This window comes from Rhea pennata, chromosome 4, assembly GCF_028389875.1.
Source record: "Rhea pennata isolate bPtePen1 chromosome 4, bPtePen1.pri, whole genome shotgun sequence".
Taxonomy (NCBI): Eukaryota; Metazoa; Chordata; class Aves; order Rheiformes; family Rheidae; genus Rhea; species Rhea pennata.
In genome coordinates this window covers 59,080,270-59,224,448 of record NC_084666.1, presented here as the reverse complement: position 1 = coordinate 59,224,448, position 144,179 = coordinate 59,080,270, and the positions used below count along the sequence as shown (strand labels likewise).

The window sequence follows — 144,179 nt, the reverse complement described above, 5'->3', positions numbered from 1 at the left end:
TCATACATTAGAAAGGGCATGTGCACACAGACCAAAAACTACACAGACCTTTGTAGCTCTGCTTCAACTCAAAAAAAACAGGCTACATCAGTACCGTCTCCTTCATCACTGGCACATTATTTCACCGGCACACAGAATTGTGATCACTCCATTAAACTGATACTAGCAGCAGCTTGAAAATCCTCAGTTGCTTTTAAAGGAATTCCATAGCATACAGGATCACTCACTGAATCTTTATCGTACACCTGGATGTGTGCCCAATGCTCCTGCAAGACACTGTAAGCAAGAAGACAGTATCTAATGTAAGCTCTTACCACAACACAATGGACACAGTTCTGTCCACTTACATTCCCCACTGCTAACGCTACTCTCTCCCTAGCTTTAAAATATATTATTTTTTCTAATATAGCAACAACCCTAACTGCAGTACAAAAGACAAGCAAAAAGAATCTCGCTTCTCAATAAGTGCAAACAGAAGACCACAGAGGTCCATCCAGAGTTTTCAGGGATTTCTTGGCTTCTTCCCTCTGTCTCCACTCTCTTTTTTTATTTTATATATATTAAAAAAAAATTCTCACAGAAAGTTTCTTGCTTTTGCAGGTATCAGCCACCAAGCTGACCATACTCACAGATAAAAACCTTTGTTTAATATTGGGTCCTTTCTTGCCATTGCTACTTTCACAATTTTGCAATTCTGTTCTTGTTTTTGAACTTAAGCCTTTCTTGCCCATGGATTGATTCACCTCCTCTGCTAACCCATCTAGTGAGACTTATACCAAGTCTGAAGGCCAAATTCTGTTCTCAGACTGACTCATGCAACTCCAGATTTAGAGTAAGAGTTGAAAGTAATGAGTACTGCCTAGCAGGCCTAAGTTGTAAATCCATAGGCACAGAAACTTCTAATGGTACGTGGTTTTTAATTATTCTAACCCTAATTAAGTCACTTTTAATATGGATAAGAATCTATTCCTAAAATACAAAATAAAGTATTCTGGAAGTTAACTTGTTTTCCTATTTAAGTTTGCAGTTAACAAACATTTTTTTGCCTTACTTCTTGCTCTACCATAGTAATTCTACATGCATTATGTTTAAGACTCTATCTGAAAGCTAATACAGTAGAATGTCAATACTTTCAGAGTTACTCCTATCACAGAAACTATAGAAAAATGCTAAAGTTAGAGGTAAGCAGTAAAGATGAATCCTGGGAGTTAAGACAAATGATGTAATACAAATCTGACTGCAATTTACCAGATGTTGCAACACCAGAACTACTCTGGATTCTACAAAGTAAGTCTACCTTAAACCAAAGAACAAACAAATGCCTTCTCTTTACATAGTAGCTCAACTTCTATAAAGTCAGTTATAAATGGTGCTTATATAAAGGTGCTCACTGGAAGTATAGGGCACCAAAGTAGGTTCAGCCCTGAAATTTCCAAAACCCAGACCCAAACCATGCTTTAGCTTACTCTTAAGTCCAATTTCTACTTTTACATGCACTCATATACACCTAAAGAAAGGACCACTCAATCTTAGAGGAAGATTCAATAAAACTGTCTAGAGAAACTGTTTAAGATCTTTTACTTTGGGTGCTATCCAGAAACTAACTCTAAACTAGAGATCGCACACCTCACCATTGAGAAATGGTAATTAAAGAATACTTTTAAAATTACTTGCAACATATTTACACACCTGTGCAAGAACTTACTCATTTACAAAAATTTACTCATTTACACTGACAAAAGTCTTATTCTAGGATCCTCCCTTTTTACCTTCTACTTTTACTGTAGCTACTCATTGTATTCATTGTCCAGTATATTTTAGTATGCAAATCACCACGCTCAACAGTTTTGCTGTAGAAACCAAGATAATAGGTGACATAGTCTTTCAAACTTCTCCATAATTCTATGACAAATATTGAATTAAATACAATGACTCTACTGCGTGATCCAGAACATTGTGCCCCCTCTGAGCATGATATATTTTGCATCTATGTAGTCAATCAAATGCCAAAGTTATTTTTCTTTTATTACTCAGGACTAGTAGAGCAGTTTCAGTAAAAATAATTTATACCAACTGTTTCCGGTTAATGGACATTCAAAGTCTTTAGACAGCCTTTTTTATTTCTGGTGCTTGAATTCTCAGGGAAATAGTGAAGTATAATTGGTACCACATGCTTTTTATTGTTTTCCACATGAAAGAATCATGATATTCAGTAGATCACTGAATAATGCTGTGGCATTGTGCCAAATCATCAAACAGCAAGGTCACATGTGATAAAGGTGCAGTATTCAAAATGGGAATAGCATATATCATATCTTTGAATCAGAGGTTAATTTCATTTTGTCTGAGTAAACCCAGCCATCAAATGTTCTGGTGTTTTCCCTAGTCTCCAAAGAATCACCTTGTAAATTATTGAAACAAGTCCAAGAAAATGTGCAAATATTCAGCACTAAATAACAGGATTATACAACACTCATTTCAAAGACTACACTACATTAGATCCCAGTCAACTGCTTCAATTACTTCAGAAAAATTAATAACCACTGAATATGAAGATGACTGCACCTATTATATTCCAGGAATATTGCTATCATGGAGAAATATTTCTTTATCCAATAGTTGTGCCAGCTGAAGTAATATGTTCACTAATTATTCTGAATATTGTTAATTTATGAGCACCTGCTTTACAAACTTACAACTAAAGGAATATCTTCAGAAAATCCTACAAATACTTCAGCTTTGGAAAAAAGTTTTTTATTTTGTGTGCAAGTCTACATCAGATTCAGATACTTGAAACTTTTTATAATATTTTGACTTATTTTGTGATACTACTTTGCACCTCCATTTCTGCTGCACCATTTCAAGCTGATAACTTGCTGGAAGGAGAACATACCCTTCAAAACGTGTGACTGACTTACACACTGGAGCAATTAGGTATGTACCAAGAATCAAAATTCCAGCACTAAGTGACAGCCAAAAAGCACAGAGGTTAGAACCACATATTACTGTTTTATTCCTGAAACCAAAATCCTGTCAGATAACATATAAATTAAAAGCTACTAAACTTAAAAGATATAAGGTCCTTTTTGTCAGATCCAATAACCACTTCATTCTTTTCTGGTAAAATTCCAGAATGGAGTTTTTCCATGGGTAACCTTCAAAAATTATGTTCTGCCTAACATTCCATCTACAGTTTCTTTCTCTTTTTTTTTTTTTAAAGTAAAACTGTTTTATTGCATACTACTTATGAAAAAACATAATATAAAAAAAACCAGACCTCAAAATTTCAAATGAATTAAAAACAATCCAACAGAATCCTAAAACATTTAGTTATATATATTTCTTAAGGTTTGCATTATGATGCCACTCTACTGCTTCTAGTTTGGACAGTGCTCTACACAGAGAAGAGAAATCTCTCATTCTCAGAAAGCTTGCTCCTCATATCAGACAAGGAACAACATACAAGGCGGGATCAGCAATGTGTCTGGAGCCGTCACAGGACTGAACTGCTTACAAAGGTTTTTCATATGAGTTTTTCATCATCACAGCAACTTTTCTTTTTAATATGCTTTAAGAAACTGCATCCAAAGTAATGTATTTAGCATCAGAAGGATTACTGTCAGGGGCTGAAGAATTAAAACTTCTATGTAATAATTCCCTGTTATGATAAAAACAATATCAATAAAAGTGCAATTGGACTTTGTATCAACTGGTAAGATATTTTGAAGAGAAACAGGAAACATGGCAGATTTTATCTCTCAGTACTTCTCAGGCAGGAAATTTAGTTTTTTACTTTCTGGAAGAGTTTCAGTTGTAAAGATTTTTGAAAAAATACAGTGGCAGTATGAACTAAATTGATGGTTTGAAAGAGGGGAAACACTAAATTTACGGTAGTGACTATGTTATAATCCAATATCTTGGCCTTTTTTAGAGACAGAACAAACATTGCTCTAGGGTTTGAATGATTCTGTGGATAATCTTCTTAGAATCTTTGTCAGCATAGATCTTCGGGTCACAGATTAATTTGTTATGAAAGTAACCCTTCTAAAAACCTGAGAAGGCAAATGAGACGGGAAAGGCCTCATTACTTCTTTCTGTACACAAACAAGATACAAAATGGCAAGCTTGCTATTTTAAAGTTCTCCCTATTTTTTTGCCTCTGTGGACACTCCCTTCAGTTATAAATTAGCTGGTATATTCATTTATACCAGTTCAATACCAACACTTTGCTGAGACTATCTGATGGTCTTTGTAATGGCAGGTTTCTCCATGGCTTGTTAAGCTTTTTATCTGCTTCTTAGGCCAGACGTAGGAAGAGTGAATAGTGAGATGAAAGAAAACCAACAAAAACGTTTTTAGCTGATGTACGTCTTGCAACATTTTCAGATCTGATCAACTGACCTTGAAAACACGGCCACACTAAAATCAGTGACCTGCTGCTTCCCAGTCAGAAATATGTCAAATGCTTGGCCAGGCTGGCAATTCTCACTGGAATGGTGTGAACTATTTTCAGTCCATCTTGAATCAACTCTGACATATCCTGGGTGCACTGTCTGAAATGTTCTGCACACATGGGCATAGAATATTTGCACAGCTGTGAATCTGGCAACCCTTCTCTTCCCTACATAAAGACCCATCCTACAGCCATCTGACCTACTGAGTGAAACGCAAGAGGACAGGCCATGAGGTTAAACCCTGAAAATGTTTAAGAAATCCCAAATCCTGGGATTTGCTGGCAAAAGGGTGATAGCTAAAGGATAGGAAGAGAAAAGCCCCAAGGCTTTTCATAACAAAATGAGAAACTACACAACCTAGAAATCTTTTACAGGATGTTCAAGGCAGGAAAGAGAATGCTTCATTTCTCTTGAGGAAGCAGTAAAATACCTGAGAACCCTCCTCTTGATGAGAGAATCTGCAAAATTTATCCATTTTCACCTCCACAGTGCATTATCTGTTGCAAAAAAAAACACGGACAACGTGGGAAAAACCCAGCTTTTAGTAGGATGCACTTAGCTGAGGTGCAGATAAATAGCTTACCTGATACTCAACTGTGCAAATATCAGCTGCCTTTCACCCTTACTTTTTATTTTTTTAATTACACTTTCCTGGGTGTCTGCCCAGGGAGATTTGGAAATTCTCAAAGAAAGGTAATACTCGAGTCTTTCTCAGCAATGGAAAATAAGATGTTCTTTTGCTGGAAATTGTTTTGGGGGGTGGAAAAAAGGATTGAGGAGGAATCTGAAGTATTTAAACCCATGTAAGTCCAACTCCCTGTTGTGAGATCAGCAGCAGTTTACAGTCAGTTTTAATCTGTCTTGCCCTCATTTTCCAAAAGAATTTGCATTACGTTAAACACAACTCCAACCTCTAAAAATGTAAAATCTTCTAAAAAATGAGCTTATGTGCAAATGCTATTGGATAAACAACAGTCAAGAAAGTTAGACAATACAACAAACACTTACAGATGACAATTTCAGCCATTAAATGCTTTCGCCAAGGGCAAATAAACTAATAATCTTGTTATATGTCTGTACATCTTATGCAAAATGTTTGTCTTTAATATTTATTTAGACATGTGCAATGAGATATTAAGCTTTAGATCCTCTAAAATCCCCTGGAGGAAGCTTGTAGAGCCAAGACATCAGGGTTTTCTTTTGATGCTGTGTTTTGTATTGTTTTTTGTTTGTGCTTCCCAGCTCTACATATATAAGATTAGAAGCAAAACAAACCAATTCTGCAGCAAAAATCTTGCCATGTGGCTTGAGAGGTAACAGAGCACATTGGTGTACCAGCGCTCCACATTTCCTATCTCATTAAATGTTCATTTGGAGGCAGATACCAGCAGCAATGTCAGGTAGCAATTATGAAGCACCACTTTTACAATGCATTCCACTCCTGATTTTGTAGGAGTGCCCATGCTAAATGTACTTCAAGACATGGGGATACTCTTTATTTCTGCATATTGACATATATCTCTTCTCACAGATACTCTGCAGTGTGTTTGCCCACTTGTAACACAGAGCCCGTCCGGAAATGCTTCAAATAGCACACCATTCCTATGTCATTCTTAAGTATATTCAAACAAAATGACCAAACCAAATGAGAGGAAGCATAAACTTCAAACATAAACAAATGATGCACAAGTCAGTCCTTCTCAGATTTGTGTGGTTTGTTCAACCCCACCTAAGTAGCTGAATTAACAATATATTTCATTGGATACCTACAGACTCTGATTTTTCATTCACATTGAGGCAAATGATTTAGAATGAAACATCTAAAACACTGCATCAGTTCTGTGAAGAGAGTAATACAAGTTCACCTTGTTACTACTACACATGCACTGTGTTCAACTGCTTTTTTTGCATCATTTTTGCAGCCTATAATGACCCTGGACTGCCATAGCATGAATGCAATTATCTCCCTTTTTACTTCACACACTATTATAAGAATATTCTGAGCCATCTGTTGTCATCAGAGCTAAATCTATAACCCCTGTATGTAAATTAGTGCAGGTCAAAAAGTACAAACATTTCTTTTCCCAAATGGTGGCCACTGTATAGCTTGCAACTCACACCCATCACAACAATCTCATCCCAGTTATGCTTTATGGACATGAGCTGCATGGCTCTCAGATTGTAACTATTTAATTTAACTGTTAGTAAAAGTTGTCACTGTGGATTGGTATAAATAATAAGAGTGAATTTTCTATTCATTTTTAAATATGCATGCTGCATCGCTGAACTTTGCTTTAGTATTTAATTCACTTCAATGCAATTAACCACAGGGAAAAAATAGCCCCAGTGAGCCTGGAGGAATTCCTCCCTGACACTGTCACCCTTGCTAACAGAACTGTCATCAAAGCAAGCAAGCTTTAAATCCCAACTGGGATTACAGAGATTCCTGGAGCAAGTCATCCAGGAGGTACATGATAAACCAGTCCTCCTCTTTTTAGTTTAGCTACACTATGGTGAAAATAATCCTGGCAATTTTGGCCCCAAACAGTTCCAGGTTTCAGTCAGATACAACAGGCTTAATAAACCCGAGCAAGAGCCTGTAGCTGGGGTTGCTTTTGGTAGAGGTGGTCAGATGTGAATTTTAGATTTCTTTTTTCTGATATAAGTAGCACAAAACTACATCCATAAAGTCTAATGAAAAAAGGTCCAGGTGTTAGGGTCTGTCATGCTTGCTTTTGTAAACAGAAGATCATTTTGGAAGTGAGGAACACCGTCCTCTGGGCAAAGCACTCGCACACTTTCCCCAGCAACTCTGCTTAACTGAGGGAAATGCAGATTCAGCTATAAATCAGAATGACACAAAGTTCTCTTTGAAATGGGACTGGATGAGAATATTATCCTGGAATACTAATGGGGAAGATCATATTGAATTTTGGCATCTACAACCAAACCCTGCAGCACTAACACTTTTTTTTTTTTTTTTTTTTTGGCATATTTAGCCAGCAGAGTTGCTTCAGCAATTACAATTTTCACTACTGAGAATTCTCTCTCCTTTTATTCACATTTATCATTAGAACTTCCAAACAAGTGCAGAAGCTTTTTACAAGATTAATGTGATAGAGCAAATCTGAAATTCAGTGTCACTTCTTCCTCCCTTTCAAAATAGTAGATAAAACAGAAAAAAAAAAAAGTTCCTAGAAGGGTGATTTTATTTACAGGAACATCTGTAGGTCCAATGCTGCAAAAGGAAAACCTTCTTATTCTTGTACTAGAAAACCCACCAATACAGATTGCTAAAAACATACCATTTTCCTAACAAAATGATGCAAATGAAACAGCTGAGATATATTTAGTGGCATAGGTACAAGGGATAGAAAAGAATAGATAAGCTAGAAATAAAAAAAAAATATCACAATAAAGAGGAACTATAACTGATAAGAGGTCCAATTTTTGCTTGTTGGTGTAGGGATTTTTAAGGACTTCATTTTTATAAAACTGTAAATACCAAATAATGCTGGTACTGGAATAGCTGTAGGAGGAATACTTCAATATTGGCACTGTCCCATCCAATCTGGAAACTCATCTGATTACACTAATCCTGAAATAGATAAAACAGGAAACCATATTAGGTATTTATAGCCAAAAGCTTTCATATCTAAATTACAAAAGGATAGCCAAAACTCATGACTGTCAGATTGCACTACTGATTTACTTATACAGAAAGGTTAAATGAGTTTCATAAATTGGATGTTAAAACTTGAGTATGTTCAGGAAATAATACAGTCAACGCTTGAGGCCTAATAATCTGAACATGCTTTAACTGTCCTATCATAAGTTGCCAGAAAAGAATTTGATAGCATTGAATGGCCTTAAACATCTTGTAGCAGTTCTCAAGAAAATTCTCCTTGAGACAAACATCATCCAAAAGGCTTGAATTCCCCTAGAAAGTGTACTGATAAAACAGACGGATACAAATCCTGACCATTTCAGCAACAAACATGAGCACTTCAAGTATGCCTACTTCCTCTCCTTTTAACATCTCCTTAGAGACACCCACTACTTATTCATATTACGTTCACAATACATTTTATGGTACAGATAAAATACTGCTAGCATGACCTGCTGGCAATCAAAATCTTAGAATCAATGTCATAGCTAATAAAAGGTGACTGAGAGGAAATATTAACTATACCCTCATATCTTTTCTTTACCCATTCCAGTCCACTTAGTGGGAACCCCTCACTCCACCAACACCCTTTATTCACATATTGATGTAGTTCATACAGTGTTTTTTAATTTTCATATGGTGTCTAAGCTCACAGTAGAATAAATATCATAACAAGAGATGGCAGGGGTTATAACTAGGATAATGACAACAGGATATAAAAATTAAGAATATCAGTAGATAAACAGCAAATCGAAGAGTAACTGTCATCTGATTTTTTGAGATAAGCACCTATGTTCTCAACACAAATTCTATACTCGGTTTCCTTTTTCTCTCCATTCTTGCCAAATAGTAAAAATTGTCAAGCAACGCTCTTGGTCAGCACACATTGATAACAACGTTTCTCAGTACAGAATTCAGACATCAGTGTTTTCTTAACAACAGCCACTTACAGGCTGCCTGTTTACACATATTTTGTTTTCAGTATTGTACCTGCTGTTTGCAAAATTATGAATGATGTTATTTTTAAAGAGCAATTATTGTTGTCCTATCTCAATTTCCATTATATCCATGACAGTCTTCCCGATGTCTTTAATAGGAAGAGACTTCAGCAGACTGAGCACTTTTGTAAATCCTCTTCTCAAAAACAGGAGGGAAGCATAAGCCATCATAACTGCACTAAGAAATATCAAAAACACATAAGGTGTCTGTTACACAGAACTTCTCAAAATTAATACCCCAATCCAGTGAAAATGATAGACAGACAGACCTGTGCCCCCATGTGGAGATGATCACAGAAGTGAGGTCTGCATTTCTAAATAAATCCTTATGCACTTTCCACAAAGACTACATAAAGCAAGGCAGAGAACCGAAAACAAGGGGGGCAAAAGAGCAATTTGTTCCATATTCTTCTAGGCATATATCCTCTTTTGTTTTAAAATATTCAACTCTTCTTTATCTTTTCACTATCTTTGCTCCAAAACCACTGAAAAAAAATACATTTACTACTCAATTTCCAGATGAGCTGATATTGCACAATTTAAGGTTATGATAGGAAGACAAACATCCTTGTTATTACTTGTTTTTCTGCTAATTGTTTCTATTTTGCTTTTCTGGTAAAAAACAGAGTTCACAAACAGTGGAAATCAGGCTCCAAATACCTATTTATTTCATTATAAGGGGTGGCTCTGTAAGAGGCAAAAATGAACAAGAGAGCACAAGGGTCTCCAATGCTGCTGGCTCTGAAAATGGCTAGCAAACATTTTTTCCTCTCTGATTGTATGTGTGTGGAATGAACTGAACAATCAAGTGTTTGGTTGCTTCACACAGGAAAAAAAGCATATAGCACACAAAAGAATAAACAAAAATCCACTTTTCTGTTAAAAAAAAAAAGCGTGTCATTAGAAAACTTTCACTCAGTCTTTGCACAGACTACTATGTGTCTTGGTGGGTGAAATTCAGTTGCTTAAACTTAAGTGTCTAGTGGTATTTTAGCAGCCTTAGGGCATGTGATGTCTCCATGGGACTGACTAATGACAGGATTTACAGGAAACACCCTTCCTGAGTGGCAATTGGAGGCCAAGTGGGTTGCTTAGGGCATCTTAAAGAGCACAACAGTGCTATGCTTAAGTAACTGAATTCCACCCACAGTTTATGTCTCTCCAGTACTACAGTCTGCATGTTCAGATCTATTATATTAAATTCGCTTCTTTTTTTTTCTGATGGAACGGAAGCAACTTCAAAAGAAGAGAGCAAAAAGCATTAGTGAGGCACTGAAAGACTGGAAAAGGCATAAAGAGATGAAGGAGGAAAAATAAACAGGGGGAAAACAATTACCAGAAGAAGAACATGGAAGATGGACTGAAGTCCACAGTACAAGATATCCAGACATTTATCCTGAGGCAGGAAAATCTATATGTAAAGCTCTCTTCTGCAGCCATTCACTCTTGGATTTGTCATTCACTCTTGTAATTGTCATTCACATTTGCACCCTTTCTATCTCACCTAACAAAGTGGAACAGATTCTGAATGTTGCACAGTGGTGATAATCCCATAGATTTCCTTGAAGATATTATGGGAAAATGAAGTTTTCACTGCCTGGCCCATGCTACTAATATAAAAATGCAAGCAAAGAGTACAGGAAAGAGCTGGGGAGGGGGAATGTCTGCTTCTGATTAGAGGGGAGGAATACTGTACGCTTTGCCTGAAGGTTCCACGACCAGAAATCATGCCATGTCAGTGTCTACATCTCCCTCTGAATTTTAATGTTATTTATTCCTTAGCCACCTAATTCCATTTGTGCTTCCTGAGCAGTGAATGTATTTAGTGACAACCGTTCTTCAAACACATTCTTTGCACACAGTAATGCCTATCTGTTTTGGAGCCACTGTGCTTTTCCTGCATCTGAAAAAAAGAAAGTGACTGCAGTATCTACAAAGAATTTGTTTGTTCATCCTTGAGGACGAAGAATAACACTGATGCCCTCAGAAATGTCTTCTGTGTTACTTCAGAGGTATTTTCTAAGAGATCATTATAGCTTGGAGTCAAAACAAATGAAATTTCATACTGCTTTATTGTACATAGGTCCTCAGTCAAACTGCCACTTCCACCTGAGAGAACAGATGTTTCACATGCATATGCTGTCGGTTCCTCAAATTATTTGTTTTTAAGCAAGGTAGAATATTGAAGTCTTCATTCACCATTTCTGTCCATACATGTACAGTGTGCATCAAAGTTATCTATTGGGGTCTAGTGCAAGTCAGTTAAGAAACCCAGTCACTATTTATCAAGACCAGGCAGCCTGTCTAGGATGCTTGCCAGAGTTGCTTTGCATTGGAAGTTCCACTAAATTCAGTAATGTAGACGTAGGTATAAATATATTTAAAAAGTGCCATTAAAAGCACATCGTTTAAACCATGAGTTTTACATCCATTTTGCAATGGTATAAAATGGAGAAGCAATGATTCAGTCTTTCAGTGCTGCATATGTACTCAAACAAGAGGACCCACCTACAGTCAATGTACTCTCATTGTATTTCTAGGAATAATGTCTTGCTCCTCCAAGGAAACCACAAAGGGATTTACCTTGCACAATAGGTCCAATGCAGACACTCAAAACTGCCATGGAGGGAGCTAGCTCCATATCTGGAAACCATACAGTTGAAACTGCTGCTTCTAGCATCACAATCTTGTTTATCTATATGGTTTTGCTTTTTAATCTATACGGTTGTTTATCTATATGGTATTGAGTTGCACCTTATGGCCTCTCCAAATCAAGGCTAGTTCAGAGGTCTTTGCACTTTTCCAGTTACCATCGCCCTAATTATGAGCTCAAGTTTAGAGACGTACTAAGCAGCAGACATAAGGGATCAGTATCATAAAGCAATGGACTTGGTAGGTTTAAATTCTGCTTAGTTCAAGAGAAAAGATACTAAATTCATAGCATGCTAATTTGGAGTTAAGTAACACAGAATGAATTCTTTTATTTTAGTATAGCTGTCACAAGCATCATAGATCTTACAGGTTACTTCTTAGCCCATTCAGGAGAAAAATGAGTTTTCTTGCAAGTAGGAAACTAAGGGCCCACTCCTTGTGGAGAAAAGACTTCTTTACGTACATTTCATACTCCCCAATTTCCATATCTCTGGGGCTCAGTTTTTCAAACATCTCTTCCTCCGGAGTGCACACAGCAACATGCAGACTCCAACTGGGAGCCACTTCATCTACTTTGTTACTACTTGCAACTCCTTACACATCAATTGGCTGCACTGGAAGTCATATCGCATCAGAAAACTTGTTGGTTCTTTCCCAGTGCTAAAAAGTTCAACTCAATTTTTCAGTTTAATCCCTGGCTAGGAACTTTTGCCTTTACAACAGAAAAAAAATAAAAGAAGAAAAACTAACTGAGAGAGTTCTATGTTTCCAAAGTTAAAAGGACAGTCTTTTAAGGTATTTCTCAATTTCAACTGCAACTCTTAATACAAAATATCGTGCAAAACCTACTAGATCAAAATGGTATCTTTAGCTAGACAGGGCCAACACTCTTTCTTAGATGTTCAGGCACATGAGCGCAATTTTGAGAAGCACCCTAAGCGCAAGTTTATTGCCACTAACATTCAATACTTAAAAAGAGCATTCTATCACTCTACAGAGAAGATGTCATATGAACGTGAATGGACTACATAAAGAGTGAAAGATGTAGCAAAAATCCTCATCCCATTTTTCCTTTGGTAGTATTTATTCCAAGCATTACTTTGGTCTAGGATAGATGAAAATTGTCTATGATTTGAATAACACTGGAATAACTGTAATTCTTGGTAATAATGAATAATTACAAAATTCTAACTAGGAAATCTGGGAAGTTTTAACTTCATGTTCCCATTTTTTTCTGTCTCTCTCACTGCTCTTTAATTCACTAAACATGGGTAATTTCTCATTTCATGTAGCATAAATGGAGATCTGTGAAAGATTCCCAACACAGCTCAGTATCTAGTTTTTAGCTCTAAAGGGAGTACAGTTCTGGATATTCGGCTGGTGTGAAGTTCTTTAGGAATATTTGTCTTTTAATTATTTGTGCAACACCAAATACAGTGTAGTACCTCAAAAAGGAACTTGAACTCTAGAACTATCTTCTTCATTTATTATTACTATACTGCCATTCTAATTTAAAGAGTAGTGACAACAAGTAAAACTGGGCCCCATGATGCCAAGGAATTGTACTTAAAATGATTACAGAATGATCTATGATTAAAACCATCATTGGCTCAGCTCCTCAAAATATTTTAAGTGATTACCTAGCATTAATTCCCTAAGCACCTTTGATAATCCAACCAATATCTTTTTTCTCTGTTGTTCCCTAAAGGACCTACAAGCAACTTATTTTACATAAACATATTTCATATCTGTTTACTGGTATTTAATGTATGGGCCTGGCTCTGACTTATTAAATGCGTATCATCAGATACACAAATGTAGTAAGTTCAATCACAGAGATAAAAACAAAAACTCAAAACAAACAAAAAAAACCCAATTGTTTGTAACTACGCCATGATTGGCCATCTGCCTCAAGTCTGAATCCATTTTAAGAGATTCTAGTTCAGACTGTTCCAATACAACACATTTATGGTGTTCCAGCCAAAAAAACAGAGACATTATCAACTCCATATCCTTCCCTCAAATGCCTTTTGTCCAGATACAAAATATATGTCTTTCAATTTCATTTCAGTGTTCCAGTTTACTTTGCTCCTTGCTTTACATATAACATATGTTCAGTTATTAGAGGTTTTCTGCATATTACATCACTCTCACAAGTGACCTCATGAACTTGCACTGCTGATTCAAAAGGATTAGCGACATTTGTTTGACATTTCTTTGAACTTACTTCTATTAAAGGACAGACTGTTGAACAGAAGTTCATCCTCCTGCAAAAATAATAGAAAATAGGCTTTGGTGTCTGTTAAAAACATGTGTAACAGTAGGCAATCCCCTGTTACAACAGGGAATTACTTTTGATAGTGCACAAAACTTTGATCAAACCCTTACATTCTGTAGAAATATACTCACCCCTACTGTCTTACTTAGTTCAGTGGCTAAGCTACTTCAGATTCAATTACTGCAGCCTGACTCCAACAGATAACAGAATAAAGTAGCTGCAGTAAATAATTCAGAGTTCTAGACTGTCTGTTTCCAAAGTACTCCCACAGAATTTGAGGAAAGTTTAAGGAAAGTTTAATTGATCTCAAAAATAGGGAAATTAGAGAAGAGAATTAAATAATTCAGTGCAAGAGCTCTATTGACTGGAACACTGGATACAAGGAATGGATCATCAATTCAGTTGTGCTGAACACAGAGTATTTATTTACCAGTTATAGAGCAAGGACACCTCCTGATGAGAGCCTTCAAGAGATGACATGCCCTATGGGCTACAAGTATGAGATAGAGGATCCATCCTGCCAAGATTAAGGCCATTCAGAAATATTCACAAAACTTTACTCATCTCTGGAATGGCATTACTGCCAACTGAGACACTTCCACGTTTAGAAAGCAGTTAAATAGAGCTTCAAAGAGCCACTAATTTGGGGCCTACATCTGAGTATTAAAAGGACCATTCTATTTGAAGGTATTTTCTAGGGAATTACAGTAAATAAAATACAGGTCTTTTCTAGATATGTAGATCTAAAACATATACGCATTTTTGGCCTTGGCTCATCTTTTTTTTACTTTCATTTTTATTTACATCTAAGTGTTTCCTTGAACTGGACCCACATTTTAATAGTTTTTGTGCTCCAGATCCACCCGCATGTAATGTTCTGCACACATATGCTATCAAATAATCTGTAAGATACTTAGTACCCAAATCATTTTTGCCACACATGTATTGAATTATGACTGGCCCAGAACCACATAAACACACTTGAGCAAGAAGTAATACTAAAACGTACTTCCTCAACAACTGGGCATGAGATTACGGTATAAATTTTGACAAGTCTTTACAAAAAAAAATTAATTAATTTTATAGTAAATAGACATATGTAACTATTTTCTCATTGCTCAACTTATTCTACAAGAATTTCACCTCAGACTACACTGGAAGTGGGAATGAATTCACAAATAGCTAGCTAAAGTGGGATCTTTCTTTGAAAAACAAATAAACAATTTACTTAATATCAGGATATAGGAAACAGAAGGAATAAAATTTAAAAACACATTTTTATTTCTTGGCATACTTGAAAAATATTTAGTTTAGAAATCTTCCAGTTTAGAAATCTTCCATCTTCACTGGAAAAGAAATAGAATTGAAATAAAAATGCCTTTGGCATAAATGGGGTTTTTACAAAGATTTTTTAGTTCTTGTGCTGGGTTTCCCACCTTAGTTCATGAAATCTTTAATTCATTACATCATGTTTACGTGATATAGAGAGGACCATTAACATCACAAAGAGAGAAATATAACTGAAGTGAGAAATGAGCAAATGCGCAACAAGAACAAAAAAGCTTGTTTTCATATGTATATTACACAGAAAAATAGAGAAAATGCGCCTTCACAAGGCACACTCTGCTTTCTCTGATTGCTTTCTCTAGCTCTGACTTCAGGGAAGTTCGAGCAAAGGCTACTTTTCTTATTATGTGTGTACAGTGCATAGCACAACAGTCAAGGTCCTAAAGACTTTCCTGAAATACAGAGGAGAAAAAATGAGATAATAGAATGCACAGTCTTACCTCAATAATTCTCTAAACAAAACATTTTCCCTAAAAAAACCCAGCCCTTTAATGAAGCTTTTTTTTTTTTTTTTAATCTGTTTGCTGTGTTAAAATTTGTTTTAGATAAATAGATACTGTGTTCGGGTGCACACATACACACGTGTTAAAATTAACTAAGTGTCACATCAGTCCAAGAATTTGGCATAAAACAATATATTATACTGTAATCTTATAAATCTAACACCCCCCCCCCCCCCGCCTTGGAAATCAGCCACTACTGCACTATTTGAAATACAGTTTGCATATTGTCACATATTTTAAAATATATGGGTTATAACATATATCAAACCCATGTTTTTTCACATGGGGAAAATAAAAAAGAAAAAGGGAAAAAATAATTGCAAAAACATAGTCAAATTTTAAGTTAACCAAAAACCCACAGAATAATCTCTAGGCAACTATAAATTGTGTGGTGTCCTCATTCAGCTGAAAAGGCACTGCTGCATCTATGGCTTGGAGTTGCAGGGGGAGCACAGGGAAGAGCATGCTGTTGATCAAATAAACCACAATACTTAATGCATGCTTAATACTACTTAACTTATTTGAGCAAATAATGTCCGCTGAAAAAGTCACTTCATCCCTTGGTAAACAGCAGTTATACGCCTTGTCAATTGCCTTCTCATCATCTACCCTTACATCCTGCTGGCAGGAAATAGCTAATGCTATGTACTGCCTGTGAATATCCAGATCCTCTGTGCCTCCCCTCCACTGAAGGCTGACCTAACTAGAAAACATCTCTTTCCATACTGAAGGTATTGCTTACCAGATGGTTACTGATTTTAATGATTACATAAGTAACTATATTGAAGTGTGCTTTACAACTCTTTTCAATTCAGAATATAAAAGAAACATATTTTTATATAATTCCAGCCCTATGTTATTTACTAAAAAACAAAAAAAAAAAAAAAACCTAACACCACACTCTCTTGCACTCCTCCATCCTACTCACTAAAAAAACAACAAAATGCAACTTATAATGCAACTGTCCTACCTATTATTAATTCACAAGTGGGCCAATTTCAGTCTGCTGTTCAAAGCTGAGCAATCTTTACTGGGTGAGCAATATCTAGGTCGCTTCAGCTGGGTCAGAAACAGATCTGTAGCTAAGGAAAAGTCAAAATTATTCTTTTGAACTCAGTGCATGCATTAATTTACACACCACCCATACCAAAACCCAACAGTTTCATTTTGCAGTTCAGTCTTCTGAATTTTCAGTTTTTAAAATCAATTTTTACCCTTTTTGCCTGGATATAATTTCCTTAAAAATCTTTGTAACAAGATGAATCTTCACAGGCTGTAACTAATCCTACAGAAATCTCTTATCTGGGAAGCTCTGAAAATACCAGTGGGAGACACTGAAGTTGTTAAGAAATGTTTCAGAATCAAATGCCAAAAACACAATCAGATCACTGTTTACACCCGTGATTCTCACGGGAATTTAACACTTTTAAAAACGGCGAACCTCATACTAAATAGTTGAAGACTTCTTTGATTGACTACCTCTTTCTGAAATCTTACTGGTTTTGGCAACTTCACATTTCTACAGTAAGATGCAACTGAAAATACTACTTGAAGGAAATGGGTTTGTCTTGAGTGTACTTACATCAAAAGATGTTCAATGATAGCTGGATAAATAATGTCAAGCAAGTTCTGCAAATAATTATGTTTCCGTGAGTTTACTGGAACAAGAGTTTGCCTACTACAACACTCGATTTACCACTTTTATCTGTCAAGAGACTAACTGGCAAGCAAATTTTAAATGACTTGACTACATGAAGAATGCAAATTTTGCACCACCTACAAGCACTGACTGTATTCATCATACCTTTATCCAATAGAAAACAGAAACAGTACCATGTGACTTACAGGAAATTCAATACTATTTGAATTTCAAATATTAAATTAACACACTAAAAAACTGCAACCACAAATGCCTGTATTAAACAAGGGAGAAAAACATATTCCGCCTCACAGATATTCTTTCAGAGGACACATGACTTAAATTGCTCGAAAAGCTATTCATTGTAGATTTTTCATTCAAATCTAGTTAAAACATAAACAACCCTTGAAAAGTCGGTTTGTTTTTCCACTTCCTGTGTTATGCAATGTACTCAAGTTACACAAGGCTGTTTTTTCAGCTGGATCACAACATGGTAGCACTTGCAGACCAGTGCTGATGTTTCATGAATGATCTCCATAACAAGAAGATCACTGTTTTCTTTTATGTAAATGCTGGCTAAATTACAATCACATCTCAAATTTACTACACTCTTTTTTGGTGGCCCGGTATCAGAGAGGAGGTCATGTTTCCTACCAGTAAGGATAGTCAAACAATGTGTAGGCTATTTTGGGCAAGTGCCTGGTGATTAAAAAAGGCATGCAGTTAACAAAGTCTGTCAGCAAAATAGGAAAACTTAGTTGTTCATGTCAAAACAAGAACTGAATTTGGTTTGCTAGGTGACATTCAAACTATTCAGTCTAAAAGAAGTTTTAAACAGTTGAAACTCTTCCTCGACAAGGAAACAGATCTAATAGCTGACTCAGAAGATAAAATTTCAAATTCCTGCTTTGCCACAAACTTCACAGCATGGCCAAGCCATTTCATTATATTATTCCTCATTTATCAACTACAAAATGGAATCAGTTTTTCTTCCCTTTTCTGAACTATCGATCTACACCGTAAGCTCACTAGTTAGGAATCACCTCTTTCTATGAGTGCATACAGTACCAAGCAAAATGGGATCAGAGATTGTGACAGAGGCAAAGATGACAACAGCCCACACATTAACAGCCTTGATTAAATACTGTAATTTTTAGGGTAACATTTTCAATTGACAGTCAGTGAGGTTTAAGTTCACAAGTCATTCAGGAAACTTCTTTTCCCAGATCAAAGCCTTTTAGCAAAGTAATAACCATCATACTAAGAAAAAAAATCGCACTCTTTGCACAGTCATACTTAGTTTCACATTGAAACCAACACAAAAATACCAGCCAATCATTTAATATCTAAACACTATTCCAATTTGAAAACAAGGCATTCAAAACAAATGTTGCTTTATATTGTAAGCACTAATTTTACCGAACAGGGAAACATGCAAAAAAATCCACTTGACACCCTCACATGCACAGACTTATTGACATTTAGAAAAGCAGCATTTATGCAAACTCAGATGCTCTAGGAAGAAACAACCACAGGATATAATGAACAAAATATCTGCAATAAACAAGTAAGTTCTTTTCCCCAAAAAGCTAAAATTAAACAAGGACATTAGTAACAAATGCCTTCAATATACATGTCAACATAGAGTCTTGCACTTGTCTTTGCTTATTTCAGAAGGTAATAGGCATGTTCAGAAAATGCTGCCACTAGCTGCAGTCTACACAGAGACTGCCATGCAATGGGCTCCTACCACTCATATAAAGTAGGTGATGGGGAAGCACTCCCACATGCACAAGACATGTAATCATCTGACACATGAATACAGTGCATCTTATTCAGCTTCCCTTTTGGAAATAGTCAATGTTAGGTAACTAAATATGTAGTTATGAGCTAAATAACTCAGTATCTATGTTCCTAGTCATTGCTTGGGGCCACAAAGATGTAGCCAGACTCAAGCATTTTTCTGAATGATTCTGATGAGCTGCTGCTGACTGCCTGTGTTTGCGCAGCTCTGAAAAAGTCAGCAAAATATTGGTTTAAAAAGAACAGTACTTTAGCAGTTCAATGAAACAGCTGTAAATACATTTGTGAAATACTGATAAACAGTAACATTGCATCAGAGTCTAAAATATATTGTGAAGTCTTGTGAATTATACCAGAACATAATATCTTGAACTCCATTTAATTACTAGTATTATAACAAACTCAGATGCAAAGAAACCGTTAACTTTTCTCTACAGAAAACATGCTTGCTTATACGACTTGCATTCACATTTTCCTAAGTAACATCTTATCCTAGCAATCCAAAGTAGTATATGGTTATAGGATTGAGAGCCTCAGCAGCATCAAGCTCTGGCAGGTGTCTCTGGAGGAAAGCTTTCACAAACACTGTGAAAAATATTGGTTCAAGTTGCAAAATCAGCATAGCAGGGAACACATCACTTATTTTGCACTTTTGTTCTTCTGCTTGGAATAAAAATAGACGAGTGCATAATTCCAGATTTCATGCAAAAAGATCTAAACACAAAGAAAGCAAGCCAGGAAAAGAAGGGCTGAGAAGCCGACATGCAACAGCAACAATAATCTGGAAGGAAAAGGCAAAAGGGAGAAAGGAAATACTAGGGAATTACTAGGGAAATAAATTTTGCATTGTACCTAATCAACTCCAAGAATTTAGTCAAGGATTGAACTGATTTTACTAAAATTAAAGAAAAAAAATGTTCAGTAGAAGTATCCAACTGAGAACACAACAGTAAAAACGGCCACTGAAAAACTGTGCTGGCACTTGCCAGTGCTTTTGCAACAGATAACATTCCAGATCCCTCTATTTCACATTCAAAGCTACTCCAACTTAGACAAAATGACAAGTTCCTTCTGAATCTCATTACCTTTATTCACTGTCTGAGATAGTCTCTCATCAGTTTACATATAAAGCTACGGAAATCTACCTGAAGTTCAACAAGCATTGCTTTTCTCTAGCCTTTCTGCCTGTAACCTAGGTTTACCTTAAGTGACCATCACCATACACACATAAAACTGTATTTACTTTTACTAAGAAGTAAGGTACAGCAAATCCAAAATCTCTCTCTCATAGAAATTGTGAATTGCTGCTCTCCCTCCAGGTATAACCACACAAATACTCGAGGTCTCTCTGATACCAGAGAGCAAAGGCTGTTTCAATAAACTAGCAAGCTTGGGCAGGTAAGAGAGTTAACAGAGGGAGCTGGTACAAATGACCTGAGCTGCAAGGAGAAGAAAAGCCACTCTTTCATTGCACATCTTTATTTCTACTAGTTCCAGTGTCAAACATGGAGTCAAAAGGACATTGTTATTAAGTGGCAGACCAGATTACAGTTCACTAAGATGGGTGGGTGTAACGCTGGTCTTTCAATTAAGATAGTTGTACAAAGCCATTAAGGCTGCTTTATAGAGCCAAATAGATGGAACAACGGGATTCTCCACCCAAAATGCACACTTTCATCCACAGTAAAACAACGTAGCAGGCCACTTCAAAACTTGAACTACATACGTAGAAGAGGTTCATTAGTTATCTTTTCACAGAATTGCAAAATCTGAAGTACAGAGGTACGAGAGTTTCACTGGGTATATTTTTAGACAGAACTGTGCATCTGAAACAAGAAAGCAAAACAGAGGAGAGGTAAGAGAAAAGAGTTATCAAAGCCAGCCAGAAAGTCAGAGCAAGCGTTGTGTGCATATACTTGAGCGAAAGCCTCCACAAAAAGGAAGTTTTTTATACTGGTTAGTGCTGAAGAATTCTCAAAACTGCATTCAAAGACATGTTTTTCAAGTTTTTTGAATTATTCTGTATTCAGAAAAACATGGTTTTGCACATTTCTTGTAATTAAGCAAGATTTCACTGAAGATTTTCTTTATATTGCTGTCAATTTCCTCTCTTAGTGGAAATTACCTCCAAAGTCCTACATTTTGTCCAATGACTTTTGCTAGAGAGGAATAACACTGAGAAACAACCTTGCAGCATCAGAGCAACAACACAGATCTGAGGAAAAAATCCAGGTTCTAAAGAAAACTGATCATATTTGTTACAGAAAACAAATATGATCAAATTGAAGCAAAAAATCTGCTGCTCAGTCACCCGTGCCTGTAGCACTTAGAAACTCTCGAGAGGAAAAAAAAAAAGGATTAAAAACAAAACAAAACAAACCCAGGAGCTAAATCAGGAGCTGGAAATTTCACAAAAGGAAGTAAAGCACCATTTGGACTCTTTCCAGAAGAAAAGACTGAAGGATGAGTTGCATGTAATAATAAAGCATGCTTCATTCAGTTTCCTGCTTAAATGATATGACACATGCTAAAAGGGCTTAAAAAACCTGATATTCTTACAATGCTCTCTGCCAAAGTGAAGCTAAATCCAGAGAAGTGGAGTGTTTCCAAGAGATCATCTACCTTTTGCGCACCATCAGTGAGATGGAAATTACCACTGACCAGAATTCCTCAAAACATTATAGAACAAGCTATCTCAGCACTCCCAGACGTGCAGAGTTCTGAGTGTCTCTGCTCTAACTACAGAACGTTTATTTGTGGGTTTGCCAATACTGTAAGGCCACAGCTCAGCAGAATGATGATTTTCAAGGTTGAAAAAGGCCCAAGTGACTGCTTCTTTTTTGGCCTTACCATGCATTAAAACCCCCCTAGACTGGACACAGATGGTAGTGCTTATGCATTGGTGGTAGTGTCAGCACAAAATCATGAAGTAGTTTAGGGAATAGACATCTATTACAGTAGAAGTCCATGTTCCACAAAAGGAAGCGAGTACATCACCTGGAAAGAACTCATGGGAGAGGTTAAATCTGTAGATCCACTGATGTTGTCAACTTGTTAAATGTCCAGAAGCACTGCTGTGCTGTATTTCAGTAGCTCTGAGGCCTGACCACACACCTAGTGACCAAGATGCAAATGATCTCGTTAGTATAGGCAGCCTTGTAGTGCACAGTAATTTATATCTGTGTGAAATGTGCATTATATGCTAATGTGGTGAATGGCTATAGAGAATTAGACTAGAGATAGTATCTGTCCCTCTGACAGTCTTCGTGATACTGCTCCTCCTAGGTTACTTCATGAGTGGGTGAGCACATCCACACTGCCCAGCTCTGTGCAGCATTTTGAGTTCTCTGTGGCTTCTCATATCAGTCACCTGGGGCCAAAGAGGAATTGCAGTGCTGAGCTAGGAAGATGCAAATTGCCATGGCCACTGCAAGGAAGCTTAGTGTGAGGAAACACAAGACCCATTAGCATTTTCCTCTGTTCTCCTCCTTAAATCTATACCTAAATCTCCATTCTGTTCTGTTCTGAATCACCAAAGATGTTGAGCAAATCAGATATAATGAGCTTGATTCATGGTGGTCATAAGTATCTGCAGAGCCTGTTCTAATCAATGGAAGATGGAAGTATTGGGATTATCAGAAAATAGGGCAATTACCTGCCTTGTGCTTCAACTCCCACATCCATAAAATAAATGATTCACTCTTCCTAAAGTGCCAGCAGAGTGTTACATGAAAATTGCTGTCAAGATACCATTATTCTTCTTTCCTACAGTCCATGATGGTGTGTCACTGTGTCAGTTGCTTCATCCTGTCCTGCCCGCTTGGCTAGCTGCATTTCTGTATAATGAAACAATGACAGCAATGAAGCAGAAGTCCTCAGCACTCTTTCTTCCTACTCACATGTCTTCCCACATGGCTATCTATGTCACCCCTGTCTGGCTACCTCCTCCTTTTCTCACAGTTGGGCACACCTGTTCTGCCACAGCAGAAGACAGCATGAGAAAGCAAAAAATGAAACCTTCAGAAAGCATATTTGGGAGTAATGAGGACTGGAATATTCTTTTTCCCCTGCCTAATAATTACAAGGAAATGGTTGCAGGTCAAAATTATGAGTGGGGCAGAAGGTGGCCCTGCCCACAAATATGATAGTGCTAGCAGGTCTTATTCAGCAGCTCTTTTACTGTAAAAATATTATTGCATTGAAGTGAAACACCCTGGCCTTACTCCAGTAATAACCAAGGCTGGCTATTGTTGCTCTGGAAGGAAATTATGCTCGATGTGACAGAAGCAGCCACTGCCTACCAGAGAGAAAATTCTGCAGAAATATCTCTTTGTTCTAATAACCCGGGATAAGTCTTGATTTCTCTCCCTGCTGACAAAAAAGGAATGCTCTGCAAACGGGATCTGAGCAGCAGACAGTGGTTTGAATATATGTTGCACTGGTCTGGCTTACTGCCTATTAAAACAGCTAGATGTTTTCTTACAGCCATCAGACCTTCTGGCTTCACTCTTTGAGTCAGACAAGTTCACCTAAAAGAAAGCACAGAGTGTAATAGTTAGATCTAGTCAGAGTGCATACATTTTACTGCTAGAATCTGCTGGGCTTCTTGAAAATCCTGATACTATAGCCTAAGAGCATAAGATGAATATAAATAATTAACATATTTTGACTCTTAGACTGGCAAGATTGTTTATCTAAATACCTGTGCAAATCTAACAAACACAAAACCCTAATGGAATACATTTAGATATTCAAATGCACGTCCCATGCCTGTGCAACAGTCCTTTGGTGGCCAATACACTGAATAGGAAACACCAATGGTTTGCAGAATTAGAACAGAGGCAAGAATTAGCCAGAGAGATACTGCTAGACTCACTTTCTGCTTTGTCACCGACAGTCTTACCTTACAAAGCAACACTGGGCAGCAATTAAATAGGGCTGCTATTCACAACTAACTTAGCAAAGAAAAAGAAGTGAACGAATTTCTCAGGTTGTAATAGTTCCAGATTGCCTCTCAAAGGGCTGCATCAATTACTGTCACTTATTTGTCAGCAGTACGCTATGATTAATTGGTGAGATCCGCATTTCTGCATGCCTTACATCACACACAGCTCTGCTTGCCCATCTGTTTTCATTGGTGTTATAGACCAAAATGTTCCACTTCATGTACCTTGTCAAACCTATATTAATGTCTCACAATGGACTCAAGCTAAAACAACTTAAAACCCCACAGATTACCTAAATGTGATGAAAATAAAGATGTAAAGAGAGGTGACTGAAAGATTTAGTAGGACTGCAAGTTGAGGTGCAAGAAAAGAGCAATAGACTTTAACCTTTCTTCAGCAAAATGAGAATGTCACGATTGCAGAATAAGGGACTTTGTTGTTGGTAGTAAAATATATGGAAATTTTTTTAATCACAATTCAGAATAAGTAGCACTTTACAAAAAAACCCAAGGCATTTACAGAGTAAACTGTATGTCAAAAACAGCCATAAATTTCAGTTTCTCACATCCTTATTTTCCTGTTTAGGACTGTGTTTATACCGCTTCCTTATTTTTTAAAGGCATCTGAGTCCTATGAGTTCTCATGGATGTCAGATACGCAATTAAATGCTTTCCTGGAATCTTGGTGAAAACACACACATACAAGTTAGGTAGCAAGTTAAAAAATAAAAATAAAATTAATTGTTAAAACACTGACCAACACTCATGTGGTCGTTTTCATATGTAGGTATGAATGTGCTAAAAAAAAAAAGTTAAGTATATGTTACTTTTATTCTAGCCTTGACAACCACTGGGCCTTTTCATAAATCTTGTGAAAGCTGTAATTTTCTGTGAGCTTTGATTCAGAAATTTTAGTATTAAGTTCTCTCCACTACTTCCAAGTGCTTTTATACAAAATGGTACACATATGTAAACAGAACAACCTCCTCTGAACATCTCTAAGTTTCTTCACCTCTGAATTCTGGTGCTAAATGGATTAAAAACAGAAACATAGGCAAGATGATCAGCTCATCAGTTACAACTGAGTTTATAATTTCAGGAGACCTAAGTGGTCTGTAATTTCAAACACAAATAAAAAATTTTGCTTATATTTCCAAACATGTCACAACAGGATAACAGTATTTTCTCAGGTCCAGATGTTGTGGGCTATGTGATCTCTGCCAAAAATAAAAACCAGCATAAGGTTACTCCAATGCCTCTCTCTCTCTCTGAGTTTCTAATCTGCTGTTACTGTTACCAGTAGTAACTCATTACAAAAAACAAGGTATTATCTCCACCACCACCACAGTGACCTCTGAAGTCTTTGCCATCATTTCGAGGCATGAGAAAGATCACAGTCACCATAATAATAAAAAAGTAGGAAAGAAAAAAACCACCGCCAGCTTTTGACCCAAGAAATTATGCAGATTAAGAACTAGTTCTACATCAGGCAACAGCATCACTTCATAACAGCTTGGTTACCAGAGAGAAACAGATTTTCAGTCTTTGAATATTTTTTGCTAATTTCTCAAAAATAGAGAAATTACTCTGCAACCTCATGCAAAAACAGAGCAAGAAGGCTGAGATATTGAATACTTTTCAGGCCCTAAGCCACACAGCCATGCTCTTGTGATGCCTATATATAGTCTCCGCATAGAGGCTGTAATGATGGCAACACTATCAGTAAGACGGTAATGCAGGCGCCCATAATTACTCATCCACGCTATTGTGCACAGTAGAACAAAGCCTGACTCAGACAGGTATGTTCTTTGTCTGAGGCTTAGAGGTCCCCAAATGAGGGCCCCTGTTTTGTGGGGATGAGTTTCTCTGATTTCTCTCATCAGCACCCTGGACAGGGTGAGCCTGGGCATCACAAGTGGCAAATGCAGCTACTTAAATGCAAAATACAGACCAATCAAACCCTGCATCACTTGGTCTCACTACAGGAATGTCTCAGAGACATCTACCTTGTGATTTTTCACCCAAATTTTCATTACTGGTCCCAGAAATACATTTAAATTGTCCAGAAGATCAGTTCTCCATGCATCCAAAAAGGAACAGGATTCACACAGAGTAAGACAACTGATGCAAGATACTGCTTTCTAGTATCTCCAGCTGCTGTGCTAGTTGAGCTACTGACAGTAGCAGTGGTAGAAAACTGAAAAGGAAGAAAGCAGGAATAGAACAGGCTTTTTTTTTTTTTTTTTTTTTTTTAATCACCTCTATTTCCTTATAAAGCCCTTTGGAATGCTCTCTGCTTCTAGATCACTTCCTTCTAGGAAGCTGGGAAATCTATTTCAAATTTCTACCTGAGAATGCACTTTTACACTTTTTTTAATTCCTGATTTTGACCTCATGCTTTTTATTTCTCCTTTCTTGTCCTTAGACTGTATTTCAACATATAAGCCAGGAGGCAACGTAAATTGCCTTGCGTCGACCATTAGATTGCCACAACTACACTACCTAATAGGCCATTTTACATTAGCTGAGTTTTTCTCTTCCAGGCCATACACTATGAACGTATCACAAATCTTTCTCTTAGTTTTGTAGCAAAACTCAAAGCTAAAGGATCTAATACTGGCTTATAAAACCAGAAACTCAATGAAACTTGAATGACAGAAAATCACAGATTAAATGACTACTTTTTTGAATAGCTGGGCCTGTATTCCAGAGTTTTCTCACTAGTGAGTGTATTCTACCTTGCAGCTTTACGTACACTAATCATCTTGGACGTATTCAGTACCGGTAGTGATCCCTGGCCTCCAGCTTGAAGCTTTACCTCTTCTGCAAATACAGCAATATTTAAATAAAAGTAAGTAGTATTAGCAAAATGGTATGCTGTAGAAGACACTGATCTCTTCATTTTATGACCTTAAGAAAAAGTTTGCAAAGCTTTGGATAACTCAGTGCTATTTCATGTGTCTCATCCTTATTTTTTACTTCACAGTTTCCTGAGACAGTCAAATTTAGAAGAGCTATCTTGTGAGAATAAGAGGATGAGAAATGAGAACAATCTGTAAAGGATCTGGCATTCATGTCAGTTTGACAAATATCCTTTAAAAACAGAATCAAATAACTTCCCCAGACAAAGGTAAGCAGAATGATCTTCTAAGTCAGACACTGTACTGAGAAGAAATACAGTAGAATCCTAGAAAATGTAAGTCTATTTTTTTCTAGATAATGTAAATTAGTCAGAAGATCATTACAAAGACCTGTACTCACAATGCCTAGATAATATAAATTATATAGAGCTTAATACATTTAAAATCCACAAGAGGGCAGGAGCATAGGTGAATCGGTGAATATAGAAAAGTGATACAGACACACACAAGATAAAAAGAAGTTAGACCATATGTTGCTCAAGACTATAGTGTTCTAAAATATGTGGTATTTTTTAAAGGAGAATTTGATCATTTATTAGGGCAAACTGTTCATAACTGCATTTATATTCCTGATTCCATTTACTTAAACATGTAACCTTGCCATATGGTGAAAATATGAATCCCATTAATCAGTTTCAGACAATTCTTCATTTATTCTGAAATTGGCCTGCTCTGGTCCCACAGATAATCAAAATGACCACAATTTCATTCATATTTGTGCACTGATTTCAGCTGGAAAGTCGTTAATCACTGCCAATAATATAATGACTTTAAAAGCATGCAGAGGAAGCCTGCATCTTCTTCTTGGCAGTGATGTGATCAGTTTGTGCAACAGTTAGCCCCACTCAAATAAAGTTACAATGGAAAAGTTTTGTTTCTCACATAAAGTATCTGAGGCTGTTTGCTGATAGACTTAAACAAATTGTGCAAAACTGTCATAAGTGACTTAGAAGCCTAAAACTAATCTTCAAAGGATATTCAAGTATTCTGGACTACAGCCATAAATAGACTCAGTGACTGACACACCTAACTCTTAGATGTTCCTTCAACCAACAGAACCTGAAGTCCCAAATTATTATGCCAAGACTCATCTTGTGAAACACATGGAAAGAATTAGATAAGAAAGCATAGCAGGGAAATTGCTTCATGCAATTAGTATAAAGTCAGAAGAAAAATTAGGCCCTTCTTTTTGAAGCAGGTAAGCACCTACTCCATTATGCACTCTCCTCTAAATTCTACTCTGTATGGTACCCAAGTAAAGTCAAAATTATACCAGAGAGAAACCTGCTCACTACAAACTCTCTGATAAAGTAACCATTATCTGGAAGACAAAAATACTGTTTTCAGTCCTCATTCTTTTTCATTATAGCAAGGACTCAAACCTAGCTTTTTGGAAATCCAGGCCACAAGGCCAATATGAATTAAGTATGCAACTAGCCAGGTCTCAAAATGCCTGCAAGCGAATAAAGGCTCAGTTGCCACATACTTCATACATTCCCTCTGCATCATGTTTACATGGAAAAGTCCCTAGTGCCTCTAAATTTTTGCTACTATTCAAGCACATAGTCCTGAAAAGCACTTAAAATTCTGACACACTGGAACATTAGAAAAATCAATGTGAACTAGGCAGTTAAGCACTTTTAAGGATAAAGGTTTCTCTTTTTATTGGAGAAGTCTACCCATACATAGGAATGCTTCTGTCAGTTTCTAGATTTGGAATTTATATCCTGTACTTTATTAACAGGTTGTTCAATGAAGCTTATCAATGAAACGTCCTTCTTATTTCTGTCAGCTTTTCCTCACGAACACAAGGCAAAGACAGAAAGCTCCTAGGCTAATATGCAGATAAGGTTTTTCACCCTTCGAGATATATAAAGGTAGACCTAATTTGATTTCTTTTGTCAACATGTAAAACTTAGATAATAAATGTAACATCCTGTTCCTACTGTGTGCAAATTTGATCTGTTTATGTGTATGCATATATACATAAATTTAAACTTACATATATTTCTTGCGTCTGTTCTAACCAGCAAATTCTCTAACTACACACTTGAATACATACTGACTATATTCCCTTCTTTTCCTACATCATTATAAATCAACTTCCTGAAGTTAAATTAAGGTAGTGTGAGATAAGAACAAGAGAACATTTCTATTTTTCTCATATAGTGTGTCTGTGAACATATTGCCAAAATCTGCAGCAGCTGTGGATTCACGTAAGGTAAGTCTGAAATGAAACATAGACTAAAGGACTCATCAGTGATCTATTTTGCTTGGTTTTTATAAAATGTTGTTCTTTATGTCTGGGTTGTCTCAAAATATATAACGAGGGATACTGAGTGGAAAAAGAGATAGCAAAAATAGCCAAGATCTGCTTTTAGAAAAAGCAAAGGTTAATGCCACAATCATTTTGAGTGCAGAGCAAATATGTAACTCTAAATTCTTTCAGAGTAAAGTCTTCATAAGTTGTTTTTATCTTTCTGAAAAGATCTTCTAAAGTAATACATCTAAATATTTATTCTTTATTGATAGAGAGATGAACTATGGCTAAAATGAACCACATCCTTGTGGACATGTAGCCTATATCCTGACCAGTCCTGGCTGGACTCTAATTTAGGAAACAGTACAGTTAACCATAGGAAACATGCAATTACAAAGTTCACTACTGACTAGGCTGTTCTATTCACAAAAGAAGTTACCAACAATTACGAAAAGCAAGCTAGGAAACATATACATGTTCAAGTTTTCTTAGATTTAATGCATTTATTCGTCTTACTATGTAACTTACTACAATGATTAGTACTATGCTCAGGAATAACAATTTACAGTCATGACAAAGGACTGCACAATCCAACTCTGCTTTCCATTTCTGGAAAAATCTTGCCTTATACTTTTTTTTTTTAAACTGAAAACTCATTGCTTTACTGGCTATAAGAGCTGTATTTTTGCTTATTTGAGGAACTAATTTGTATGAATAAGTGCATGTTTGAATAGGAAAATACCATCTTATATTTTTAGTATAAAGAAAACAAATCATGAGCTAATCCTAAAAGCTAAAGATATACTGATAAAAATAGACTGATTTTTATCACAGTATAAATGACTTCTGTTAAAAAGTGATTATATTCCACAAACACACACACACACACACAAAAAAAAAAAGAGGAGACAAATGAACTTTCAAGTTTTAAAACGTCTAGGAAAAAGATGAGATTTTTCCAAATAACTTCAGTGCTTTTGCAAGTTGATTTATGACCAACCTTGAATTTGGCAGATAAAATTCGTTAAAGAATATTTTGAAGTGTGAGGCATGACTCAGATAGAAAATGACTATAAAATTAGCACCAAAGAGTTAACCTGGTAATGCTGCAGTGATGGTCTCTAATTCAGCAGCAACATTACCTGTTGTAGTACTTCCTCCTAGTTTTGTGTAAACTGTTAAACTGGAAATAAACTTGTGGATTTAAGGGCCTAAAGTCCTCTTACAGAAAAGCAACAAAAAAACCCTTTTACTAATGATCCCTTTTTGCTAAATGCCCTTCTCAAAGAAAAACACAAATGAAAACAACCTCTTTTCAATTATTATTCAGCCAACAACACAGATGCTTCAAAATGCAATGAATGGCAGCAGAAAAATGTGAAACACAATTATTCAGTTTACTACTTGCTGAATCCACCTGATGCTAACTGCTGTACAAACACACTGAAAAACACTTCCATTACTTCATGGAGTTTACAGTCAAAGGGTATGAACACATGATCAAATGTGTTTGAAGTGCAGCTGCTGAGGAAGTTAACTTGTGTGATCACACTGTTTCAAAAACCTAAGCAATAATTCTACTACTTTTCTATTACTTGAACAGAGCACTAATGTCAAACAGCAGTTTTTCTATGGGCTATTTGTTGGAAGGACCTCATGATCTAATGGACTAATCCCAGGATGTTGGCATTTTTTTTCCTTCAAAAACATCTCATCTCAAATTTCTGTTGTACACAGCAAAAAAATGATAGGTATCTAGATCATTTATCCAAATTAAACAGTTTCACTTTGTATGTACCAGACATTTCACATACATTACTAACTTATACAACATAATTCAGTTCTTAAAATCCTATTCCATTGAGGACACAGAAAGATCTAAAGCAGTGAGAACTGTCTCAACATTCAGTTGACATTGGTTACAACTGATCATTGCATAGATAACGCAGAATGACTGTGTTAATCAGAACTTCAAGAAAACTAGTGAAAGCTCCTCTTTAAAAGACTGTACTTTTTGATAACAAGCCCCTTGTATACTTCAATTGCACACTCATATCAAAGATTAATTGTCTTTAAGCTACAAAGCACTTGCCAGTACTTTCTAGAAGGGGATACACACTCAGCATCAAAACGTATCAGTAAATACATTTCTACCAATAAATGAAAGACTACATTGTTTTGGGTTTTTTTTCTCTATCCTGCTAGCTAGATTTTTCTGAGGTGATCAAGCTGAAGACATATGCAATGATGGAGATCCAATAATGTTTTCTTGCCTACCTCAGCTGGAATCCATGGAGAGAAATGAATCATCAAATCTCTTTCCTTCTCTCTTCCACCTGTGTTTGACATGGGTGATTGTTTCCTCCTGGTTTCTTTCATCACTGGAGGGTGATGACAGTGTACATGTCATGCACAGCCTCTAATCACACTTCTGTTGTAACTTGAGACATAGCTGAGGTTAGCAACTCAAAGATGAATGTTACTTCAACATAACAAATAGGGTATGCTGAAAGTGACACTTAGCATATCACCAAATGCTCTGCAAACATTGAATTTGCTAGTATACAATTTGTCCATATTTTCAGGATATTACAGATTCACTAGCAGCTTACAAGGGAATGGGAAATAAAATAGATTAAAAAATGGACAATAGCTATTTAACAAATTAAGACTGTCCCAGGTTGAAATGTCAAATGAATGATTTTCCAAGTTGAAGAGATTCCTTATCAGTGACAAGTTCTAAGCTGTTACTGTGCATCCTTAAATTCCTATATCTTCTTGATGTGCCATAGTATATACAAGAGATAAAAAAGCAGGTTGGTAAAATTCAAATGTGTTCAATGAATATAGCTCTACAGCTATAACAACTATCATATTCTGAACTTGACACTGGCTTCCTGGGAAACTATTATCCACATTACATAGCCAAAAATCTATAGTAAAATCTATAGCAGTATAGAAAATCACACCTATCAACAGCACTACTAATTACTTTTGGCCATCAGAAGACAGTATTTGTATTGTCTAGGTTAGGGAGCTATTTTGGAGCCTTTCTGCCTGTTTGGGTTACCACCACCCTCCCCTCCACCCAAGGTATAAATATAGGTGAATGAAGATTCTGCACGCTTGTTTCCTCAGAAGTTATTTGGCTATCTAGTCCTTATTTTTAGCACAGAGAATTACATTAAAAATAGACAGAGTGTAAATCTCACTGTGAGGAGAATTCATGTACTTTTGTGCAAGGAATATTTATATAAATGTATTTAAAATGTTTTAGTATCACCTGATTATATATTGACAGCAGTACACTGTACTCATTCCTCCTTAAAAGTAATGCTTTAGAGGGACTGATAATGCTGTCTTTCAAACTATAATTCCTGTGAGTGGCTGCCAACACAACTGACAGCTGAAGGTCCATTTGTGAATGATATTTAAACCAGACACAATAGACCAATACATCTCAGATTACACTTGCACAGAAGCCATAGCTTCTGTCACAAGTAGTATTTGAACCTCAGGCTGGACTACAGATTTCAACTACAAAGGGCTGAAATCCTCCACTGGCACATGTACACCAGCACAGTGACTTTCTTTATAAGGTGCCATGATGCATGAAACAGAAGACAGCAACAGGTCAGTGACCCTGAGAATAATTTGTATGATTTCAAATTACGACATCAACTCTACAGAAAGTTAGTTTTACTCTACAGAAAGTTAACATAAATTATAGTTAGAGGTCTTTGAAGAATAGTGGTATAGGTGCAGATAAACACAAAAGTAGAGCATAAAGGTTGCAATTTAAATTACAGACCAGAAACGTATATTCTTATAACAACATCACAGATTTACTCACAGAACATACAAATATTTTGACTAAACTAAGTCCATATATTCAAATACAACAAAATAAAATGCCCAGTTCACATGTTAACTTACCCTATTTTCTCCTTTTTCTTATTTGTATTTAGGAGCTGCTACTGTAAACTGAAGGATAAATTAAGTCCTTCACAATCATATAGATAAAACAGAATTCTAAAATGTAATCTATGCTTGCTAATGTTATCAAGTTAATGATTTGTAACAGCTTTTAGCTGTATATCTGACCAGAACAGAAAGTGTAAGGAACAAGGAACTTTGCAGCTGTTCCTAATATTAGCGATGGAGTTCTCTCCAAGAAGGGTTAACAGCAATGGAAAAATAAAGAGAACAAATTGAATATTATGATTCCCACAAAATTCTACAGTACAGAAAATAAAACCAGCCTTTTCAAATAATTGTGTCTACATGTTATCTCAGTATTGACTCTAGCTTTCCACATCATCCTGCAAGGCACAACTTACTAAGGAAAAGTCAATATTTTAACTAAAGAGGATTTCTGGGACTTGCCATATTAAACAGTAAAGTGAAACAAACATATAAACACAAAAATCAGCATTTATCTTTATACCAGCAGGTTTCAATTTCCCATTTCTCAAAATTGGCTGAAGGGAATTTTCTCTGCCTCTTCCAAAGATCACACTGAGTGGGAGGCAGTTAACGAAAGTTTTCCTCAAACTCTTTTTTAAGAAACCTATGACCAAATAGAAATATATTTTATAATGCTACGTCTTTACTGCATATAAACTCTATTATACAGTTCACCACAGATTCAGTAACCTGGATCACATTACCTCTCAATGCATGACATAAAAGCACCTCTTGGAAAGAACACAGCAGTTCTTGCAGTGAGGACACCTGCAGCTGCCAGGAGAGATGCTGGTTCTGTATTAACTCAGGTACTGCTCTGTAACTGCTTTAGCTGACAAGGTGAGTTCCTTCTGGACAGGATTATAAGAGTCACCACTTGGAACAAGGCTTCAGTCTCCACATTATTTCTTGCACTGACTTCCTGTGTTCTCCATACAGGTCTTTAACCTACAAGTTGATCCTGTCTATCCTTCATTCTGTTGAAGAGATTTAGAAGATCACATCTCCAATTAGTGAAGGTACTGCTATGGATTACATACAGCATGATTAATCTCAGTATGTATATTATAATTTATCCAGTAGTCATTTAAAAATAAGTAAATTCTCCTATTCATGTACTGACTTTCAGCAGTTAGTGACTCTTCCTAAATACACTTTTGATTCCTGAATATTTAATAAAAGATTTTAGCAAAGATACATACAATTAATAACATCCTCCCCACCTTTTTTTTTTTTTTTTTTTTTTTCCTAAAAGGGATTTTGTTTTGCTTGGGGTTTTGGTGGGTTTTTTTTGTTGTTGTTTTTGGGGTTTTTTTTGTTTTTATTAAGAGCATTGTCTCTCAAAAAGTGCTTAGAAAATTTTCACCTTTGAACCTTTTTCTTTTTTGCTTTTTTTCCTGCTGTTCCCTACTCTTTAGTTTGTTTTGATTAGAGAGAAGAAGGAAAAATACAAATAGAAAGAAGAAGGGAAAATACAAAGAAAAAAAAAGTAGAAGAAAATATAATCTCAAATTTGCCATGACTAAATTCTTGCCTTTTATTGTTGTTAATAATAATAATAAAAAAAAAAGTTGTAATGTTCCCAACACATCAAAAAAAATCACCAATCTAATTCTTCTCGCAGATAATTAAGGATGTGTAGTTAAAAACCTAAATACCCCATGAGATATCTCAGTACATGGTACACATTGATTCTGCTACTTGAATAGTTTAATGTTATTAGTATTAGTATAGTTACAGGAATACGTCCATTTAAAATTCTTTGGCCCTATAAGTGTACTATTCTGATAGACTCTTTAACAAAACCTCTCCAGAGAAGGAAAGGAAGCATACAGGATTGCAAACAGAAAGGAAAAAGGTTGAGGAAAAACTCTCATTCAGACTTTCTGAAATAGTCCCTGTATTTACAACTACCCTCAGTAGTGGTAGGCTTTCTTTGGGTTCCGAGAGAAGCATAAAACATCAACTGCTTATTTTCTGGAAAAGTAACAGTTTTGGAATGAATTACTATTGGGACTCAGTGTTCAGTCTCAAAATTGAATGCATAACCTGTAGAGGCCCATGCAGTAGAATGTGATCCAAACTACTGGAAGGGGAAGAAGTACAGGTTAAATACCAAATGTATTGACATTTTCTAGCCTTGGTTCCTCTAGGACTGAAAGTCTACCATGTGATAAACAGATATAAGCAGAAAGTCTACCAAGAGATAAACAGTAAGAATTATGCTGTTCACTTCAAATGCAAGTGGGCCCCTGTAGCAGTGCAGAAAGAAGCTGATTTTTTTCCCCACGAAAATTAGCAGAAGCAAGATGTGCTGTTATGAGTTCATTTTAAAAAACACTGAATGGTTCAAAAATGAATGTAACATTGTACTAATGGTAGAGTCTTAATATAAACAGCAGGTAAGTCAGGAACCTCACATGCAACCATCCCTTTAAGTTACACTTTTAGTGTTCTTTTAGATAAAAATCTCTTAGTTACCTCGTTTGATACAAACTGTGGGAACTCTTTCTAAGAACTGTAGCAAGTTAACTCTTCATATCATATCTGAAAGAATTTGATTGTTACATAGTTGTAAAGCAGTAATTTTCCCAGTGCTCATTAACAGGTATAAGAAAACAAGGCTAATTGATCAGGATGAAAAAAACAAGGGCATCTGATTTAGCAGGAGAAAGTTCTCTGGGAACCAGGAAATCAAATACATGTTAACTAGACAACTGTAACTGCTCTGTAAGCCACTCTTAAAATTCCACTTGCCTTTCTAGTCACATTGATGAGTACAAATACAGTAGCTAAACTAAACTGCCTGAATTTTTCACTTTGGCTTGTTTCACATCACCGGAAGAAATAACATCCTTCTCAATGCTCACAGAGAAATAATAAAGGCGATATATTTCTGCCGCTTCTGTACCCATCCCCTTTGGCATGTTGAGAACCAATTCAAGTCAAAAAGCTGTAAATAAAATGAGACAAAACTATGTTACAATAAAATGCAGCATTAAGATCTGAATAAATATGCATAGATGTGATCAGTAGCCAATCATAATGACAATAAATTCTGCATCGTTTCCAACCAAAGAATTTTTAATGGAGTCCTGAAGCTTACATACAGAAATAGAGAGTTGAAGACAGCCAAGGGTTCAGTTGCAAAACATCCAAACTTTCCAGGTAATGCCACTAACACCTATGTTTCTAAGACTGGAAGTGAAGAGGTGAAATGTATTTAAACTTCTTTTAAATTAGGATAAAAGCATCCCAAAGTTCTGTTATCTTCACCTTTTTATTTTCAATTTGTTTTTCACTTCAAGTGAATTCTTTTTTATCCTCTAGTAGGATTAAAACAAAACAAAGCAGGAAAAATGATATGTGAGCATATTACAGTTGTTTCTCCTGACTATGTTCACTAGTCAGGTGAGAAATCTGTAGTCTGTACAAGCAGAGAACTTTGGAACATGAGAAATATTTTTCTTGCCCAAGCTGCAATTAGCTGTCAGTTTCACCATGCACGTTTTCCATGTGCACTTTGAGGTAATCGTTTCTTGTAAACTTCTTGTGGCAAAGCTGGCATTCTGCCATTGGGCGATTGGGGTTGTGAGTCAGCTTGTGTCGGATCAGCATCTTCTTCAGGCTGAAGGACAGATCACAAACCTAAGGTAGTTGAGACAAGACAAAAGAGGTTTTAAAACCTCAGTTGCATACAATGCTCATTATTTTACATCACTGAGGCCACAGGCATGCATATTTGTAATGCTTAATAAATGTGTTAAGTCTCTGGAAGAATAACTCCTTCACAAAGTACTACAGATTATTAGCCTGTCTAGTATCTTTCAATGTCTTATTTTAACAGTGGTACCACAGGCACAGGGTAGGGAGTGTGAGGAAAAAAAAAGGCTTCATTCCTCAAAACATCAGTGCACTGAGGTGCCCCAGTTATATCAACTTTTAAAAATACATTACTCTACCTGAGATGCTGCAAGAATTATGACAAAACCATAGAATCTCTGCCAGTTTGACCTCAAATAGAACGTTTCCTTCCTGACCTCCAGAAAGAGATCCAAAAAATCAGTTCATATTGCTCAGTTACAGGAGGGAAGGCAGGAAGAGAAGAGCAGTCATTTCTTTGGGGGAAAGAAGAGGAATCATTTCTGAGGAGCAGTCATTTCTTACACAAGTTCTTGTACCAAAGCCAAAATGAAAAGTTAAGAATAGGTTCATTCAAGAAACTTTTGAATGAAAAGTAAGCATATAAATCTGTAGCCAAGACATCAAGTCGTCTGAAATAGTGCAGATACTGTAACATTCAGCTTCCATCCAGGTACATATTGGATGTGTGAATTTTCTTTTTCTTTTTTTTTTTAATGAAAGCATGCTCTTGATCTGACAAATGAAATAAGGAGTGCTCAAATAATTAGATAAAAATGAACAACAATAGGCTTCAGATCATAGCATTCTAAGTTAATATTAGACAAAAATGTCTTCCATACAGACAAAACCCAGAATTCAGCAGAATTGTTCATTTAGGACAATGAAGTTTTTAATTCATATTAGTATCAAACTCGTAATGAAAATGCTGGGTGATGACTCTTTGACTCCTTCTAAGAGAAGGACAGATCAACAGAGCTGACTATCTGAATAATCTTGACCTGTAGTATATATATTTTAAGCCAATTTAGGCAAAATTGTGCAATATCCATAAGGAAATAGGAAACAACCAGAGGCAAGTTTGGTTCCCAAAATTATTCTTCCCTGGACATGAACACTATATGTGCTGTTGCAAGAGAACACTTTTGAATTTATAAGATGATGCAACACTGAGGATTTCCATACAGCAAGTATAATTCTCCAACTATTTCCCTAAACCTACACATAGCAAATTCATAACTTTCATCCAATCACAAGCATCACGCTTGCTCACGGATCTCGGCAATTAAAAGTATTATCTATTTGCAAACACAGCATGCTTCCAGGAAGCCCATCATGGATATATACATATATAAAATGTGTGTTCTGTACGTCTTACATACACCTTATAATTGCAATAACCAACACGAACACTGTCACAAATAGAATTTAAGATGTCAAATTGAACTTCCACTAAGCTGATTTCCAATAAATACCAATTGTACATCAATGACCACGTATTTTAACTGCAAAAGAGAAGGATAAATTGGTTATAGAAATACTCAAAGGACAGAAAACAAAAAAAGAGTCTGTAGGATGCACATTATAAATAGAATAGGATGGAAACGTCACAACCTAAGTCCGTGAAACAAAAAGAATCACTCGAAGAGCCACTCAGAGCAAGCAGTGGGGAACAAAAAGGGCATTAAGAAACAGGGCAAACACAGTCTGAACCTTTTTCTGATAAATCTCCCTAGCTTTGGTAAAGCAGTATTTTAGAGATTTCCTAAGTTAAAATTGGATAGCCTTGTTTAAGTAGTTTTCGTGAAACTATAGCCTATGAATGTGTCTGATCTCTTTTCCAATCCATTTATACTTTTGGCTTCTATATTATCCTGCTTAACTGTAAGCTGTATGAAAAAAGTACTCCTTCTCCCTTATTTGGAATGGGATGCCTGATAATTCCATACTTGTCTCTTGTTCAACCACAAGAGTAAATGAACAACTGTTCTCATGCAGAAGCCATTTTACATCTTCAATTATCTTTGTCATCCTGAAAGTTTCATATCATTATTTAAAGATGGGATGAATACCACCTGCATATAGTATTCAGAATGCAGAAGCATTACTGTCTTACGCAGCAACACAAGGATGGTCTACCTTCGATCTCGATTCTTTTCTTAATAAAACCTAACATTCTGTATTTTCTGATCAGATTTCTGAATACAGAGCTGACTTTTTCAAACAGTAAGTTCATAGTAGTTCCATCATCTCTTTCTTCATTGGTAATAACTTTTTTGTAGCTTGTTGCATTTGTTTTTCTCCATATGCACTTAGCAAGAAATACCATCTCACGTTTTATGATTCCTATTATTCAGCATCACATGGTGCTATTACTATCATTCATCATCAGTTTCAGGTAACCATACTGACTAACTAAACTTTGTCACCTTGCAATTCATTGCCCTTTTCATGTCATTTAGTTTTGAACAGGCTCCAGCAAAAATCCCTGCACAATCCCACCCTAAATCTTTTATTGCAAGATTCTTATCTTATACAGTTATTAATCCCTAAGAAAATATTCTCATTTATTTTCTTAAAGAGTTTTCAGTCAAAGACATTGTCAAAAACTTCCTGAAAATCTTTTTCTCTACATTTTCACTGACTTCTTCAAAGAGCACTAACAGGTTTATGAAGCACAACTTTTCTCTGCATAGGCCAGACTGAGTCCTTTCTATTTCAAAATGTTTGCATGTTTACCAAGTGTACTTTTACAATTTTTTCTATCAACTTACTCAAACCAGAAAACAAATGTATTGCCTCTCAATACTACGCACTCCTTCTAGATCCCTTTTAAAAAATTCTTAGCACATTTGCCAACTTCCATTCTTTTTGTAATAAGACCATGTCAGGCAAGTGGTTAGTTAGATGCTTCCCAGGTGTTTCTGAATCAGGGCGTGCAATTCCAAAGCAATTCCTCTATTTTAAAAGTAAATGGCTTGTAACAGTCTTAAGAAGCATTTTTTCATTTACAATGTTCATATGACAACTGGATTTAGTACAATATATCCTTCTTTTTCTTCAAGGCTCTAAAACATTCTGCTACCTATCTTCTTCAAAAAGAACAGGAAAAGTATAGTATCAGTATTTAAATATATGCTACATCTCATGCTGTGCTCATGCATAGATGTGCTTTTTTCAGAAGTTTGTTTTGCATTTCAATTGTACAAGGCAGACTGACATTTTATGGATTTACAACCATCCTTGCTTATGTACACTTGAACTCTAATCAATCTCTCCAAAATGATCAAAGTTTTGATCAAGTAGGGAGGATGGAGACAACTGACATTTAAAAGTAAGTGTAGGGTCAACTAAAGGCACTGTGTAGGGAACATACTGTATTGGAAATAAACCAGGATATGCAGTACCTGACCTTTCTGCCCGCAAAGAATAATCTGTTGTTTCTGAATTGAAGTTCAGAAAAAAACACAGGCTGGTCTTCAAAGAACAGAACACTAATATACTAACAAAAAAAGATGCATTTCTATTGAACTCACATTCCTATGCAGGTGATATATACTGGAAGATCCATCTTAAAGTGAGAATATTCAACTTCCACTACTACTGATGAGACATGAGAGTTCTGAGTCATTACAAGTAGTTCCAAAAATACTTTTGATGATCAATAAAGGACATGTAAATAGACACATAAATAAATTACAACATTTTCATCAAATAGAGTCCATAGACTATTTCTGTATTTAATGCAATCCTCTCTTACAATGTCTGTTACATACACCTAAGAGATATAGGATGAGAGGAATGAAAAATATGTTTATTTCTGGTTCTGCAACGAAATTATATTAAATTATATAAAAAATACATTTATTGACAAAATTTATTCTAAAAATGTTTGTAGTTAACAGTTTTTAGAGGGTCAAGTGCAGTCTGTTCCTGAGCCTACAAAACTTATTTTTTTTAACAGACAGAACTTCTCCTTTTTCAGTTCTTTGGCAATGAAAGTGTCTCCTGTTTGTAAATGCTAAGTACTACACCAGAGAGAAGTCTGATAGCAAATATTAGTAATATGCTATTTAAAAGAAAGAGTTGAGTATTTTCTATAATTGCTTCTAATGCCAGGAAGAAAATAACAACAACAACAAAAAAAACCAATCCTCTTATGGTTTTATTTCTTCAGGTTGGCTACATATATGATTACATCTATAAATATGCTAATCATTGAAAAAACAACCTCTTTCTCACCTTTAAAGAATTCTTAGCAGCTCTGAATATTGGACTTAAAGAATTTTCCAATTACTTTAGTAAGGATATGCCAAGACTTCTCCCTATAAAATGCTGTTACCCCTTAAAAGGTACAACAGAACTGTGAAAAAAATCCAGAATATAGTAACAAATATAATTATGGACATGGGAAGTCTTCATGGGAAGAGTGTGCAAACAATTAAATCACCTCACTCAGGGAAGCTGACTAACATGATACATGGTAGATGTCAAACAAAATGATGAATGGAATAGCTACTAATTCTTCTTGTCAAGAACTAAGAGATAGTCATTGATACTCCACGGCAATAATCTGACACCATCACCCTACTCTCCTCAGAAACCACCTCTTTACACAATTAAGAATTGTGGAACTTACTGTCATAAATCACCACTCAAGTCACTGAAAATAAAATAATGAGACCACAGACAGCTATCTTTAGCATGATAAAAAGCAAATATTCCACATGAGCATATTTCATTCTCCTACGAGTAGATTATTCCGTAACTGTCGACTACTGGTTTCCTTGTAACTCCGGCTGAAACATCATCCCTAATATGCAATGTGTGAGACAGCTCTGGAGGAATGATTTGCTCTGCATAACATTTCCTATGTCTCTGGCACCCTCAAGATTGGAATGCAGCTGAGATAAAGAGTAATTATTGAAGAAAAACTTTCTATGCTGTCCAACTATGTGTTACACAGGAGACCATTACAGTTCCTTGAGCAAATGAGTAGTTATGAATGAACAGTAAAGGCCAACTGCTGTGTGTCAGAACTCTGAAAAGCAGTAATCTCTGCAGTGTGCAGGTGGCAAAAGACCACTGTTCAAGAGTCATTTTGGTGAAATAGGACATTAAAGTATAAAAAATCTCCAGTAAGAGAAGGTACCTAATCTTAGAGAGAATATAGTTCTGTCTGCACAGTTCCAATTAATGAAGAAAAAATAAGTAGTAGTCAAGTAGGAAAGTGAATTTACATGCCTCTCCTATTTTAAATTAAAAGGAGAAGAAAGATCAAATACAACAAAACCATATAGCAAATCTAAGATCAGACTACTGACCTTACTTAAACAGCGTGGAAAAGACTGTACTTAACTGCAAGCTAGCTGCCAGCTGATAAACAGTATAGCAATCATAAAACTAAAGAAGTTACTGACTATGATTTGTAACCAGATAAATCCTCAGGTACTACCTATAGCTAAACTGAAATTATTGCAGAATAATACTGTAAATCTCCTCACTTGTACTTTAATAAAACTGCTACCATTGTATCTGAAGTTATTCCAGAAATGAATATATTCTATGCGCAATGAAATGTCACCAGAGTACTTTGTAGAAGTCAAATCAACTAACAGAACCTTGCAACTTTCATGCCAAATGGTTACTCTACTTTTGCATCTAATTTTGGAAACTTGTGAACAAATTTACAGCTATTCAGACTGAGCCATCTAGGATATAAATGAAAGTAGATGATCTCCTCAGGACTAACTTACAAAGAGCTAAACTCACAAAACAAAGCACCTACACTAATTCTTACAACTGATGCCCTTCCCTACATCCTTGAGCAGCATCTTAAATGCTGGGGATTGATAATTCTCACTGACATTCTTTTCCAATAGCTTCTGCATATTTAGCCTTCCAACATATCCTCTAAATGCTGTGAGATACACTGTATACAGAATGGGGCTTGCTAACTGCAAGGTACTTGACAGTGACCTATGAATTGTAATATCACATGCTACACTTCAGCACTGCAACCATATTTAACATTAATGATTTCTTCATTGAACAATAAAAAACATATTTACAGATGCTGAGAAGAACAGATCCAATATCATTAAACAGAAATTGGGAATTCTGAATTCATACTTGAGTTATTCAATAGTAACAGAGGCATTCAGATTCCATGTAATGAATTAAATAACTTTTCCAGTACAGCCTAATCTCCAACCATTAACCTGTCATACAACTACAAAGGATCCCAAGTGCCATGGATTTCTACATTGAAAAACCCAAATCGTATTAAGAATAGCGCAAATAACTCTTAAGGGATCTAAAACCATAAAATAGAAGTGTGTACAATATCCTTGGCAACTAAAAATGGTACATAAAATTCCCTGAATGGTCTTTCATTAGTTAGGCAATCAAAGACCATAAGAGATACAACTTTATGCCAAAGCCCATAGGTGCAAGGCCAATATTCTCACTAAAAGTTACATCTTAATCTTGCACTGAAGTCAAGGAGAAAAAGGGATAGATCAACTCACATCACACTGAAACGGCTTCTCTCCGGTGTGGGTTCGCATGTGCTCATCTAGACCTCGCTTTTGACTGAAAGCCTTGTTGCACTCAGAACATTGGTATGGCTTTTCCTGTACAAAATGACAACAGTGAGTGAAAGTGAGTGAAAGTGAGTCAACACAGAGCCCAAGTCATTAAGGGAGCGGAATTCCATGCTGGATGGCGCAAGTTTTATATTCTCTCTAAGGGATTACAGTCAATCAAAACAACAGAAAATGAGTTTCAAATGATTAACTGAAAGCTGGGAAAGCTGTGGCCTGACAGTTTCCACTTCAACACCCACTTATGAATTAATTATCTGTTCCAGTCTTTCAAATCCACCTACTTTGAGAGCCTGTTTTTCCATAATGTGAAAGGTACAAAAACCATAAAAATCCAATGCACTTTCCTTCATCCTCCATAAAAGCCTACAGAAAAGTTAGATGCCTAAAAACCTCAGGCTTGTAAGCAGGTTTCCAAGCAGAGGGAGAAGCTAGGGAAGGAAGTGGAGAGGAAGGGAAAAAGAAAAGCTTGTAGAAGAGAAAAACCTTACTTTGAAAAGTGGTGACAGAAGGTTAATCACACATTCATTGCAGAATCTCAAAAGAAGTACAGATGGCAACCAAGACATCTGTATTTTTATTACAACTATTGGTTAGCAGCTACTGTAACATATGACTTTATAAGGGTTGCAAACTCACTGACCTCAAATAAATAATTAGAGGTATGTACGGATAAACATTTATATGCTGATTTTCTTCTTTTAAAGTTCTTCCTTAATATAGAAAGTTATACATAAGGTCTAGCTCCTCCTTCATTCCGCTTAAGTTACAATAAACAACAGGGAAAAATACATTTAAGCAAATTAACTAAATGTAAAACTTAATCTTATGGTACTGCACGTTGTCTCCCTAAAGATTTTGATCTTGATTTTGAAAAAGATTTGAGGTACTGTCATATTTTCAAAGTCAAATAATTACACTTCTTTCACTTTCATACTACATTTTTTCTGTGGTCCCTAATTCCATATTGCTTGAGTTCAAAAGATGTGTATTTTAGACAACAAAGTAAATAAGGAGGATTTTTTTATAAGATTAAATTAAAAACAGAAACTAAAAATCAATTGGCAATAAAATTGCTGTTTCCCTAAATTAACAAGTAATAGGTATTATTCTTTATGATCTTCTGGGAGATACTGTGGGATCCAAGGATACACAGACAAACAAATTCAGGTTAGATTTTGAAGCCATGAAGTAAAGAAATTCTCTGATTACTGAATGTCCCTATGTAGAGGACAATCAGGGCTCCATATATTGCTGAATTGTGCCAGGTATCCAGCATAAACCATATAAGCAAGACAACGGACTCTTAATCAGTGCCACATTGGGCTAAGTCCCAAGCTCTATCTTTAGGGCAGCTCTTCGTAGTGTCCAGAGATCTCTGCAGGGGTGAAGACTGGGCTCTGCATTTTGCAAGTCATTGCGGAGTGCCCTCCCAGGAGGTTTCCTAGAAAAGACAGTATCATCGACACAAATGTCTCAGCTTGTAGTGGTAGGAATACTCTAGCTCACCAAAACAAGGTCATAAGCTACACACAGAGGGGAAAATATTTTTCAGCGATTTCAATTTTAGATGAGAGTAAGTCAAGAGATAAAGTACATTTCAGCATGATGCAAGACAAATCTTTTTACTGACACAGGCTGAGCACACAGTTACCAGCTGTATATATTTAAACTGTTCTAAAGGGAAGCCAATAATGAGCTTTTCTGTGCAAGACTCTCTTTACTCAGTATTTGTCTGCTTTCTGGCTTTTAATCATTACCTTAATTTTGCAATTTCCATGACCTTTCAATACAGAGGATAACAAAAATTTACTGGCAAATAATGATCTTTAACAAATGTTCACCTAGACTAAAAAATTTATGTCTAAAAGATTTTTGCTGGACTGACTGAAAACTTCATGGAGCAGACCTGCAATTTTTAACAAAATGTATGGACAAACCATATGAAAAGCAGCTTTCTGCAACACAAGCTTAACTGGTTTTGCATTGTGGTTAACATAAGCCACATTTTCTACGAGTTCTCTGAAAACAATCTTTACTCTCTAGTAGGCTGTTCCACAGAAAGTGCAAAGTGTGTGATCTGTACAACTTAAACACCTATGAAAACATTCATTATTGTAAAAATTGCACCAGCTGTACACTTGCATCCTCTTTATTATCTCATTCTACAAGGAACAGAAGAGTTAACTCTATTATCTTATTCATTTCAGGGTTAAATGTACTTCACAAATGCCTCAATTCCATTTTAGAGAAAGAGCTATAATAATCTCTGGGAAGCTAAATTCACAAACCTGGGCTGGAATACCTTCCCTGAGGTTATATTCTGGTATTTGATTGCTGTTATTTGTATTGTTTGTATTTGTTATTCTCTGCTGCAAAAAGGATATCTAACCATCCTCTTGGCATTTATATTTGAATTCACATATGTAGTGCATAAAACATATCCAAAGCTGTCTTTGATCTAATTTTAGATCTCTTTACATCTGTATATTCCACTAACCTCAACAGACACACTTCGGATTCACGCCAGGTCTTTCTCCTCTCTTTCCACTAAGTTGTTCTTTGTTCATGACATTCATGTCCATCATAGCAAAATCAGAGTTGTCAGGAAAAACCTTGGCCTTTAGTTTCTCTCAAGAGCTACAGGCTTTTGTTGGTTTACAAGAGGACATCAACCTCAAAGACCAATTTCTTCCAAACAAAACATTCCTCTTTCCATCCCCCTAGCCCCCTTCCTCTCAAATTTAGCTAGGAACTACTTGGAAGAGGCTACATAAGAGGATGCTGGCTTGGCACAGCAACCGCTCCTGTACAGAAAAATACAAATAAAAAGCCATACCAGTAAGCCTGAAAGACTATTAATGTCACAATAAAAAGACAATAGATACACTAATGAGATCACAAGAAAGATGGACAGATTTAAAACACAAAGCAAAGGGGAAAACCTGTTAAATATCAACAAAACAGAAGGTCATCGGGAAGATCATGTATGTCTAACTTTAGAGGAGACTGCAACTGCTGGTACTATAAATCCATCCTCTGTTCAAAAGGCCTCTGCCAGGCCATGACTACGGTGACAGAAAAGCCAAAGGATTACATATATCTTCTTTTATTGATATAAATGAGGAAGGGAGCAGGGAGAGTGCGAAATAAACAGGATGTAGCTAAAATTGAAGTGAATTGATATTATATTTTTAAGTATATCAGTTATAAATAGAAATATGTAGATCATGTTTTATAACCTTCTGGCGTCTAAGCTAAGAGCCACCAAGCCAGCTGGGACTCAGCACTCAGGAAGATGCTTGGTGATGGAAATGGTAGGCTAACTCCTAAGTTCTGATTCCCAACAATTTTCGCTTCACTATGTTAAAATATGAAAGGAATTCAACATTTTAACCAGTGTGACAAAAAAAAAAAAAACAGTGCCTGCTCACCAATGCACACTTTCTCCTTATCTTTGGATAGCTGAATCATAAACAACTACTTTGGATCCTACGCAAATACTGCCTTGTGTCAGAAAGAACCCAGAACAAGACCAATTCTCCTGGACCCTTTAGCCACCTTGAACAAATTGATAGAACATGTGTAGAGGCTATCCTACAACTATGGCAGATGGAAATACTTAAATGCAGAATATTTGAACTGTTAACTGCTGCTGCAGCTGCCTGTATCTCCCTTAAGAAATATAAACACATTCTGTGTATTAACTTAGCACTGACATGCACAGTTATTTGTGATAAACATGGTACAATTGATTACAGTCATTAAAATATGACTGACTTTGATATAAGTATCTACAAATAGCCTTTCAAATCTGAATTTGGAACTATTACACAGGCTTATCAGCAACAGCAAGAAAAATACCATCTTGACACTATTGTCTTCAACAAACATAGTTCAAAATTCAAATAAGATAGAGTTAAGAACAGTTCTGGTAATTCATTCCAAGCTGGCAGGATTGGGTGAACCCATACCCAGGAGAGCTTAGTCTTTACTTTTTTGATTAAATTAATTTACTATGGTGATTGCAGATTTACACTGCTCAGAAAACAAGTTTGTTGACTACAGAAGTGTTATTCAATGATCCCTTTTGGCTTTAAGATCTTCACTGACATACAGAGTAAGTTAAAACTCCACAGCTATCTAGCATCTAATCTTCTCTCTTAGTATACTGACTTTTTAATTCCTAATGAAGTCAGCAGATTTACTTCTGACATGTCAGAGTTTCACATACTGCACATTTCTTCTTGTAGGTCACATTCATACATCTAACCACACATTACAATTGCTGACATCTCAGGGTAAGATATGCTGACTATGCTAAGTGTCACATGGCTGTCAACTTAGTGGATCTGAATTGACTATGTACTGAAAACTGTACATTCAAGGAAGTTCACAGAAAAAAAAAAGAGACTATCATATCTTATTTTACATAACTGCACATCCTGTATAAACTTTTACACCTGTGACATGAGTGTAAAAATTGACATATAAATGATGGTGATGACACACAATGTAAAATCTTGTTTATTCTCTGAAAAAATAAAAAGTTCAAGTTGTTCTGAATAAGCTATCACAGGCAAATCTGGATGCGAATATGAAGTATTAAAAAAAAAAAAGAACAATAAGGCTATGATTCATAGTCCCAGTACATATGTGAGGATTGTTAATAAAACCTGCATAAACACAAAATCTAAGTTCCTTGGTGAACAGTGTGTACAGACCTTTTCTGAGTGAGATTTACTCTCTTCAGAGGAAGGAGATCTAAAGAGAAACTATCAGCTTGTATGTTTTGATAGTGAAATATTTAAAAATATGTATTTTGATAGATCATCCTTTACTTCATGTGGTTTTAATTTTTACTTGTTGTTTTTGATTGCTCTAATTGCTCTAAAACAAAAGACTTTTCTTTTGCTCCCAAAGGAAAAAGTGTCTTAATGCCTAAATACAAGACGTAGATACAGCAACACAGTCTTGAATTGGCACAGAATTGAGGGGCAATGAGGTAAGAAAGACAGCAGAATACCTTCTGGAGCAAGGGCTGTTTATATAGCTGAGGTTTAAATTTACATTTCAGCCTTATAAAAATCATTAAGCTGATTAATTATAAAGAAAAAATATTAGTGATATTTTCTGCAAGGTAGCAACACATCCACTGTTGAAAAGAAAGACTAAGTCACTTAAGATCACAGATGGTGAGAGTTAATGGAGTCCAGTTTTGTACTTAAGTATGAAAAACATGAAAGAACTAACAAGATGCTCTGTTAGTAATTGGAGGGGTTCTGGGAAGCTGTAACAAGTGGCTCTCCCACAGACAGTGGGATACTTAAACTATCAGACTTACATTAAATTATTGAAGAAATGTTGACACTGAAAGACAAAAACTGATGAGAATTTATAACTCTACAGAAGTAGCAGGGCACTGAATCTTATAATGACTAAAATTCAATACTCAAGAGAAAGGCTGTTAATAGATCACTTTAGAAGTAAAAACATTCACACTTCAGAAGTAAAATTTTTAAAGTATTTCAAATGGCTACAACAGGAACAGAAAATTTCCTGCTGAAACAACTGTGAAAGGATTTTGGCAACTTTAAATAAAAATGACACTTTTGTTAAAAGTAGCTTTTGTTTTTATAAGAAAATTTCACCATTATTTCAATTTGTGGTTTTCACTACAAGTCTGAAATTCTTATAAGAACATTTATACTGAATAAAGCATGAATCTTCATGCCTGTCATGAAATGCCTGTCAGAAGTAAAGAATTGCATTTCTTGAAAACTTCTAGAAAGTGCAATTAAGTGGACTTACTATAGTAAGTATTAACTTCCCATTTTCCACAGTTGTTCTGCCTATTTGCCATGAACAATTAATTGAAAAATTTTCTTTTTAACCACTGAAGTCATTTCTGCCCCTAAGATTTAGTGAGGGAGGGTTATTTAATCAGCCATGATGAGAACTGAACACATGTTGATCTGTTTGTGGAAGAACAACAACATCAATACAAAAAAATCTTTCTCCTCTATGCGGGATAGATGACCAGCAGTCTACAATACATAAAAAAGAGTGTGAAAAATATAGATGCAGTGGGATTCAGACCGTCTATATTCTGCATACAAACAGAGATTTCACAAGCAAAGAAACCATACCACTGGCAAAATCATCATCTTCAAGTGGACAGATGTTTGGGAACTCACGTCTTACCAATAGGGAAATATAACGAGAACCTAATATTGAAAAAAAAAAATCAATCAACAGCTCATATATTATTTCATGACAAACTGTCTTGTGCATAGAAGACTATTTTTGGGTGGGCAGGGAAGGGGCATGGTATGCTCTTCCTAGAGCACGTGGGGTTTTTTTAAGCTTTCTTAAGCCCAAGTATTTCCTAGGAAATACAGAACAAGGGAAATTATCACATAATCTTCAGTATTTCTCTGATTTTTTTGTTCTTCTGGATTAAAAAATCAGTTTCAAAAAAAAAAAAAAAAATCCAGTTTCAAAAGAGTGCTCTGAAGAAAGCTTTTCACTCAGGTCCAGAATGACTTTGCTTCCCATACTATCCTAGTAGCAACTTAAAACACTGACTTGGAAGGAAAACCTTAGTAAAGGCTGTCTAGCTCCATGCTCATTCATTACTTATACTATTTCCAATGAATTCATTAATAAAATTCCAAATTAACTCAGTTAGTTAACTCTTGCACATACTGCAGTCAGGCCTGTGCAGACACTCAGTCACTACTAAGAAACGAACTGTGGGATTAAGGAATTGCAGAGTAGGCTTCAAAATATACCCAATATTCAGGCCACTAGATCAGGACAATCCTTGCATCCCAGAGGCTGCACTGCTAAAGGTATCCAAGCTGCCTACTTCAAAAGGAACTAGCAAGAGTAAGAGGGGAAGCTTCTGACACAGTAGTGTGGGTATTAATAGTTTAAGTGTCCGGAAGCTACACAATAATCTATTAACCAGTCCCATGCAATATACATACATATAGGCAGATGTATAGGTAGACAGATGTAACAATACTGGTCAAGCACTTCAAGTGTGTACAGATAAAGTTAGCTGACACAAAAATAGGTTTGTGGTTTTTTAGGGGAGGGCATTGTTGTTGGGGTTTTTTTTGTTTTCTGGAGTTTTTTTTTTAATCAATGTCTATCACTTGACTTGCTCTATTTCTTACAGAGTAGATTCTGCACATTAGGTGTTTTTTTAAGCATGCTTTAACAGCTGCCTTTCAAACACGAGAACACAGACTTTTTAAACAAGCTACAGAAATGGCATCTGTTACATCTTTTAAGTATAAATACAAAATATTGAATTCAAGTGACAAAAAAGCACTTGTAATGGCTTCCACTCCTATTGTCTTCCATCACTGTCATGTATAATCTTAAATTTAATGTAATAAATTATATTTTCAGATGTAATAAAAACATTGATTTAACATGAGAATAATTCTGGGCAAATATATATGATTACATTTAAAAACATTAACAATTATATTACAGTAAATTACAATAATTTTTTCTCCATGCTTAAGCTCAGAGTATATAATATGGTAGGTACTGAATAAAGCCTTAGGAAAAAATGAAGTTTACTTCACTTTGAAGGTTGGAAATTTATATATATATCTCTTCAAAGCTGATATGGTTTGTAAATGCATTTCATCAAGAACTTCCATGTTTCATTGAACTGTTATATTTCTTCTTCTTTTCGGAGGGGAAAAAAAAAAAAAGGAACAAGCCATCACATCCATTTTTATAGAAGCAAATCAGCAGTCTAGGTGGTTGATATTTTCTTCTCCTTACATCGTCAGTAGGGGTTTTGACTTACCTTCTCTGTTTATTCCAGTGTTAGAGCTGACACCTGTGGCCACCCAGGTTGTACTCAGTTTAGCAGCTGCCAGACCTAAATCAACTTTCTACAATGTTTTTTCCAGCAGCCTTCCCCGATCCACAGGATCAGGTTTGGCTCTTAATTCCACTGGTAAAATATATGTAAGATTTCATCTCTGCAATGACATTTTCCTTGTTGAATGTCATATTATTACATATAAGCTACTTCACAACTTTCTGACCAAAAGACTGGAATGTTTTTTCAAGATATCTGTAAGTATGGCTCTTGAGGAAGAGTGCTATGAATATGATTTTTTCCACATTGATAGGCTTAATTGATTCAAAAAATCTTTCTGGATTTATACGCTATTCTTTGAATAATGATGTTGCAGCAGGTATGCAAGAATAAACTTCAAAATAAAATGTAAGTGCAGGAAAAAATAGGAAAAGGAAAAGAATACAACACATTGTATTTTATATAGTAATACACAGTGCTAAATCTTAAAACATTCAACTGTTAGAGATGATGCAGAATATAGGTTCTTCGATATTTCATAATGAATTCCATGTGCTATCCTAAATGTGTATTAAACGGAATTCTGAACCTCCTATGAGCCAAGTATTCCAAATTCAAGATTCTCAATGACCCAATCCTTTACTGCAGGAACCGGTATAGTCACAACAGTATTGGATCTACTGATCCAATACAATAACAGCAAATGCTTCACATTACCGTTACGTTTACACAGATTTCTTAATCGGGGCAAAGGGGGATATTACTTAAATTTTCTAAGCAGCTATCCACAATCATATGAAATAAAAAAGTTACACATCCTGTGCTAGGGAACCCAAGATATGCTGTTAATTAAGGACACCTGTAAGCTTTTGAGGTTCTATTTTTTCACCCAACCTTAAACGCAAGTGGAAACTAACTCTGTTCAGCATTATTTTTCAGCATGGCATGTATTAGAATATTGTTCTTTTCCTAATTTTACCTGACAGTTATAAACTCCCCTTTCTAGGAGAGCTGTGTGCAGTTTGTCCTTTTCAGATGCTTGAAAGGGAGAAAAAGCCTACTTAGGGATCTTGGATTCCAAGTGCTTCTTAAGTAAACTCTGAAAGGATATCATTAAAGGTAAGAGATAACAACACGGTGAAGCAACAGATCAATCAGAATACCAAATACTACAGTTCATCAGAATTTCAAGACTGAAAAGTGCATAATCTTCAAGAAGCTTCTATGCTTGTCTTACTTCTGGCTAGTTTTGACTGGGAAGGAACCTGGATGGGCTGCATTAGAACCAAAGACAAGCCAAAACAGCACTGGAAACAGAAGGCTATCAAATCTTGATCCCTACCACAAATATCTTTAAGACCAGGAGCTTTCCTAAAAACATAATTTCTACCTCTTTACATGTCACAATAGCCACAAACTGTCTCAGTACACATAGCAGACTCAAGATCCTGTGATCAAAAGCCAGAAGCTCCCAAATGACAATATATCTCACAGCATGAGAGCGGAAGTAATCAAGGGTAAGCCAAACTCTTGATCCTCTGCAAGCAGAAAGATGTCTTGATGATCCTTGTAAGTGGACAACTGGATAATATCTTACCACGACTCACTTCTACAGAACACAGAAGGGTCATTAACAAGCTGGCATTTAGGGATTCTTCTTCTGACTACAATGGTGGCACACAGTTTAACCCTGGACATGTGGAATAAGACACAGTCATGTCCTAAGAAATCCACCTAATTTCCTGTCCTGCTGGAAATAACAGTGGTAGCACACCCTATCAAATGCTCCACCTCTAATAATGATTAGTATCAGAGGAATTTGACAGAAAAAAAGGAAAAAGTAAGACTCAATTTCCAGGAGATTCTTCTTGGATCCTGAAAGTTGTTAGCACCTTCTCTGAATCATGAGATTAACTAATTCACTAAAAAGTATGCCTGGTGTAGCAACCACATGATAGACAATAGCCTTTCAATATTTTGTCCTGAAAAATCAGCAAATCAAACACCTGAGAAGAGAAATTGCTAGTCTGACTTCCTAGCTTTTCTTGTTCTTAGAACTGACAGAAATACACTTTGTTGCACCATACTTCTATTACATATTCTTTATTTTAGTCTTTGTTTAAATGGTCTAGGGTCACAGAACAAGCTATAGTGAATTAATATCATACTTCACAGTTTCAAGCTATTCTTGCACAGGTAGAATCTTTCTTCTTTGGAAAAGTTCTTGCATAGTACAGTTAGCATACATTTATGTTAGTCTTTTCATTCAGATCCGGAGTGCACTTTTGAAGCAAATCTCCCCAAATGTCCCCTCTTACTGTGCTTAAGCACACGTTTTAAAAATATTTTGGACTGCACAATCTGGATTCCTTTTGGACAAAATTAAATCAGAAGATGTATTCCAGGGAGCACTACTGTGCATTCAGTTCACAGGACCAGGCTACAGGTAATCTGCAGTAAAATCCTTGAAATATCCAGTATGAACATCAGATCCTCAGCACCAACTGCTTCACTTTACATATCTACTTCTGTATTGCATTACTTGCTAACATAGACATAACCACAGGTTTCCAGAATGAATCATTAGACCCTGAGCACGAGGGAAGTACTAGTGTGACTGGGTATACTCTCTGCAAAACAAGACTTACACAAGAATAGATCAGAATTTTCACCTCAGCTGCAAATGCTCAAAGCAAGCAATCCAGGTATCAGAATTACCTACATGTATGTGAGGCTACCGATCTTTTAAGGTAAACCACTTTAATCTCCATAAGCCTTGAAGATCTCTACAAAACTAGAATAAGAGGAGAATCGACTAAATGAGCAAGACTTCTACTGAATCCTCCCTCCCCTTAACAGCATCCCCCAGCCAGCAGCACACACCCGCTTGAGAAGAATGAAACTGAATAGAAGAGGAAAAAGAGTGAACACTTCAGATAATGACTACAGACCTGCCTGTTCCTAGACTACATGACAGTAATTGTCAGAAGTTCTCTATCTCAGACAGTGGCAGAATTTGAACTTTGTTAGTGTCTCTGTGTTCAGAGAACCCTCAAGGCAGGTGGTCTTGACTTTACAAAGCTCTTGTATAACCAACATTAAGCAGTTCACTGTATTTAAGCCTTTCTTGCTTCCTGTATAATGATTTTCTGAATTTTCTTTATTTTTTTCTCTCTCTACACATTAAGTTCAAAAGTCTTGCATAAACGATACCAATTATAAGTATTGTTTATTTAAGTTTTTCAGTGTCTCTTAATGAGATTTTGAATGTCAACAGCTACTTTCCTGAGAAGCATCAAGCTACTATAAATATTAAATGAATATTCATATTTTTGCCAAACACTCAAATGCTCTTGTAAATAATTTTTTCAATTTGATTTTCAGTAGTTTCTTCCCCACTTCTTTTCCCTCTTATTTCCTCCAAATACCGCCAAACTCCTTTCACCACTGTTCTCTTCTGTTTATATCTGAAATACATTATCTTAAACACAAATTTATTCTGTACTTGTGCTAATATTTACTCATTAGAACAATTAAACTAGAGCTTATTATCCTACGATAACTGTACAGATAACTTTCTGCAGAACAGACACAGCATAACCATTCCCTCTGTCTTCAGTATCTGTCAAAATTCACATTAAGCCTTGTAGATGTTAACAACATCTGTTAATACTAGTTAATTTTTTCTCTTTTTCACTTACTAAGACACTAATTTTTAGCTATCCAGTTCTAAATATGGTGTTAAAGTGTGCGGAAGAGGGAAATTTGGGAGAAGTAACATTATTAGCGACATGTTTAGGCTCTAAAAACATGCTAGTAATGTTTGGATTTTTATTTCCACAAAGTGAAAAATATTTCTTTGGGGATAAATTAATATAAAATGCCACTGACATGTAAATGAGCTTCACTGTGAGGCTTTTGAATGAAGAGTAGCACATAAACAGCAAGAGAGCAAAAAGAATCAAACCCCCAAGCCAAGATCTCAAAGTCAAGTTGTGCCTGCATATTTTAATCATGTAGCACAACTGTAAAGATTTCCAGTGATCTGCTTAACATATTCTCACATAGCAGAAAAAAAAAGTGAAATATGACCTGCTCATATCCAGATGATCACAGCTCCTCAAGTACATGGAAAGCCTCATAATCATCTCTGGTGTGAACTAAGTTGTGCAGAAAATACCTAATTCTTTCTTTTTGTAAGAATTATATTTTTACTGAAGACTGCAATAGCACATTATCTGAGACATTTTATATCAAATTTTATCATGTTCTTATCACTACAGAATGTCTGTCTCTCTAATTATAATGCCTACATATATTAACAAGAAATCTCCACTCTGTAAAATGCAGTTTCCTAATTCTTCCTTTGCTATTTGCTGAATAACAAATCTATTTGGTTGAAGTGTTGTCCTGTCATTCATAATGGGTATTTGAATGATTTCCTTTTTCCTTCCTTTCTCAGATCTTCAGTTTGTCTTTCTTTCAGTCCAATTTTACAAAAGTATTTTAGATCCAGATGGCAAATTTCAAAGATACTGTTTTCTGTGCTTACATATAACAGTGACAAAATGGAATAACATACAGGAATATATGTATGCAACAAGTTACATAAAAGAGATAATAGCAAGCTGCCCAACAACAACAGTAAAAGAATAGATTCTCTGCTACAGTGTGCAGTTACATTTCAGTGCATAGCTAAGAGCAAGAAACATAGTAAGACAGCACACTCCAATAAAGAGCAATTCTAAGTACTCTCTACTCATTGCAGTTAAAATCTCTACTTTGAAATGACTTTATTTTTCAAATGGCAAATATATCTATGAGTGCTTAATAATCTGCCCTGTGTGGGTAATCAAGACCAACACCTTGATTCTCAAGAAAAAAAAAAAAAGTTACAACCTTCTGCCACTGAAGTGTTGCATCTTATAAGACTGTAGGATTTCCAATCTTACAGCAACTAAAGGCTATCAGTTAATTTGCTGCTGTTAAGCAATGAAGATACTGTTTGCAAAATTCCCTAATCTCACTTTCAAACATGCATTTTGGAACAAACTGTCATCTGGTGAAAAGCACTATAGTCAACAGAGATACATAATTATAGGCATTGAAGGCCTGCTCTTACTGTTTTTCTCTCATTTTATCTATGGAGGATCTTTTTGTTCACTCATATTTTATGACAAATCCAGAAAAAATTAAACTTTGCATTATTACAGACAGAAGTGATCTTGCCGATCTCCCACTCACAGTCACGTAGCTGACATATACAGTCATGAAATTTCTTCTGATCCAGCAACAGTAATATGGGGCTACAGTAATAAAATTAAAGATATCTTAGCATTTCTTAAAGTGATTTAATAGCTGGCAAGAAGAAGAAGAAACAGCTAATATCATGGAACTGGCCATCTCCCAGTGAACCACTAGGAAGCATTACACAACCTACCAGTTACTTCCAAACCTGAGTATGATAGGTAATACTTTATCTTCGACCCTCAGCTAACACTCTGAAGGCCCAGGCAGAATGGAAGAAACTTTTTTAAAAAAGAACAACTTCGAACTAAGTTTTTAATCTTTACTCAGCCAGCAGCAAGTTATTTCATGTGCATATTAGCATACGGAGACCGCTAACTTCAACTCTACTTTCCTATATCCTAACGGACAGGGAACTTCCTTGTTTAGTCTCAAGCTGCCTTAACTTCTGCAAACACTTAACAGCCTCCAAGGAATTACTGGTAGAAACTATAATTTGCTTCAAACTTTTTCTTTTTTCACGATGGGGTGAATGTGGAAGCCAGAGGCAGGCAGGATACAAAATGCTAGACTGCCTTTGCTTTAACTGGAGATTTTCCCTTAGAAAGGGAATTCACAGCTGACTGTTTAAAGGCAGCTTTCCATCTCCTTGCTAGAAAAGAAAAAGCAATACCTGAGTAGGGTTGTGATCTCACCTTTGTCTTCCAGTAAATGTATACATACGACAAGCCCTTTATTCTAAAATGAAGAACTTCTGCAATAACTGAGATTTGAAGTTCAAGAATTATCTTGGAGATCTTGGAGACATCTAAAACTTGCCTTTTATTTTGCTCTCACTTAATTCACCTAGTCAGTTAATAAAGTACAGTCTCTACAAAAGCTCATGGCGACTGGTTTTAAGGAGACAGTAAGAAAAAAAAAACACTGAATATTCAGGCTTCAATGATGAAGCCTTTATAGAATTGTTTTCTCAGCAGAAACTACAAATATTACTTATATCTACAGATAAACTTATATTACAGGAAAAAATTAGTACTATTATTATTATTTTAACATATAAGAAATTGAACATTAAAAATAGGTCAGTAAGGGAGTCACAATCAGAATTTAACAGTTAATAACTAAAGTTTTTGGCTCTTATTTTGAGAAGTATAATACATCTTGTAATGTACATCTTGCCTGATGCACCCTAATCTCTATATAAACAGCAATCGTTTATTTTTCCCCAAAACAATTCATACGCAAGTAACCATAAAGTAGCTAAACTATACTTACCATTATGTAGGACTTACCCTTGTGTGAGTGCGAATATGCATCTTTAATCCATCATTCTTGCTGAAAGCTTTGTCACAGTAAGGACATTGGTAAGGACGCTCTCCTGAAAACAAGGAAAGTGTCAGAATCTACAAATGAGGCCTCAGTACACAAAGGCCTCACAGCATATTATCTGTACATCTTTCTGCCCTTGTCTTCATGCTCAGTTTACATAAAAAGAAAGATCTGAGCACTAGGAAAATTACACAAAGATTCAGGGCTGGATCAAATTATTACTATTAGCTACTTGATTTTGTTCTAGCGAGGTATGAATACACACAGAGAGACATTAAAAAGTACATCAACCCATCCTCCCTGCCCACTCTTCTGTAGTGGCTTGTACGTAGTCACTTTTAAGGTTAGGCATTACCTGCTCCCAAATATTTCTCTTATTTCACATCTGGTCACTATTACAGCCCTCTGGGTATCCAGAATCCAATTTAAATATAAAATACACTCTTTTTAAATGTTTTGTCTGACCTAAGTGTATTAAAAGCTAGTTAATATCTTTCTATGAAAGTTTCAGCAACTTCTGTGTCACAATTTATGATCGAAATGAAAGCAGAAGCCTCCCAGCATCTCCCTTGCAGCATCTCATATCTTAAAGGTATTTAGTTTAATGCTCCATTAAACTGGTGTCATTTAACATTGATTTTGCTGATCTAACCAAACCCATACCAGTGTAAGGTGGATACTGAGCCATGTACAACCACACAATGAAGAGTTTCTGAGCTAGTTCCACAATTTGTAAGCAGCTTTAAAGCTTTATAACTCCGCAAGGACATTTTACTTTTGGACTTTTAGGCAATGTACTGGAATCTGACTCCAGTGTCTACTCTTCTGGTATACAGAGCTTTAAGAACAAATATCAGATTGTTTCTATTACAAAAACAGTTCAACAAGTTAACATACAAAAACTATTTTCCATTAACAAAATGGAATCTATTCTGCACAATCACACTGCTGAAGGGATAACAAACCTTTATTTGAAAATATAAGTTAAACAAAGCCCCTTCTACCAGTCAATGCTCAGATTTCTACCCATGAAAAGAATTCTTGCATGTATAGAGATATTTAGCATAACCCAAACATCAGACAAACAGTAACTAACGCTCAAATTCAGTCCTGGAAAATAGCTAAGCAATTAAATTATCTATATTTTACAGCTATGAAAACTTACAACCTCTTTCACTGATAATCCAAAGATCAAAGTGCAAGACAGTGGCACTAACTGAGATAAGCATCTAAAGCATCACAATCCCTAATAACGGGGACATTCATCTCGACTTGGAGAAAGGAAGCCTCATCTCTCTTCTCAGCTTTTCTTCGAATGAGGTGTTCCCTCCATAACTGCTCAGTGAGAAGATACTGGATGCTTTGTTTCTTGGGAACAAAATGTCAAAGAACTGCAAAAAATGGAGACTGCCTACAGAAACAGTTCTTCAGAAGGACTCAATAAGAATTAAGAACAGACGATCCACTGACAGTCACTGTTGTACGTAAAACTTCCATACTGTCACAGAGCATGCAGAGATTTGAGGGCAGTTGTGATTAGAGGATTATTCAAATAAGGGATAAAAAGCGTTTTTTAGCCGAAGATTCTGTTCTTTTATTAGATAACTCTGTTAATGACAGCAGCAAAAAACTGCATAGCAAAGTACTTATGAAATATGAATTTCTCCCTCTTGTATCCTGTCATCTCTCAATAAGCAAAATTGGGTTTTTTTAGACACTCTCAATGATTACTATGTCATAGTTGTGCTTTCAATGAGCAGTTTCACATCTGTTTGAAATGTGACGCTCTCTCTCATGACCCTTGCTCTTTAAATCATGCCTGCATCCTTCAAACTCCAACAGTTGTCAGTGCTCAAACATCTAATTAATTCAGCTGACATTTTTATGTTTTAGGGCTGTTGAATGTAGAAAGTAAAGTTTTCAGTAATTTGTAAGCAGATGAGTGTTGATAAGTAGGAGTTGTACCCCCCTCCTCCTCTTATCTCTCCCTCTATCCCCAAATTTCTTTAAAGACAAAGTCTTCTGCTTTCAAGGAAAGGTTTTGAGTTTGCCTGAAATCTATTAACAATGTCCTTCACAAATTAATCATGGAGAATATGAAACTTGACAAATAAGGCCTCAACAGCTTTTGGCTGGTGCCAGTAGAGGGCAACACTATGACTTCAGACCAATATGTTGTACCTGACACAGACTGGCTCTCAGCGACTCTTTTGTGCTAAAAAACCCCACAAATTCCAGAATTCTGGAATTTCCAGAATTCTAATTTACAGTGGAACACAGACTGTGAACTCTGAGTTGATGTTGATATCTGGTGACTGTATTTTTCTAAATTATACAAAGAACTTCTCATGCCCTTGTGTTATTAGTAATTGTCAGTAAAACAACTTAAAGATGATCCCAAATAACTTCACTCTTGATATTTTGTTATTCTCTTTCAGCTAAACTTGTAGCCTGTAGGTTCCATGCTCAAAATACATATATGCTCTTGCACTTACATAGGCAAGGGCTTCTTTTTTGGTGTAAATCTTTTTTAAACATATAACCTACCTTCCACCTCAAAGAGTTTTAGAGTTTTGCAAGATTAACTGTGGCCAAAGTGAGTTTGCATCACTGTGTATGAAATACATGAATATTTATACATGGATATTTCACGGATATATATGGATAATTCTTTGAACTAAAAAAAAATATATATTTTAAGATTCTGTGAGATCTCCCCTCATCTGACTTCAGACATTTAAAAATAAGATGTCTAAACTAATCTGAATCTCACTGAAATCAATAATCAAAGAAAGTTGGGATGAATTGCTCTCTGGAAAGGGCCTAACTTACTTGCCTTTCGTAGAATGGAATGAAGCATCCCCTGCCAATGCCTCTGTTTCTCTATTGTGGAATCAGACTAGGCATCTAGTTTAGATTAGATGCCTAAACTTTCGGATAGCAAATTTTGACAAGATTAATACTATACTATGTGTTAACTTCTGTATTTCTGGTAAAATTTAACTTCCATTCTTGCTTTGGGCTAACCCAAGCAAATATTATTCAAGCTACTAGTCAGCCGCTCATAAGAATGACCCCAACTATAGAGTCTTCAGTGAAACATGAGCAGCAGTCCCTTTTTCTACTACTGCAATACATAAACAGCTTAAAATGACAAGAGAGAAAAACACAGACGTTTGAAATAACGAACATGAAATACACTCTTCCTACACATTTTGCATGATTTGCTAAAATGTAACGTTTCACATAGGACTACTGCAATAGTCTAAAAATGAGAGATTTTTGTACTCTAAGAAGTTATGAAGTGTCATTAAGAAAAAACGGGAGAGCAAATGCAACGTGATAAAAGTTCTTAGGAAGGTAACATCACCCATCAGCGCTTTAATGTCTGTATGCAATCAAGCAAAGACCATCAAAAATCAATTGTAAGCATTAGAACTCTAAGCCAAGCTTCATATCAATTCATGCACAATATATACTTGGAGATTTCCAGATCTTCTCTGATCAGGAATGGAATTGATCTGTTATGTTTGTGCAGAAGATAAAAAATAAGAATGACTAAGATGAGGAAATGAAAGGTTATTGCATTCTCTGATAATTGCTCGGATTATGTATTTCTACCTATTTCTCTTCTCCTTGCAAAAAGGATTACTAAATATCAAAAAATAAATCAAGCTATTTGGCCTATGACAAACTCAGATTTCTTCTTAGATTAACTGATGGTTTCTATGCATGATAACATCATACTAAGGATGGGGAGGACCCTGCGTAGAGTCATTCATGCTAAAAGGTACTGATTAACAGTTATGCTATTTGTACTCCGCATTTATAAATCTTGTTTGTTTGACAGCAATAATAAATCCTTACCAGGGATATGATATCATATTAAAGTGAATCAACTTATGGTCTTCTGAATATAATACCCTTTGTATTGCAGTTAATAGTAGGCTAAAAAAAATATTTTCAAAAATAGCGTTATTTCACAAAGCAGTATTTTTTAAATTTTGGTTTATAACAAAAAAATATGGATACAGAGTGTGTGTGCGGGGGGAATCTTTTAACTTCCAAATACATTCCCAAGCTTTAATCCTGACACTTGACATTTGAAAAATATCTGAAAAATGTCTGACCTACTTTGCTATTGTTTGCAACTCTGCCAGTAAACCACAACTGAACAACAGGAACTGCACTCCTCAGTATGAACATTTCACCAGGCTTCCTACTTCAGTACAGTATCAACATTCATTAGGCATATTAAATACATGCTAATTTGACAGCTTGTCCTGTCAACATGCCCATGAAGTAGCGTTTGAATGCACTACATGAAGTAGTGTTTAAATGCAACAAAAATAAGAACAATTTTTATCATTAAAAATAGCAAAACATTCAAGTAACACAGTAATAATAAATGCTATGATTACCCTCCAGTTAGAGCTGATGGTCACATTCCTGCTGTCCAATAACAAATTGCTCAACACATTAATGGCCTTTCTGCACAAATATCTGCAAATAAGTAATCCTTAAATAAATTGCAGTGGATTTAACATAATTCAAAGTCTAGACATTCTACTTATAGACTTGATATGAATAAAAACAAAGCTTTTAACATAATAAAAATAAATTTAACCCTAATACAAGGATTATGAAAAGCAATTCCATGATTGAAAACCATATGGGAACTTGATCTGAAAAGTAGGATGTCATGATAGAATTGATATCTCTTCTTTTCAAATGTTTACATATCTAGGCTGAGATTGTTCATAATGCTTACTGGACCTTAATATAGCATAAAAAGTTCTACTTAAGCACCAGATTCTCCCATTCCAGTTCAACTCAAAGAAAAGAAAAAGAAGTCTTCCTCAACTTCCTTGAAGACATTTGGAATCAAAGGTGCAATAAGGCAATATTCACAGAGAGCTTGACACCCACATTTCCCAAATTCAGATATATCTGGGAGCAAAACAATTAAGAAACAAAACCAAATACTCATTATTAACTGCTGAAGATCTCAGCTGCTACAACCAGATGTTTAAGAAAGAGGTGGAGACACAATAGTTCAAATTACTCATATTTGTTGCTATTTCCAAGATATATTTTGCATTTCTGTAGTCAATGACAGTTCTCAGTAGCTATTTAGACAGAAAGACAGACACACACACACACACACACACACACACACACACACACACACACAAAATTAGGTAGAAAACTGACATAAACACCAGTGCTAGTGATTAGTTTGAAACAATGACTTGAAGTAAGATCAACCAAATACATACTGTACTGGTGATTAATACATTCTCATCAAACGACACTATGAACATTTAACAGAGAAAAGTCCTAATCTGAACAGACTGCAAGAAGAGAGCAACAGAAAGGGAAACAGGCGCAGAGAGGAGAGTCAGAAGTATGCAAAAGTATGAATCTGATGAACTATTACATTCAGCATGGGAAGCAGTCTCATAGAATTCTTTCACACTATATATTGGCATTACTTCTATTTCATTCTGTTGAATTGGGAGTTAAATTTACCATCTCCATTTCCATGTGTTTTGTTTTGTCACAGGTATGAAATTCTCCATTATGTATGTTAGCATTCATTTATGAATTATATAGCTTTCTGTATCTTCACTGGAACTAAACTGCTGCATTAAACAATAAAGAATTTGAACTATACAGTGAAACCACCTTTTTTTTTTCCTTTAATATGTCTGTCTCAAATATTGGGTGATCTGGGGAATTTAGCATAATAGGTCTAGGTCAACACTCACTGACATCAAAAAGATTTATCACAAACTGCACTGAGTATCAGATCATGAAAAGGAATTATTTTATTTTAAGAAATTAATGGGCAATTATGGCATTGTGGTCCCTCAAAATCTTCTACAGACCATTTGGCATCTTCTAAGTATCACTCCTATTCAGATGTTGAACTAGTCATTATAATGATTAGAAGATGATTTATAAATAAAATGATTTTTTTACAGTCTATTTTCAGAAGGGTTATGCTGAAGTACAATTCTGTTTAAATATCTAACTGGAGAACATCCCAATGCTGGCTCAGGGAGGGGCGGGGAGGAGAGCAGGGAGGAGAGGTGAAGAAGGGGGAATCCACCACCACAAACTCTGGTGAAATGAAGAAAGTTCTCCTGGGGAGGAATTTGGAAGCAAAAAGGCCATCTGGATCACACATGCAACACTCAATACCAGGTGATCAACAGGGCAGCCCAGAAAGGGAACTGCAAGAGCCCTTTTTAGTTAGAGATAATCTAGGGGTGATGACAGCACTCAACAGCAAGTAAGGATGGGCAAAAGGTTAACGGATAGGACAAAATTATAATCTGTGACATATGCTTTAGAACGTTATCTGTTCATATAGGGCATTTGACAACTTTACACATTTATCCTCAGCTGCTGTTGCTCTGTATATGGAGCTCTTATCAAAGTAAAAAGAAAGTTTGTGCCCTTAACCATATAGGGATGCAGTTAATATATTATACAAATATTTTAACACCATCAAAGAAACACAGGTAAAGTAAGATAGGCAGAACTGAATGTCTTAAAAATGAAATGAAATTCATATGGAATTGAGATGAAGTTAAATAGGAATTTAAGGAGACAGATGACTTCAACAGAACTTAAATCAGAAAATGCCAAAAATGGATTATTAAGTAAAGATCAAATATTTATCGTTAAAAAATATTTGGTAAATTACACCACCTGTGTGCTATGCAGTATGTCAAATGGACTTAGAGGAGACAGACATTTCTTCTCGTCAAAATTAGAAATATCCTCCCTTGTGGAAGTGTCAGTTTTTAGATGCAGAGTAATATTTTCAAAAGTATTTAATACCGCAGGTCTCTTAAGCATTTTATAATTTTAACCAGGGATTGTAGTACGGGTAAATCATGGGACAGTGATCATGAAGTAAGGCCAACTGCAGCAGCAAAATGCTCTCTTTACAAGGCCCACCATTAATCTGGACTAGGCAATAAACAGGATGTTTGGCCCTACACAGAACCTCAGCCTGCGTGCCTCCTGTTCAACCACTGAAGTCACCACTCCAAATGGAGCAGTTTAGAAAGCATGGAAATACCCACACAGGAATAACTCCCTCACGGCAAGAACTAAATGATTTCATGACTTGAAAGATAAAATACTTCTGGGCTGCAGCTAAGACAAGGCCCAGAAACACTGAATGCACATGTAATTATATGCTCATAGTCAGCCAGACAAAGAAGCGAGATTCCTTGACTGGTCTGAGGAGAGCAGTCCTGTGCAGGCCGTAACTGTTGCATGAGAGACAAAGAGAAGCAGTTCTGAGGCATGGGTCAGTTAGAGACATTTCTTAGGCATCCTTCATTTTAACTGACATTCAAACTGGCAGATTTAAGATGAGATATTAATTATTTCTGCATTTGTTGATTAATAATTGATCATCTGTAATTCATGATTAATAACAGTAAGTTTGTATATTTGTGAATGCTTTCTGAGATCCAGTACTTGTGTATTTGCCAGACATAAGGGAGAACTAAGATTGCTTTTACGTGAATCAACCAAACGTATTTCCCATCCACTCCCAAGGGTCACATTTACCAAGAAAAAAACTTGAGTGCTATTCTTTTCAAAAGAAAAGAAATATAGATTGCTTTAACCGATTTTTTTTAATTGTCTTTCATGTAAGTACTTAGATATGCCTTATTCTCTGAGGCATGGAAGTGATACTTCCATAGTTTAAAAGTTTACCAGGCAGTACCTATTTGGTTGGATGTATAATCAAAATATTTGCCCCATCTAGCCCATTATAAGCTTCATGATACAATGGTTTTACTTATCTCTTAATGAAGGAACCATAAAGACTAGTAAGAATCCTGCAAAATAAAAAAGGTTATCTGAACTCTTACAGTGAAGCATGAACCACCATTATTAATTAGTTAGCCTCTCATCAGTTCTACAGTAGTATTAAAAATTTTAGTCACAAATAAAAAAACTATATGCTCACTTTCAAGAACAAAAGGGTTGATCTTTGCGACTATCAGTGGAATGAAATGATTGTTTCCCCATGAAGGGAGCATTAAAACCTGTTGCCTCAGTGAACCCAATGCTGAAACAAATCTTTTAAGCAATATATACATTAATCATTTAAGTGGTATGATTAATTTGATCTAAAGATGTCACTAGTATTCAAACAATCTATCCCTTATAAGAACATTTCTTGGTCATTCACAGAAGCAAACAACAAGAAGCTGACAGCTGCATGAGATTTTACAGGTACTTATAAAGATTTAACTGTTGTCTCAGGATAAATAGGACAATGATGTATAAACTGAAAGGTTTAGAAATGCAGAATCCTTACCTTTGAGGCCTTCTGCAAGCTTTGTTTTTTTCAGTTCAGTAGATAAAAGACAGAGATCATCTATAAGTTATTGAATAGAAAGAACCTATCTGTAGACATTAGCAAGCTGTTCGTTGACTAGATACAGACACACTTTTGCACATACATTATTGAGCTATGAGAGGAAGTTCTTTCAAGATTCCCTTTTTTTTTTTTTTTTTTTTTTTTTACATAGGAAAGTACAAATAACTTATAACATAATTTGGCAGAAGATTTGCTAGATTGAGGAGCCCTGGATGTAAACCTTTTCTTATGTGTATCAATACACAGCTGCCTCTTCAGCTATTAGAATTTTGGAGACATATTTATACAGCAATAAACAGGAGTTACGCTGTATATCAATCATGACTTTCTTCAACTATTTTAGAGTCTTTTATATTCAGATGACTGAACTACTGTTAATACCCAAAGATTTTGATTATAACTCTATAATTAACATTTGGTCATTCGGAAGTTTTGACATGGGAGTGCAAAATTTAGGCCTTAATTTTTACACAGTTGGACTTTAAATATACATAAATTCCAGGTTCATCAAATCTTAGAAATGTAACCAAAATGGCAAAGTTTAGGCTGTAATATTAGGCAGGGAGAGAGACATCTCAAGAAGGAAAAAGCATCACTTAATGCTGTGCGGGATAAGTATGGTAACATGTTTTCACAAGCATATCAAAAAATACTTAAATGTAAAAGTGAAAAATCATGAAAAAAGTAAGCTTAACTATGTTGACATACAAGATATAGAGGTCAAAGGTTTGAAGGCTTTTTACAATTTTAATGTAATTTATTAGTATTATCTTCCATTCATGTCTATTGAAGCAAATTTAAAAATAACTTTTTCAATATTTTTATACAAAATAAGGATTTTTTTTTTCCACATAGCAGAGAGTATAATATGAAAGAATGCCACATTAAATCATGGCTTAAATAAAAAGGGCATTAAATAAAAACATCAATATTTTTGGAAAATATTTAAGACAAATGTAAAGTCATAGTCATCTTACTGGCTTCGTACCAGGACCTTAACTAAGTGTGGTGGAAAAAGCAAAACAGGGTTATGCTTCCTTACGTTTTAATCCATCTTTGTATGTATAAGCATTTTCTGAAAGACTTCTGTGATCGTCAGTTGTCCCTCACCAGTCTCTGAACTATGTAATAGAGTGCATAAAAGATGGCATGGAAAGGACGGAATTAGTTAAAACAGACTCAATCCTCTTACTCAAAAAAGTGAACCTGCAAATACAAACTGCCTCACATCAACTTCCATTGTTCTACTACTTGACGTGCTATATCCTCAAGATGGAAGGCATTAGGACATAACTAATTAGGAAAGTAACAATGCAAATATCAGACAGATAAAATGCACCATTAATACATACTGTGTAGACATACACAAACATATATATAAACACACACATGAGACAGCAATTAACAGATTTAAATACCTATGTATAAGGCAACTCCTAGGAAAGTACAAACTACAGCCAGCAACTGTGAACACAGAGTTGCTTAAAACTTTAGGCAAGTAATTAACCTTTTGGCCCACAGTTTTCAAGCCCCAAAAGCAGTCCACAGAATTTCTTTTACAATTTATGAACAAGCCATGGAATTTATATCACAGTCAGAGGATTCTTTTGCTGAATTAACCCTAGCTCCCTCTGACCTTAAGAAGCCATAAACCAACAGGATACAGCAGAGAGAGAATGTGCTATACTATTTCAGCTGACCTACAGAGCGCTGTCTCTGTCATTCCAAGGCTGGAAACCTGGATGATGAATTACAGAACAATATGCTAGGTTCAGATACAAACATCAACGCCTCCCTCTACACAGGCACATGCAGACATGTTCGTTCACCCCAAACCACCTCAGTTTCTGCAAAAGGCCAAGTATCGTTAGGGCTCATTTACAGAGTCTTACTCTGAGATAAAAGAGGGAGGAAAATTGCTTACTGAGGAAGCATGCATACATCTGTGAGTAACAACATTTAAGACCTGGTGCTTTGTATTAAATAACAGCCAAAAAAGCCCATTTATACTGAGCTTCTCTTTTTGTATATGGATTATTAAGCATATCAAAATTATGATTCTAAAGCAGAACAAGCTTTGTAAATGAAATCAATACATCAAATGATAAAAATTGGTATACAAGTCTTCTAAAAGAACTTGGCCTGGTTTTATTTTATGAATACAGAACAAAGCCTCTTTTAAGTCCCAAATAAAACAAAGTCTAGTTGAACATGTACACAGAAAACAGGACAACTCAAAAGTCTGAACCAGGACTCTAACCCAATCAGCTGTAATCACTAAGACATGAAGGTCTTTCCAATATTTATACTGATGTGTACCATTTAGTTGCTCCTAAAGAAGAAGGCTTATACACAAAGATGAATCACCTCATGAAAACAGACACTGATTGGTTGTTTCACTTCTAGCTCATATGGAAAGTGATACTTAGAGGTATGACCAAAAACAAAGGAGGGCACAGTTCTGAATTGATTAATTCAAAACTACAACATTTAGTGGGTATCAAGAATTTGAAGTTTTCAACACAGAATCATTTAGAAATCAAACTTCCATCACTGAATAAAACAAGCTTGTAACTCCATCGTTTGATGAGCTGAAGATCCCTGAAAAGTTGTCAAAGATTTTCATGATGCAGCGAACTTTATTATCAAAAGCCATCAAATGAATATTCAACTTTTTTTGTAGATGACGCAGACTCCCTTCACCAACTATCCTTATTTTCTGAAATGAAGCAAGCTACCCCTCAGAAAGGGTTGTCTCACTCTGACCCAATGAATGCAATGGAAAAGCACAACTTTCCCACACTGAGCAATAATTTCCTCCAGTGGATTATTCTGTGTTTATTATGATCGTGAACAACTTGGCTTAGGTCTTCAGTTAAAACGCAAGTCAAAAATATCTCTTCAGAAGTGCAATATAATAACACTTCTCCCCCTCCATATTTCATCAGGATAACCAAAAAGCGGTCAGGAATCACAAGAGAATGAAATCACAACTGACTCTGAAAATGCATCGATCCCACAGTCAATAACCACAGTGAGCGACGTGAATTACAAAACTCTTAATCAAAAATGTGATCGACATCACAATAGTAACTGGACTGGAAGATGGAAGATTTGGACTTCATTTATCACAGGTCATTATAAATGAATTTAGCAAGCCATTTTTGCTGAATGAGAACTGTCTTTAAAAGGAGCATTTTCAGCTTTTTAGATAAAGAAGCCTTGAAAGTTTTCTTTCTTTTCTTCTCTTGTGCAATTCTTTCACAAACTGTTTTACAGTAAATATTCCATTAATTCTAACCTGTATCGTCCCTTCACCATCTTCATCAGATTTTCTCACCACATTTAATTCACAAGTGTACTTAAAATCCTGGTTGCTTCTCTACCTCAAATAAGTCCAAAATGTTTAGTTTACTGTTTCTGGTATAATAATGGCTACAAATTTTGCAAGCCTTTATAGTCAATGCTAGAGGTCTTTAACATGCGATTTCATGAAACCCCTCTTAGCTTAACTCCTAAATTTGGGAAAATCTGCCTAAAAGCACTGAAACATTGAATGTCACTAGTAGAGCATATGTGTGAAAAGCGTTTTCACTCAGACAGCTGTAACAACTTTTCCCCAAGAGCTATCTGCTGTTTCAGGTTGAAACACGAAGGCACCTCTGCTCTGCACAAACTAATGCCTAAAATCCGTAACACAAAGAAAGCATACCTGAAGTTTTAGGAAAAGATCTGTAAAATAAGAAAAAAACAAAACCACTCCACTAGGAAAGGTAAAGAAGCAGACTTACATGCAACACACAGAAGAACGTGAATCCAGAGGTTCTAATGAAGAATTAGAGTAACATTCGGATATTCCTTTAAGCATTGGAAAATCTACCATGACTCATAATTTTCATGGAAACCCAGTCTAGTACGTTAAAATTCAGAAGAATTTAATGGTAACATACTTCCTCATTGGATGGCAAAGTGAAGGTAAAGAAACATCCGTATTTAAAATAAAAATATAATATCAAAACCAAAGTTAATACAGTTTAGAAACTGAGGTGGTCACATTCACAGAAGTGGGCTGATGTGCTGAAAGACCAACTAATAATGCTATCTAACTTCTTCCCTTTACTCCTGCCTACCTGATTTTCTGAAGCCAAACCACGGTGGGTGTCTGGTCCTTCTAAAGGGCAGAGCTCACAAAGATTCTCTTAATCCTTATTCTACATGCTCCTCTATTTGTGCTCTTTTACAACATCTTGCAGAAGTGACAGAAAAGACGACGAAGCAGAAGACAGAGGAAAAAGACACAACAGGTGAGACTGTGCAGGAAGAACTTGGAAAAGAGTTAAGAAGGTAAAGCTGTAGAAGAGAAAGCAAGCAGAAAGAAAAGAAAGGGACAAAAGAAAACTGCTGCATTGCAATTCTGTATCTTGCCAGCTTTGAATTTCAGTGCCTTCTGTGCCTATGATTATTGTATATAGTAACCATCTGAACAGAATCTCTATATACATGCTTATATGTATATATTTTTATACAGCTGTTCTGAGGGAAGTATGTTCAAAACATGAAATTTAGCAAAGAATAAGAGCTAAAGATACAAATCAATTTTAGCCTTTTATCCTGACTGCAGGACCACTAAAATTGCTAGTGTCTGTGGCAGTCGCATTCAAAATTATAAAATATATCAAACTAAAACCAACTTTTAATCTTAACAGACTTTTGCCACACAACATAGAAAGCCATATGATTAAAAACACCAATTCTGTCATCTCGCTGCAAACCAGATTTGTATATGCAAAAATGAATGGCATATCACAGGAAGGCTACCCGTTAACTGATACTTTGTGAAAACCAAACCTATATCCTTCTGCACTGGAGGCAAATTATCATAAAGCAGCCTCTTTCAGTTACGTGCCATTTATTTGAAAGGAAAACATAAGCTCAGGTAAGTGAAAATGACCTACATGTCTAATTTATTTTCAGTGTGTTTACAGAAGCACATATGTAACATGACAGCGAAACAGCAGTACAATCTGAGTCACAACATAAAATAAATTAAAAAAACTCAGACCCAGGACTATTGCAACAGAAAATTATTTCTGAGTTAAAGTCTACTTAAAGTAGAACATTCTAATCTGGATAAGATACAGTCTGTGATAAAGTTAGAAGTTGCATCAAGACTTCACAGAAGCCACACAGACGAATAAACTCTTAGCCAAAGATTCAAACTTATTTTCATTCCACTGACAACTGAAAAGGCCCAGATAAAGCTTGTGATATGGGTGGTGTTCTCATTCTTAGAGATTAATAAGTAGGATCAGTGTTGTAAAACAGTACCCGATTATTTTGTAAACCCTGTATCTAGTGGATTAATAATGTTCAAATAATGTACGTCTTTAAAAAGCAAAAGTTTCACTGTTAAAGTAAAAGCAGATCATCGCTTTATCTTCTGACATATTATTAATTATCTCTTATTACCATTCTATAGGAATGAGAAATTATATGACCAATGAAAAAAACAGAACCAATGATGTCCTTACAGTAAAATTTTTCCTATGAACAGCCAAAACACCAAACATTATTTCTGTTTTAACTGATATTTTTAGTTGAAAAAATCACTGATAAATATCTGTCATGTTTTTTTACTTATGTTTTTAAATACTTATTTTTATAGCATACTGTAGTCAACATATGCACTACACAGATGCTATCAGTGTTTCAAGTCAATAAAGACAATTCCTGTTTGCTTCATGTCACAGCAGCAGATAAAAATTGTCATGGTTCCACTGAAATTATTTAATTAGTTTTATGCAACCAAACAAAAACCTAGCTTGATTCTTAGTAAGCAACAGATCTTGTGAGCAAACGTAAGGATAACCTAAGAGAATATTAACAAACTATCATTCATACATATTTATAGCTGAGAACAAAACACAGTTTTACATATAAAACATCTGAAAAAGATGGTGTGTTAGGCTACTCTACCTTGTAAATTTGTATTTCTGCCTGTAGATAGACAAAGCAACTGTATACATACTTACAAGTACCTTTCTATATATTTAGAAAAACATCTCTGTCTATAAATATCACTGTACCTGTATGGCTTCGAATATGAACTCTCAGTGTTCCATTGCTTGCAAACTTCTGTCCACAATATGGGCAAATTTTCTCCTTTTCTCCTGTGTGAGTCTACATGGGGCACAGAAAGACAGGAATGAAAGTTTCAGCATATCTTTCAAGAAACGAAATATAGAATAGATTAACTGTACTTGACATTTGCCATTATTCTCTCCAACAACTGTTACATACTTTATTTAATCACATCAGGCAGAGATTAGCCACAAGTCTTCTTTCCATTTATTTCTAAAGTTTCTAAGCTAATCTTAACTGCAAAATAAACTGGCTTTTGAGTTAATCAGTTCACAATTACCTAAACAGTTACAAACGCCCAATTCATCTTTGTGCATTTTCTTAACTCCAAGATTAAGCCATCTATTTTTCAGTTTGATTTCTGTTACAGCAGTTGCTAAACCAGTAAACAATAATTTGGTTACCAAATAAAATTAAACTTAATAAATTAGACTATTATTTAAAAGCTTATAATTTTACAATTATAAATTCACAATTTATAATTTATTTCGTTATTAAATGTAGTGGAAAGAGATTTATATTTTAACTTTTCCCATTGTAAAATATGACATGAGCTGGAGTTCTAAAAGTTATCTATGGAAATTTTTGCATATGACTTCTGACTCTGTCTCACAGATACGAAACAACCATCCACTTATCTGACGTATGATAGACAGCAAAACCTTCAAAGTGCAAATTTTCAGGGATTTCAGCCAATAAGAATCACATAATTGGATCCTTTCTTGTTTGCAATAAATACTAGAATCAGATTGCATATCCAGCATTGATAATGAGAAGTGTATCAAATATTCGCAATTGTCACTAACTCGGAATGATACACTAAATTTGTCTTCTGAAATCAAGCCTGTTGAGGCTAGAGTGCTTTTCTTTACATTATTTAAAAATGTAAAGAAAATCTGAATTCACCCATCCAACCTGTGCAGTCACTAGAAAGGCCACCTTGAAATAAGAGTTACATGTATGGGTTCTCATCACTTTTCATGTAGTACTTCAGACTCCTAATTCTGAAAAGAATTCACTGCGTTTCTAAATGCATAATTGAAGGTAAGCACTTACTTAATTTTTCCCTCTGTGAACACAGATACTTGCAATAAGAGAGGATATATAGGTATATCTCAAATTAGCATACAAAAGATTCTCTTCTTAGCAGCAGTGATTACATATGAAAAGATTGATAGTCACATTCTACAATTTTGACCTCATAATAAAATGAATTTGTACAAAAAACTGAACTACATTCTGTGTAAGTGCAATATATAAGAAAAAGCAAATTTGATATAATTTATTCCAAAAAACCAAAAAGCTCACAGGGTTTCCAGGAATAATACATTACTACTACAAGACTCACAAACATACAGCTAGTCCCAGTCCGACAGTAACACAAAGCAATAGTAATTATAGTAATAATAATAATAGTAATTATAGTTAGGAAGGAATGTTTGAGAAAGAATAGGGATAAATGATAAGTAGTAGCTGCTTCCCATTAAAATACACACATATGCTTGTATATTGACATTTTTTACTTTGCCTTTATTGCCTTTATTTGCCTAACCCAATAGCAGTTCATACCAAATTTTTAAAAAAAGGATTCGGAGGAACACAAGTTTAAGGATTTATGCAGAGCTTAATCTTTAATAATTCAAGGTAACATTTATAATTTGGGGATCTTAGGATCCATCTTGGTAAGATTCCCCACAAAGAAAGTTAATCTGAAATCAATATATAAAGTACTATAGGCTGGGTCTGTCCCTCAAGTGATTAACACAAGTAGATAGAGATTATAAGATTCTGTGCCTGAAAAGGTGTCTGTTTTTTTCCAAATAAATCAGCCGGTCTAACAAAAGATATTACTGCTTCCTCCAAGTCTTTTTTCCCAAGAAAATAAAAGAATCAGAAAAAAAATCACTGGTTTATTTTGTATATCCTTTATTTTTGAGTTCCTTAGACCAACATATGTAGGGTTAAAAAAGAAATGTGCTTAAAAATTCCTTATGCTAAACGTAACAGAAGAGAAGGGAAGAAACTTGTCCCATAATATGAAGTTACCTATCTGTACTGTAGCAAAATTCAATTCATTTCATAGGCTAAAGAATAACTGATGAATCAGGCTATTTGAATCTCAGCATTTTACAGTACGTGTAGTGAGGTCTACAAAGAAGGTAACCTCATATCACTCTAGTTCTTCTAAGGTAAAGGTGGAATTCTTCCACTACGTCTGTCTGGGAGGAAATACCTCTTCATTATGCAATCACAGGAAGTCATACAACCACAGGAAACTGTCCTACAGCTACTGTAATTATTTAGTAACTTAATCCATATTAAATCGGAGATAAACTGCATTTATAACAAACAGAAGACAAACAGCAAACATATTAACATACATATAGCGAATGACTGAGACTTCTAAAGGATCACAGAAGAAACTGAAGAAACTTTTTTCCTAGTTGATCCTATTGCTTTTTGTGATCTGTAATCATGTGTTAAAAGATCAAGCACACATTAAGGAGCCAGTTCTGTCCATTAAATTAGAGAATTCAGTTGTCTGATACCTGTCAATAACCTGATATAGGCTCCAAAGATGTGTTCAAAAATCTGTTAGAAATGGTAAAGTTGGAGAGATGTTTCAAGACTCTTGTATTTTATCCTCAAGTCTGAATACAGATTTGTATTATAATGCACAGTGTTTAACATAATTACGTGCACAAAATATTGTACAGAAGTACTACAGTTTGCACTCAGTTATTTTACCCACATATATGAAGTACATGACCAAAAATACATGCATTACGTTTTTTTAACAAACTCTCACATCCTGCATTTGGTGGCAAAAACAGAGATGATTTGTTCCTGATTCAGTTACTTTCCTTGCATTTCTCTCCTGTTAATATCTACTTAAATCTTACCTGTGAGCAGGCTGTTTCTTCTAAAGTTGACCCCAGTGCCAATCTGGAGACTGGTAATATAGGCATGTAGTAAGGGCAGCACAGCAAGTCCCGTCTGCTACATGCCTGACGCTGGATTACTTACACAGGACTTTACTCTCTACAGATTCTGGGTGCCACCAATAACCCTGCTATTGTAATAAACATTTTAGGATGTTATGTACTATCACAGTTTTCTAATGAAAAGCCAGAAATATAGAAGCATTTGAGGATTTTATGTTTAGTCACAATCTTATGAACATACAAGGAATGAAAATGAAAACAAAAGAATGGATTCTACTCACTTTCTTATGACTTTTCAGGACGGAGGGTGTCACAAAAGCTTTGTCACAGAGATCACACTTATATTTCTTATGCCCATCATGTACAACTTGAATATGAACATTTAATGTGTCCTTTCTTTTGAAGGTAGCATCACAGTGATCACACTTGAAGGTCCTCTCACCTTATAAAAATAAAAATTAAACCTCAATTTTAAAAATTAAAATTTTTAAATAAAAATTTAAACCTCAAAGTTACCAGCTTTTTTTTTTTTGCGGCAATCATGTTAATGCTCATTGTTCTAGAAAAATCAATAAATGTGACAAAAGGAGACCAATTAAAAGCTGGGTCCTGAGAATATCACATCAGGTAGAAAAGAAGAAAGTCATTAGGAAATTAAGAAAGTGGAACATAGTCATGACAACAGCATAGTCACAAATGTGAGATTAAACTCTACAGACAAAGATGAAATGGAATATTAAATGGCTGCCAGTAGAAAGAAGCAGATGTTTTTCCAGCACCTAGTCACAAACAAAAAGATGAAATATTTTTAATTTTTTGAAACCTAAGTGGTAAGAGGCATCTTCCTGAATTTAAAAGAAGGCTAAAAGCAAGAAGTACTGACTTTGAGTAAACTATCTCATCCACTTCAGCAAAGACAAACTCAGATAACGTAGATAAAATTCTAAGTGCTATACTAGTGCTATTTTTCAAACAATGGTGATGAGGTTGAAGGTTATGAAAAAGGTAAGATTAATATTATCAGTTGTTTTAAACTTCAACAAAGTATGTAAGGGAAGAGAAGATTCATATTGTGCAAAGCTGCAAACATTTTTCAGAGAAAAAAAAAAAAAGAGCACAAAAAATATCAAGACAGGTGATCCTGGAGAGAAACCATTACAATGAACCTTCTCTTCACCACTATCATAAATGCAGAAGAGAATCTCTTCATTTCTAGTTGTTAGCTACTAGATTAAGATTACAAATTAAATATCTATAAAATGGTATTCATTCAGAAATCAAGGATGCTTAAGTTATCTCCAGAACCACACACACTGTAAACTAGAAATCAGGTGCCCAGATCCCCAAATACTTTCCAACAATTGCACTATAAACAAAAATCACCAAAATCTAAGGATTATGGTCTACCACTCATTCTTCCAGTCGGAGGCTTGATCTATTGTTCTCTAATCCATATGAATAAAATAAGAGTTTGTATAAGCATAGAGTACTTTTTTCCAGTAGCAAGGATACACACATAGAGCTAAACTCATTTTCTCAATATAACCCATTGGAGGATAAAACCATCCTTCTCCCGGTGTTAGTCCAAAGGCCAGTATGAATGAAACTCATTTCTGTAAGATGCATACTAAAGCTCATCTGATGCTACCGAAAAACTTCAGGCACTTTTCAGGCACCGAAAAACTTCATTACATGTTATATATGCAATACATGTAAATGAAGTTTATGGTGCCCATAGAAAAACAATGATCCTTAAATACATATGAACATTCTCAACCCTGTAAAAACAAGAGCTTTTCTCTCCTACAAATCAGCTATTAAAAAAAAAAAAAGAAAAATGAAATCTCTGATTTACTTTTAGCTGGGAAACAAAAGCACTTTTGTCTTGGACAACACAAGAAGAATATGCTTTAAAGGTATTAAAGTACAGGTAGCTTTATTCCCTCAATACTTCAGTCTAGCTATTTCAAGGTCAACAGGGATTCATTTTAATATGCTATTATGTGGCAGTTTAACACTGATTCTAACTGCTTAGTTAATCTCTTCAGTCCTAGTCTTGGGAACACGTGACTACTGGGTTAACAGGAAGTGAAGTCATTACTATTTTCACTAAAGTAGCATTCAAGTTTCTACTGCTTCAACAAAGGAAAAGAAATTCAAGTTGTTTCTTTTAAAAGTTACTTCATATAAGAACTTCAATACATTATGGAATTTTTTATGACATTGGCTTCTTCTTCTTCCTTTTTTTTTTTTTTTTCCCTCCCTCTTTTCTCTTTCTCTTAGAGAAGATAATCAGAGAATACCGCAGGAAAAAATACAGCTCATGCAATGTATTTCAGAGTACCTCAGTGCTGTGATAAACAACAGCCAGATTTCAGAGAATGCAAATGCAAGAACATCTCTGCTTCTAAGGAACTGTCACTGCCAAGAAATAAGCTTCTTCTACTGACTTTGGTGGTTTAACAGTTACTGTTAAAGTTACCATATAAAATTTTTATATCAATAAATAAGCAATGAAGAAAGTATTTCTCTATTTTAGACAACAGGTGTGCACTGCTCTAGATTAAGAGGTTTGTTACAAAATTATATATTAGACTTTATTTATTTTTCTCTCTCGTGCCTCAAGCATGTACATTCTAGAGAATGGAAGTAAACGAGAAGTGCATCATTGACTTCAGTTCTTGTCACACCAGGAAGGAGGGAAACTTGAGTGCTTGACATGAAATATCTTTAAATCTTTAAATCATTATATGCCTCCAAAAAGGAAAGCAGAGCACTGACATAATATACCCTATGGTGCTTTCCTACAGAAATACAAATCATAACGTGAATGTTTTTCCTAGGATTGGTTTTAACTATTTCACTGCTTTGCCTTCCTTACGACAAAAACCATAATGAAAAATAGGACTACTTATGCTTCATTTGAAATGAGTCAACTCCAGTGCCCACTTTTGCTAACCCCATAAAAGGAGGTAATTAATATTTCTCTTACTATGAAACATTCTGCACATAGATTTTGGCTCCAGAAAGCAAATACATGAAAAGGTTGATGTCTCAACAGATACAACCTCGTTCATGCATGTCTCCACAATCCTACATAGCTGAATGACCAAAGCAAAGCTGCTTAGGGTTTTTCATTCTTGTTGGGCTAGTCGCTTACAGCCACACATGCCAGTATTAGCCAAATCTGAGCTAGCACACATTTCTTCCTAAACACCACTGCTGAGACTAAAGGGGTGTTGCCAGTATTGCCAATGGCATAATTAGAACATAGAACCTAATTATTATCAGCAGCAGAGTGGCTAAGAGAAAAGGCTGGGCTGACTCTCAGAAGACAAGTTAAGTTTACACAGCTAGAACCTAGAGGGAAAAATAGGGATTAGGGGTGGCTTTGATTTCTCAGTTAGGCATATTTTATCTGGAATTTTGAAAACTATATCCATGATGCCTTTTCCAATTTCGACAGTTGATAAGTGAGCTTCATGAAATACACTATATAATATCCAGTAAAAGGAGGTTTGTAAAATAAATTTTAAGTTATTCTACATCATTCTGCAGAGTGCCTACTTCTAAAACAATGTTTTTGAAAGCTTGGGAAGTCATTTTAAAGAAATACATGATGCAGACTGAATTTCAGTTTTTCCCAGAGTTTAAGATTCACAAAGTTTTTCATTCCCACAGCACAAATTTGTAAGCCAGCTAAACACATTTGAACATTATTTTGTTTCTCTCATTTCTTTAAAGCAACAAGTATATTTTAGTTCTACGACAGGAACGATCATCCAGCTGTAGCATGACAATGCCTAAGATTCTGAGTTATTTCAAATATGAGAAACTCATTATCATGGCAATATAACCTGTCAATCTCAGAGTTAGGTCATGAGCAGAAGACTTACGCATTTCTTCACCTGGAACACAAGCTCTTTGCAGACTACAGCAGAGTCCCTTATTTTAATCACAGTCTTGACCTGAAAACTGTTTATTCTTCAGTTTATTCCTGTAATGACTTTCACTTTGCTATTGCTCTGTCAACACTTCTTTCATAAAAGGACTACACACAAGGAAAATTAGGGGCTGCAGTATGACCACATAACCTTTTTGCTCCACATTCTGCTATGTTATGGCCTACTGTCAAGTTTTTTTGTTTTGTTTTGTTTTCCAAAATAAGAATAAAAACTAGCTTTAAAAATCTCCCCTATGGGAAGATTTTATTTAAAACAATACCAAATATTATTGTTTTAATGCTTTGACTCATTTTGGAGACATTTCTAGCTAAGATAGAAGAAGGAGATATCACTTTCAAACATCTACCCTGTCCCTCAACAAAATGTCTGCTTCTCAGTCAGGAAGACTGAGAAGATGGAACATCTGTGCCACTGCAGTTCACAGCCTGGTATATTAATATTCGCTTAACTAGTGGTGGTTCAGAAACAGCTAAATCTGCCACAAATCACAAGCCCTATTCAAATCCCTCAAATTTCCTGAGTTCCCATCCTCTTGAAAAACAAGTCAAAACATATGTTTTTTGACAGACCATGACCAAGGCCTACACTTTGGGGTATGCTTATGGGTATGGCAAATTGCTGGTTTTGGATATTCTGTAAATGAAAATGTCCATCTATACATGCATGGTGTACTGAAATACACACACTGAATAGGATTTTAATATTTTAATTGCATCACTGGATATAGATTTTACAAAATTCAGTACAAAATTCATGAAATTGCAGAACCAAACACTCTGCTCTAACGATTTATCTATCAGAAATACAGGCACACTGGACAGAAAAAAAGAAAGTTTATTTTTTTAAATTGCACTAGTGTAAATATTCCCAAAATCAATGCATTGTTTTCACAGCTACAGGGATTTTAGATCATGAATAAGTTCTAAAATTTGAAGACAGTGTTCCACAGAAAATAAATCTTACTACCACCAAAAGCATAGAAAAAGCTCATCTCTGAAACTTCTGAAGGAGAAAGAACCTTGAAACAGTGAAACAATACAGAACGTCAAGAGCAAGTTATTCACGAGGCAAAAAGGGCACAGCATTCCTCTAGGCTGCTATTTCTGTTCTACTACTAAGCAGCATCACCTTACGGTCCAGCCTGGCCTCGGAGACATATTATCAGTTCCCAGCTGTAAAACAGATTACCTACAAAAGCTGAGTAAGGCACCTAGTTCTCTTTGCTTCCGTTTCTCCTTTCTTAAAATTACAATAATACTATCAATTAGTGCAGAAAGAAATCCTTTGTCAACAGACCTCAAACCATCACTAGATTTTCTACAGTAGATTTGGAGTTGCAGTTAACTGTATTTAAAGACAGTTGGCTCTGAACTAACTCCCAGGGTTTAGAGATGAATATTAATATTACTGTAACTTAGCAAGCTGCATATTGGAGCAAGGTGCCATACATCTTTCTCAGTAGAATATGAGAACTCGGAAAGTTCTTTTTCCTGTCTGAATTAGCACTTACTGTTATGAATTAGTAGATGTCTTTGCAGAGAGAACGGGGTTCGGAACAAAGCCTTGCACTCTTCACACTGGAACGGTCTCTCTTCAGAATGGGTCTGCAGTTGAAAGACAGTATGTCAGAGGAAAGGATCAAGGAAATCTAACTGTGCTTGTTACAATACTTACAGCTAATTTTCCAAAATGGATTCAGGAGAGGATATCATAGTAATATGAAATATCAGGGGAGAAAGAATTAAAACAGTCATAATTCTGCCTTTATTTGGGACCCTGAAACTCAGCATAGCAGCTACTCTCTCTACATATATCATCCAAGTCCTCAGAAGTGTTATATGGAGGGTGCAGGTAAATGGAAATAAAAATACAGAATAACTGGGAAGAAAACTGCATGCTCAGTTTCACTGCTTCATCAATACTAATACTTGCTTTCAGTATTTAGTAATACAAATAAATGTCTTAAAATTAAATGCATTTACACAAAACCCCACAATTTTTCTCAGATGAGTTCAAAGGTAAAACTGACCTGATTATCTCAAGGGAGCAATTTAAAATTTATCAAGTAAAATTTCTCAAATCGTGAGACTAGTCTTATACATCCATATCTCAGTTTCATGTATTTAAAAAAAGAAAAAGAAGAAGAAGAAAAAGAAAGAAGGAAAGAAAAAAAAATAAAACAAGCATTAGAATTGGGATTTTTGTTTGCTGCAGTAAAAATTCACCATAGCTGACAAATCGCCCCATCAAAGCCGTAAATAAGACAGAAAGCTAAGCTTGGATGAATCTTGCAAACACGGTACACAGTCGCTGGAGCAGATTTCTGGAGCTTCGGAAAGATCCAACTTCTACTTCCATAAATTTCAAAGCACTTTCCCTGTTTCATAGTGTTATTAAGTATTATCTCACTATAGACAGTAAATTAATCTATACAATTTTTTTTGTACCAAATTTCTACTCTTTTTCAAAGACAAGCAAGTTTTAAAGCATCAGTGTCTGAATTACTTACAATGACCTTAAGTAAAAACAGCAGCGCCAAAGGTAGAAGGGGAGGGACAGTAAGTGTTTTACAGTATGTAAGAATCATATTAATAACAAAATTATGAAAACTAGTTAATTTTGTAGCCTAAGGGTAATTATTAGCATTGTATACAAGTGTATAATCTACTTCTGTTTGGAGTAGAAAAGTTCGTAATACCATAAGACACTTATAGCTATCCCTTAAGCTGGGGAGAAAAAAGGAGCTGTGGGAAGTCAGTATAATTACTGAGATGTAGACTCAGGATCTTGAAACCAGATTGATTTTAATCCAATTGTCCTCTCAAAACAGTACCAAAACATTAATGTACTTGCAATGGGATATAGAAGCTTTGGATGCAAAGTCAGTTCCTTGGCCCCAGAGTCACTTAAAGCAAAAAGTCAACTGGACCACTGTCACATGTGTGGAGTATGTTACACTTTATACAGAATCTGCCAACTCTTTCAGTCCAGCTTATGGAGGTTCACATCCCAGCTTGCATTAGTTGACACCCTGCTTGGCAGTCTCAGCAGTCAGGCCAAGGATTGACAGGACATGAAGAGACTGAACTACCTTCTCACCTCAATAGGTGGTTCCTCCAGAACAGGGTTGAGACATATTGACGAGACACTGTGGGGAAGCTCGCAGTGCTGCTGTCTGTGCTGTACCTGTTCTGTGGATAAATAGAAGGGTTCAGTCTCTAGGGCTGTCAATCTGGCACCTTTCACGAGCGCAAAATTCATGTTGTTTATTTCAAAATGTCCTGTTTTAGAACATTCACCACTTGAGTGACAGCTCTGAAGAGCACAGTGATTCATACAGAATTCCTTCTTAGCATCCCCTTGTCAGTTCTTTTAATTTTTTGACCAAAACACAAGTATTCATCTGCATTCTTAATTGAGACAATTTCTTAATTAGAGACAAATGCCTCATTGGTTGTACCTGCATTCAAGGGTACACAGATATCCCAAATCCTCTCCCACTTTTCTGAATGGACCAGAAAGAGTTAGGTCTCATTCAAAAACCCATGTAAATCTTAAGGAGGAGCAATATCCCCCAAACAAGCATATTAGTTCTAATACTGTGCTTTTTTGAACCAATTATAGGTTCCAGATCAGAGAGGGCTTCCATTCAATCAGAGCAAGGGCTGAAAGTTTCAGCTGTCAAGGCACGTCCCATCAGTAAAGCAGTTTGAGATGCGTGAACTAACACCATCATCACATCTTTTCACAATCCCACATTCAGTTACACAAGCTCAGGATCAGCTGTGAACAGCACGTTTATTCTACAGAAATCCAAATTGCAAATGTTGGCTAGTATATTCGCTGTGCTTAAATTAGATCTTAAAATTCAGCTAACCAGGTTACTAGAAGTTGCTAAAAGAGATGCTATGTTGCACAGAATATCCATGCAGTCTGCTATATAGCAAGGTATGTCCATCTCTGATAGCGGGTATACAGTACACAGGCACTAGGTTTTGAGTTTTAAGGTACATATTTAATACATACATAGCAGTATAAACAAAGCAATGGACTATTCTGCACCAGTATGTCCGATTTTATTCTCCGGTAACTGTCCCACCAGCAACATGCCAAATGCAGTGGGCTGCTCTTAATTTGAATATGATAGAATAGATAGTGATCACTCTCTTGTGAGGCATCCTCTAGAGTTTGCCTTCGCTCAAATAAGACAAAGCAGCTAGTAGGAAATCACAGCATTTAAATTCAAAAGGAAGGCAACCAAAAGTGAGTTGCACTTACTATTTTAGGCCCTGACTTAAAGATGAACACAAGCAATATGCAATGCCAACAGTGCAGTTAGTTTCAATGACTTGGTGTTCTACAGCTGAATAGAAGCTTTAGACATTCTTCTACACTATTCAAAGCTTTTTCTGTAAGTCAGTGGTGGGCATAGTCTTGAATTATATTAAGTGTCTGGATACAGTACTGAAATCTTTTGCAAGTGCAGTAGCAAGAGAAAGATTCTATCTACATCAAGATAATGTAATTATACTTTTTTTTCTGTTATGGCTTCACCAGACATTTCCACCAGACTTGAACATGGAAAATAAAGCACAAACGAAGAACACATGTTTTTACTGCTGTCTCCTCTAAAGCAGGTCTATACTGTTGAATAAACTGTTTAACTGTTAAAATGCCAGTAAAGCTATAAACAACAGTAAAAGCAAAAAATCCTTCCGGATATCTGTATTTCCCACTTCTTACGTATTCACTAGGCAGACGATCACAACTTACCAATTTTATTTGTCTACAAAAAACATAACCATATATTTTCTTCAAATTATTTTCTATGTTTATATCCTCTTTAAAATTTGAACGCAGAGTAATTACTTTATTTTTAATATTCATGTTTTTTCTCAGGAACCACTGATTATATCCACAGTATTTTGAAAGGTACAGAAATTCCAGACACTGGAGTAGGCTCATTTGGAAATAGTGCAGGCATTAGCATCAGCCATCAAAAACTCATACAAAATGATGTGTCATACCACAAAGAATCTACACTTCTAACTCTTCAAGGTTTTCCAATGGCTAATTTTAGAAGGATTCAGTGCACTTTTCAAACAGTAGCATGATTAAATGCACCTAATGGCAGCCTTTCCTACCACAGCATTTCTGGAAGTTCAAATCCAACCTAAGGCTACTCATTCCCAGTGGAGAAGCTGAGGGAATGCAATTTTTACAATTCAGTATGCTCCCTAGGACTAAATAACCCTAGATTATCTGTAAACCCTTTAAAATCCTGTGTCTGCTGACCTACTTCTGCTCACTGGTCATACCATCATAGTTTATTCTCTCAATGCATCCTAAACACAAAGCAACAAAGGAGCAGATGGAACAAAAATCCCTGTTCTCCCCTGTACAGACGTAGCACACATTAAACAGCATAGAATATGCACTTCAATTCAGTCTAGCCTAGATGAAAGGTTAATAGTTTTATCCATAGCACATCCAATACTATGCATACCTCAATTTCAGATACTATTCCCTGATCACTTAGTTGTTCAGCCTGAGCTTTTTCAAGATATCTGAGCTAGTTCCAAATTGCATAATAGTTTTCAGCGCCAATATCTCCAAGCATATGCCAGAGCAAGTTTGTACACACACCTACACAGAGCAGCATAGTACTCGTATGCAGAAGCAGCGTATCAGAGTGGTGCCACAGCAGAACTAGCACTTCCTGCCTCTCAGGTCTGTAACTGTAACGGCTTAGTCAGTGCTAAATTCGGTTCCTGACACAATGCACCACGGAACACAGCAAAACTCATTGACTATCTCCCAGTGAAAGCCAATGAAATGCGATGACCTAATCTCCTTCTGCCCCTTTGAAACAACCAAACAACAGCTCACATCTGAAAGATGTTTAAAATCATGTGTTGTGAGAGCCAAGTTTCATTTTTACTCTGATACTTCCAACACAAAATCAGATTAAGTATCCTCCCTAAGGGAATCACAGAAACAACAGCAACAGGTTTCCCTCTAACCCTAGTAAGGGTACAACTCTCCTAAAGTCATGGTACTTAAAATTATTTTGGCATCCCAAATTACGACATCCTTAGCTTATACCTTACAACTAGTCTTGGGCATACAAATCTGTATTCTATTCCAAAATCTACTATATCTCCTTGCTTTACCTTCATTAAAGGTAGACTCCTGGATGAAAGATGAGAGCACCAATAGTGCCAAACTCTGGCATCTAGTTATACTGGTTAGTATCTTCGAAATCTCTGTATAATCAATGAAGAGATAAGTGTCTCCAAAAAGCAATTCAGAACATCTATCTCAGCCCCTTTCTCTCAGGCTCATCTCCTCATCCAGCCAGTGAAATGAGACCTAAACGTAGGTGGATGAACAATCCCTGCTGTTTTGGTAAACCTTACGTAAACATAGGGATAAGATTCTTTCATTACAGGACAGCGTTAATTTACAGTCAGTATTACACACAAACAGATTCAGAAAAAAAGTATTCCAAACTGCTTTAAATCATTCTTATGACAAAAATTAGGTACTTGCTAAACAAGCATTTCTCCCAGCAAGTGGAGTCTCTAATCCTTGTTAGATACTGCAAGGCTTTTTTCATGCAATCCTTGCTTATGCTAATGGTACTGCTAATGGTACACAGAATTGGGTCAAAGTGTTTATTCATAATTCATACCTAATCCTAAAGTCCATTCTCAGTCAAAACTCCCTATCAGCCATCGTTTGCAAATTAACATAAGGAGACACATTACATTAAGGTATAGAAGCATCTTTCCAGACAGTATTTTAGATATTTTCAATTAGCCTATACTCAATTCGCAAGATTCTGCCTCATGTTTTTAACACTCTAATACATAAGATACAATCACAGCAAATATGGGAGCTAGTCTCATCTTTCAGGAGGCTTTGGTATGTTTTCTGTTTTAGGCAGTCATCACTGCTTCATCCTACAAGAGGCCTTATTACTACTGTCTTATGATTTATAGCTGAAAGTGTAAGAGATGGTATAATGGTCCTGTGCCAAATTCCCAGGTGGCATATAACATGAGCTATACTGTGTAAGACCTGTAAGTATGACTATATCAGTTTCATCAAAGGGGAAGGAGAGGCAAGAGGAAAAAAAAAAAGGGGGGGGAAACAAGGGAAACAAAAAGAATTCCAAACACTGTACAGGAAATTAGACAGATAATATTTTTGCAGTCTCATAATTTTGAAATAATAGTCATGAATGCTGCCTGGACATTGAAAATGTAACCCCTGGTTAAAAGTAATGATAGGAATTACAGAAATTAGGCCAGGCAGACTTCAGCTTCAAATTAACAGAAGCATAAAGCTCCCTTTATGAGCGTATTTCTCAACTAATGTGTCTTCTGATGTTGTTGTAATGTGCTAGCACTAACCAGTGCAAATGTAGTATTGTTTAAAAGCAGCTCCTGCTAAGTCCCACAATTAGGAATGACTGCAACAGGACTATACTTAGTTTCATTCGAAGATGGTACTTTTTTAAGAATAAAAAAATCTGAAGACATTTTAGATCTGTTAAAATTTAACTTGATTACCTAATATTTAAAAATTCATTAAAAACACAATTTGGATTTATGTGATGCTTTTAGTGAAAAAATTGTTTTGCTTTTGCCTATTTCACTTTTTTAAATAAAATTCATTTAGCATCTTGAGATTTTAATTATAACAAATAACACTAGAAAATACATTTTCTAAAACTTTAATCCCATGTTTATAAGCATGCCAGAGCTTAATGATCAACCATTTAAAAGAAAAATAGCTACAAATCTGAGGCTGGCAGACCTGTAAACAACAACAGCAGAGTGCTTTACCTTCTTGTGATTCTTGTAAACATTTCTGTGGGCAAATCCCTTTCCACAAAGCTTGCATTTATAAGGTTTATCTTCACTGTGTATTATTTTGTGTGCAGTCACTTGATCAAGTCGTTTGAAGGACTTATTGCAAACCTCGCAGGTGTAGGGGCGTTTTTCTGCAGAAAATGAGTGGGGGACATTTAATCTCCTGTTTATACAGGGCGAGAAGATGAAAGGCAGAGACAGTCATCTCCTCAGAGAGATTTCTGCAATTAAGTCAACCCAATTAAGATTAAACCAATTAGAAAGACATCTAATGCCCTTTATGTTAGACAGTTAAGTCACTTCACAAAAGATGAGCCATGGTGTATCTCAAGAAATTGGCACATTCTTTGCAATAATCATTGCTAAAACTAAATTCTGATTAATTAGCTTAAATCAAAAGAGAATGACTTCAAAGAAGAAAACCCTGTTGCCAGATTACAAATGTGAAAGAGGGCATGACAGTTTAAACGTTTTAAAACTTAATTAACAATATACATATTAGCTTCCAAAACCAAAAGTTGCTATGCAAAAAGTCTTTATGCTTCAACTGGTGACTGCAACTTAACTACACTAATGCCCATTCAACAGTGTCAAAAGCAAGCTAAGAGCTTCTGAGATAAAGCTTATGTTATCATACAAAGAGAAACAAATTTTCAGTGTGGACTGATAACAAGAAAATAGTTCAATTAGCAAGCCCGTGCAGCCATAAAACCTGCATTTTTAAAATGTTAACGTATTTGACAGAACAATGTTTGTGTTTCCATTGTGTTAGTTGATGATTGTAATCACTGGTGAAAGACACAAACGCTAGACTCCAGTGATTAAAAATCCTGGCCAAGCCAATTTGTGTCCTACTGCCAATCCTGCAACAGAAGTCACTACTGCTCATGGTGACCTGTTCTAGCAGAGGACAGGCAAAATGAAACCTTTATGCGCGGCCTACGGAATCGTGTGGAATATGAGCTGCTTTTCTCTGACTGGAAACTCTGTTCTTATGAGTACACTAAAAGTCTAAATGTTTCCCCTTTCATCACAGATCTCTGGTTGACACCTTACCCCAGCTCCCATTCTCTCCTCTTCAACATGAAATTTCATTCCTCAGTCCTTCTCCTTCCCCATAAATCAAGCAGCAACGTTTTCCCCCATCCCCATAAAAATGACATACTCTGCACCAGCTAGCATGAAAGCATAGCTTGACAAAGCAGCAATAGGAAGAAGACTACAGCATTACATTTGGATTTTCTAAAGGCTTAAAAACTCAAGTTTTTAGTAGATGAATTTAGTAGAAAGTAGATGGTTTCTCTTTGGAACCTGAGATCAGCTTGAACAGCCCAGGACAATGCAGAATACATCAAGCCTTCTATAAGAAGATAATTTGGATAAAAATTTAGTATACATGAAATACATATACATATATATATGCACACATACACATAGAATTGTCTGGTTTTTTGTACTTTACCTGAGTGAGTTATCATATGGCGTTTTAGTTGATTAGCTGAAATAAATTTCTTGTCACATTCCTGACATTCAAAGATCTCATGAACCTGCAAAATATGTTTAATGAAAATTAAACGTGTCCCAAACAAGATCACAGTTCTTATATACGCAGAAATTCTCTAACATATTCTAATCATTTCTTAGCTAGTAGCTATATTAATACGCATGAACATATTGTGATTTCTCCTCTATTACACTCCTGCTGAACAACAAGGTGTCTCAAAAAGTAAATATTCATAATTCCAAACAAAAATATATCACTAAAACACTATTCAGAAACAAAACTTATGCAAATTCATAATATCAGATTCTTTTAAAATATCATTAATATGGAAACATAAAACAGAAGTATCTTTTGGGAACATTTTGTTCAGATAAATAAGATGATACAAGTAAAAATAATAACAAAATAACTACCTTGTAAGAGCTGTAGTATTTTCAAAAACAAGTACTATCAAGTTCTATTAAGATTTATCTCTGCTCATAAAACAAAATCTAATTAACTGTTGTTGTGATTTTAAAACAAATTATACTCCATCAAACCACGTAAGGACACTTTTATTCAGAATTTAACAGGTCTTGATTTCATGCAATTCAGTGCATTTCCACTTCTAGATAAAACATGTACACATAAAGCTTACACGTGAATGCAACAACCTGGATAGATACCAGTGCAGCTATCAACTATATGCCCTTCTTGGCGATATCTACTGTGAATTAGAAATATGGCAAAAATCACATTCCTAACAAAAGTCAAGGTGAACATAACTACGTTAGCAATAGCAATTATTTTACTGTTATCATTATTTAACCTGGGAAAAAGAGACAATTCGCATGGCAATGGAACTTTGTAGGATGTCACACTCTTTCCAGAGTGAGACAAGACATCACTACATTTCAATTACTGTTTCTTTTAGCTCAAAGGTTTTTGAAAGTAAGACAACACACGGGCAGTATTCTTTCTCAAACTGCAAACACAGTAAAAATAAGCAGGATTTCCAACATCACATTACAAGTCATCAAGGACAGAATGTCTTCCATAGTTAGACGCAGAGTTAAGAATTGCAACTTCTGATATCCAGTTGAAAAAACAAAACATCCTGTGTTATTTATTCTTTGCAAAAAAACATAACTTACATACATTGCTCAAGCACATATCCTGACTACGATTCACCTCCTCCTCCATATTACCTTTGTTTTCTGCAGCCTCAACTCAGCCTAGTCACAGTACAACTGGATATCAGCCTTTTGGAACTGCAACCTTAGACTGTCAAACTACCAAGCAGAGTTGATGCTTCATAAAGTGTTTGTGGAGAGTGCTGCAGACTATATACAAGAATCTAGCAGCTAAAAAACATTATCACCAAAGGTTCAACACCACACACTAATGTAAGAAATATTTGTGGACACTACAATAAAAGCATTCAACTAGAGACTTAAACACCTAAACAATAACAACAACAAAGCCCCAAAAGAATCCCCATGACAATTTTGTCTCACGACTTCTGCTCCTCTGCATTTTTGTGCTGCCACTCCCAAACCAACTTTAAAGCAAATTACATGTTTCAATAAACTAAAGAGAGGTTATGGCATTTCTTAAAGCCTCTCCACACTTGTACACTTTTGACAGTCATGCTTAGCCAAATGCCTAACCAGAATCAGGTGCTAAAAATGTTCAAATTAAGATCAATCATTCTAAATACCATGTTTACCCAGCTTCATTTCAGATTAATTTCTTCAATATGCATAAACAATCTACCCCTCTATCCTTTCTCAATGATCTTGATTTTCACTTAAATATATGACTGAAGTTTATATAATTCAGCTACCAACTACTATCAGAATTTCCCCTACTCCAATTATTTGAAGTAACTTTTCAGTTATTAAGTCTAACATTTGATGTATCAAAACACAGGTTGTGCTTTAATTCTATACAATCATCTGACTTCAATTTATGCATATTGCTTATGAAAAAGCCTCATTTGATTTACCTGCATTCAGATACAGGCTTGTGTGCATGTGCATTAGATAGGAACAGCTATCAAACATATATTCTATAACTGGCACTCTAGTAATAAAAATATGGCAAAGATTATGAACAAACATATTTGAAACTTTTAACTTTAATGAAACTTTTCAAGTAACACATTTTATGAGTACAGCATGCAAATTCATTCAGTTTGGAGCATCAAAGACAAGAGCTTGCATAATAATTTATTTCTCTTACAAAATTATCCCCATTAGGGGGCTGTAGCCATTATCAACATAAACTTCAGTTACATGAAAGTTAGAACATACTTATAATTATTTCATAGGACTTTGAAGAGCTACAACTTCAGATAACGATTTGCTAAATAACCAGCACCTAAAAAAAGATCGATGTATGTTCAGATAACTATACTCCTTCATTTAAAGGACTGACCATCTTAAAATCTTCAGGACTTCTATTAAAAAGCAAAAGGTCATTAAAAAAATTTGGGGGGTGAAATAGACCTAAAACTTCTAAGATACAAGACACTCCTAATCACCTTTTCCAACAAACTAGTTTGAACTTCACTCTTCCACTCCAAGAACTTGATCAGACTGTGCATGTTGGAAGGGAGTGTTTCAGAAGAGCAAGGATATCAGAATATTGTATCCAACCAAAATTAATCAATGATTTTGACAATTTAAGGATGATATTTGAAATTTGATTTCTCTTACATTTCTGTGGCTATCATAGTGACCAGGACAAATGAATGTTACACAGTAATACAAAAAGTTGCCTAGTATTGAACAAAAAGTTGCAGAATACTACCCAGGAACACCTAGAACTGGCAGGTGAGCATAGATGATGCTTAAGACTAGCTCATCTCACTACAGTTTTACAGGAAGTCCCTCTTTATAACAAAGGGAGAACAGTAAATTGAGAAGGAATCAATAAACTTTCATAAACAAAATCTCAGCCTCTTTGATAAAGTAACAAGTAGAATCCTTCTTGGTTCTGATGTTACTGCTCCAGCAGACTGCTCCAGCATGCTCTATTAAAAAAAAAAAAAAAAAAAAAAAAAAAAAAAAAAAAAAACAACACTTTTTTCTTTGTTAAAAAAAGCCACTGCCATTCTGAGATATATTAACAGATTTTTCTTCTGTAAAACACAGGACAACCATTCCACTCTACTTGGTGCTACTAAGGGCCCAGTTAAGCAATGCTGCTCTGATCTGGGCAGCAGACTTCAAGCACATAGATGAACTGGAGAGAATCAGTAGGAGGAAATGCTTAAAGAAAGAAATAGTAGTTTGAAAAAAAAAGAGATGCACGAAGGAAGACTGAGGTAATTGTGTTTATACAGTCTAGGAAAGACAAAGGGAGTTCATAACAATTTTGCAATATGCTAATGTGTTATAAAGAAGACAGTGATTATTTTTTTCCTTGACATTCTCTATGATAGGACAAAGAGCAATTGACTCAATTTGCAGTAAAGATTGAAGCAGGACATCAGAAAAACACCCTAACAAAACCCTAACTAAAAAGCACATTCAAAAAACCATAGCAGTACTAAACTTGGAAGTCAGAATTCAAAATGATAGCTACAGAAGTAGTAGAACTTTATTCAGTGGAACTTTTCACAAGATGAGACAGCATGTATCTAGGGTGATTTGGGTACATACTTGCTCCCCTCTGTGAAACAGAAAACCTTCTGAGGTCTCTCCAGTCCTACATTTATTTGAATTCATCATGATAAAGAAAAAAAAACAGCAGGTGGTGCCAGCAAAGGTACGTGTGGTAAAAGAAACAAGTTAGAAAATGATAAGACTAATGAAGATGATGATAGCAGAGTTAAATTGTGAATGGCTAAGAAAGGGCTTGTATTTATAAATTTAAAGCAAAAGCAATATACAAGACCTGAAAAGCAAATAATCTGTTTAAATCAAAAATGAAAAGAAGGTTCCAGGTCTAAATAACAAACTCACAGAGAAAGAAGATAAACAGGATGGCAACAGGGGAGATTGAGACAGGTATTTACTCTATGACAGGACTGCCAGCTTTTCCTGTCTCTGCTTTCCTACTGCTCATGATTATGTTCTGTTATCTCATATACCTGACCTTCCTAGTTCTATTTTTTTTTACATTGGCATTTTTGGCTTCTCTCTTTCCTTCCTGTTTCATCTATTTCTTTCTTACTCTTTCCCCACCCAGTCTAAATATTTTTGGTGATGTTGGTGATTGCTTCCTGCCTCCCCTCGCCTCCAAAAGCACAACAGTTCAAACTTTCAGAAAGCATGAATCCTACATGCAAGTTCCTTCACTTTCTGATGTAGATCTGCGAATCTGGAACACCTATTTTCTGGAAATTTTACAGGAAGAACCACGCAAGAAGAAGAAATAAAGTTTTATGCATAAAATGTTTAAAGTGGCTCTTAATGTAAGTATCTATCTACCAATCAATGCCACTGGTAAAGCCTGCTAATTTGTGTCCTAGTGTCTGCACAGAATGGCAACTCCTGACACAAAACAAACATTGTTATAAAATGGACACACTTACAAACCATGGTATTTTGCATTTTCAGAAGTCATCGCAAGGTGTGCTGATGTTTAAGAACTGTGATAAACTGTAGCAAGGCATACTATGGTTTTATCTACCGATTAACAAAGCATAGACCTGTTAGCCAAGAAATGCAGGGCATTTTATTACAAGCAAGGAAAAAGAAAGAAAAAGGAGGGGCCCCATCACTCCCTTCACAACATCATGTTTTAATTGATAACATCTATATCCTCACTGGATTCAGGTTATAACCAGGGTATTATTAAAGACTCACAGTCTGACAAACAGTACAATGTAGGTTTTTGTAAAAACAGATCTCCCGGGTTTTAGTGATTTATCAAATTAATCTTGCAGGGACTTCCTTTGGGTAAAATGGATTCAGAATCACATACTTACAGTGTATCTGTATCTCTATATAACCCCTCTTCTTTCCAATAGCTGCTTTTCAAACTGTTAACTCTCCCTGTTCTACTTATAAAAGATTATGTACAAAACAGGAAGGAAAAAAAACAATGAAATTTTCATGCTTGGGAGCCAATTTCTATACTACTACATAACTAAATTGCAAACAACATCCTTACTGTTAAATTACAAAGTATTAAGAAAGACTGACTACATTTTGTACATAAACTGAAGGCTCATGAATCGTACATTGAATTTGTACATGAATTGAAGGCTATTTTACTGTCTGTATTATCATATAACACACTTTTACATTTAGCTTACTATTTAACGATGCAGGTGAAGAACAGCAGGCTTACCATGGGAATGCAAAAATGATACAAAACCATTTTTAGACTTGGTAAAAGATGTCCTAAAATTACAGGAAGATTTTTGGTTTAAATAACTGTGATTACAAAAATAAATTCGCATAGTAAAAGACATTGGCTTTCTAAGCATAAAAAAAGACTGCCCAAAGTTCAGCATTACATCAACTTTCAAGTGACCGAGGCACCAGTGTCTTGCATCTTAGTGAAGTCAAAACCTGCTGTGAATTAGCCTTCATCTTACTGACCTTTCGATGCTCTTGGAGATTGGTTGCTGAGGAACATTTCTTATTGCACACTGAACACATCAGCTTTTTCCTAGAATTTCCTGAAACAGACACAAAATACAGGCAACATTTTAAAAAGGAAGTGCTAAGAAGGAATCTAAATATTTCCACTGAGTTCATGATATTTTCACAGGTCACTTGACTGACACAGAATTTTTATATTTGTACCCCATCTTCAAAGTATTGGATATCAGGACTTCTCTGTGGGTGACCAATAAACCAGTTACTGATGGAACGTAAATCAAGAAAAGCACAGCAACAAAGAAAGCAAACCTTAAAATAGATATTATCACATTAGCAATCAATTCTGAAGAGCACAATTCACTTGAACACTAAGAAAAATTAACTTTAGAACTAAATAGTTTATTTCATCCAGAAGCCAATACATCTGTATCTTCAAAAACATCACAAAAGAGGTTTAACAGAATCATTCCTGACAGGAATTAGTGCAGCAATGACAAAAAAAAAAAAAAAAAAAAAAAAATCCCATACTGAAGTCAAGAACACTGCTTCTCATTTTTCTTTATTTAGAAAGCATGAAGCATTCAAATGTATAAAAGAACATACCATTAATACTCTTTTAATTGAATAAGATAGGAAATTTGTATTAGCACCAGATGAAGAACTCAAATCTATCCTATAATGTAAATTACAAATTAAGCTGAAGGTCAGCTACTGGATGTATTTTCCTTCCTCTTCATAGATGCTTTCAAAAGTGACAAAGCATTTAATTGGGTTTGTCTGTTATTTACTATGGTTTCAAATCCATTTTAGTATCCTACAAAGCTATTTTATTAGCAGCAAAAACACCACTAACCTAATTCTCTTGTTTATAACTACATGTCCACGCAAGATATTTCCTTGCTTCTGTAAAGGACACTCATATCACACTAAAAAGGGACATAAAGCCAAAAAGGAGACAAGTATTGCTTAGTCAAAGCGAAAAGGAAATATGGAACATAAAACTCATGAGATTGCTTCCAGCTCAATATTTCAAACTCAGAGCACCCTGCTTTTGCATTCCTGCTTTTGCTCTCCTAAAGAATTAATATTTATGTTGATTCTGGTTACTTGGTTCTCCAGTTTTTTTCTTGGGGGTAATTTTTTTTTCCTCTGAAAAAAGGCCTGGCTTTATTTTGTTCTTCCCTCAAAAATATTAAATTTAATTAAATAATGTTAACAACAATCCTTCTCCATTTATCTATGTTAGTACTAAAAATAGTCCTTTAAGATCTCATGTGCTACTTTAGATTGTAAATTACAACATATATATACATAGAGACAGAGAGAGAGAAAATAACCATACAAAGATGGTTAACGAGGATGGTCTTGAGACCTCTCAAGTGAAGATGTCTCAAGAAAGTACATAGTGCACTCAGCACTTCGGTGCACGAAGTAGAAAAGAGGCAAACCTGATAACTGTGACTGCAACAAGTCAGTTTGTGTGCCAAATTCTCACTCACAGACATAATCAAAAGGAAATCACTGAGTGGCTCCTGAGACTGGCAAAGGAAAAGTTTTCCAGGACCATGAGCAATTGCCCCGAGCAAGAGGTCTGGTTTTCCTAGCTCCTTTACATGCAGCTAAGTAGACCTGCTTACTCAGATCTCTGCTCATTTAAGAACACCAATGCTATGCTTTATTACATCTTGTTAGTTAGCACACAATGTGAGCAGATCAGCCACTTTATATTCCTTTGGTTTCTAGCATAGAAGGTAAAAAATTAGGGGGGGGTGTGCTAATTTCAGTTATATTAAGTTTCCTTCCAATTGGTGCTTCTTCCATTTATTGATGCCAAGAGAGTGTACCCAAGCATAAACACTGCAATTCCAGAAAGAGCCTTTAATGCAAATGCAAACATTGTTGCTTTTGTAAAAGTAATTTCTTAGGCAAAGGCATTACCTTTCAAGTGGCACTGGTAAGAAAACTTACTTAAATACCTTATTTCTTGTCATAATATATCTTATCAAAATAAAACTCTGTGTTAAAAATTCTAGGAAAATATGTAACTACATTTTGCTAAAAGATGTTGAAATGACTTCTAATCTCAAATGACCCATAGAGGCCTGTAACTAAACACACAAACATTTCTTAGCCCTCAGGGACTACATTTAGAAAAACATGTCTTAATCTTCAGTGTTTCCATCTGCTGAAGACTGAGTAGGATAAAACTAAAGCAGCTAAGCTAGAAAGTAAAGGCTACGTATTTCATAGTGATATACCACAGCTCATTGTAAATGGAGAAACTTGTATAGAATGTTATTACTTTCTAGACCATCTTAATAAGTGCACAGTTTTACTTCCAAATCAAGAATGGTATTTCCAATAAACATTTTGTACAAAGATATGAAAGAATCTAACATACTAAGATTAAGAAAATATAGGATTTCCAAGAGTTTGAATGTCAACTCAGTACATTCAGCTTAGGTCGTACTGTCACAATAGATTGGAGGAGTAAAAAAAAAAAATAATCTTGAGGAAAGCTGCCCATGTATAGTGAGCAGGCTGTGAAAGCAGCATGCAAAATATTCTTCTTACTACAGCATAGCCAGTCAATCAGTTCTTCAGTATTTAGATTTGTAGCAGAAAAAAGTGCTTGACCTCACATCTGCATTTGCTGTTTTAAAATTCATGATAAGCACTGACATATAATTATATACGTGTAAATATAGAAATACACTCAATACTTTAATATACCAAAGGATTAATGACAGCTTTTCAGAGGAGAGGGAGGTGGCAGTGAATATTAAGTCTGATGATCTCTCTATGCCTCTGTTCATAGCTTCGTGTAATGGGCAATACACATAAGAATCCCTTTCACTTTCCCTTGCCAGGTAACGCAGGTTATGAAGGAATTCTAGAAGTGTCCCTCAACTACACTAGGTTGTTTTCCTTCCTGCACTAATACTAGCTGTGATTTGTATGGCTTCCACAGGGCAAAATAAAAGCTCTGCTCATTCCGCAGGCAGGAAAAATCATATCCTTCATGTGTCTACTCCCAACCATGCTTGCAGTGGTCATACCAGAGTGGAAATAAAGCAACTAGTGGATTATCTGGTCTGGCTTTCTGCACAAGAGGCTATAGAATTTCATGCAATATTCTCATCAAGCCTAATTATTTGTGAAGTGTGTCTTCCAAAAAGACATCCCATTGTGCCCTGAAAATACCAAAAGATCAAGAACTCACCACTTCCTGCGGCAGTCAGCGCCAACAGAATTTTCCTCACTACTGAAATGCTGTGCTTTATCTATTACTTGTCTAGTTTAAGCATCTTTGGATTCCTATTACATCTTCTGCAGTAGACCAATGAGTCATCTCGTATACAGTAATTTCTCCCTAGGGGAGATGGAACACTTACTCTTGTAGTTAGTTACTTCTTGATTTTCTTTTTGATACAAATAAATCCATTAAAAAGGAAAACAAAGAGGATGTACATAATCAGATTTTTGTTTGTTTGTTTGTTCTCTTTTTGAAGAAATATTAAACTGTTTCTTACCACTGTGAACATTTTCCTTATGCTTTTTCAGGGCGTCCTTACTCTTGAACCTCTTCCCACAGCTATCTGCCTTGCATATGAATCTGGCATCTCCTCTGCATGCCTCTTTGTGCTGTTCATAACTATATGGGATAACCAGCAAAGAAAAACAATACATGAAGAAATACCTGCAGAAATCAAATACAAAGCAAGCACTCTGAGCTTAACACATGCTACAGTGCAGAATTCCAAGGCCATCTCATGCATTACTTACAGCAAATAGGAATGAAAGCATTTGACTTCTTTCACTGTTAGGATTCACATAAACTAACAAGCTTGAAAGCTAACATGCAAAGGGAGGCCAGCAATGATATGACAGCAGTCCAGTAACTCAGACACAAAACCTCGATTCTGAGCTGAAGGAAGTATTGCAAACAGAGCACTGAAAACTTCTGGAAGAGTCTCCTGGGTTGATATTCTCTGTGCACTGAAGTACACTGAAAATAAAAATAGTAATAATAAGGAAACATTCTGCAATTTACACAGGACTGCAGTAGCTAAAAATGTAGATTCAGTTCTACCAATATTTTAGTAAATAAGCAATCTATTTAATGCTTGAAGTATCCTGGAATTTAGTAGGACTAATCACAAGCATAAACAGCAACAGTTGGGGTCATACTACTGTATTCTTCATCAGATAAATTTTGCATTATGTAAAGATGTATCTCACTAGCCATACAGCACAAATCCAAATCCTACCACAGACTAGAAGAAACAAATATATTTTCAACAGAAAATATTTTATTACCATCACTAAATACTTCTCTGTAACATAGTTTTATTTTATTTATTATCATGAAAGAACACAGAGCTTATAAAGAGCTGATATTTTTAGGACTGATAATGTTATTCAAATATAAGAAACTGTTGCTGTAATAAATTTCTGTCTTAATTGCATTCTATGCAACGTGAATCTGTTCCTTCCTGATATGACAGAGTTAGATATATTACTTTTCATTATGCATAGTACTGCATTTAATCTGTTTAGTTACAAGCACAAAATATATAAACAAAAAATGAAATCAATTATATTTTCCTATGAAAGTATACAGAAAAGTATATGGCTTTAAAGACTATTGCAATTCTGCAATGACACCCACAGCTAGAGTGCTATTTCCTAAGTTACCAAATAATCCACTAATACAGACCAATGGTTCTGCACCAAACAGAATCACAAAATGGGTAAGGTTTGAAGTGACCTCTGGAAATCATCTAGTCCAACATCTCTGCTCAAACAGGATCACCTAGAGCATGTTAGACAGGGTTGCATCCAGGCAGGTTCCAGAGAAGGAGACTCCACAACCTCTCTGGGCAACCTGTTCCGATGCTCTGTCACTCTCATAGTAAAGAAATTCCTCCCTATATTCAGGTGGAACTTCCTGTGGTTCAGTTTGTGCCCACTGCCTCTAGTCTTTTCGCATGGGACTGCTGAAAAGAGTTTAGCCCCATTCCCTTGACACCCTCCCTTTCGATACTTAACAATAGCTCTGACCTTCTCTACAATGTATGATTTAAAAAGACAAAATATTTGTTGCATTTTTGTGATTCAAACTGAGGTGTCCAAGAAATACAGGAAGTCAACATGTTAAAAAGATGAATGTAATGAACAAATTACAAGTGACTAATTCAAACAGTAAAGGTAGTGGAATTTGTTGTACTTCTCATCTTCTTAAATATTATGGAGCAGGTTCAAATACACAGGCAAAAGCTAAAATTGTGATTTATCCAGAAGAAATTAATAATTTAAAGGATCACTGAAGCATTTTTGTTCCTACTCACTGTCTCTGTAGAGCTTGTTTGACAGGGAATTTCTTTCCACAGTTTCGGCACTTAAATTCCTTCTCTTCACTGGGTTTTTGGTGCAATGTCTGAAGATGTTCAGCTAGGATCTCCTGGCTGGCAAAACTGGATTCACAGTTTGGGCATGCATGGTCCTCTTTACAGCTGAGGGGATCTGCATGATTAAAGGAGAAGGAGAAACCAGTGGGGGAATAGTATAGTTAACATTAACAGATATTCTCTGCCAAAAACAGATTATGCAAAATGGCATCATAAAATTCATGACAGACTGTCTCTCCATGGATTATCCACACAAAATGCCAGCAGGTAAAGGATAAATATTTAATGCTAATACTTTAAGCAAACCATGCTCTTTCTTACTAATGGCGTCTCAACAACAATAAAGAGTTCTCAAGTACATTTCTGTCCACAGGTATGTCTGTGCAATCTTACTCTCTTCAACAGCTGTTTTAAGACATCTTGATACACAACAAAGAAGTTGACTCTCATGCTGTTAGGCAGACTATGCAATGATAGCAGAGGTAGAGAGCAGCATCAGCATAGACTGCTTAGATACAGCACAGAGATACTTGTCTGCATCAGTGATTTTAAACTCACTTTGAACAGGGATGAAAAACAGAAGTACATTACATGCAAATACTGTTATAAGCAGAGACAAAAGCTTCAGATAAACAATCTTTTCATTCGAAGTAACTGCCTCACATTTCAAGTTTAGAGAAAAATAATTTTTGTAAAGTTATTGCTAAATAGATTTTCTAAAAGAAAAAGCAAATATAGAATACAAACATAGCTTAGCATAATCACTATCACTTCCTAGAATGGCACAGTATTACAACCAAATCAAGGTTCCAAGAGAGGAGTACAAGTTAATGAGTACAAGTTTGCAAATCATCCAACTATTACAAGACACTCGGAGCAAATCCTGAAGTTCATATAAGGAATCTTCTATATTAAGATATTAAAAGGAAAATTGACATTATTTAGTACCTCTTAGCAACGTTCCAGCTGAAAAAGCATTAGATTAATCATTGAAGGAGAGTAGTGCCCACTCTGGTTTTAGGGTATGACACTGTGGCCTGAAGCAGTGGGCAACAGATGTACCACACTTCCTCTAAACAAGCAAGTTCAGAGTCACCACACACCGTAACTTCTCAGCCACATGACCCAGCCTGCATATATCCCCCTCTGTCAGAGAAGCCACTCTGTTGCAGTACCCAGACGCCATTTGCTATAGACTTACATTACCTAGAAAACGTTTCTTCTTCCTAAAGGAAGGTGTTTCGTTAACTGAAAATAATTATACCACGTTATATATGTAAAAACTTGGCTCATTTCCATTACCTTCATGCCTTGAATCACTTTTTCTTACAGAAAGAAGTACACTTACAGCCTTGCATATTTCTGAAATCACCTTTTCTCCTTTCTTATGTACGAATACTAAATGTGGTAGTCTCTGGTCAACACATACCACACAGGACTTGACAGATTTTTCTTTTTAATCTTACTAGCCAATCTGCAGCATTGTATTTTCAATTGTGTCACAGTTTTAATGTGGAGATCTTCTGCACTTCCATGACCCTGTGAGCATCAGACTGAGTTTTACTACTGCCTCAGGAGGGGTAGAAGATATACTGTTATTTCTTCTTTTCAAATAGCCTATCTTGCTGTGTTAATTACCAACAGTTTTATCGAAAATGGATGCAGAGTATTAAGATGGATATGATTTAGGATGTTAGTCTAAACTGATCATCCCAGCTATAAATTCACCACAGCAATTCAGGTCACCTGTCTTTTCTTAGGCACCTTACCTTAGGATTGGCTGAACTGCTTTATGGAAAGGTTTACTTTTCATCACATATGACAGAGAGAACCTACCTCTCTCAGATCAAAAACCTAGCTTTCATAAGGCAAGTCAGATGAGATAAAATCCATCATTAGTTTCAAAATTAATGATAACTTGTTAGAAAATGTAGGCTCACTCACTGACTCTCAGTAACTGACAGGAGTTGCTTTCCCATACTAGGCAAAAGGAACCTCAACCCAAAGCAAATCAGTGAGATACAAAGTCATACAAGAGCTCAAACTACACTTGAGAACCCTTCCAATTCCCCAGACCCATAAAGTTGGTGTTCTCTTTCTTCATTATTACTTTTAACTTCTCAATTTATCTTATTTTTCGCATATTGCTCACCTGCACTTTTTTCACCAACTGGCTGCACTTCTTTATTGCTGCTACTGTCTTCATCTTCCTGGATAACAGTGACTTCTTCCTCCTCCTGTTCCTCCTCTTCCATGTCACTGTCCAAGTAGCCGATCAGAAGTTCTGTGTCTGTTTCAATATCTTCCACAGCCAGATAGAAAATGTTTTCCCCTTCCTGTTGCAAAAAGTAGAATGATTGTAAGTATGAATGACTGAATGTATGACAAAATGACTGTATGAATGACTGAGTGTGAATGAATGACTATATCAGAAAACAAAGTCTAGAGCTAAATTTGGAACCCTGAACTAATACTAGCCCTCAACTATGGAAGGGCTGGCTCTACTCCAAAGGGAGCAAAAAGTTGGAACAGCCCTTTTAAGACTTCTTTCCAATGTGGCTGCACTGATAAAGTACCCTTGTATTCTAGTATTCTGGAAACATATCCTCCGCCTCACCTGTGAGGCATGTAGCCTAGACCAAGGATGAGGCGGTGTTAAGGTACTCCCCTCATGGCACTCCCTGCCTGACGAGAACATCAGAGCTGGAAAATGAAACATTCAAATATTAGAAAAATAACAGAAGTTAGGTAACCAATAAGTTAACCTTAGCTCTGTCCCCTATTGGCTGCATGGCTTACATCTTGTTGGGAGGTGGGAAGATTTTTTGTTTTGTTTTGATTTTTCCTTAGAAGATTCACAGACTTCTTCATGAACAGATTTTCAGCCCTGATCAGCACCTTCACTACCAAGTTGACAGGCACCTCTCTATAAAACGTATTTAAATTTCAAAGGCCTCTGAAGGTTTAAATCAGTGCAGATATATAGATTCACAGAAGGTAGAGGATACAGCCCAGATCCCGCATGAGAAGACAGAGTAGGGAACAATAAGGCCCAAAACCTTTACCACAGTGAATAAATAAGCTTCCAAATAGATACACTAGCTAACAACTTTGTATTTGAAAATGTTTTATTAAAATTACTGGGGGGAGGGAAGGAAGCTATTTAACAAAAGCAGTTGTCTCCTAAGCTGACATATAGAGCTGCTTTTTTTTGCCATACGTGAAACAAGTGGTTTGGGTACTACCCAAAGCACCAAAAGCAGACTCATGTTTACATAATAAAGACTTCCAAGTACTGTCATAAATCTTAAAGCTTATCTGATTAACATCCAGGAAAGTTAATTGAAGCTTCTTTACAGCACAGCTAGCCATATATTTTGTAACAAGCTTCATAGCACAAGGATAAGATAATGATTTTTAATTTTTGTAATATACTAAGATTAATTTAAACTGTCAACAAAGATGCAGTATTCTTCACACTTTGGAAGGTCTGTAATGTATTACACAAGTTACTGTCACACAACAGTGAAACCTACTTAATTCAACAGACTCAGCAGCAGCTGCAGCCTTCAAAGACCCACCTCTTTTCTGTTCTTATCTCAATGACAGCATTTGAAAACAAAACTAATTATATATTTTCTTCAAGATATACTCTGCAGTCCAGGTAACTATCAGCATGCCATCCTAACTTTTGCTTACATCTGAGAGTTGCTATTTTTCATATGCCTCTCTCAAGAGTTTCAGAGAACTTTAATTTACTACAGTCTAAATTCAAACCAAATCATCTGCAACTCCTTTCTTTACAACCTTATTCTACAAACTAAGGCAACCTCATGCTACCATGTAGAAGCAAATAGCTAATACAGGTTTGGAAAAAAAAAAAAGATTGAGTATATCACATAAAGTTTCAAACTTATTGAAGAGCCAAATAGTGTACCTTTGAATTAGTTTACACATGACATCTTACAGTGCACAGTAAATCTGGAGGAGCAACAACCCGTTCAGGCTATTCCCTGAAGGTTCATCTAGACCAAGTACATGTATCCCAACAGCCAATCTCTTATCAACACTACTGCATCTTCACCATCTCTACACTTCTCCATGTACACTCAGGGCATATCTCATATCTCCTTCTGCCAAAAGGTATCCTGGTTCTTTCCCATCTGTGTGCTTTTAGTTCATAATAAGACTAATGGAAAAAGTACTATTTTTTCTTACTAATGGCGTCTCAACAACAATAAAGAGTTCTCAAGTACATTTCTGTCCACAGGTATGTCTGTGCAATCTTACTCTCTTCAACAGCTGTTTTAAGACATCTTGATACACAACAAAGAAGTTGACTCTCATGCTGTTAGGCAGACTATGCAATGATAGCAGAGGTAGAGAGCAGCATCAGCATAGACTGCTTAGATACAGCACAGAGATACTTGTCTGCATCAGTGATTTTAAAAAAAGGGCCCCCAATGTTTCATTGATCCTAGCAGTATTTTCATTGAAAAGGGTTTATTTTGGATTCCAATCCAAACTAAAACAGTTCAAGCACATTCCTCTCCTCTATGGCTAATTCATCCGGCTTTTCCAGTTATGTTAATTGTCAGGTATTCAGAACACTAATTAGTCCAGTTATACACCCACTGCTGCAGCTCCGCAGGCAGCCTTTTCAGTGAAACAAACTGAAGTGATCCAGAAACCACATATAAAGAAATTTAAACCTTCCCCTCCACCCATGGTCAGTACCTGCATGAAGTACATTTATCTACACGTCTAAAGACACAGACACGGTTAATATATTAAATTATCCGAAAGATTTTTTTTTACTAACCCTCGCATTCACTAAGAACACATCTGCAGCTGTTCTGTCTGCCCATCTAGTTAGGCCATACTGGTCATTTGTTAACAGTGTTCATTTGCTGCGGGCCACAACGGTCCTTAGGGGGGAAATTCATAGTGCTGCTTTGCATCAGGACTTCTCTTCCACCTTCCCTTGCCCTATTCCTAGTTTGCTATTCCACATTGTTTCTCTCACCCCCTTCCTTGATTGTCTCCCTTTACACTGTGGGTCATTGACCCTTCCAGCAATATGGTTTTCTTGTTCAAATAAATCTTGCTGTTCCATTTTTGTTCAGCTACAAGTATTTCTCCCATTCAGACTCCTGCCTCTTCCATACAGCTACACACCTTCATGCATATGCTCTGGGAGACAGGAGGTTGACAGAGAACATGGGCCAAGGAGTATTGACAGCCCATCACAAGGTCAGAAGGGCACAAACCCTCTGAATACACTGTTTCATCCATAAACTTGAGACAGATAGGTGAGTTCTGAAAGCTGAAAAGACAGGAGGAAGATGAAGCAGATAATCTTGTCTTACTTGATGAGGAAACAGATGGCTTTTCCATCCTCCATGGCTTAGCTGGCTCCAACTAGGCCATCCTAATCCTCACCAAGTTTCCTCCTGAAGTAACAGCCTTTGTTCTTAAAGCCCTCATCTGGTTTCCCTCCACCCGTGGTTTCCTGATAGCAAGCAAACTCTGCAGCCTACTTGTTTTCCTGCCAGCTCTCCTTCGCTTGCTTTCCAAGCAAGCATACAATTCCCCCTTCTCAATGAGCTTTGCCTTCAGCTCCAAAGTGCCATCTTCAAGTCCAGTAAGGGCAGTAACCACTATCCAGGAAATTTATGGGGATATCATGGGGTGTGTGGCAGGAGAAGACAAAACCACCAGCTCTGGCACAAGAAAGGTCAAAAAGTGCATGCAGTGCCAGGAAAGTCAATATCAAAATAAAGATGTCTTCTCAAGAGTGAAAATAGATCAGCTGCCATTGGGTGTGAACGAGTGAAGCAAGTTAGTCTTCCAGTGTGCAGCTGGGGACCGAGTGACTCCTGCTTCTCCAAGCAAGGAAGGAGAAATAGAGGACAAAAAACCTGGGAGAAGCTCTTCTGTTTTCACAATAGTTCTGTACATTGGAAAAGGCACCATCAACTAATCTACTCCTATATTACTTGTTAAGGTAAAAAACTTTAAGATGTGAACCTGAATTAAACAGAATACTAGGTTAAATTAGTATGGTAATTCCAACATTCCCCTCACATCTTTATGCTATACCGCAGTTTTTAGTGATAGCTTCTGGAGAAAGGTAGAATACTTTTCCAGCTGAATATTCAGTACTCTGATAGATTTCCTTCTTCTTTGTTTGCAGTTATTATCTTATATTACATCAGAAGTCATTGCTTTCAGTCTTCCATCTGCAGCAGAAGGCATTTTACCACAGTAATAATGCTACCTACCAAATCATGCAGTTAAACTCCTTGGGAATTTGAACGATGTGTACACTAGCCATACAAACGAGAGCTAGTTGAATTCTTTTTCTTTCAAAAACCGTTCCCCCTATTCCTTACTGTACAATTTAAGTTTAGTGCACATTTTCCAATCTTTCAGCTCAAAAATTAAATACTTTCAGTTTCTCTCATCCTTATTTTGCACCCCTGCTTCCTTTATTTTCCAGCTAGTGAAAAAGAGAAACAAGTAGCAAAAAAGAAACATTAATAAAATATATAGAGAGAGAACTTATTTTAAAATTTTGTTATCTTCTCAGGATCTTGATCTTTAAGTCAAAAAAAAATCCTTCCTGAAAATGTATGTTTTTTACCTTACAAAATTCAGCATCATGCAAAAAGACTGAAGATGAATTCCACATACAGGAACAGGTTCTACTTTTGACTTGGAAGTTTCGACAATCAGGCCTGAAAAATTTAGTTTCTTTCTTGTTAGTAATATGTACAAGCTATCTGACAGGAATATAGTACACCTCTTGTGGACTCATCACAGCCACTTCCCATTTGTAAGATCACTTTTGCATGCCACCATCCATTTTCCAAATATGCCACTCTTTTAGAAATACCTTGCAGACATTTTAACCTACTGCCACAACTGCATATACTGCCATGACAACAGGGCTTTTGATAGGAAATCTGGACCATGCAAGAGAGTGAGAGTGCAAAAAATGTAATTCCAGCGAGATCACAATTCCAATGTCTCTATGAAAAAGCACGATTTTTTTTTATTCTTCCTCTTGATGAAAGTTTTTGTTGTGAAAAGCAAAAGCCATTTTCTTCCTCCTTCCTGGGGGAGGTTGATGTCAGCAGCATTCTAATAGTGTGTGTTCCGCACATGCCCAGTATGGTACTCCTTCTAGTACTGGAAGTTAATAAATCTGTAATATCCTGAACTGAGATACTGCAACTTAGACACCAGAGATTCTCTTCGAAAATCTGAGGATCCTCATTCAGAGGCTCTGTGGAAAATGCAGAGCATCAATTAAAAAAAAAAGGTTTTCTTCCCATTTGCTTAGATTGGAGTAATTTGTTAACATCATTTTTTTCTTATCAATCTTTAGCCCTTCTCATTTAAGTTACACCTTCTTCTCTGATACATACTCTCTTGAACTGTTCTATTACATCCTAGGACAAAACTAGTTAGCGAATACTGCTTTCAGTATGCATCTGTTTCAAAGAATGTTGATCATTTTAGCAGTAATAACAATTCTCATTCCATTCTTTATTTCCAAAACGTGGCAGGAGCAAGCCTGCATTCTTTTCTGCTTTTTGAGAAGGTGAAGTTTTCAATTTCTTTGCCTTCTTCAGCACAAACAAGGAGGAAGCCAACACCGCAGGGATTAGCTTCTGCTTTGGATCTAAATCCCAATTTTCCCCAAAGTTTAAGGATGCCAGAATTTAGTGTTCCACTCCAAATCTATCTTTAATTAAAATGTCATTTTACTGATTTAAGAAAGGCTGGTTTATTAAAACCTAGAAGTATATAGAACATACACAAAAGCTCATACCTGTGACTTCCACTACCAGACAACCATCATGAAAAAGCTTTCAACAGCAATGAACCAATTTGCATGGCACCATACCCTCTAGGAGTTGCCAAGCATCCTCTCCTCTGTAGACTTGCAAGTCCGCACACATGTGGTTGCTCAACACCACCAGGAGCTACTTCCCATACAGAACTGGAATATTTGAAGTTACAAATGGGGGTAGCATGAGAAGGATCTAGTCATCACTCTTTACATCAGCTTAGTGTAAGACAGCCTAAAATCATCAAAAAAAATGTTTTGAATGTTTTTCCTGTAATCTCAGTGCTGACAAGAGGTTTAAAGAATTTCACTCACAGTTCCTAGGTATTACTGATGTTTCTATTGCAAAAATTGAAAGTGCAGCAGGTATAGTTTAAGAAACCTCATGGAGAAAATATGTATTTTATTCTTCAGAAACTTCTCATTTTGAATTCTTCAGTAACAGAGTATCTGAAAAGCACTAATATGTACTTAACAACAAATAAATGTGTATCACCTGGAATTAAATAATTCTTTTTCCTACAAAAAAAATTGAAAAATCAAGCAGATGTTCTCCCTCCTCTGAGCATACAGAGTGCTAACAACTATGGTTGTTTAACTGTGTACATTGAATAACAAGCTAATCTTTCCTTTGTAGTGAGCAAGGCACCAGTAAATTTCAGCAACTCACAAAACTGTGCTGTAATACGTAAATTTGTTAACACAGTTTGTCCTTGCTTTCCCTGTCTTCTCTCCTCAGTCTTGCCTACTAGATGGAGATAGCCCAGTTCCACTACACTAATTATATCGCTGTCTCTCATGCAGTAATCTTCCTCCGTTACATTTGTGAAGTATGACTTTAAATCACTCTATCACTTCACAGTAAATATCTTCTTTCACATTAACTTTTGCTATTTCATTATTTTAATTCACGGTATTCCGAGACACTAGACCATCTCAGTCCGCCTATGAATGCAAGAGCATTTGCATTTAAGGCTCTAGCTGGCCTCAATTCCATTTACAAAACAGTTTTGATCTTACTCACAACAGGATCTTTGTTGTATAGTATCTCCAGCAGAGAGTGTTTAATAAAATTACAACGGACAAATAGATAAACATATGCATTCAGGATTAATGAATATTGAAAATATAATACTCTACTCTAAAAGCCAAAAAAAACCTGCAGGATTTTTTGATATGAGCCATTTCATTTTGATTACAACAAATACAATATATTTTTGCCACATATTAAGAACTATATTTATAAGTAAATTGTTAGAAATGACCCAGGGCAGAAGAGATTACAATTCATACAGATTCATACAGTCTCTGTTAATCCAGGAGTTGTAATTTTATGGCTACATGAAACATAATAGAGGATTAACTCATCCAATTGCTGAACTAAGTTAAAGGAGCCTCCAGTAATTCAGCAAATATTCAGAAAAACAATCAGCACATATACTCCAACATTTCAGTGCATTTTTAGCAGTCACATATCAATAGTACTTACAGAACAGCTGTTAAAAAGACTTCCTGTGTTTTAAGTGAAAGAATATCCAAACATCACCATCACAAATCCATGCTAGAGCTGTGACATAATTCAGAGTTCAGAATGCTCGCCAAAATATCAGCAACAACTTTCACCTGAACTAGCCTTCATTAAGTATGTAATATCACAGCAAAATGCTTCTTAAAAAAAAAAAATCTCATGCACTGTAAGTTCCTTTTCACCACGGGAAGCATTTTGTACAAGACCTAAGTATGATCTTTGGATATAATTAACCTGTGATGAACTATTCATATTTTCCAGCCAATCTCAAGATATGGTTTACTTTATTTATGTACACACATTTACATTCACTTCATCTTCTCTTAAACAGAATGCCACACATTAGGTAGCAAACAGTGAACTGATGATCATAATCTTGTATCCAAAATAAAGTGATTGATGTTTATCACTACCACAGTAACACAATCAGATTTGGAGGTGTTCTCAGAGTAGACCAAAATGTTCCCATTGCAGTGTTTGGAGACTGGAAAGAAAATTAGTGGGAAAGGGGATTAGTCATATTAGTACTAGTGAGAAGGAAGGAGGGAGTCACTTAGCTTCCATTCACATTTTTGTATACATAAAATCTCATAGAAATTTCAAAAGGGTAACTGTTAATCACACAACTAGTGTTAAGTTCTTAAGCATTCTTTGACTTAGAACAAGCAGGGGATCCTTCTGTGGTTTACTTTATTTTAGTTGGTTTGCTAAAAGAATAGCAGAGCTTTAGGATTTACATCTCAATCTATTAACATGGGATCAAACCCTGCAAAGACCTATGGGCACATTTATCTTCACTTAACACAAGTAGAACCTATTCATATTACGTGTAATTAAATACATATATGTATGTATATTCGTGCATGCATAGCATGAAGATCACTCACAATTTGGTGATTATTGATCATACTAAAATAAAAAGAGAGAGAGTTTAGTAAATCCTTGTTTGTTTTCTGAAGTTTGCCTTTCCTATACCTTTCATTATTTTGTACATGCCAATCACGTTGACTCTATTTTTCCTTTTAATTTATTCAGTCTTTTTTCTACAGAAGCTTTTATAGGACTCTAACATTCTTGCCATTTTTTTAAACCATCTGGTAATTCCACTTTGATCCTTTATAAAGCATGCAAAAAGCACTAAGCACATGTTAAGTAAGGAATAATATTATGCAATACAATTATATTAATAGTTTAATATCTTAATATTTTCATTTCTTTATTTAAATAATTGTTTTCATTATCTGGGAGAAAAAAAAAAAGAAAATCTAGCACACACTGGATATTCCATTAAAAATTCTATGCAGAAGTTCAGGTCATTTTACTACTTTTATTTAAAAGGCAATAATAAACATGAATTGTTCACACTTCTCCCTCTTGTGAACCTTTGTATTTGCTACCACTGACTGTAATTTGCTATCACACTTCATATTCACTGACAACAATACGCATTTGACTAATGCCAAGGACTCCTAATCACATACCAGGTCTTTTGCATATTTGGTACTGTAAGAAGGACAAAATATTCCTCCAGAGAACTTAGCAGTTAAGCCTTGATATAACAGAGAGATAAAGACACCAGGAAAAACACACAGAAATAATTGTGTGGGCAGTGGTCAGAGTAAATTAATCATTGACTTGTCATAGACATTCTGGAAAAGCATAATGAAGCAGTCATTCATTCAGTGTTGACAAGAGCTTTTGTTGCAGTGCACGCTCTTTCTTATCTGTTATTTGAAATTCATGTGTAGCCAGATATGAAGACCTAAAGAGTCTGAATTAAAGATAACATCCTAGAATGCAGGCCCAAGGGATAAGCTAATGCTGATGCTGTCCATAATGAGCTGAAACAGGGGCCAACAACAGTAACAGGGTCAAGGAAAGAGTATTAGTTACTACACTGCAGTCAGGTTCAGCCAGCAGTCTCTGATGGGATGTCAGAAATAGGCAAAGGTTTAATTTTCAAATAGACAGATTTGTCTGGAAGAAAGTAGTGGTTCCCAGGCTTCTACAGAGATCACCCTTGATCAGCAATGCAATTCTCACTTATGTGGGATTAGAAATTATCTGACTGTGAAACTGAGCTGTTGAGAATAAATATGCAGATAACTCATTTCTTTCATAAACTCTGAAAGCACAGTAGTTAAAACTAAAGAAGTATCATCATCTTTGTCGCTGTTCTGCAAAGTCACAGAATGCTTACAGAAAACAAGAGATTAAACAGATTAAGATTCTTCAGCTTGAAAAAAGAGCTATCTAATAAGATGGAAAGAATATAATAGGGTTCTCTAAAAATCAAGGCCAGCATAGAAATATGAACACAAAATAACTATTCACTGTCATAAAAGGATTAAGAGGAATCAAGTGAAATTAAGAGGTTGACAAAAGAAAAGTAGAAGCATTTTCCACGTAATATGCAATCAAAACAGTAGAAGTCACTACCATAGAATGCTATTTTTACAGTACCATAAAAAAAATAAACTGAATAAATTCATATCTGTAGCTAGGACTTGAAAAAGGAGGGTTTTTACTAATGTATCCTCAAGCATTGCCTGATCAACCTAACAGAAAATCAAATCCTTCAATTCTCTCCTATTTTCTACTAGAATATTTTAAGCATCATAGTTGTTTTCAAACTTGTTACACTTTTATAATAAATTTTAACTAATTATAAAGCAGATATATGATTGCTTTCCTCATACCTAAACCCTTCACTAGCCCTAATACAACTAAGTGCATAGTTATATTTTTAATTTCCACCATGAAAATAACACTAGATTCAGACAGACACTTGACAGCCTGCCTGAATGAGGCTGCAGTGAGAAAATTAAACTGCTGTTGCAGTAGTGAACAAAGTACTGTGTAAATTTTTTTTTAATATATTCATTTTACTATAAACCAGCAGATATAGTAGTGAATTAGGAATTCCACATAGGAAATTAAGTAGTTCAGTGTAATTCCGTAACACTGGATTAATGCAAACATTTCAAAGAAAATCAGATTCTAAATAAGGACCTCTTTAGTCCTTCATCCTATCAGTGTCTTTTTTTTTGGCATCACATTTAAGCACAAGAGTTCATTTTCAGTAAGAAAGGTAGGAAAGGTAAAGCAGCATGGTTGTTGTGGTTCTCACATTCTGCAATTTTACCTTAAGAGAAAAAGACTAAACAGGAGAACAAATTATTAAATTAGTAACAGGAAGTAACAGGATGGTAGAAATCAGTCAGACTCTACCTGGATGGCCGCCAGGTTCTTTTGTTCCTGTGAGGGAGCCTCATGGACAAAACGCAGCCAGTTAGAATGGCGTGGATTGCTTGCATCCAATACATAAAGGACTTCACCTTTACTCCCACGAACCTGAAACATTAATAAGAACAGGCAAAATTAAAACTGTTTACAATACCTACCAAACAAACACAAGTATTTGCAGACACACACAAACACATAAAACGTTATGGCATATTGGTACTCAACAGATGAATCTTGAATTCAGTAGGTACTCCTAGCTAGGGTGCCTATTCACCTTTTTCTACAAGCACATTTATCTCAGAGTAATGTGCAGAGTAGGCAGGCAACTCATAAACCCAGCAATGGGTGTCAGTTTCCTTTATTGAATTCACTCATTTTTTTAGTCTTTTCCTTACTAAATAATTATCTCTACTTTATGACTGACTCCTGGATCTCCACAATCCATCTATATGGTTACTTGTGCTCATGTTCTTTCCTCCCTCTTTTCCTCCAAATTCTCCTCTCCTTATGATCTTGCCAGAAACTGATAAAATCTGAGGTCATTTCCCCTTCCAACCCTATCATCCCTTTTCCAGTTTTCCTGAGTTCTCCTCTTTCACATGTTTGGATGCCAGCATTTTACTCCTACAGTCTACCTAGTTCTTTCTCCTCATGTCCTCCTATCTATTATCGTTCAGTCTGCCTCTCATGACTTCCTATATACCTAGGTTTGAAGGTCACATGCTTCCAATTCCTTTTTCCTTCTTCACAACTCACTATGATGTCCCATCTTCCTTTTCTAAAATAATGTCCAAGAGTGGACTATATTTTATTCTGTAACCTATATGCATTCTCTAAGTTGCTCATCCACTTACTGTGCTATGTTTCTCATCTAGTGACACTTCAGACAATACCAGCAATAACTTTTTGCTAAAAATAAGGGACAGGACTTTCTCCAATCTTATGCTATTTCAACCACCATTTGTTTCCAGGACTAACGAGTTCAGGCTCTTCCTCCTGAGTTTCTATATGCCTGCAAACACCCATTTCCATGTTTGCATCTCAGTGATCTTTATCTAGATAATTCTTCATCCTTCACTTTCTTTTTCAGACTTTGTGTTCTTCCAGATTAGTATGTCCTTTGTTCATTATATTCTCTCAAAGAGCTCTATTCCCCTCTACTGTCAATTCCCAAATCCAGCTATTTCTATATAGTATCACCATCTCCAGAAGCATCTCAGCTTTAACCAACAACCATTACAAACAGCATGTGTCAAAATCTGAACTAATCTTTTCCATTATCTTTGTTTGCATCTTCCCTCTTCTGTTATCACACCAACTTCTCAACCAGCTTCCAAGGCCAACATGAATTATCAGCTCTCTGCCTCTACTTCTATCCCATTACTCTGTCAGTAAAATCTGTTTTTTCTTCTTTATCACCAAATAGATCTTTTCTTCTTCATCCAAATTCCAAATCCAGTAAATACGCTTTCATTACTGTTACCTCTTACTGCTCCAGTGACAATCTTATCCTTCCCAGAAACTTATAAACCACTCTTTGAAAACTACATTCCTCATTTGTATTTCAAGTCTCCTATTGTTTTCTGGTCCTTTAGCACCTCTTGAGATTCTTTAGAGCCAGGACCAATATAACTGCATTTACCTATACTGTATCTCCTATTTTAGTGCTCATTTAGACATATTTCATATATAGGTCTTCAAAAGAAGTTTAAATATGTAGCCTCAATGAATACCACTCATTCCTAAACTGTATTTGACTGAAATTTTATCAGAATATTAGATGATTTCAGTAACAGGAAATTAGCATATCATATAGGTGAAGAGCTGTAAATTATTTAGCATGGGAAATAAACATGTTAGGGTTTTGTCCACTAAGTGAAGAAACCACTTTAAAAAAACTGCCCTGTAGAACTGAAAACAGATGCAAGCATCACCAACCTATTAAGTGAGGCATTCCACACCTTACACTCCAGAACACCAATGGTACCTACCTTTCCAAAGAATATTGACTGATAGTTGTACCACCAGATGAAGCAAATTGTCCAATATTTCTCTGGTAGCCATTATTTGGAAGAAGTAATTCCACAAACAACAGCTATTACCCCAACATGAGGAACTTCTGGATATCACTACAGATCCGTAGCATTTTTAGAACTGTGCCCAAATTTCAGATTACATTGACAAAATGCAAATACTAGAAATAGAAACGTAGTTTTCTAACCAAATCTTTCTTCCCTCTCAAAACACAAAGAAATACTGATGACAAAATATAGCTGCCACTTTTATCACATAAAAATGGCTTTTTGTAATAGTATATCTGTTAAATCTCCTCTGAGAGAGGATACAAAGCTATTAAACGAGGTCACACTGCAGTACTATGATACCCTACGATTTATTTATATACAGATCATATTTTCTTTATGTGTCAACAAGAAGTGTCCCCTGTAGGTATTTTCTAAGAACTAGGGATTTCCCCTATACCAGATCAAAATTAGATTGTCATCATGTCTTTGCATTTAAATTACTCACATTCTTGCTGTGTTTGTTTCTAATAGATGCACTATCATATGTTTTCTGTATGACCACTTAAATTATCTGAACTTTTACGATATTGCTAGAAAGAAAAACAGTATTCCATTACAATAACAGCTGATGACAGCACGTTGTTCTCAAATTAAAAGAAAAACTTTACCATGGTTCTGCAAATAAAATTCTTCTAAATGTACTGCAAGGAAGATATTCTATCTTAAGAGGAGCACATCACGAAAAGCTGCCAATATTTCAAACTGTAAAAATTTCCTTTCAAACACCCTGATCTACCACAGTGAACAGTGTCAAACCTATATATTTAAATATAAGTTTTGACCCTGGAAGTAATATTATCTTACACTATTCCATTTGGAAATAATGCCAATTCATTATTGGAACTGTTAGTTCCACTAGGAATATAAGCAAAATGCATGCAATCAAACCATAAAAGAAAGCTCCAAATTCACACAGAAATGCATGCTAATGGTATATTTATCCCCTGAAAAGGCCCATCAGGTTTTACAGATTCATTGATTACATTGTAATAATCATCTAGTTTAAATATGTAACCTGCTGAGCAGTATACCATTTCTGGTGATAACGGTTAACAGTGCAGATTAACATCTTTGAGCAACTGAAGTTAAGCTAATGGCTTTGTGATTCAGCAACAGCCACCCAAAGCACAGGTTAGACAGACCCTCCACGCAGGTCCTGCAAAGGTTTTCATCCGTTCTTGACTCAGGTTGCAAAAAGAAACCCTGAAGCTATATCAGAAAAATATACATTCATCTCAATGCTACACATCATCTCAGTTGTGCTTTCTCAGTATCTGCCTACTCATGAAGAGGTATCAACATAGTGAAGACTTAACACATAAGGAAACTATTGAAAACAGAATAGGATAAATCCCTTGAAGACACATGTCGTATTTTCTATTGCTTTTTTCACCTCGTAAAGAAATAATGCTACATTAAATATACAGGTGTGAAGCAAAATGTCACAAAAAATAGTCAAAAACACTGTACTTAACCTACACCAGATTGGCAACATTTACCCACCTATTTTCTCACCGGTTGGCTGAATAGTTCTGCGAGTTCCTTAAATGCACAGTTGATCTTTGAACATCATGGTAATGACGAATCTCAAACGCTATCAATAAATCTTTTTTTAAATAAACAAAAAGACCATCTGCTTTGCAAATATATGTCTCAAACTGAAAGCCAGTACAAGGTAATAATGGTGGTTAAATAAGGCTGGGCTGTACATTTTCCATTTAAAGTAAGTGTATCTAAATATCATCCATATCAAATTATTACTACACTGAAATGAAATTTGGAGTATGTCCCAAACAATGCTCTCTCCAATAATAGTCCACTAGAATTCTCAATCATCTCCTTGCCTTGTGGTGTGTGATTAAACTGATTCTTTTGTTATATCAACAAAAATAAGCTAAAATCCTTAAGTCTGGCTTTGCTTGTAAATCTGTTCAGATATCCAAGGAGACAGGATCAAAGATTCTGTCACTCAGACAGATGTTGTACCACAGGCATGATAAGTCTGCTAGCCACAGCAACAAGCTTTCCCTCTTGCATTCATCATCACTGACACTGGAAAACATGAGAAATGTACTGCGTAGTATCACTCAGTATCGCCTCCCAAGTAAGGCAGCTGCAGCAGCTATAAAGCAAGGAAGAATACAAGATTAATACATCAAGCTGTGTTTGTCCTTTTCAAGAAATTTAAAGATACTGCAATTTACCTCTCGATCCCACAGAGCTAGGATGCAGCAGGTAAGTTTCGGAAGCACCACAAGCCAAATTCTACATCTTAAATCAGCTAAGGTTTCCTGGTTTTCTCATTTCAGAGATTCTTCTTTTACAAGAATACAGGTACATAACTTTATCATTTACCCCACACAAGGCCGCACAACCATGCAAAAGTCATTCTGCACGAAAACTACCAGACCTTTCCCAGGGATTCCTTTGCAATTGCTCAACTGCTCCACTAGGAATCTTCAGGACAACCTGCCTACCATAACTATGGCTGGCAGGAAATTGTAGAAAATGAAAAACACTTTTGTATATCACTGACTAAAGTAGAAAACCTTTAAGAAAGCTTTTCTTAAAGCATCTGCAGGTTAGTTATTTCATTTTCCCCAAACATCCATCTGAATTGTTATAATATTTTAAAAATAGCTTTAAAATACTTAAAAGACAGAAGATTTTTACAGGATTGAGATTCCCTGATAACTTTGTGAAGTAGGATCAATTTTATAACACTAGCGAGCATACTTCTATTTAAAAACTGTGAAATTTGAATGCCCCACCTGTATATATAACGAATTCAAAGCCAGAATATTATTTTCCCATTTTCTATACAGTTATTGCCTAAACTCAGCAAAATCATTCAACAGGCATGAAATGCCTTTTTTTTAAAAAACACAAGAAGGCTACAGTGATTAATCTAAAAACAAATTTTATAATTATTTCAGTAAAGCTTGAGCTCAAGCACAGAACTATTTCAAATTGGTTTTCTAAGAGGGCAAAACTAGAAATGCTCTTAAGTCTCATGAGACCCTCTGCTAGATAATTAAGGATTCAATTATCCACATAAAACAAGACCTAGAAAGATTATATGATGGTCTATGGTTAATAAGAGAAATCAGTGAAAGAGATGTAAACAGAGCTGAAAAGTCTAGCCAAAACTAGATCACATCATAGCACAGAATTGTAAGTTTCTTTAAACCTAGAGACAGGACCTCATCCCTATTTCTCTAAATAAAAGAGCAAATCCTCAAAGTTTGAGGATATCTGTTGCCATTCAGCAGAAAGTACACACTATACTAGTCTAGTCCCAAGGCCCTTTGGATCATCGTGGATACTCCTGTAGCTTCGGTAACCAAAGAAGGTGAGCCAGAGCATCTGCAACCAGGGACTGAAGCAAACAGAAATGAAACATCACCTTTGCTTTCCCAGATCAAATAACTAAGTAGCAATTCACTTCAGATTTAAGTAAAGGAAGCCTTTGGCATAAACCTAGAACAAGGCTCAAAACCATACCAGAGAAACCATAGCAAAACATTTTCCATTTTACTACAAAGCCTTCAGTATTTGGTCAACGACTACAATTCAATAGCTAAAATGAATACAGATACCCAGAGCATGCACCAGAACACCTCAAACTGAATGTGCCTGAGTGTTATCTTATTGAGACTTAACACAAAGGTATTCTGGGACTGCTCAGCCCAGAGAAGAGGAGCCTCAGGGAGGATCTTATCAATGTTTACAAGTATCTTATAGAAGTGTGTAAGGAGGATGGAGCGAGGCTCTTCCCACTGGTGCTAGTAACAGGAGAAGATCTGGTGGTGGGATAGCTCACATGACTGGAATGCTGTCATGGATGGTTACATGCTTTTTAGGAAAGACAGGCCAGAAAGGCAATGGGGTGAAGTTGCTCTTTATGCGAGTCAGCAACTGGAACGTATCGAGCTCTACCTGGGGGTGGATGTGGGCTTATAGTCAAGCACTACATAAGTAAGGACTAAAGGGCAGGCTAACATGGGTGACACTGCTGCAGATGTTTACTGCGGGCCACCTGATCGGGAAGAGGAAGTCGATGAGGCCTTCTACAGACAGCTGGAAGAAGCCTCGCCATCACAGGCCCCGGTTCTCAGGGGGGACTTCAGCTACCCCCGATATCTGCTGGAAAGACAACACAGCCAGGCACAAACAGCCCAGGAGGCTCCTGCAGAGCGCTGATGGTAACTTTTTGACACACACGGTGCAGGAGCCAACAAGGAGTGCCTGGGGACTGGAACAAAGTCACTGTCACTCCAGCCTTCAAGAAGGGCAAGGAGGAGGACCCAGGAAACTACAGGCCAGTCAGCCTCACCTCCATGCCTGGAACGGTGATGGAACCGCTCATTCCGGATGCCACCTCTAAGCGTGTGGAGGAAAAGGAGGTGATCAGTAGTCAGCATGGCTCCACCAAGGGGAAAACGATGCTTAACCAAGCTCATAGCCTTCTCTGATAGTAGGACTGGCTGCATAGGTGAGGGGAGAGCAGTGGGTGTTGTCTACCTTGACCTCAGCAAGGCTTTCGACACTGTCTCCCATAAACATCCTCACAGGCAAGCTCGGGAAGCGCGGGTTAGACGAGCGGACAGTGAGGTGGATTGAGAACCGGCTGAAAGGCAGAGCTCAGAGGGTTGTCATCAGCGACGCAGAGTCTAGTTGGAGGCCTGTAGCTAGGCAGGGTCCCCTAGGGGTCAGTACTGGGTCCACTCTGGTTCAGCTTATTCATCAGTGACCTGGAGGAAGGGACAGAGTGCCTCCTCAGCAAGTTTGCTGCTGGTACCAAGCTGGGAGGAGGGGCCGATACACCAGAGAGATCCGGACAGGCTGGAGGGCCGGGCAGAGAGGAACCTCATGAAGTTCAACAAAGGCAAGTGCAGAGCCCCGCACCCAGGGAGGAATAACCCCATGCACCAGTACAGACGGGGGGCTGACCTGCTGGAAAGCAGCTCTGCAGAGAAGGACCTGGGAGTCCTAGGAGGACAAGTTCACCATGAGCCAGCAATGTGGCCTTGTGGCCAAGAAAGCCAATGGTATCCTGGGCTGCATTACGAAGACTGTTGCCAGCAGGTCGAGGGTGATCCTGCCCCTCTACTCAGCCCTGGTGAGGCCACACCTGTACGACTCCGTCCAGTTCTGGGCTCCCCAGGACGAGAGAGACATGGAGCTACTGGAGAGAGTCCAGCATAGGGCTACCAAGATGATTAGAGGGCTGGAGCTGATTCTTCTTGTAAGGAAAGGCTGCAAGAGCTGGCCTGTTTAGCCTGGACAAGAGAAGACTGAGAGGGGATCTTACCAATGGCTATAACTAGGTTATACAAATATCACTGAGGATGACAGAGCACTAGAGGGGATCTTATCAATGGCTACAAATATCTTAAGGGAGGGTGTCAACAAGATTTGGCTTGACTCTTCTCACTGCTGCCGAGCAACAGGACAGGAGGCAACCAGCACAGACTGAAACAGAGGAAGTTCCATCTGAATATGATGAAAAACTTCTTCACTGTGAGGGTGACAGAGCACTGGAACAGACTGCCTAGAGAGGTTGTGGAGTCTCCTTCTCTGGAGATACTGAAAAGCCCCCTGGATGCGATCCTATGCAGTGTGCTATAGGTGACTCTGCAGTGCGGGTTGACTAGATGATCTCCAGAGGTCCTTTCCAACCTCAACCATTATGTGATACTGTGACACTATCGACTCACACTGAAATGCAAGAAATTTCATCTGGACCTCAGAAAGCACTGCTTCACTGTGAGGGTGGTTGAACACTGTAACAGGTTGCCTAGAGAGGCTGTGGAATTTCCATCCTTGGAGATAATCAAAAACCAACTGGACATGGTCCTGGGCAACTGACTGCAGCTGATCCTGCTTGAACAGGGGATTGGACCAGATGGTCCCTACCAACCCTAAATATTCTGTGGTGTTATTGACCTAATTTACCCAAATGTCTTTACAGCAAAATAAAATACTTGACCCACACTCTTCTCCTCCCCTCAGCAAAGGAAGTTTTGCCTCAAGATCAACCAAGACATCACTGAATTATGCCATACAAATGCCATATCACTGTAAAAGTAATAAGGGGGGGGAGAAGAGCCCCTAGCCACTGTATAAGCTACCAGATGAAATTCTACAGAGGTCTAAATAATGCATAATGCAATACCCATCAATAGCATGAATTACTTCATTTACTAGCCTTTTATCCTGCAATAAAATTATCCCCAGATTTTCAAAATACCTCCAAAGCTGTCATGTACTTTGGTACGCTACTTAAAAATGCTCATGAGTGCAATTGCAGACACTCTGCCCTGCACACCTGGCAAGAGAAGAAGAAAAAAGAAAAGCTTCACCGGAAAATAAGCAGATGGTTATTTTTGCTGAAGGCAGTATACACACTGCTTGCTTTCTGGAAATCATTTTCTAAACATTTATAAATCTAAATAATAATGTTCATTCAAACAACCATGTAAAGAAAAGTACTGTCCTCTGCATTACAATTTTTTTATTAGCTGAAAATATCATTTTTACTTTTAATACTATAAAACAACGAGATGCAATACTTCCGCATCCTGAGTTTCATGGACCTTCCTCAGAGTTCACTGGAGAACATTCTAATGTTGCTGCAGAAGATATTAAAATAACACTTCAAAAATGAGACAGAGAGGACAAGTTCCACTTTTCTTCAGCTCAATTATAAAGCAAGTTATTTGTATTAATGAAGCTCTAACTAGTGCGTGATGTTATTTGACCCTTTAAAGACAGAACCATTCAGAAAGCTCATTCTTAAAACTTGCGTGAATATGTTGTCGAGCTTTCACAAGAAGGATCAACTTCCACATTCACTGTGAAAGATACCCATATCTCTGAGAACAAATAAATTAACATTTACTTTATCACAAAATACAGGGCATACTTCAGGCTCAACGTCTTGTATGTAAAAGCGCTACCATACCAGAACCACATATTTTACTAGCAAGGTCCTCTCCAAAAACCTCAACAACACAAAAACTCCATTAGTTTAAAATGCTTGACTTCTCATACCCCAATCTTACACATAAGGACTCTGATCTAAAGCTGGCTGAAGCCAACAGTAGGTTTTCCACCAACTTTGCTGGTTTGGGGGGAGGTTTATATAACTGAAAAAAATTGTCACTGCAAAAACATTGAGCATTAAGTAGTAGAAAAGAACTTCATTTCATTCTCTAATATAAACAAAAATGAGCATTAGCTCCCATAAAAAGACTGATTTCTGGCATGTTTCTGTCCTTTTTGTATTTAATTTAAAGCAATTAAGAAAACATAACCTTGGCAGATAGCATAGTGAAAACAGTGGCAAAAAACACACCTGAAATACGCAACATTCAGTGTCACACAGCATAGCATGTGCCATCTCATCCTGACCAACATTTCTTCATGGTATGACAAGGTATTTGAAAAAACACCAAGTCTTTCCAGACCTCTTCATTTTATCATTTGCCAAAGTCATCACTAGAAGTATATGTTTGCTGCAATCCAATAGTACTGAAATGAATGCTACTTTCTTGGTTTGGGACAATAAAGAAAAATTCAACACATATCTTACCTTCGCAGCTCAAAGAAAACAACAAATCTTTGCAGCCTCCAAAAGTAAAAACTTCTGTGAAATTTAATGCCTAAGAATATTTTGTTCTTGCCTCAAACACTTGCTCTCCCTGCAGATACATATAAGTTTAAAATTGCTAGCCCAAGTAAAATACTAATATAGACTGACAAGTCAGTACTTAGTTGAGGTATTTACAGGACACTAAAAATCAAGAACAAGCTCTCAAATCATCACCAGAACTAGCTGCATACTTAACCATTAAACTTTCAATTCAGTCCAAGAGATAACGGTGACTTAAAAAAAAAAAAAGAGAGAGAGAGAGAGAGAGAGAGAGAGAGAAAGAGAGCGAGCGAGAGAGAGAGACTCAAAGCCAGCTGGACATTTTGCTGGCTTTCTAAATTATTATTCCTGACTATATTATAATCAAAGATTTTTTCATTCACATCACTTGCAAATAAAAAATTTCAGCATGCAACTCTTTACAAAGACAACAGCAAGATCAAGGATGCTTTTGTTTCAATCCTCCAGAGTCTCCAGAATAAGCAAGTATAAATCTTTGATTCCTTCAAAACTATGTAAATTATAAGCAGACTAACGGCATTCTGCTATATTCAGTTTAATCACAAACTCTAACTCAGGACTTTATTTAACAAAATCACTGGACACAAATAAACTTCCTAAAACTGCTTCTAACTTGCATGTTTTCCAAAAGACCAAAAAATCCTAATGCATACAATTCTGCCTCAGTGTAACCTCTTAAAGATGCCAGCTCACAGTGCTGGTCTCAGAGAAAAAGGAATAGCTTGATCACAAAAGACCACTAGCTACTCTGTACAACTAGAAATGCATGTGGTAAGTTTCTTTACAGAAGAGTGTTGCAAAAAATTGAAGTTGAGACCATAAGCATCACATGCCAAGAAAATATTGTTCCATCAACGTTCATTTTTACTTGACCCATGAAAATGTAAAAGCTCTACTTTTTCTAAAGGTGTCCTCTCTGAAAATGCACATTTTTGACTGCCATCAGATTGTGAGGTCAGGCTTTACTGTACCTTCATCCAGTAGTCAATAAAATACTTATTTTTTAATATATTTGGTACAGCTGAGTATGCACAAACTTGGCTAGTTGCTATGACTGCCTCCCAGAGTCTCTGGAATAACCATCCACTTGGACTGTTCCACTTCTTTTTACCTCCTGCACTCCTGGTCTCGATTTTCAACCTAAGGCTACTCTCAGCATGATTTAAATTACATTATAAAGATTGTGTTCAGATCAACTTCAGTAAACATGAGCAAGTTGGGTTCAAACACACAGGAAGTCATAAAATTTGGTATGCAGGAATCTTTTCAAGGCTCGCAAAACTGCATTACAATAAGATATTATGAAAAGGTCTTAGAACAGCTCATAAAAAACTAATTTTCTGGTTTGCTGTTGATGGGGTCATATTAGTGTCATCAGTAAATACATGCATTCGACTTTTATTTTCTGCCTTATAAAAAACAGACAAATTCCATTTAATCATCACAAATGAGGCATTTGGAAAATCATATGGCTATCCAAGTAACATAAACTAAAAGACTCTCACTGCTATAATTCACCCATCATCCATCCTAAAGTCCCTGTTCTAGTTCAAATATTTTATTGATTTAAAATAACCTGCAGAAGCCTCATGAAAAGGCAAGTAAACCAAGACAAATTAACATGTATTCTGCAAACATTCATAATAAAAGCACGTTGTATCATTTTTTTTACAGCTGAGAACAAAGACAGTGAAACAAGTTTCTCTGAGTATGTAACCAAAGAAGAGAGAGAAAGGACAAGTCTGTACCTCCTCTGTGGGAGTGGATATTTTGCGCACACCTCATGGACATTTAAAAAAAGGGAGGAGGGAATAAATTTATCTTGTAATAAATGTACAGATAGTGCTTTAAGAAAGAAGTAGAATGCAAGCCACATAACATACAAGTTACAGTCATCTTTTCACCTCTAACCTCAGAAAGTTGAAGGAGTGGGAAATGAGTATCCTGCTCTCAGTAAAAAACAGGAATAAGTATCCTTTTCATGGAAACTGGCTGAAAAAAAGAATAAACACTGAAGGGAATTCTGTTCAAAGAACTAGAAAAGAAAGATTGGAAAGACAGAACAGAAGCACTAAAAAACAGCTTTTTTGAACAAGTTGCAAAGTTCTGTCACTGCAATTATTTTTCAGTTAGGATATCATCTCTTTAACTAGTAAACGTAGATAGAATTTTGCTACAGTTGAACACAGCTATGACAGAGAAACTAGCATGGGTTAAGGTCTCAATTACAAGGTCTAGCACATGAACTGTTTTTTCTGTCCAATATATACGAGAGTTTCTGAACAGTCCTGAAATTCCCTATGCTTTCGTTTGCTGAGAGCACCAGGTTTTTATTCTGTTAAAGATCTTACACCTATTCACTGCATTATAAATGTTACTAGAATGTAAAAACTTTGCTTATACAACTGCTAAACCCTCACACAAATGTCACAGCAGAGAACGTTCTATTTTATAATTGGGGGAACCTATGATCTGACATCTGTCATTCACCACGAGTATATCAGTAACATCAGTAATCATCTTCCCATATTAAAATTTTAATCATTTTAACAATTTTCAGATGTTCACTATTTTTTCACAATGTTAGTGCATTTTTTAATTTTTCTCAATGATTTTCACACTTCATTGCTTAGGAACTATCACTTGCTATTTGTTTACGCTTTTAAAAATGTTAGTTTATCCTCAAAAAAGCATACTCGGAAATGACCAAGAAGTACAAAATCTAGCTACAGTTCCTCTAGCTATGAAAAAGAGATTTATTATAGTAATGACTTAATTCTAGGAACACTTTTTACTAGGTTTGATGCCACTTTGGACTACTCACCTCCCACATGAGCCTGCAGTCTGTGTTCTCATCTACTTCCTGAGGCATTCGCTTCTCTCCTGCAAAGGGGCCAAATTTTTCACCCTATGGAAGGATTAGAAAAGAGAATAAATTGAACGATTATAAAATAAAATGAGTTAGTTAAAAAAAAAAAAAAGGTGGTATACCAAACTACAGCAAGGGTACCAATTTTAGCTTCAAGTGGAGAAAACAATTTTGTTGTCTTACTCCTACCTTCCAAAAAGGTGCACAACCTTGAGGATTCAACATCCATCAAGTTCAGGCACTGCTTTTCAAATTTGTTTACTGTCTGGCCTATAAACAGTTACAGGTAGCAGTATATAATAGCATGATTTTTTGTAAGACTTTCCAATTCTTCTCATAGCTTTGGGCATCTCTTAGAATCATAGCTTTCCTCTACATATTTATTTTCCTTGTGGCGAGCAGCATTTTTCTTTAATTTAAATAAGGCTAAAATTTACAAGTCAAATTTCTTGTAAGTTTTTCAGGAAGCATTTTGCAATAGCCATCCTAACAAAATGTAAAGTATTTGGCAACCACAAAGTTTACATTAGATTTACTTGAAATATTATTTGCAACACTGTTTTTTGAAGTGCCGCAAGTCAAAACACTGAATATAGCTTCAAGGGTTTGAAGCATACTGAGAGATTTATTTAAAAAAGCAGGGAGTATGCACGTGTCTATGAGTTAATTAAGCCTTCATAAACAAAATTAAAACGTTATACCACCTGCTAATCATAACACATACTGTGAAAGCATCTATTAATATGGAAAACCAAAAAGCTTGGTTTTCTGAAGGCGTTTCCTTCATAGACATCACATTAGCAGCAAGACTGAATTAATTAACCAGGACTTTATTCTTACATACGCCTAACTTTTTTCTCCCATGTCTTTACTTGCAGTGACAAACCCTACAAACTGGAATGCAGAATGCTATTTTCCTTTAGGCAGTATTCTGATTGAAAAGCTCTATGTATTTGAATGCATTACAGATTATAACTATATGATAAAAATGTTGGTGTTTCTTTTCAAATATAGTATTTTGGCTAATAAAAATAGCAATCTTGTCTATATGTCCATTCCTCCAGGCACACTCCAAATCCCGGGAACTGCCTGCTATATGGTCTCCCAGTTCCCTAATGTTAACAAATTGCCTCCTAGTAGAGAGAAGGGAGAGGAAGAAGCGGAATGGAAAACTTCCAGGCTGATTGCTCTTTAAGACAATCAAGCAAATAACAAATCCTGGTATTTAAAATTAAATCTGAAGTATGCAACAGGTAATAAAGGAGAAGTAAACTGGAATTGTACAAGAAGATAAAAACTCAGGACCAAATTTTTTTAGAATGTGCACAAGGAATATTCCATTAGAAGGAACAACAAAAAAGAAGGCAAAAAGACAAGAACAGCAGAAGACAACAACTGTAGCCTGGAGTAGCAATGGAGATGCAGAAACAGACAAACACCGACAATAAAACCTGGCACTGTGGGGCTTCATGTCCCCCACTTCTCACTGATCTCCATACCAAATTTCATCATTTAGCTAATCAAATCAAACAATTTTTTCCCCCTGACAGCTCCACAAAGCCTGAGATTTGATATCCACACTGAAATTTCCTTCTCCTTTCATCTCATTGATAATAAAGGTGAAAAACTAGGCCAATGCAATTAAATGTTTGCAGCTCTGTGATCTCAGCTTATACTGAGAACCAGCAAATCTAGTTCTAACACTGCTGTGTAGTAGGGACCAGGCAGATACTACACTAGAGACAAGACTACATTTGTCGCTCAGTTTGCTTAGGTTAAGGTTGAGGAGCAGCCGAGGTGGTGGCACAGGAATTTTCCCCTGGAAATGAATGGTCCTATCTAGCCACAGTAAAGGTAGGTATGCCAATTCCCATAGAGCTCTTCTTCCCCTTCTGGAGAAGGGGGAGACAGCAAAGACACCTCCTGCCAGGGTGAACTGGCTTCTTCCATTCACTTGCAAATCATAAGCAGCTTTGGTACAACATGGAAAGCAGCTCACTGTAACTGCTAAGGTCTAAGGGAGGGTGTAATTACATCTGCAGAACCTCTCACTACTCATAGCAATTATCAAGATGAAAAGAAGCTTGCTTGACTATAATCTAGATTAGCTCTGTAGAAAGAAAAATGTTCTATGAAGTTAATACAGAAATCAATTGAAGACATTATTAATAAGGAACCTGAAAAAGCTAGTCTCCCATAGTCACTTTTTTAACAGCAGAACAGCAGCCTTTTTCAGTACTACAAAGAGATGAATTACCTTCCTTAAGTACTTCGAAGGATTCCACAACCCTCATCTCGGTAACACTTTCATGCTTACAATCCAAACGATTCCCAGATACCTTACAAAGCATCTATAAGATTAATTTTACCCATCACTGAAGTACATATCACCTCTGAGTGAAACACAACAGCTTAATAATGCATATCAACTCAAAACAAGAAATTACTATTTGTGATTCTTACGCTGACTGCTCCAAACCAATAAATTTCTACTGTAGTACATTTGAGGCCTTCTAGAAGTTCAAAACAATGGCAAAAACAAATGGCAAGACATTAACCTCCAATAAGAAGTGGTTGTAACATAAAGAGTAGGTGATTCAGACTTACAAGCATTCCTAAAGCTTGTCAAAATTGAATAGAAAACAGAAATTAGATACTTCTAAACTTGATGTCTTGCAACACAAAAGCCTATGGAGGTTAAGTGTATAAATCTATTCATTTAGCCTTTCAGAGGACCTTCTTCTGATCCATATACGCTTTTACTAGTCCTAGTTAATAGACATGCTGTCATACACCAACAGATATCGATCAAAATCACACTAAGACTTCACTTTTCTGTAAAATCAATAAAACTGAGTTTTATTGCCACCTACTCTAGAGACAACAACAACGATTCAAGATACAAAAGGCACATCATTCAAAGGTCAAAAAAGCTGCTTTCAACAGTTGCTTTCAAGAAAGTAGCAGTGACTAATCTTGTTCCAGTCCTAGCAAACACAGAAGAATGCATTAGCGCTCTCTGATAATTATACCAAGAGTCTTACGATACTGGCACTGTAACCAAAGCCCAGCAGTTAGAGAAAAAAAATTACACAAGAATCACAGCTTTTGTTAAGGTAACAAAACAAAAAAGTTTCCACCTTTTATGATTACAGACAAAAGCTTGAAAACATGGCATAATGCCTGAAGGCACAGAAGCAGATGGCAGACAACAGCAGTTCAAAACATATTATTACCAAAACTTCACTAATACCATAATCTTCAGAGACCTACTTCACAATTACTTAACATTTGGAGAGTTGTTACTGCAATTCCTGATTATAAGATTATCTGAAATGTTTTCAGTAAGGACAACTGCAGTTGTGCGTTAACAATAGAGAGAAAATGGTGCAGTATTTGCTACTCAGGAACACAGATGTTATTTCACAATTAGTGTCATATTCAACATCTTCTCCCAACCCAAGCTCCAACAGATTATTTGACAGGTTAGTACTGCTGCCTCACTACTGCACAGAAGGAAATGATGAAAACACTTCAAATTCGATTTTAATTTCCACAGGAAAGAGCAACACAGAGTCTACTTATATCCAATGCATCAATTGCATTATTTACACACCCATCATTCTTTGAGCAGCTGTGGCCACACAAAGTGGTTAGATCTCTAAGTGTTTTCAGAATACCTGTTCCAACCACGGTTCCTCTAGAGCAATGCAAGAGCTGGTTCCTCATGCTACTGAGAGTAAAATCTGTTTGTTGGACACACAGTGCTGACCAGGGCGCCGTATAACAAAATTGTCTGTGCTACCAGGACAGAGGATACACTTCCAGACAAAAGCCGAGTCTGTAACAGACATCGTCACTACATACTCCTAATAGAGACACACCTCATAATTACAACTGGCTCTGCCTTTCCCTTCTATGTCCCAAATGCATTACAGGTTATAATAACAATGTCTCATTCCTGCGATATCCTGTACAAGGTGCTCACATTGGCTTAGCTACACAGGTAGATCTGTTCTCTCACATCCTTGACCAAAGAGCTATGCCGGCCAAAGCTGACAGCATAAACCTTGTCCATACGTAACTATAGTTCAAAAGCATCATTAAGCTTTATATGCACTACAGAAGAACTCAGGCAAGAATAAAGAGACTATTTTTCCTTGTGCACAGCTCCAGAAGTGCAATTTAAAACAATATAAAGGAAGGGAAACTCAGGCTCTGAATTCTGCATTGACATTCAGAATTTATATTAGTATGCAGGTGACAATTCCAGTGAGCTTTGCTCTGTTTTGGAGAGTCTGGGAATTAATGCATGCTAGTTGTGTAAAACAGTCTCTGATATGGGAACTCTAAAGTTTTCAAATAAAAGTTCTGAACCTCAGTGGAGGAAATTTAAGCTAATGGATAATAAGGTTGGCTTTCTCCTCTCCCATTAATTCTGAGACTCCTTAAAGGTGAGATGCTCCAAGATATCTTGGCCTTGTGGATGAAATGACATCACAGCTACAGCGCAGCCCTCTGAAACCAGTCAGAGCCAAAAGCAGGACAAAGATGCAAAGCGAAATAGATAAAACAACTAGAAGTTTACACTAATGCAGAAGAAATTTAGATACGCCTGTAGCTGTTTGAGTAAGCTGTTCAAACAAGTTACCTGAGTAATTATAAATAACTGGAATTTTAGCTAATCAAGGGATTTTCAATTAAATTAGGAACTGTCAAGGGACATGACTTGTTTGGGATAAGAGATTTACAGATAATTGCAGTTCAGTGGCATCACCTCTTTCACAGGCCCGATTTTACTATCCGGAAATGATGAATTCAATCACTGACCCTGTCATGCTCTAGGAGCAGCCAAGTGACAGGAGCCTGTGAGGGACAGCCGGGGCAACTACTCCGCAGAGGCGCATGCCAGTCTGCGGCCAGGCGAGAACCAAGGAGGCAGTCCTACCCAGAGGAGCTCTACCGCCTCGAAACGAAGCCATAAACACAGATAAAACTAAAAATGAAAGAAAGTGGAAAGGGAGGGGGGAAGGCAGCCCCAGAGACGCAACCTCCGCGCCCGCCCAACGGGGCGCTGCGCGCCGCGGCCGGGCCCGGGGCCGCCCCGGGAGGCTCCGTTTGATGCTGGATGGGTGGCGGCGGGGGCGGGCAGTGCCTCCCCCGAGGAGAGGGAGCCCGGCCGGGCGGACGAAGCGGAGGCAGCGCCGACAAAGCGGCGCTGAGGTGAAAGCTGAGCGCGGCAGCCGGCGAGGGGCGAAGGAGCCGCCCCGCTCTCCTGTGATACGTGGCAGCGGCTCCCCGCCGGGTCGGGCCGCGCTGCGCTGCGCTGCGCCGCGCCGAACCGGGACGGGCCGGGCGGGACAGGCGGCCGTTACCCCGCCCGCCCAGCGGCGGGGCGCGCAGCGCGGCGGCCGATCACCCACCTTTTTCACTCTCCGGGCCGTATAGAGCCCCATCCCGTCCTGCACTTTTGACGACTTCAAGGAAAACCTGTCCGGCACGTACATGCCCAGCATTTTCCACTGACTCGGGGCCGCTGCCTGCTACCGGGAAGAAAGATTACTAGGGACTTCCATTGCACTGGGAGCGAGCGAGCGGGTGGGGGGAGGGGGAGGGGAAGGGGCAGGAAGAGGGGCTGGTTGCGGGGCTTTCCCTGCTCCTGAGGAAGAAGGGAGGAGCCAGGCCGCTTGCGAGGCGCCCGCCACCGGCGGGGGCGTGGGCGGGCCGCGCCAGCGAGGGCGGGCGGGCGGGCGGCCGCGCCGGGGCGGCTGCAGGGGGCGCGCGAGCCCCGCGGGGCAGCGACCGTTAGTGGCGGTTGGGACAGGGTGGGGCGGGACTGAACGTTCGAGGGGCGCGCACGGCCCGCGGGGCAGCGACCGTTAGCGGCGGTTGGGGGCGGGGGCGGGGCTGGGTGTTCGAGGGGCGCGCGCGCTGCGCGGGCCGTTCGCTGGCCGTTCAGTGCGTGCGTTGGCGGGTCAGACTCAAACTGCCGCGGCCAATACTGCTGTGAGGCGCTCCAGTTGCTAATGACGTACAGGTCTGGCACTGAAGAGAAACTACGGACGGGCACTTGAAGTGGTGGCCTCTCGTTGAGTCTCCTGCCACTGAACTGAACAGTGCATCGTTGAGAGGTAAGAAGAGGTGCAGGAGAGCACTTCGCTTACCTATAAATTAGGTTACATTTCCAGACTGATTAGCTCCTCCTCACCTGCCCATGGTGGTATTGTTCTGATGATCAGCCTTTATCAACACGTGGGCATTTCAGCCTGGTTTCAGCACTGCTGTAACATGCAGGCAGGGGCAAGAGGAGAGAGGTAAGGCCGGCAGTGTTTGGGCTCAGACATGGCTTAAGCCATGGAGTTGATCATGAAGTCTGGCAGACGCAGCTGGGCTTCACTCAGGCACAAAAATCCAAACCCAGATTGCTCACATGGCTTGTAAATACACACTGAAATACCTTCCGGCTAGTGCGGGAAGGTGCAGTCACTTGAGAAGTACAGTAACATCCTTGGCTGCACCGATAACCCAACGGACTTGAGGCTACTAGCACTTCCACAGGCCCTGTGTTTGAATTTGTTCTGTTGTCCCATTGCAGGAACAGGTGAATCCAGATTTAGCTACACTTTTGAAATTATAGATAATCCTTCAATTTTGTTTTAGGGATGATTTTCATGCTAATTCAGAGGGAATACAAGAAACTTAGGAAGAAAAAAAGGAACCCAAAATAGTACTATTTTGTCCAAAAAGGAAAAGTCAATATATCTACAATATACTCAACCAGGATATTGTATTATGCATACTGCACTCAATCTAGTTTGAACAGTGAGAAAGAAGTTAAATTTTAGAAGGTTGCTAGGATCACACTGGGACTATCGTCTTTAATAAAAAATACCTAACATTGAAAGTTTCTACAAGATTGATTAATTTTACCTGGGAATGCTGTTCACATCACACACATTGTTGCTCTAATAAAATAAGTTGAAGTAGTGAACACTAGTTTGCAGAGGAACATTCACTGTCAGGGTGGATTAATAGATTAATCATTAATAGATACAGATGCATTAATAGGTGCATAGAGAGTATGAGAAAAAAATGTTGTAATGGTATCAATGGGAAGGAAAAAAAAAAAAAGTCCAGAAGCTTAGTTTGAACATGACAGTGAGCAGATGATAGAAGTGTGATTATTTTTGCAGATCAGTTGTGTTCTAATCCAGTATCTTGTTGGCAATTGCTGAGATCTCCTGTCTGTAGGCAGACATCTTGGGAAGAGTAAAAACGAGGCTGATCATGTAGAAAACTCTGTCTACTTTTCATTGTCCTTATTCATTGTGCACAGTATTGCCACTTTGTGATTAATATCTGCAGTCGTGCTGTAGATATACGGCTTTAAAAAATTAAACAGAGGTAATATATCAGTATAAGTGTTGCGGGGGTATGTGTATGCTGCTGCATGATGTCTTCAATACATGAGTGACAGCAGCAGTAAGTTAGACATTGCCCTCACTTTGATAAGAAAAGCAAAGTAAAGGGAGAATCAATCACAATTGGAAGAATAACTCTGGGAATAAAAATGGACACAGAAGTTTTAAGCCTAGATTGACAGCCCAGACAGTTTCATTTTAAAAAATGAGTATCTAAAATGAGTAAATCAATAAGAATTTTAACAACTCAGAAAAGGTACATTGTGCAGTTACTTGGGCCTATGGTTTCCATTTTAAGAGCAATAGCAAAATGTAACTATTCTGTTAGTTAGAATTGAGCCCCAAAGCTCCCAGATGCATAACTGCACGTACCTATTTTTTTAGACTAGAATGCTTTCCTTGCATTGCAGCCAATATATTTTAATAAATATAAGATTAAAATGTCATGATCACTTTCCCTATCTTTAACCTTTTCCCGCAGCTATATTTTAAAATTCATTTCCACTTTACAGTGGCCTAAGTATTTCCTTCTTTTTTAAAAAGTTGGCTTTTATTAAAATTTAAAAATACTGCAGCTAGTGAGAACAGTAAAGATCAGATCAGACTTGAAAGAGTGTTTCATTTGCACCTTATAAGATTACATTTAACTTTACATAACAGGAATAGTACAGCATAATTTGCAATGCCTTTACATGTTTGTTTTTAAGTAATTGAGGTAGGTAAGATTAAATTATTTCCATTTATAAATTTCATCTGTTAGTATTCCAACATGAAATGCACATACTTGCATCTCATTCAGGTAAAGCAAAATAGAAAAGATGCTAATTCTGGACAGAACACAGAAGCCAGTCTCCACGTTTTTGGTATAACAAGTGTTATCACATTAATAGGACATTTACAGCTGCCTGGTCACCTGTACCAGGATTTTGGGGGGAGTTAATTATTCAGCCATTGACCATAAGATGTTATAAATTAGCTTCAGGTACTGTTAGTATTTGTCTTTTCTGGTTCATAAAACGGCCACTGAGGGGGATAAACTCAGCTTTATTGAGTATAAAGCTGACAACTGCTGTTAGAGCAGACATTTACGTTACAGAGCTGTTCCATTTTGTCATACCTGTAGTTGCAAGAAAGTTGAGGTCTCAAAGATCCAAATCAAATGCATCGGACAGAACAAAGATGAATGATGTTGTACACACTAGATGTATGCTGATCAACAATGAATGGCAAGAGTGGAGCACTGTAAGTTTCAACATAACTCTCACTTTTGTATTTGGTGCATAACATGAATACATATAGCCTGCTGTAGTCGTCTGTCATGAACATACTTGATTACAGAAGGTGCTATGCCAACAAAGTCTTCAGCTGAGGCTGCAGCATACACCAGCAAAAGGCATTTCCTTGCTGATATTCCTAAGTCGTCTCTAAAATGACCAGCTGAGCCAATGAATGCACAAGCTACCATAGCTTCATGTGCACCAGGGTTTGCTGCATAGTTTGCAGCAACCTGGGAGTATGAAGCAGTCATGCCATGCAACTACTTGCAACTACTATGCTGACAGAACTGACCCAGTGTTAGACTCACAGACTATAAAAATCATATTACGGAGGCATAAAGAAATACAAACAGCTGTCAGATAGCATGGAACAGCTCAATAGCTTTGTGTTCCTCAATACAAGCTCCATTGAACAAATAAGGGAGAATAGTTAGCCCTTTTCTAGGATAGCATGCCTTTGCATGCACACTCCAAAAGCACGCTTACCGAGAAATCTTTAGCCTCTGTACTACAATTCACATTAACACATTAATTTATTTTCAGAAAGTCATTGCCCAGCGTAAAATTACCTTTGCACTAAATATCTCAGTAGGTAATGTCTATCCTGTACAATTAAATCACCAACCTTCCCCATTCCTAATGGGCTTCTTCCTTCAACTTTCCCACTGCTAAGCAACAGAAACACCTGCCAATGTGATTTTCTTTGTTCTGTTTTCAAATATTGTTTTCTTGGCACATGCACTAAAGAAGGTACAACTGAGGGGAGGGAGAACCAGCCCAGAAATTTTTGCATTCACAGAACAACCAACTTCATTGCCAAGATGTGAAGCATCCAGTGCGGCTTAACTAAACTGATGGGTCATAGTCATGTCCTAAAACAATGTCTGAAAAACTGGTTCATGTGCACAACTCAGACAAAACATCACACGCGAAAGTCACAGTCACCCAGAGAAAACCCAAATGGCTGGTCTGAGTCTCTTTAGCCCAGATTAATGAGAACACAGTTTGTATAGTGTTATTTAGGGGAGCTGATCTACCACAGCTGGGATGAACAGCAGTTAATGTTCCATGAATAGGAAGAAAGTAGCTTTGATACCTACACAAAATAAGGTTATTAGTCCATATAAATAAGAATAGGCATACCAAGTAAGGTCCTGCAAGAATTTCAGAGACCAATTGTCTCTTTGGCCATAGTCTTGAGAATACAGACTGTAATAGAATCCAGTTTGGAATGGAATCTGAACTTGGAAACACACAGATTTTACCTAGTGTTTTAAATTGGAATTAATCCAGAGTATTGAAAATAAAACACAGTTGAAAAGGCAGGATGAATACATAGAAAAAGGGAAAATACTACTTAGTTGCATTGTGAAATCTTAACAAAACAGCCACCCATGCATTTGCCTGAAAACTCCATATACCCTTCCCTCTTCCTGAGGGAACGCAGAGTTTGTAAGGAAATGCGAAAGCAGATGAATTTCAGTGAATGAACATGAACATGTTCAGTTTCACTGCACAGTAACTTTAGGTATGGCATGTACATGACCATGTTCACTATTTTAGATGCATAAAATACATTGCAGTTAACCCAACTAGGACCTTTAAAGACTTCCTAAACTTACTGTCAGCTACTGAACAGGCCCAAAATAGGTTATTTTCCTTTCCTTTTTAGGCTAAAGGAAAAGTTGCCTGCACCAGGCCAGCACAGGACCTGCGGAAAAGTCTTAAGAGGTAAGTTCCATAAGCTTTCACAATTGCTACTATGATTTTGCAGGGGTTGCTAGTTCATTAGAGTTTTAATTACTTCCTGTACACAATTGTAATGCATTTTATTTCCTAGTGTTATTTGGGTAACATCACTTTTGTATTTTTAACTAGCTCTACGTACTTCAGTTACTGTTTACAAAATATAATTGCAAAAAATATGGAAAGAAATGCAGGCATTATGGGTACAGCTGGGTTGAGTTATCACTGGCAAATTCTTCAAATAAAAATGCTTTGATAGTTTTAGCACTGGTTCCAGCTGAATCAGTCAAATGAGTGGTTGGGGACCAAACAAAAATTTTGAGAAACATACCTCAGTAGAACAAGACATTCAGAATTAATGCATTAGGGGAAAGAAACAACCTAACAAAAAAAAAATAGTAACCTTAGCCAGATAACACAATATGTAAGGAAAGAATAATGCAGCACAAGTAACATAAAGAAAGGTATAATGTACAGTTTGAACTGTTATGAACTTAACACTGAGAAATCCTAATCCTTGTGAGTTTGATACTTGTATTCCTAGAATTTATTAATTTGCTGCCAGAATCTCTGGAGAGGCCCCTTCTTCCATTTTCTTACCTCTAAAATAAAGGTACCTTTATCTCTATATGGTAGATGCATATACATCTTATTTTGCAGCCAAACTATTCCAAACTAATCTAATAGAGGATACCCTTCTGATCTTGCTTTCCTGTTACTCTGCTTTTTTCCCTAAATTGTTTGGTAATACAGTGAGTTAATTTTGCCTCAGTTACTGTAGTGCCATAAAGCTTTCTGTGACTTATCCTAGAGCGTATCAACAGTCTGCACAATACCAAAGAGTTGAAAAAGCTTACACTCCTCAAAGAACAAATATTCTGAGGTATAATTCATTTGTAATCTAGCAAAGAGAGAAACTGGACATGTAAGGCCACTGTTTTTTATGTTACTCTGTAGCTAGTTGTTTTTAACTACATGGAACATTAAGGAGAAATACAAGAACATCGAACAACCTTCAAATTTGAAGTTTAATAGACAGTGTCAGAAACCAGTTACATAACATCCTTGGAAAGAGAAAAGTCACTCAGGAGATATTTTCAGGAGAAAGCTCTCATGCAGTCATGGAAGCTGCTACATCGCAATTGAAATTCCATGGAAGAAATCCATGTGTGGTGACAAACAAAATAATTACAGGAGTTATTTGTCTGGAGTTACAATGCTAGTTGCAACATCATACTAGAAGCATGGTATGATTCTCTTCCACCCCAGGAACATTTAATTCAGGGTCATACTTAATAAGTTAGCATGTCAAAATATAATTAGAAACAGACTTAAGGCAGAATCATCTTCAAGATTCTAGAAGTAAACAGGCCAGCCACAGCTTAAAAATAAAATCTGTTCTCCAGAAGAAAGGATAGCTTTTCATAGTATCATCCTTAAAAGTTTTCGGAGACTTCACATTTCTTTCCTCCCTTCCTCCTGCCCCTCAGGCAGCTGGAAGGAAATCAGAGGCAAATACTCTTTTATTCTTTTAATTGTTCCTTGCAGCTTTCAATAGTTGAGTATTAGCTGTAGCTGCACTACAGCAATCCCACAATTTGGTTCAGGCACTTAACTGAAATCGCAGAAGGGTTGTTGTTCATGATAATGCGTGTCCCCCCTCCCAGCCTACATTTATAAGATTAATAAAGTTTGCAGCTGTGTTTTGAAGACTTCTTTCCTGGATCTGTGTGCCTCCTTTACAATCTTATCCACTTCCTTCTAACCTGATAAGAACAGGACCAGCATATTAAACACAATCTTCGGTTAACCTGGTATATACCCCATTTGCAAAACATGTAAAATACTGTAAGCCTACCTCCTCATAAACATGTATCAGCACTCTCCCATTGTGCAAATAATGTTTAGCTTTGGGCAGGTGTTCAAGGGTTTCAGTCAGATATCTCCCTGGAATTTGACAAGCCAGGTTCTCTGACAAGGTGTAACGTCATTAACTTTGTATAGGATCGTTGTTGCTTTTCATTGCAGACTATTTTCCAAACCTTCTACACAGCAGAGTATCTACAGCAAGATGGAAAAAAGGCTTTGCGCTTTCCCACTTTGCATTTGAATTTACACAGACTAAAATGCTGGATTCCTGAAACAACAGAACTGCAGGGGAAGATAGGAGGAGGAATATGGGCCTCTCAATCTTTTGTTCTTTTCTCAGTTATACAGAGTTTAGCCTGAAAATACTTGACTTTTTTTTTTTCTTGACTCCTCCCCTGAAAGAAACAGGCAAATATATACAGAAGAATCCTTTCCTTTTAAGCCAATAGAAGCAGCTTTGGTAGAACACACTGACAAGCTGAAGTCGTATTGCTGTAACCCATACAGCATGCCAGTGCATGCAAATACACTGATTCTTCAATTGCTCCTGGAAAAACAATCCAAGTATAATACCCACAAATGAAATACTTAGAAACAGAAACAGCAAATTAATTAGTAGAGCTTTGTAAGAGCTATGTATGCCTTTAGAAACTGCCCTGCTTTGAGAACTGTGGCAACTTTGCTGTTAGTAATCAGCAGGCACAGTGGCTGTATTTCAAGGTTCAGCATCTTATTGCTTGGTAAACTTCTGAAAACACATTAATACTAAGGTGTTAGAGGGACCTGCCAAAATGTAATAAGGAGTCCTAGCAAAGTAGTAGTCCTGGGAAGACTCAGCATGTCTGCCAATACATGTCTTTGTGATCAAGATCCGCTAGACTGAATTGACCTTTTCACATGAATGGTTCACGTGAAAAGTTTTTCCATCAGCTGAGCTGCCATTTGAAGCAAAGCTGTCATGAGAAAGCCAGCAGCTGAGAGATAATGCAAATACCTTCATATTCTCAATATCATTTTACATTAATATAGGGAAAACCATTTTCAGATACCATGAACCAGCATAGTAGCAGTGCCTACTGGCAGCTGAACCTCCTTAAACCAGCTTAAAAATAGCAATGAAAAAAGGCAATCCTCCTCTCTATTGAGCACAGTAATTCAGCTACCCATCCTCCCCTAGCAATATACAAAATAAACACCTTCTGAAAATTGACACAGGATGAATGGAAGAGCTGTGATCAAGAAAATCCTGTAAACTAGGGATGATGAGAAAGATATTTTTCCATCATGTTTGTTGCAGTCTTGTCTAAGAACTAACGATTTTTCTAGGAGTCACATTTTCATGCTCCATCAGAAAGCTCACAGTCTAAACAGAGTAGATACCAGCCGGGAAGAGAATAGAGTTAGCAGTGCAGTAACAGTAAATGTCACACCAGCTTAAGTGTTTTGAGAAGGGGAGGGAGGTTATTCACAGAGGGTTATACTCAGTGGGTAGGAAGGACTCATTCAGAGGACAGGATGAAGCTGAGACTGGGGAAGGGTATCAAGAAGGGAGGGAGATAAGGGCAGCAGGTGTAGATTAAAGCTTAGGAAAAGAAATAACAATGCAAGGAATTGGAGCAAGGAATCCGTTAGCTCTGTTCCCAGAGATTCACTTAAAACATTTTAAAATTTTCTAATGTTCCTAGCTCTTTGTTGTGGCTGTTTCTTCAACTGTTTCTACTGGATGAAGCCTTTCACTGATTCTTTTTGTTAAACCTTGCTCCCATGGCAGCATGTGCTGTAGCATGGGCACTCTTAACACAGCCCAGCATCACTGGAGAAAAATTACAGAGTTGTGGCCCTCGGAAGCACAGTCGTGGAGATGTTTCTCGAGCTGCTATGTCACAGCCTGCTCTATCTACTATTGCAGTTGCTGTCACTTCCAGTAGCTTACTGTGGCTGCTTTTCCTCAGCTATGCTATCTAGGTAGTCTTTGCCAAGGCAGTTGAATTTTTGCTTTACGTGACAACCTTGCGTATTAAACGACCTTACAACAAACCTTACATACTAAAAAGTGCTCTTAAGCTGTAAGCATGGAATCAGCTATTAAAATAAGTGTATTTACAAGGGAAGAATTAAAACTCAAGGTTTCTTCTCCTCAGTTATCTCTCAAAGATACTTATGTCAAAAAAACAGGACAGCATGCTAAACTAACAGGCTACCATCATACAGGCATCTCCCAAGTTCCAAACAAATGTCACAATTACTCAACTCTTTTGTCTCCTGTTACTACTCTTTTTTCCTAAGTTGGGGTCCTTCTGTACTTATAGTGCAAGCAACTATTAAAAAAAAAAAAAAAAAAAAAGTGCGATCATTTTAGCCCACAAGCAGAGAAGGTCACACAAAGGGCCTTTTACATCTTCCACGTATCTTTTGGCAACATTTTGTCCCAAGGAGACTTGATTACTCTTCTCTTGTCTGGTGATGACAGAACAGGACAGTTATACACAGAGAACCTGGAACAGATTGTGTTGACATGGATTCAACCTAAACCATATGTTACATTACTGATTAGAAACTTCAGTCTCAGATTGAAGACAATCTACTTTCATAAACAATTAAACAAGCCTTTTGTAAATACGACAGCAAGCTCCTTCTACTTAGTGTCTCAGTTTCTTTTCTAGTTCTAACAGTGTTTGTTTTGTCTGTGTTTTCTGATGATCTGAAAAGCCTAAAGTTTTTTTTTTCCCTAATATACTTTGATTTGCTGAGGAAAATTCCTTCCGAAGCTATTTTTAAGGACTGCTTTCTTTTTTTGTGGCCCGTTGTTTTTTCCAAACCAGTTATTTCAAAGCTTTCTGAATGCAGTAAGCATTTCAACCTAAAAGTTATTTCCCCAAAACTTTCTTCTGGTCAGTGCAGAGTTTTTTGTTGTTGGGTTTTTTCTGCTTTTCTGTAAACTAGTATAGATTTCTTTGTGTTGTGATACTCAATGTTATGTATACAGTAGGATTCGTGTTTGACTGATGTCTCTTTGTTTACATGCATAGAGTAGTTACCATCAGTTTTCTTCTCAGATACCTGAAGTCCTGGAAGTTAGCCTCTAGATCACGAGATTAAGACGATTCTCCTTTCCCTTTAAAAATATTAAAATGCATATATGTTTGCCTTTCCACTTTCAAGCTGACTGCATATTATTTTTTCACTCCTATTATTTCACATGTTTTTAAGCTAGAGTTTGAAAAAAAAACTTAAAAATTTAGGGAATTAGTCCTAGATTTAGCTAGTAACTCAGGTATCATAGCTCTATTTTAAGTAATGATCATTTAATTAATCCATGTCACACAGACTTGAAGGAAGCATAATATAATTTGACTGAAGTAATTTTTTGCCACTGTCTCACGTGCAATTTCATGTATGCAATATAGAGAAGACGCCTGAAGAGTTAGTAGAAAATGCTTTAAAAACCCTCAGTACTCTGAATAGCAATAACTCACTTTCAAAATGGGAGGATACTGCATGGGTCTAACCTGAGCATTTTGACAAATTGGATATGTGATCTGAAAACAAGTTGCAGTTCAGTAATAAAGAGCTGTTATAGCTAAAAAGCCTCGGCAGCAGGAATAGAAAATGATACAATTGCTTAAGTAGCACTTCTTTAAAAGGAGATTTGGAAGCTATAGTAGGTCATAAACTGGAATCAAAGTTAATTTTGCTGTTGTGAAAATGTCAAATATGCTCCTGCTTATACACCCCAGCAAAAAAAGACTGCAATATAAAATCTTCAGTATTAGTTAGGCCTCAACTGCAGAACTAAATTAATTTTGAGGCATCATGTTTCTAAAAAGAAGTGGGGCAGCTGACAGATAATTGCCAGTATGTCTTTGTCAAGAACAAATCACATCAAGTATATCTAATTTCTTTTATGACAGTTACAGGCCTTATGGACAAAGTAAAAGTAAAGCCTGGATGACAGCAGTAGACATTGGTCATAATTCTAATAAACATGGGCTCAAAATAAATATTGAAGATACTCAAGTGTGTAGTCCAGAGAAAAGAACTTCAAATAAATTAGAAGTTACTTTAAATATCCACTATGGATACAACAAGAGCAAACACAGACTGAAGCAAGTCAGAATTCAGACATTGCACATAGTTTCTAAGTGACTCACACAGATTGCCTAGGGAGGTCCCAGACTTCCATCAATGGAGATCTTTAAGAATAGGCAAGAGTATGAAGTGACATAGATGTATCTCACGCTAGTGACATAGGTATATCTCATGCTTGACAAAGTCCTACACCAGTTTATTTCCTGAGATCTTTTCCAGCTATTTCCGATGATTCTAGGATGCATTTAGAGCAAGATGCATGAAAAGTGATGGTAGGCTAATAGATAAAGTATTGGAACAGAGATAACCAGTTCAAGTTACTTTTCCCTGATACTTTTGAAGCACTGAGCTCAAGTGAATTACATCACAGGCTATGATTAGAGCCCTTTATTGGCTGAGCCCGTAGTATTTCAGAGAGTCTGTGGAAACAGTCTCACTTCATTAACTCAGTGCTGTCATATGCAAAGCATTCTAAGCCAGGCAGAAAACAGGGATTATTCTAGGTACATAAACTTTACTTACTACCTGCACTCATCTATGGAGCATATCTGTGCCTAAGACTCCCTGTTGCATAATAGAAATTAAGTATTTTCTTGTTGCACCCTTAGCTTCAAAGTCCATTCACAGTCACAGGACTACATGCTGGGCCTGTGAGTGTCAGAGACTGGTGTCCATGCCACCCAACAGGGACATTAGAGAGAGACCTCAGACACCAGCTTTCCAACTATTCTAATTTGACTTTGTTTATTTTTCTAACCCCTCATTGTTGGTGTCAGTTGATCAGCTTTAACTGGAAAGAGGAAAAAGAACTTTTAGCTTTCATAGTTCTAGTAGTTTGCATAGGTTCAAACGGCTACCCTGCTCCCTGGTGTAAGGAGGGTCTGCTGAAGGTTATTGCATTCATAGAAGCTGTATTTGGCTAAGAAAGTTCCCATATCTGAACTACTTGGAGGTTAGACAAGTACCCAAGGCAACACTGTGCACACTTGTCCCAGCCTTAAAATTTCCTGCTATTGGACACTACCATGGAGGGACCACTGGTATAGTCACATGCTGTGCTCTGATGTAAAAAAATCCATAAAAACATGAACATGGAAGACCTTGGAAACTCAGAAATTAGAGCACAAAAATATCTATTTTTCAACATTCTGTGTAAGCCATGTCCATTTATTTTCTTTAATGGCAAGAACTGGCATAATCACTTTATACTGTAGCAAAAGAACTTCTGGTCTCTATCCTTAAGAGTCCTAACAGTGTCTTCTGCCACTCAGTGGATCCTATTTCAGCCTGAGAGCTATTTCCTATACTGGTCTCACCCTGTTTTTTTTTCTGTCAGCCCATTCAGGATCAATACTCCCTTTTTTCTTCATTAATGGAAAGTGACTTTCCAGATCCAGCTTCTCCCTGGAGAGCTACTTTCTTCAATCCTAACTATTTACATACATACCCCATCATATAAAGGTCATACCTTCTCGGACCCCAGTTCCCGTTAGGTCTTCCATTGAGTAGATCATGTGCTCCTTCTGGGAACAATAACTTACCTACTTCCTCTCCTACTTGCAACCTAATCTTGAGCGGGATCTTCACATAACATGAGCTTTGTCACCAAGCTGATTCCTAGTCTGCACAACTATTGATATTTGTTGAGAACATACAGAAATTAAGCTCCCTTTCAGTACCTGCTGTGGGCCCATCATTTAACTCACCTAATCTGGCAATCCAACCACACAATAAATTCTTTATAAAACCTTGAAAGAGCTTTAATGCTGTGAAGTATTTTTCCTGTGTTTCTGAACAGGACAGGGAAGGTGGAACACCATGTTGGGTTTTCATGTAGCAGGAAGAAAGCTGACTATACTGTACTATGAATTTACAGTGGTTTTGTTAATATCATTATAGCAGATGGATGATGATTTTCATTATTGACATCTACCTTTCATGTCTGCTGTGTGGTGTGGGATATTAAGACTTTCAACCCCTTTCACTTCTCCATGAAGCTTGAATATTCCACTATGTAGGGTATTGTAAAATTGCCATGCAGAATATTTTTAACTCCTTGTAGAATGGCTATATACACAGAAATTTTTTCAGAACTGCCAGCTTGAGACAATTCATTTTGGCACGGTAAGCACATTTTCAAAATCTGTCCTGTCCGTTGTTCAGAGATTATCTCAGGGCATCGTTCACTTAATTATTATGTTCTTTGGCCTCACTATCTTCCTCTCATTCTCAGGAAACCAACACTAGCATTTCCTTCTTTTTAACTGCATGAACATTCCCTACCTTCTACCTATCTGTGCTATGTTTAGCTGTGTCTGTAGCACCAGTCCAGGGTTTAAATCCTAACTATCCACATTACATATGGGTTAGTTTTTTTGTGGGCTTTGAGGTGGAACAATTTAATCCCCTTTGTCAGGGGACCTTGTCACAGAACAAGGAATAGTTTACTATAGGCCTTATAGAAAACACGTAAGTCTTCATCACTTACTGGGGGAACTAGGGCTAACCCCATGGTCCAAATAAAAGATATTTATATAGCCTTAGTCATCTTAGATCAGGTCGCATGTTCAAGTATTGTCTTACTGCACTGCAGCCTGCATA

At 36.6% G+C, this 144,179-nt stretch overlaps 1 protein-coding gene across 2 annotated transcripts; it reads right to left on the bottom strand.

Annotated features, from left to right (window-relative positions):
- Positions 1-36,489: 36,489 nt before the first annotated feature.
- PRDM5 (PR/SET domain 5) lies at positions 36,490-130,692 on the bottom strand. Of its 2 annotated transcripts, none has more exons than XM_062574803.1 (16): positions 130,600-130,692; positions 125,132-125,215; positions 112,531-112,653; positions 102,066-102,249; positions 99,854-100,028; positions 98,419-98,511; positions 98,036-98,157; positions 94,500-94,579; positions 88,921-89,005; positions 87,432-87,589; positions 81,089-81,182; positions 75,895-76,055; positions 72,614-72,707; positions 58,072-58,157; positions 43,606-43,710; positions 36,490-37,081 (listed from the first exon to the last, which is right to left on the bottom strand). In XM_062574803.1, exons 1-16 carry the CDS (start codon positions 130,690-130,692, stop codon positions 36,917-36,919), a joined length of 1,902 nt encoding a protein of 633 aa, XP_062430787.1. In that variant the 3' UTR covers positions 36,490-36,916. The 2 variants fall into 2 exon arrangements, with proteins under 2 accessions (XP_062430787.1, XP_062430788.1); XM_062574804.1 differs by lacking the exon at positions 87,432-87,589 and adding an exon at positions 82,678-82,769.
- Between the last annotated feature and the right edge of the window lie 13,487 nt (positions 130,693-144,179).

Bases quoted from the DNA above. Each gene is read 5' to 3' on its own strand.
- PRDM5 (XM_062574803.1), bottom strand. From the start codon at position 130,692: ATGCTGGGCATGTACGTGCCGGACAGGTTTTCCTTGAAGTCGTCAAAA. The intron at 102,250-112,530 runs GTAGAGTCTGAC...TTTTTGCAACAG, and splicing joins AGAACCTGGCGGCCATCCAG to GAAGGGGAAAACATTTTCTA. The intron at 81,183-87,431 runs GTAAAGCACTCT...TTTCAACTGCAG, and splicing joins TTTACAAGAATCACAAGAAG to ACCCATTCTGAAGAGAGACC.